Genomic DNA, 144,179 nt, shown 5'->3' with positions numbered 1-144,179 from the left:
TTTTTTGGCTTGGAGAATTTTGAGCATTACTCTGCTAGCGCATGAAATGAGTGCAATTGTGCGGTAGTTTGAATCTTCTTTGGCACTGCCTTTCTTTGGGATTGGAATGAAAACTGACCTTTTCTAGTGCTGTGGCACTGCTGAGTTTTCCAAATTTGCTGGCATATTGAGTGCAGCACTTTCCCAGCATCATCTTTCAGGATTTGAAATAGCTCAACTGGAATTCCATCATCTCCACTAGCTTTGTTTGTAGTGATGCTTCCTAAGGCCCACTTGACTTCGCATTCTAGGATGTCTGGCTCCAGGTGAGTGACCACACCATCATGGTTATCTGGGTCATGAAGATTTTTTTGTATAATTCTTCTGTGTATTTTTGCCACCTCTTCTTAATATCTTCTGCTTTTGTTAGGTCTGTACCCTTTCTGTCCTTTATTGTGCCCATCTTTGCATGAAATGTTCTCTTGGTATCTCTAATTTTTTTTTTAAGAGATCGCTAGTCTTCCCCATTCTATTTTTTTTTCTCTATTTCTTTGCATTGATCACTGAAGAAGGCTTTGTTATCTCTCCTTGCTATTCTTTGGAACTCTGCCTTTAAATGGGTTTATCTTTCCTTTTCTCCTTTGCCTTTAGCTTCTCTTCTTTTCTCAGCTATTTGTAAGGCCTCCTCAGACAAGCATTTTGCCTTTTTGCATTTCTTTTCTTTGGGGATGGTCTTGATCCCTACCTCCTGTACAATGTCATGAAACCCATCCATAGTTCTTCAGGGACTCTATCAGATCTGATCTCTTGAATCTATTTGTCACTATCACTGTATAATTGTAAGGGATTTGATTTAGGTCATACCTGAATGGTCTAGTGGTTTTCCCTACTTTCTTCAATATATGTCTGAATTTGGCTATAAGGAGTTCATGATCTGAGCCACAGTTAGCTCCCAGTCTTGTTTGTGCTTACTGTACAGAGCTTCTCCATCTTTGGCTGCAAAGAATATAATCAATCTGAATTTTGTATTGACCATCTGGTGATGTCCATGTGTAGAGTCTTCTCTTGTGTTGTTGGATCCAGATCAGGTGTAAACTCCAGAGTATAAGAGTATAACATTTCAAGTCCTTCACTCTCTAGAATTTGCCTATCTATCTAGCCTCATTTCTCACCCCTTTCAACACAAATATTACTCCCCAGTCAATAAATTCCTACAATTCCTCAATCACGATATACTCTCTGACACCTACCTGCCTTTGTATCTGCAATTTTCTCTGCTAAAATGACCTTTCTTTACTCATCCTCCTGGAAAATATCTACTCATCTTTCAAGACAGAAGTTGAATGTTACCTTTCTTATTTAGCTTCTTACATTCATTTCACAGGAATGAAATGAATTCTACTCTACTATACTTGTCCAGCCTATTTTTCATGCCCTCAACACAAGTGTATTGTAACTGTTTATTCACTTGTATATCTTTCCCACTATATTGTAAGCATTTTTAAAGGAGTATTTTTTTCCACCTCAAAGATTAACACATATATTATTTTGTTTATTGGTTTGTACTTTCCAACCCATCTATGTGAACATTATGTAGTTTTATCAAAGATGGGATGATAAGTATGTTTTCTCACTTTGTACAAGACAAAACTAAAGGGAAGAAGATAGGTAGCTTGTCTAAGCTTAAACAGTTTGTACATGACAAGGTTGCCAGGAGAAGTATCAATAACCGTAGAAATGGAGATGATACCACTCTAATGGCAGAAAATGAAGAGGTACTAAAGAGCCTCTTCATGAGGGTGAAAGAGGAGAGTGAAAGCTGGCTTAAAACTCAACATTCAAACAAAACATTAATTTTAGCTTAAAACTAAGATCATGGCATCCAGTCCCATCACTTCATGGCAAATAGAAGGGGGGAATAGTGGAAGCAGTCACAGATTTTATTTTGGGGGCTCCAAAATCACTCCAGATGGTGACTGCAGCCATAAAATTAAAAGATGCTTGCTCCTTGGAAGAAAAGCTATGACAAACCTAGACACCATATTTAAAAGCAGAGACATCACTTTGCCAACAAAAGTCCACGTAGTCAAAGCTACGGTTTTTCCTGTAATCATCTATAGATGTGAGAGGTGGACCAGAAAGAAGGCCAAGCGCCAATGTTTTCAAATTGTGGGGCTGGAGAAGAGTCTTGAGAGTCTCTTGGACAGCAAGATCAAACCAGTCAATCCTAAAGGAAATCAACCCTGAATATTCAATGGAAGGACTGATGCTGAAGCTGAAACTCCAATACTTTGGCCACCTGATTTGAAGAGTCAGCTGTTTGGAAAAGAACCTGGTGATGGGAAAGATGGAAGGCAAAAGGAGAAGGGGGTGGCAGAGGATGAGATGGACATGAAGTTGAGCAGACTCCAGGAAATAGTAAAGGACAGGAAGCCTGGCACGCTACACTTCATGGGGTCACACAGAGTCTAACATGACTAAGGAACTGAACAGCAGCAACAAAAACACATGACAAAAACAGGATAATGACAATAGATTTTTTTTTTGCTCTGAAAGTCCCTTTTATGGTCAACAAGAGCAAAAGCAAACTAGAAGCTCTGAGATCTTCTCACTGTCAATCCCAAATCTCAAACCAACACTTTGTGACTTGGCATTTACATAACAAATTAATTTGGCCATAAGCAACTTAAGTGAGGAACTAATAATGGGATCAGTGTCTTCCCAAATAAGAATGGAGGCTAAATGCACTGAAAGACCAACTTCTGCTTCAGCTTTGTAAATTTCTCCTCCCCCTTAAGACAGATGTCTCCCAATCTTTGTCAACTTAATATTTATACTTAGTCCCGTGTAGCATATACATAAAGGAATATTCTTTATTTTCATTTATATCCCTAGCATTTGACACAGTTCATAGAACATAATGAAGCTCCTAAAATGTTGGGTGAAATAATGAATGAGTGAATATTTAAAGGTTCCTCAATGGTTCTTATGGATTTAGATTTTTCTCCAGATCTTACACACACACACACACACACACACACACACACACAAACAAAGCATGGAGAAACTTTTGCCTTTCTGGCTTTATTTTTACAGGCCAGCTGTCTTTAGAAGCTTTTAAAAATACTTTTCCAGCTCTCAGCACAACCACATCAGAGAAAGCTTTAGGAAATAAGAGAGGATAAAAGGAGGCCCTTTAGAAGAAGATGTTTGATCTCAGGCTAAACTTCCTTTAAAGTAATAATTCTATGGACCTATTATAAAAAGTTTCCCAAAAGTGTCAAACAGCTCTAATTTTTGACTTACATGAAAAGATATGCATTAAGCTGCCTCCAACTGAAAACAATTTCAGCTTGAGTAGGACTCTTCTGCTTCTATGTTTGGTGTGATTTTGGTACAAAGAAAATCATACTTGAAAGGGGAAAAAAATAAAATCATAGGCCGGAAGTGGAAGAAAACTGGCTACCTAAAAAAAACCCAGAAAAAATGGTGCTATCTCTCCCGCCTATACTTTACCAGGAGTTTTCTGCTTGTGCTGGGCCGAGTGAATGGGAATTACCTAATCCTGAAGAGAGGGAGAAAGGGTGATGAAATAGGCTGCAAGAGGAAAGCTCAGGTGGTTAGTAGGATCTTAGAAGCCTACAAAAAGGGAGAGAGAGGGTGCAAAGAACCTCTCACCAAGCAGCTAGATGTGCAACTCAGTTGAGAATCTCTCTTGAAGTCTGGATTCTGTATTCAGGTTGGTCCAACCCAGCCTCCAGCCCAGGGATTCTGGGAGAGTTCCTGCCGTACACAGCTCCTCTGGATACCTGAGAGGCCATCTTTTCCCACCTCGTCCCATCCCTTTCAGGTGGGCCTGAACAAAACCACTTCTTTAGTTTACACCATTACTCGATATAAGAAAATTCTTTTTTTTCACTTTCAAATATCTTAAACAGACATAAAATTACATTCGAATAAACAGAATTGAAACAAAAAATAACATAGGTTGAAAGAAAAAAACTACAAAAACTGCACTTTGTTCACTGAAATTGTACATATAGGTGATTAATACAGACAATTGCTAATACACCCTTAATTTTCTATCATTCCATGGTCACAAGTAAACAAAAGGTTGGTAGTGAAGTAGCAATTTTCTATATTAAATACTTTAATAATATTTAATATTTACAAGCAAGAAGCACATTCATCATGTTAAAAATTTTAAATATTGAAAAACTCTTCTTATGGACTAGGAAGAATCCTTTGTACTGCTGCTGCCCAAGCCCCAGATATGACATGTGTACTGAAAAATAGAAAAACTGTAATTTCACTCTAGCAAACTGCTCACAGTTTCAAATGTAATTTTCCTACCCAGCAACTTGGGATCAGAGACACAAGTGCAGATTTTATAAAATCATGATGTGAAGTCTCATTTTTAAATAAATTCCTCAGAAAATTATACTTCCTTGACCTACTGAGATAGGAGCTTCTAACCTTCATCTCCAATTATCCTGTTCCTGACTTTATTTGAATGCCTCCTCCTCTTTACCTCCACATCTACCTTCCAAGATCCACTTTTACTGTCTCTCATCTGAACTATATATTGTGCTGGCTTCTTACAGCCTTCAGTCTCATCCCCATTCCGGTTTACTCCCAAAAGCTGCGTTCCTGAAGTACATGTCATGGAGATCATAATTTTAAAAACAACATTAGGGGAATTCCCTGGCAGTCCAGTGCCATGCTTCCACTCGGGGCACTAAAGAGTCTGGTTGGGGAATTAAAGATTCTGCATGCCTTGCAACACAGCCAGGGGGAGAAAAAAAAGAAAAAAAAAACCCCAAACTTCAATCACCACTTATAGCCCTCCAGTTTAACAACACACTCTTTTCCTTGGAATTCATAACTCTCATATCTATTGCCAATTTGCCATTCCAACCACTCCTATTTACATACTCATTGGTTCTATTACACTGAAATTCTGATCTACCTCTTTTCCTATACTTTCCTTTTGTACTTCACCATTTTTATTATAGCTGTTTACAGATGTGTTTGACCACTAGAAAATGCTCTTTGATTTGAGAATCCCTGTCTGATTCAGCATTGTGTTTCTCTCAGCATCTTTATTGCATGTGCATATTGAAGGCACCAGAGAATATCTGTGGACAAACACTGGGCCTGCAGAAGAATACTAACATCTTTGGCCCCAGGTTTTCTAATCAAAACCTGTGTGTGTGCTTAGTCACTCAGTCATGTCTGACTCTTTACAAGCCCATGGACTGTAGCCTGCCAGGCTCTTTGTCCATGGGGATTCTCCAGGCAAGAATACTGGAATGGCGTTGCTATGCCCTCCTCCAAGGGATCTTTCCAACGTAGGGATCAAACCCAGATCTCCCGCATTGCAGGCGGATTCTTTAGCATCTGAGCCACCAGAGAAGCCTAATCAAAACATAAATAGTTCTAATGATACGCTACTCTTATTTGGGTCCCTGAGAGCTTTTCTTAAAAGGGTGGGGAGGGCATACTTAGTGCAAAACATTTGGATAGAAAACTGAAAGCAAATAAACTAGCCAAAGACAGCCAGTATGTTAACATTTCATTATATTTCTTTTTTATCCATGTATTTTGAAAATAATTTTGACGTAGTCTGCATCCAGTTTTATTTATTTTTATTTTTTTTATTTTTTATTTTTGCATCCAGTTTTAGAGGTAGTTTTATTTCCAGTATAACATAAACTATACCCTAGTTTATTAAAAAACTCATTGCAAATATCATATTGTAGCTGCATAATATTCTATTACGAAGATATATCATTGGATCCTAAATTGTCTACTTTTAATATTACAGATCATACTAAATTTTCTTGTTAAAATTACTTCCTTGAGACTTCCCGTGATGTTCCAATGGCTAAGACTCTGAGCTCTCAACTCAAGGGGCCTAGGTTGGATCCCTGGTCAGGGAACTAGATCCCACATGCCTCAACCAAGAGTTCGCATGCCACAGTAAAAAAATTCAGCATGCTGCTAAGAAAATCAAAGATCTGGTGTGCCACAACTAAGACCCCGCATTACCAAATAAATATATAGATTTTCTTCTTAATGTTAAAAAAGTTACTTCCTTATGATAGTTATCATGAGAAGCAGAATTACTTCTAGATAGATTCATTTTGAAGTTTTTGGTATATTTTGTCAAATTGCTATCACTTTATCTTTTTGTATTTCCTCTTTTTACCACATTTCATGAAGCACTGAATATTAATATATTTGAAAGACTTTTCAAAGCTCGTTAAATAAAAAATATCATATCAAAAATCCTCACAAATTTGGTAGTTTATAAATTGCATAGTTTTGTGAATTGCTGGCTACCTATTTATCCTTTGGAGTCTTAATACTCTTATTTCTGCCAAGTTCAGCCTTTTATACATACTCTTATCATGTTTAAGGCAGCTTATAGGAAAGGAAAGAAAACCACACTGAGCTTCAAGAAATTTGGTTTCAAGCCCCAACACTACCATTACATGACCCAGAGAAAGTCACTGTTCTCTAGACCTCAATATTCAAAACTATACAATAAGGGTAATACACTAGGAGCTGTAAGATCAAGGGAAAGACCAAGTGGCTACTGTCCAAAACTCCTGCCTTCTTCTTCAACTAGAACAGCTCTCTTTTAATCTATTATGTAGTGAAGTGAAAGTCGCTCAATCATGTCCAACTCTTTGCAACCCCATGGACTACACAGTCCATGAAATTCTCCAGGACAGAATACTGGAGTGAGTAGCCTTTCCCTTCTCCAAGGGATCTTCCCAACTCAGGGATTGAACCCAGGTCTCCCTCATTTACATACAATTCCTAAGGCCCTTTGGTCTCTAAAGGTCTTGGATTCCATTATTCTGCCATACATAGGCAATTTGTTGTTTTTTCCATTTCATAGACAAGGAAACTAAACCCAAATGGACAGATTATTCTTCAAGTTGGGCTAAGAGGAAGCCATACTTTCCAACTCTATTGTGGTCCCTAGCCGCTTCTTGAATCCAGAACCACTCTTTCTTCATGCATTCCAACTCTCCCTGAAACTGAGCTGCTCAGCATTTCAGGGTTCTCCAGCACATGAATCCTTACCATGAAATGCTCAACAGATCTCTACCCTAAATCACTTGAAGTAATTCTGTCCCTTCCAAGTCAAGGAAGCAAATTCTTCAAAGTAAAACGGAAGTCACCCCTTGCTGACAATGCTGTCGTGACCTGGGAAGTGGGCACTGACCTCAGGAAGGACTCCCCTACATGCACAGCCATATAGGCCTAGCGGAGTTACTATGACACCTTACCTTTGCCACATCTCCTCCTCCAATTTTTCTGGATTATGATTCTTTAAAAGTTTCAAAACTTTCTTTTAAAAAGTGTTTATGCCATCTAATAATAACAACAATACAGTGCCTTCTTTTTTCTATTAATAAAACATCTTCACAGACATTCTCTCAATTATTCTATATACAATCTTCCTTATACATAATCTATAAGGAAGACTTACATCTTCACCACAAGATGAGGAAATTAAGACTCAAAAAGGGGACTTCCCTTGGGATCCAGTGGCTAAGACTCCCTGCTCCCAATGCAGGGGGCCCAGGTTCAGTCCTTGTTCAGGGAACTAGATCCTGCATGCCTCAACGTAGATCAAAGATTCTGCATGCCGCAACTAAGATCTGGTACAGCCAATTAAACAAATATTTTTTTAAAATAAGACTCAGAGAATTGAAGTGACTTGCTCAATATTACACAGCTAGAAAGTGGACTCAGGTTTTAATCTCCCAGCCCAATAATCTTTTCATCCAATCTCTACTACTCAACATTATGTGTGTGCTTAGTCGTTCAGCTGTTCTGACTCTACGATGACCCATTGGACTGTAGCCACCAGGCTCCTCTGTCCATGGGATTTTTCTAGGCAAGAATACTGGAATAGGTTGCCACTTCTTACTCCAGAGGATATTCCCAACCCAGGGAATTCCCAACTTGGAATTCCCAATCTAGGTCTCTTTCGTTTCCTGCATTGGTAGGTGGATTTTTAACCACCATGCCACCATCCATCAATTTATCATTTGATAATTGTTACTTGGAGACTCACATTCAGGCCAGTTTATCTTTATTACAGGATGCCTGAGCAGTCAGTCTCTCTACTCCTATGGAAGGTCCCATGGAAGGGAACAAAAGAGATCAAAACTTATTTCACTCCTATCAAGTAAATAAGTGAATAAAATCATGAAAAACTCCACCTTCCTATCCTGCTAATTAGAAACTGCAGTGTGAGACAGATACCTAGAAAAGCTTTAAGTAGGAAGAAGTTGGGGCTACACCACCTGACATTTCTTGACCAGGCTGTGAAGAGTTGTTAGAGCCATTTTAACACAGGAGAAATACTTAGTATATCTAGTAAAAGGTATAATTTTTTTTTTTTTTTTTGGGGGGGGCAGTATTTTGGCTGCATCCAAGGCATGCAGAACATTCCAGAACAGGGATCCAACCAGAGGCCCCTTCAGTGGAAGCTCTGAGTCCTAACCACTGACCCACCAAGGAAATCCAGAGGTGACATTTTAAATGTGAAGGACCCAACTTTTGAGAAGACTCTGATTGTTAGATATTCACCATTTTATGAAAGTTTGGATTTGTTTCTTCAGAGATTCTTACTACCCCACGATACTATGATTCTGAGTCTCTCCAGATTGTAACACTCTAGAATCCTAAGACTCTGAAGGCTCTACAATTTTGTAATTCTTATGGAAGAACTCTCCAAAGGAAAATCAATTTGTGAACTAGCCAGTTCTTAGCTGTCTCTCCTTCTCTACCTGCCCCACCTCCGATCTGCTTTTCACTTAAAGTCTCAGGTGTTCATTGTGGTCCAATGGTTAAGCATCTGCTTTCCAATCCAAGGGAAGCAGGTTAGGACAAGGTTAGAATCTGCCTTCCTTGCCATTCAACCTGGCAACTAGGCCACAACTAAGACCTAAGGCAGCCAAATAAATAAACATTTAAAAGCCTATTGGTGGAATACAAAAATTATGGCACATTCATCCACGGAGTACTTTATACTATGTATTCAATTAAAATAAAAAAAGAAATATTTACTTTGTAACAAACGATACGTAACTTTATTTTATTTTATTATTATTTTATTTTATTTTTACGTAACTTTATACTGCATTGCCCCAATTGGGTACACATAAGAAAATAAAAGAACGACAAAAATCAACCATAATTATTTCTGGTCGGTGGATTTTTCTATTCATTATTCTTTTCCCAAGTTCCCAGTTTTCGAAATTATGTATATGTTCTCACAATCGGGGAAAAAACCTTTTAAGGCGCCGCCAATTTATTGTTGGGATAGAGGGATGAGTCACCTCAAAGGCGAAGGAGGGGCCAGCGAGGCAAGGACAGGGGCTGGCTTTGAAGGGGAGGGACAAGCTCTGGAAAGGGTGGGGACTGATCAGCTAAGTTTGAGTCCAACCAGAAGCGCTGACGGTGGCACCCTACCGGGCAAAATCCAGCAGCAAAACCTGGGAATAACGTGGCAGCCCCAAAACGCCAGCTACGCTGGCCCCGCCCAAGTGGTCCCGGAAGGCCTTCTGGCCCACGCCCTTGGCGAGCTCCCGCCCTTTTCTTCTCCCCATTGGTCCACTGAAACTTATTTGCCTTCTAGAGCCCGCCCCCTGGGCCTGCTGAAGTGGTGCGTCCCTTCCCCACTTCCGACAGGAGTAGCCATACTGAGTGTGGCGGGACGTGGCAGCGGGTGTGGTTCGCGCTTTGGCTTTTACCCCTCCCTGTGTTTCTCTATGGTCTCGGGTTATCAGAACCGAGAGGAAAGGGCAGTTTGCCCAGTTGGTAGTGGGGCGTTCGTGTAACGTGCAGAGGTCTCCTGCCCTGCCTCCAGTTCCCGGAGTCCGATGGGACTTTTAGTTTTACAGAGGTGATGTCATCCCAAAACCTTTCCAAGGTCCTAATGCCCGGTGGTTAGGGTCTCAGAACCTTAGATCATTAGAGACAGGGTGACCGTAGAGTTTATTGTTCAAACTGCGACAGCTTTGAAAGCCTGAGGGGATTCTGTTAATAATTAGCATTGACATAATAGTCATAAATGTGAACTGTTTGAGAATTTAGAGCCACCCTACTCCAGATCATAGGATCCTAGGCCCGGTTCTTTTGTTTGTGGTGTGTGTGTGTGTGTGTTGAAATGTGTGTAACAAACACTTCCATTTTAACTTTTTTCATTTTTATTTTCTAATTTTAGTATAATTGATTTACAATGTTACATTGGTTTCAGGTTTATAACATACTAATTCTATATTTTTATAGCTTTTACTCCATTTAAAGTTACATCAGCTATACATTACATATTTGTATCATTTATTTTGTACGTACTACTTCATGCATCTTAATCCCCTTAAGCTATCTTGCCCATTCCCCACCCTGCTTCACCGTGGTAACCACTAGTTTGTTCTCTGTATCTGTACGTTTAAATTTGTATTTATTTTTTATATGCATTTGTTTATTTTTTAGATTCCACGTTTGAGAACACACAGGATTTGTCTTTGATTTATTCACGTAACATAATACCCTCCAGCTCCAGCCATGGTGTTGCAAATTCTTTTTAACCATTTTTAAATAGTATTAATTACATTCACAATATAGTGCAACTATCACCATTATCTGTTTCTAAAAACTTTTTATCACCTCAAGCAGAAACTCTACCCATTAGGCAATAACTCCCTACTCTCCCAACCCCAACTGAACTAGTCCCTGATAATCTCTTTGAATTTGCCTGTACTAGATATTTCACATAAGTGGAATCATGCAATGTTTGTCCTTTCAGGTCTGACTTATTTCCTCAGCATATTTTCATCCATAGTGTAGCATGTATGAGTACTTCATTCCATACAATGGAATAATAACCTTACATTGGTTGTTTGTTGTTGCTATTGAGTCATTAAGTTGTGTTCCACTCTTTTACAAACCCATGGACTGTAGCCCACAAGGCCCCTCTGTCCATGGGGTTTCCCAGGCAAGAATACTGGCATAGGTTGCTGTTTCCTTCTCCAGGGGATCTTCCTGACCCAGAGACTGAACCCATGTCTCCTGCATTGGCAGGCAGATTCTTTACCGTTGAGTGGCCAGGGGAGCCCTCCATTGGTTATACCTCCATTTGTTTATCCATTTATTAGCTAGCTAATGGACACTTCAGTTGTTTCTACCTGTTGGCTATTGTGAATAATGTTGCTATGAACACTCCTATATGCATATTTTGTTTGATTCCCCGCTTTCAATTATTTTGAGTATATACTTAGGTGTGTGATTGCTGGTTTGTATGGTAATTCTATGTTTTAACCTTTTGAGTAGCTGTCCTACTGTTTTCCACAGCAACTGTACCATTTTACATTCCCATCAACAATGGATAAGGATTCCAAATTCTCCACATCCTCATCAACATTTGTTATTTTCCAATTTTTGTTTTTACTTTTTTTTTTTTGTTTGTTTTTGTGTGTTTTTTTTTTTTTTGTTTGTTTTTACTTTTTATAGTCATCTTGTAGGTGTGAAATGGTAGTTCACTGTAATTTTGGTTTGCATTTCCCTAATGACAAATGATATTGGACATCTTTTCATATGTTTACTGGTCATTTGTGTGTCTTCTCTGGACAAATTTCTATTCAAGTCCTTTGCCCATTATTTTTGAACTGTTGAGTTGTTGGAGTTCTTTATATATTCTGAATATTACTCCTTATCAGCTATAGGATTAGCAAATATTTTCTCCCATTCTGTGAATTGTCTTTTCCCTCTCTTGATATATTTGTTGGTACACAAAAGTTTTTAATCTTGGTAAAGTCCAATTTATCTATTTTGTTGTTGTTGCCTGTGCTTTGGTATCATACTTAAGAAATCATTGCCAAATCTAAGGTCATGTGGCCCATCTCATTTTAGATATGAAGAAATTGAAGACTACATGGGGAATAGCCTGAGGGCTCAATGTTGCCATCAATTAATGACAGTTGGGACTAAAATCAAGAGTTCCATTCAAAGCCATCAATTTTTCAAAATGCTTAAAAATTATTGAGGGGAATTTTACCTTCAATAATAAAACAGTATAATAGAATAGAACCTTCAGAATAACCAGAGAAGATTGCATATATAGTTCAAATTATTGTGACAGTAGCCAACTCTGATTGACTCATTTTTTGGAGTTATTATTAAACAAACAAATAAAAATTGATCTCTTTGAGAAAGAAAGAAGCAAGAACCTGGCTTACTTCAGGACATAAAATTTATAGAATGACCCTTTAATTCATGACCTTGTATACCTGGAATTTAGAAATCTAAATCTTTACTGTCTGAGTTACTTGAGGGGGCTCCTTTTTGAGGCCAAGAGTCAAAATGTCAATTTCACTTAATTTTTTTTACCAGTGTACATGAATAGAAATGCTTTGCAAAATTGCCTTAAAAATTGAGCACATATGTCTGAAGTTTAAAGTCATTTTATTCAACAAATACCTATAAAGAACTTTAGGTCTGTTAGGGTCTTTATTCCTATTTTGTTCATTAATTTGTAAGTATTATGAATTTCTCTTTCTCTGAAATGTATATGGTGCTCTCTATTAGGGCTTGAACAAGGCTACTCCTTCTAGCATGTATACAAGTCAAGAAGAAATGTGGTGTATCTGTAGTGCCAGTGCTTCCTCATCATGTTCATTTCTGGACATCTTAGTAGCTTTATTATTTTCCCTTGAGACTATAAAGTTTGGAATAGAGATCAATTAGAAATCACAGGAATAGGAGGGATCTTAGACCCTGTCCTAATTGAAGTAGGTGGTAAGGTTGCTGGGGTCATATTATGTTCTTTTTTCTTCAAATCATTTTAATACTCTAGCAGTGATTCAAAGTATGGGGATGCTACCTTGCCTTACAACAAGCATGATCAAAGGCAATAATGAGACCAGATTCCGAACAGCAAGAGTTGTAGAAAGGCTTCAGGGCTCACGGATTGAAGAGCTTGGTTTCAGAAAGTCTCTTGAGAGCTAGCAGGTAGCAGAAGGGACATGAAATTTTAAGAGATCCTCAGAGGATGGAGGTTAATGAGTCATGAGTACCTTGAAGCATTCCTTGATGGTAGTTGGGTGTCAAGAGTATTTGTGGTCTGAGGTTAACAGACCAGAATGGGCTGAGCAAGTCTGATGTCCCATAGGGTCAAGCTTCTTCACTGTATAGACCCAGTTTCCTTGATCCTTGAGGTAATACTTGAAAAACATGACCACACCGAAGTCAGAGGTTCCAATTCCATCTGTCCATATTATGTTGTGCTTTAAAAAAAAAAAAAGGAAGTTTTTACTTAAAAATTTTTTTTAATTGTCCAAAATAAATGTTACATTCACTAAGCAATTAATTTAAAAAGTGAAAAAATTGCCAGTGATAATACTGTCTCTTTCAAACCTTTCCATAAACCTTCCCACCCCTCAGCCCATCTTCTATCAGAACTGCCTTTAAAAATAAACAGATCTGAAAGAAAAGTGTGTCTAAATATGATTTTTGTACCTGCAGAGCATATGTCTTCTCAGGAATATAAACAGGCATAATGATTATCTCCTTCCAAATTTTTCTGCAAATAAGGGTTATAGTGAGTATTTTAATCTATCTTCTATAAAATCTGACCATTATAGTACATGTTTTCTATTTTAGTCTCTCTGTTGAGCATGTGAGACTGCTTGGTTCTAAAGCTTTCAGATTAAGGCAGAAAGAAACCCTTAGCCAATCTGTGGGAGTGCAAGATCTGATTTCTTACTAAAGGTTACTCATAGAGTTGCAAGATTTAGCAAACAAAAGTAAGGATGCCCAGTTAAATTTGAATATAGAATTTTAAATTCTAATTTAATCTGGTATCAAGTGTTTTATCTGGCAACACAGTTCAATTAATATACCAATATTTCGCATTTATTATTTCAACTTAATATGTTTTATTGAACACCACTATAGTGAAATGCTGGGCTAGGCTTTGTCGGTCAAACTGAAGGTAAAATGTGTGTCCTCAAAGATTTTATAATATTGGAAGACACCAGGCAGACACTGAAATTATATATAAGCAAATGAAAATTACATGTATAGTAAAATTAATATGTAGAACTGACTGTCAATGTCTCTATAGTTTGTTTCTTTGAATGTTGAATATTGGTACTTCTCAGGTGTTTGTAAAAACAAGAGTCCTTCCTCTCTAGTGAAGTTCTATCTTGAAATTAGCATGGTTTTTCCCTGTTTGTTGCTACCAAAGCATAAATACTGGTATTGAACAGGGCTGTCCAATATTTTAATTCTCTCTACAGTAAAATGAAAATTAGAAAGCTATTCACTTAGATGCTCTTTTTTTCATTATAATTTCAAACTTGCTTTATCTTCATTTGTGATTGATATTTAATCAATAGTGGTTTGTTATACTTGAGCTTTTGGTTTGCCTTCTGTTAAGAACTTAATGGAATTTAATGATCTCTAAACAAACACTTAAAGGGACTTCTCTGGTGCAGTGGTTAAGACTCCATGCTTCCACTGCAAGTGCATGGGTTCAATCCCTTATTGGGGAACTAAGATTCCACACTCTGTGTGGCAAAAAATTAAATAAAAAAAAAAAAAATAAACAAACAAGAAGATGGTACTAAAAGGAAGTCTGTGACCCCTTTGCAATGGATGAATTGTTTTGCAATATGAATAATTTCACTGTCCAATTGATGAGTTTATAAGTAAAGTGGGTTAGTAGCTCATACTAATATTAACTTTTCTATCAATACAAAAGGGATGTTATCCCATGGGGAAGAGAGCAACATTTCTACTTAAACATTTTTTTATCTTTCCCTCCAAATGGTAACTATTATATTGAGTTCTTTCTCTGTGCTGGTATACTAAATGCTTTACAGATATTATTTAATTTAATCCTGATGGAGAAATCAAGGCTACAGAGAGAGATGTGATCCAATATTTTTGTAGGCTATTTGGCAGTCTTTTAAACACTAATAACAGAAAACAACAGCACACAACATTTTTCTTAAATGAAGAGTTTGAAAGCACTTAATTTTGAAAAGAGAGAGCTGAGTTCAATACAAGTAAAAACTTCCTGATAGTGAAGAACTGGAGTGGGGAGGTTGGAGAGATTTTCTTTACTATATAGTATACTAAAATCAGTTGATGTTTATATGCCTAGAAACTGATAGAGATGATTAAATCCTACAGATATTCTCTGAGATCAGTAATTATGGGAAAGGGAGTTTGCCTGGAGATCAAAGAGGGGAATTTTATGTGGTTGCTCCCTTTCCAGCTTCAATCCTATGTCCACCGATTGTGGAACCTTGTACTACAATTCCTACTTCTAAACAAAAACTAATAATTATCTACCTCTAGCTATTTGAATTCTTACTTCAAATGCAATATGTATAAAACTAAACTCACTATCTTCTTCCCTTCCTTGACCTTGTATGTCTCACCTCTTTATTTGGTACCTTTTTGTTTCTTTGCTTCCCTTCTGAACCAAATTCCTTAGATGAAAGAGCCTCCATCTGCCTCCATTTCTTCTTTTTATTCTTTTTGTTGTTGTTGCCGCCTCCATTTCTTAATCTCCCATTTCCTCCTAAACCCAAATATGGCTTTTGTCCTCCTCTCTCCACTGAAACTTCTAACTCAAGCCAGTGACCCTTTAAAGAAAAGAAAACTTTATTGAGATATAATTTACCTATGATAAAAATCATTTAAGTGACTTAATTATAATCCAGTGACTTTTTTTGGTAAATTTACAGCATTGTACAATTATCACAATAAAATTTTAGAACATTTCTAGTGCCTAGAAAAGAGCCTTGTGCCCATTTGCAGTTACTTACCTTTTGAGAACAGATTCAATGAATGATTTTCAGTCCACAAGTTACTTAACTACTCTGAATACATTTGGCCCTACTGACCACACCTTTCCTGTTGAAACTTTCTCTTCCCTTCTTTTTGGCAATCACTTTCTCCTGGTTTCCCTCCTAACTTTTTGCTAGTTCACAGATTATTTTCTCTGCCTGACTTCAAATATTGCTATTCCATCCAGTTCTGTCTTCACCTTTCAGTTTACTCTTTACTTAAATGATTGCATTCATCTTTATGGCCACAACTGCCATCTATAAACTTATGTCTTCAAAATTTCTATTTCCAGCTCAGACTTGTGCCATGAGCTACAGTCTGGTAGAGTATAGTAGTAAAATTGCTTATCATCAACAGTGGCTCTTCTCTGTCTGTAATATAACGCAACAGAAAACTCATCAAATTAGCAGATAAATACTGTTCCTCTTGGGAAAGGAAATTAAGATTCAGCCATAGTGTGTTAAGTTTCAAAGTGGTGGATGAAATATGGAATATGTGTATGATCTCTGAAGTCTTTAAGACTATATGTAAGACCATAATATACTCTTCTTAGCTGATTGTGTATTTTAAATAGAATTTTAATGTACCTGCAACTCTATTATATCATTGAAGTTAACACTTTTATATATGTGTCTCACCAGTCGATTGATATAAACTCAAGAGCAGGGGCCAAATCTTTTTCTGCTTTGTCTTTCCAGTAGGAAAGCACAGTGCTTGGTATAAAGTAGGTAAAAGTATTTGTAGAATGAATAAATGTGTATGTCAGGGCAGAACATACTTGAAACTGAAATGGTGTGTCAATGTAGTGCACATTGGTGGTGGACTGCCAAATGGTATTTTCCATCTTTTCTTCCTTATTAGAAAATTGTAATTTTATTATAATAACCCATCTCCCTCCACACAGCCATACACATGTATTTATCAGAGTAATCCTATTTCTCTCGCTGGGGACAGATTTAGGATGGGTATATAAAGAAATTCTGGCCAGTGAGATGTAATGAGGTCTGCTGGGGAGATTCTGGGGAAAGTTTCTTACTTATAAAGAGATACATTGGGGAATTCCCTGGCGGCCCAGTGGTTAGGACTCCATGCTCTCACTGCCCAGAGCCCAGGTTCAACCCCTTGTTGGGAAACTAAGATCCCACAAATCACATATGGAGCCAGAAAAAAAAGAAGATACACAGAAATATCTTCTTTCTTGGGACTTTATACTATCTAGAACTACCACAGCCATGTTGTGATTATTTGGTAAGCTAGTATCTAGGGGCAAAGTCAATATACTGAGGAAAGCAGAACAGAAAGACAGAAGAAAGTAGTCTTTACAAACATTGTTGGATAGAAATTACTGAAGCTGCCCTAACTTGGGACTTCTTTATGTGAATTGCCCCACTGTTTAAACTATTTAGAGTTGAGTTTTCTATTTCTTCCAGTTGAAAGATTCCTAACCGATAATTTCAGTAAAAGGATAACATAGTAAATAACCTATGCTTTTTCTTTTCCTCGTTAGACTACATGGACTATGGACAAAGAGCACACGTTGACTCTGTTGTCTGTGTTGGACTCCAGCTGCAATGTAGATGTTCTTGCAAACCTCCTCTGACAAAACTGTTTGCATATTAACCTTGATACTCTCAGATTTAGATAACAAAAACAATAATTTGCATGTCAAGTGAAGCTTGGAAGATGTATTTTAGGATCAGTGATATGGAAACTTCTTGCTTTTACTGATGAAAATAATGAGGCTTTTCAGCCTGATTCTACCACTCAGTGCTGGAATTTTCTAACCTAAGGGGAGAATTCTAATGGTAATTATATTCAGGAGACTTAAAGATAAATATTGACACTGGTTGTTTGCAGTTATTACAATATTATTTATACAAATTTCAGTACTTTTACTTTTTTCTCCTCCTTTTTCATCTATTCAAATTCTGCCAGTATGCCACAATGCAACTGAGATTTCACCCTTGTCAGAAAGGCAATGACTCATGATGTTAACTCTGGTGCACCAAAATACCTGTGTTTCTGATCACCAAACACTATAAGACCCTATAAGTATATTATATACACAAGGTACAACCCTACCTTGAATAACTTATGATCTAATTGGAAAACTAGGACACAAAGAAAGTATAGAATAGCATGTTGATTCTCAAATTTAGGGTGCATAAAAATCCATTTAATAAACATGTTAAAAATGGATTTTCTAGGCCATAACTTTAGAGATTTTTGAGTCACTAGTTTCAGCTTGGGGCTCCCTAATCTTTGTTTTTGAGATTCTTTAGATTGATTTTGATTGTAGGTGTAATGAGACTTTCTACTGGAGAAAACAGTGGAGTGGAGAGAGTGATATTTTTTCTTCCTTTGGACTGTGGTGCCATGCTGAAATGGGCCTGTGGTAGGAGTATAATTATAAAGGCCTAGATTCATTCATATTATCTTAATAGTGGTAACATGGCATCCAGTCCCATCATGACAAATAGATGGGGAAACAGTGGAAACAGTGAGAGACTTTATTTTTGGGGGCTCCAAACTCACTGCAGATGGTGACTGCAGCCATGAAATTAAAAGACACTTGCTCCTTGGAAGAAAAGCTATGACCAACATAGACAGCATATTAAAAAGCAGAGACATTACTTGGCCAACAAAGGTCCGTTTAGTCAAAGTTATGGTTTTTCCAGTAGTCATGTTTGAATGTGAGAGTTGGACTATAAGGAAAGCTGAGCGCAGAAGAATTGATGCTTTTGAACTGTGGTGTTGGAGAAGATTCTTGAGAATCCCTTGGACTGCAAGGAAATCCAACCAGTCCATCCTAAAGGAAATCAGTCCTGAATATACATTGGAAGGACTGATGCTGAAGCTGAAACTCCAATACTTTGTCCACCTGATGCGAAGAATTGACTCATTTTAAAAGACTCTGATGCTGGGAAGGATTGAAGGTGGGAGAAGGGGACAACAGAGGATGAGAAGGTTGGATGGCATCAACAGCTCGATGGACATGAGTTTGAGTAAACTCCAGGAGTTGGTGATGGACAGGGAGGCTTGGTGTGCTGCAGTCCATGGGGTTGCAAAGAGTCGGACTCAACTGAGTGACTGAACTAAACTGAACTGAATAATGGTAATGGTGAAGATGGAACTAATTGTAACAGAGGGATGTTGAAGAATTAGCTATCACAGGGTTTGGTGATTAATTAAATATGAATGATAAGAAAGAAGAAAAGGTCAAGGATGACAGTAAATATTCTGATTTAAGTAATTCCCACATCTTGTTAGCTCTATGACTGATTCTTTTATTCCCTCATCTTTAAATGAAGATAATAATATCTACCTCATAGCATTATTGTAAAGTACAACAACTAAATTAGGGTGCTTAATAGGCACTCAAATATTTAGTTTTCAGAAAGAAATTTAATAACAATAGACGGTAACATATTATTAATGCTTAATGAAGGACTGGCACAAATTTTAAGAATGAAAATGGATGTGTAGTAGAAAAGATCAGTGTGGCCTGGCATAAACCATCTCGGTACTTTAAAAGAATCACTTACATTTTTAAATTTTGATTTGTTTTTTTATTGAGGGAGCACTGGTTTATAACATCATATAAATTTCATGTGTAAAACATTCTATATACCTTATACCTTACATCACTATATACGTTACATCACTTCCTTCTGTCACCATAGAAGTTGATTCCCTTTATCCATTTCTCTCTCCCCTCTGCCACTTCCTTCTTGCTAATCACTACTCTATTTTCTGTATCTATGGCTTTATTTTTGTCCAATTTAGTTTGCTCATTTATTTAGCCTTTTTTTTAATATTCTACAAATGAGTGTAATCATACAGTTTTTGTCTTTCTCCATCTGAATTATTTCACTTAGAATATTATCCTCAAGGTCCATTCATGTTGTCATTAATGGCAAGATTTCATCTTTTTATTGCTGAATAGTATTTGATTTTATATATATATAGATAGATAGATATATCTCACATCTTTATCCATTCACCCATGGATGGGTACTTAGTTTGTTTCCTTACCTTGGCTATTATAGATAATGATACAGTGAATATAGGGATGCATATATCTTTTTGAATTAGTATCTTCATGTTAATTGCCTCTTATTTGGATAAATACCCAGAATTGGGATGGTTGGATCACATTAGGTCTATTCTTACTTTTTTGAGGACCCTCCATACTGTTTTCCGTAGTAGTTGCACCAATTTACTAACGATTGTGCAGCACAAGGGTTTCCATTTTTCCGTATCCTCACCAGCATGTGCTATATCTTGCCTTTTTTATAATAGCCATTTTAACAGTTATGAGGTGCTTCCCTGGTGGCTTGGTGATGAAGGATCTGCCTGCCAATGCAGGAGATGCAGGTTTGATCCCCTGGAGAAGTAAATGACAACTCCAGTGTTCTTGCCTGGGAAATCTCATGGACAGAGGAGCATGGCAGACTAGTCCATGGGGCTGCAAAAGAGTCAGACATGACTTAGAAACTAAAACAGCAACAAACAACAGTTGTAAGGTGGTATCTCATTGTAGTTTTCATTTGCATTTCCCTAATATTTAGTGCTGTTGAGCATCTTTTTCTGTGCCGGTTGGTCATCTGTAGGTCTTCTTTGGAAAAATGGCTATTCAACTCCTCTGCCCATTTTTCAATTGAGTTGTTTGCTTTTTGTTGTTGAGTTGTATGAGTTCTTTATTATTTTGGATATAAACCCCTTATTGAATATTTCATTTGCACTTATTAGGTTTTTGTTTTATTGTTGTTGATAGTTTTTTTTGCTGTTCGGAAGCTTTTTAGTTTGATGTTGTCCCATTTGTTTATTTTTAGTTTTGTTTCCCTTGCCTGAGTAGACACACCTAGAAAGATTACTAAGACAAATGTCAAAGAAAGTACTGCCTATGTTTTCTTCCAGGAGTTTTATTGTTTCGAGTCTTACATTCAAGTCTTTAATTCATTTTGAATTTATTTTTGTATATGGTGTGAGATAGTGTTCTAGTTTCATTTTTTTGCATGTGACTGTCCAGTTTTTCCAACACCATTTATAGAATTCAATTACATTTAATCAAAATGTGTATATGTATAGTTTTAAAAAGTCTAATGGTGCTGTAATTCTCTTTTCATTGTCTAGTTTTTTTTTTTTTTTTTACTTGTTGGTAAGTTTTCCTTCAACTCCATTTTCCATATGGTCAAATTTAACTTCATTAGTCTCAGAACTTCTCTAGTAGTCCAGTGGTTAAGACTCTGCTACTTCAATGCAGGGGATGCAAGTTTGATCCCTAGTAGGGAAACTAAAATCTCACAGGCTGTATGGTGCAGCCAAAAAGTAAAATTAACTTTACTCTTTTCTGTCTGGGTTGGTTACTCTCTAGATTTTATTTTGATGGCTTTTCCTAGGAATACCTTTTACTTCTTTCGTATGTAGATCTACTGTATCTAGATCTATAACTTTCTTTTCTTTGGTTTAACTCGTTATTTAGCTGCTTCAATGGCTTTTTTGAAAAGAATGAAATTTTGAGACCTTTAAAATATCTGGAAGTATTTTACTCTACCTACACATTTAAATGATAGTTTGCTTGGGAATGGAATTCTAGGTTGAAAATCTTTTCACTTAGACGTTCATTCATTCCCCCTACACGCCAACCCCCACCCCCCGCCAATTTCCAGTGTTATGATTGAGAATATTGATGCCATTCTGGTTTTTAATCTTTCAACATGTGTTGTTTTAATTTCTGGAAACTTTTAAGATCTTCTTTTGTCTTTGATATGGAATTTCATAATTATGTAACCTGAAATATTTTTATTTTTGCTGGCTATATGACATACCCTTCCAATTTGGAAACTCATGTCTCCCAGATGTGAGAACTTATTTTATATAATTTATTTTATAATAATCTCTGCATTAAAGTTTTCTTTATTCTCTCTCTATAGAATTTCTATTATGTGTATGCTGAGTCTTCTAGATTAATCCTAGATACTCCTCAAATTATCTAGTGTCCATTTCTTAGCTTTTTGCTATGCTTTCTGGAACATTTTTTTAATGTTATTTTCCAAATATTTTATTTTTAAACTTTGGCTGTCATAATTTTAATTTCCAAGAAAGCCTGTTTTAAAAGTGTCCATTTTTTAAAAATAGGATCTTGCTCTTCCTTCAAAAATGCAATAGCTTTTATCATACATCTTCCTTTTTTTCCTGGTTTATTTATATTCTCTATTTAATATTGGAGATTTTATCAAATATATAGCAAACCTTTACAGCTTGTTCAGATTTTAAGAGAAGCATCAAAATAATCAGAAGCTCAGTGTGAGGGGGTGGCATTTACTGATTAGAAGGGTTCATTATAGGATGATTTGATGGTGAACTGGCTGAATTTACCTCTATATTCAGAATTTACTGGCCCTTTCTCTGAGATGTTTCAGCTTATATAAAGAAGGATCTTCCCATCTCTTTTTCAGACATAAGTTGCTGCCCGTGTTATGAAAGGTGCTTGGAGAGAGACCATTGGCTATCAAGCCCCCTATCTTCTGACAGCACCTCACCCTAGTACTCTACTATGCCTTATATGTATATGCCTAGAGGTACTATGCCTAGAGCCTCTTATGTTCAATTCCTCCATTTTTAGGGATAGGTTTTTAACTACTGTTTATATGATCTTTGATACAATTCCCTTGTTTTGAGTCCTTTTTCTCCTCCTTAACTTCTGTGGTACCTGGAACTTCACATTCCTGAGCTTTTCTAGAGTTCTGCTTGGCTGATTGACTTGCTTCTTGTTACTTTCCCCTTCAGTAAGCACTTTCTATCCTCTGTTCAGTCAGCTACCATTGTTCTTTGTCTCCTAACTTAAAATATTATGGAACTGGGTTAGAGATGTTAAAGCCAGAGTTTGCATTTTATTTTTTTCATTCTTGTTTTGGAACAATTTCAGAGAAGGAAGAAAGCAGAAACACCTTTAATCTTCTATGCTAAAACTGGAAGTTTGTTCAAGTTTTTCCAAATGATACTGTAGCTTATCACCTCACTGGATAGTTTCAGCTACAAAATAATGATTTTGATATCTTTTGATTTTTGTTTAAAATTCAAAAATCCAGAAAAATGTTCATGAAAAGATGGTTTCTCTTGGTGTTTTAGGCAAGTTACAATTTGTCTGTACAGTCTGTTGGCATTTAAGTGCAAACAGTATTGGTCTCATCTTTCTGTCCTAAGATTCTCTATTCTTTACATAAACAGCAGTAGAAGCAGTTGTTCTCTTCTTCTGTGAGAGTGATAATCTCTTAGTAGCAGGTGGGATGATTCATTCTCCTGCACATCTTAGAGGAGACTATTATTTGTGGGGGGTAGAATGTGGGGAGTCGAGAGCTCCAGCAATGTGTCAGGTATTACACATTCTGGACTAGTTTAAAAGAAGCAACCTCTTCCCCCACTGCATTTCAAAGCCTAGAAGTAACATCTCACAGCTAAGGCTCTGAGAAACCACATTATTCATAACAGGGACCATGATTCACATGAACAGAACAAAATGGAACTATCAAAAATAGATTGTGCAGATCACTCTGTAGCAAAAATATCTTCTGACTTAGCTTATGAATTGGCCATAATCATAGGAAGAACCATTCCACTGAGGTTCTAACTGCCTTCTCCTCCACCTTGACTGAATAACCTTTATGCTACTCCCACAGCACGTAAGGTATTTGGAAAACAGGTTTTGATATGAGGCCTCCCACTTCTTTTTTTTTTTTAATTGTAGTCCTTTTGAAATAGGACTTGCTTAAATATATCTTGTGTTAATTGTGGTCATTTAATTGGTCACCTTGAATTATTGGGCATTTGTCATTTTTATGCTTTGTAATATTTATCCACTATTATTTTTAGTAGCAATGATTTTAATAACTTTCAGAATAGGTTAGAAGGGCTTCACATTTGATGGAATTTGAATTCCTGCCAGAGTTATTATTTGTTTCAAATATGAGCAATATGAGTTCAGTTCTTTTACCTGGGTAGTTTTTCTGCTTTTATTGATTTCCTGCCTCTCCAAGAGTAATAAATTCTTTTTAGGGAGTAGTAAGCAGAAAAAGGCATTCCAGTCTGATAACTATTACTGTATTATATATACATACACACACACACAGTATTGAGTGCCTAATGTTTAAGGAGTTGTGTGAGGTATTTTAAGGGATCTAAAGATGAGACTATCAGATGCTTCCAGCCACAAGTAACAATAACAAAGACATATTGTGAAGACATTAATGCATATAAAGACATTTGTTATTTTGCTAAAAAACCCAGAGGAAGTTCAGTGATACGATGATGCCTTTTAGGTTTTGCTTAGCCATCATCAGTGAATTGACCTTTTTCTTCAGGATTATATATTAATGTTCACATAATGTGTTTGCTCTAGATATCATGTCCTTATATAACCATACTCAGTGGCAGAAAAGTGGCAGTTTTTCCTCATCTATCTCTTCTCATCAAGGAAGAAAATTTATCTTAGAAGTCTCTGGCACATTTCCTTTGTATCCCATCGGCTCAGATAAAGTCAGGCGCCCATATAGCTTAGCTGAAGGGACTCTGGAAAAGTATTCATCACTTCCAATATGTATTGTGGAAGTGTGTGTGTGTTTTGGGTTGGATAGGCAACAAATAGTGTCTGTCACAGGAAATAAGATGAAATCTCGGTCCTCCCTTAGGAGATTTTTTTCTCTGGGGGCAGAAAGACAAGCTGTAATTATATTATGATTTCTGTGTGTTAGATTCCTGGTCACACTCATGGGCTTCAAATTAGCAATCCTTTTTAAACTAATGAAAAAAAAAAAAAAACTGCTCTGGTACTTTCCCAATGGAGCTGCCAAGGCTGTCCTCTCCCACTGTCCCCAATTTTGAGTTATGAAATTCTGATCTGGGCATCTTTGCCATAAGTGTTTTAAAGGAATGCAGTATCAATTTACATCACACAATTTTAAGTGATGTTCTCTTTCTCCAAAATGCTCTTGCCCTTCTATCTCCATATGCCCAAATCATATTCACCTTTTGAAGAAAACTAAAAATAATCTCTCATTTATTTCACAAAAATCTGTTACATGCTTACCGTGGAGCAAGCACTCTGCAAGTGTTGGGAATATAAGACATGAGCTTTTACCTCACTAAGCTTGTAGTCAGGTGGGGAAGACTGACAATTAAAAAATACAATTAAGTGATGGGGAAGAATAGGATACAATGGAGGGCTTCCCAGGTGGCACTCGTGGTAAAGAACCCACCTGCCAATGCAGGAGATGTAAGAAACAAGGGGTTGATCCCTGGGTTGGGAAGATCCCCTGCAGGAGGTAAAAGCAACCCACTCCAGTATTCTCGCCTGGAGAACCCCCAAGGACAGAGGGGCCTGGCAGGCTACAGTGTATAGGGTGGCAAAGAGTCAGACCCAACTGAAGCAACTTAATATGCACGCAGGATACAATGGGAGGACAGGAAGGGTATTTACTCTTGGTGGGAATGGGAGCAGACTGAGAAGTATTTTTAGAACTTTTTAAAGGTAATTTTAAAGAATGAGTAGGAATTGGGAAGAAGAAGGAAAGTGTTCAAGATAAAGAGAAATCATAGAGGTGAAAGTGTTGGGGAAAGCACCCTTGAAAAAGGCCCCTTTAATTCCTTCTTCTCCCAAGTAATTTCTCCATTTGATGAATGGAGTTGCATAGTACACAATATGCAACTTTTAGACCATAAGATCTCTAAAGATAAAACATATTACTTACACAGAGCACTTGATAAATATGTATTTAGCTTCAGGAGAGAATGAGGCTGTATATGTGTCAATGCAAAATGCGAAGTTAAAACATTAAAAACATCTGAGGTAAGAGATGCCTATGTAGTAATATCGCTTTTTAGAATGGTAGGAATAATCACACCCACCCAGGTGATTACAGAGATCAAAGCAGCAGGGAAGAATTGATTCATAAAGTTCTGGAGGAAGCACAAAATAATTATAGTTCCAATCCTCAGATGTTCCTTTAAAGGTTATTTTAGGAAACATAATGAAAACCTGGTACACATCAGAAAGAAAAAAATCACCATTCATTTTTGTTTGCTGAGTTTTTCTACATGGTATTAGCTACTCTTTCTGTGTACTAAGGTTCTGGGTTACTGGTGGGAAGAGCCTTAGCAGACCTGACAAATTACTTTTAAAATCAAATATTAAAAAAGAAAAATCAAAGTTGTGTCCATGTCACAACTGAGGTTTTTACCATTTCATTTTAGATGTGTGTTCTAAAATCTGCTGCTTAGTTGACAGGAACTAGACAGAAGTAAATTTTGATAGAGAAGGAGATTCGAGGATATATCTGTTGTCTTGATAGGCTAGAATAGATGAAAGCGTAAGAACCTCTTTTCCTCCCCTCAATTTATTCTAGTTCATTCAGCAATTCATCCCTGGGTTTGAGAAGGCAGTTGTTTGATCCTGTCATTTCTATAGCTAAGTAAATAACCCTCTAATAATGAGAAAATGTACATAAATGTGTTTTGTGAATGGTATGGCTCACAAATTTAATAACTTATTTTTTATTATTAATTTGGAAGTATTTTTGATACCAGTTTTCAAAAGTGTCTCTTTCAAGGGCAAGGATTACTTTTTCATATGCTATCCTGTAGTATGGTAAGTTGTGACTGAAGTATGGTAAGGGGTTGATGCCAAATTCTCTAATTTGACAATTTGTTTATTTGATAATTCTTAACATTTATTTATCTTTTATTAATAGACTTTATTTTTTTAAAGTTTTAGATTTACAGAAAAAATGAGTAGAGAGTACAGGAAATCCCCATATGCCTCTCCTCACCCCCAGTTTCCTCTATTACCCTGCATTAGTATGATACATTTGTTACAATTAATACACAAATATTGTTACACTGTAATTAACTAAAGTCCATATATATTCAGATTTCCTTAGTTTTTGCCTAATGTCCTTTTTCTGTTCCAGGATCCCATTCAGCCTTAACAGTTTAGTTATCGTGTTAGTTGTATCCACATTACTCTTAGTTGTCACATCTTCTTGAGCTCCTCTTGAGTGTGACATTAGTTTTGGGGGTCATCTTCATTTTGGGGGTCATGAACTGGGTTGAAAGTTATGGATTCTCTCCACAGAAAAATAGGCAAGCTGTAGATGGCTAATTTAAGGGAGGTCTATCCACAGCAGATTCCGAAACCCTGCTTTAGAAGAAACGGATGATCCTTAGAATGTCCACTTCCTCACATCAGGGCCATGCTCTACCTCCAATTTGCTGTGTGACCTGCCTGCAAACCCATTTCCTACATGAACCTCAGTTACACCATCTGTGAAATGGGGGATTTGGTTTACCTGATATCTAAATCCTTTTCTATCACAGTAGAAGGTGGGGTCACCTAGAGCTGTCCACATTTGAACAACAAAGATTGGTAACAGAAGACCATAACAGGTCAGGTTAAGAAAGTGAATAGTGTGGAGGTTCAATGGGGGAAAAGACAAAACCTGGGTTCCACTTTATAACTGTGGATTTTGTAAGTCCTTTTGTAAGTGATGAGCTTCTGTTTCTTCATCTGCAAAAAATATGAAAGCCCTGCTTCTGGTAGTTATGAAACTCCTTGGAGCAACAGCGGAGAATGTACCAAGAAGGGTATCATGTGAGGAATTATGAGAAAGAAAATGGAGCAAGGGGGTGAAGGGCGGATGTGAGGAATGAGAAGCAAGGTTGAGGGCTCAGAAAAGAGGAACCATCTGTACACCTCTAGGCCTTCCGATTTCACCTGCACTTGTTTGGGTCAATTCCATCTCCTTTCCGGCCCCGCCTCCGCCCCAATTCCCTCCCCTCCCCTCAGGCTGCGACTGGCCACTCTTCGCATGGCCGCCACGCTCAGCCGCTTTCCACCAAGCGAGGGTAGCGCGCGCGCTCTGGCGTCGCCACCTCACTCCCATCTCTGCCTGCCCTTGACCTCTTTCGATTGGTTCATCCAGTAACTGACGTAAGTGCTCCCTATTCCACCTCCAACAGTTCCTCCAGCCTCCGCCCCGCCACTTCCCTGCATCTCCCCAAGCCAGTGGAAACCTAACCACCTCTGATCTCGGCTGAGCGGGCGGAGCCGGGAAAGCAGGCTGAACCAGGAAGGCGCCGTCTGTGGCGCGCACGCGCACGCACGCACGCCGGGGCCGGCGGGGCGGCAGGCTCGCGCCCGGGCTCGCCCCGCGCCGCGCCACAGGCTCGCGCACTCAGCAGGTTGGGCTGCGGCGGCGGCAGCTGTGGAGCTGAAGCGCTGCGTGTGAGAGGTCCCAAACGCTTCTGCGGCTCCCACTCCGCCACCCTTACCTCAGTTTCGGTGCCGGGTGCTGAGAGGGGAAAGGCTCTAGCCTTGGGATCCCCCCACCCCTAGCACACCCCTGGCTGCTTCCGACACCGCCTTCACTCCTTTTCTAGCTGCGGGCCTCGCTAGGTGCTAGGCGACTCCGAGGGGAGGCGACGGCGACGGCTGTCTGTCTGTGTAGAGGAGCCCTGCTCTCCAGCCTTGCTCCGCCGCCGGGCCCTGCAGGGGCCGAGAGAGCTCGGCGCCGGCCCTTCCTCTAGCCTCTTCGTCAACCGGTTGGAGCAGCGTCGGTCCGGGAGGTCTCTGGGCTGAGGCGGCGGCAGCTTCTCCGGCTCCATCATGTCCGCGGGTGGAGACTTCGGGAATCCGCTGAGGAAATTCAAGCTGGTGTTCCTGGGGGAGCAGAGCGGTGAGTGCGCGGCTCCCCCATTCCTGGCAGCTGGCCGTGGCTTCCCCGCACCGCCCCCCAATGCGGCCCTTCAGTCCGTGGAGGCTCCCTGCGGGCCTCGCGTTCGCGCTCGGTTCTACCCCCCGCAGCCCCTGCCCGTATTCGGTTCGCCGACCCCTCTTCGCCACCCGTTCCTCTTCCCATGATCCGTCGCTCGGATTTTGACCCTTCCGTCCCCGACTCCGCCGGCTCTGTTCCCCGCAGCCCGGCCCTCTCCGGTCGATCTGCCCTCCCCGCTCCTCACCCCGCCCAGCCCCAGCCTCCTGTCCATCCCTTTCTTCCTCCGGTCTCCGTCGTCTCGCCAACCCCAGCTCCCTCCCTTGAGCCCCACCCTTGTTTCTTGCTCTTATCCCAGTTGGTCTGCTCTGTGAGGCCCACCCGGGAAGCCCCACGGTGGGTAACCGGCCCTCTTCAACCTTGCGCTAGGAGGGTGGGATCTGGGCGTTGTTTTCCCCAGAGGTTTAGCCGCGAGAAGTGCGGGTCTTACCGAAGGTGGGAAGTGGGGTGGGGGGGGGGTGGTCCTAGGAAATTATTGTTTTCACCTGGGTGGGGAATTGGCCTGGGTTTTGGAGGATATATATCTGAATTGGAGGGGACTTGGGGATGGAGTGGTTGGTGAGTAAGGGAGTGGCGGCGGCAGTGGCGATTTTTGCCCCTTGGGTTAGGCTGTGGCTCGTTGGAAAACCTCGTTTTCTTCTCTTGACTTTCATCCCTGACAATCCTTTTGGCAGTGTTCATGCCTTTCCAGTCTCTGCCAGATGCTATGTCATGATCGTTTTACTTGGAATTTTTCACATCTCACCTCTCCTTTTTCTGCTTCAACGCGAAGCAGTATCTGATTCTCCTCACGGTGGTGTAGACAGGAATTACTGGGGAGATGTTAATTATTCCATTTCATTAGTATTTTCCAAATATATATCAATATTTAAGATTCCTTTGAGAGAAGGGTTTAGAATAACGAACATCTTTGTTTTGTAGGATTTCATTTGGGCTTAGGGAGTAACAGAGTAGAGAAGAAATAGATTCATCCACTTCTTATCTAAATTAGATTTGAATATGTAATATCATTTTGGCTAAATGATTCTTGTATAGTTAATATTGTTTAGTATCTGATGAGTGAAATTATGTTATTTACCTGGTCAGATTTGTGCTGTTATTGTACTTTGTATTAGGTATAAGGTTCTAATTTTGTGATGACTGTCTCTAAAATTACTTCTTAGGGTAATTCCAATTTTATGCTATATTATGCAAACTTCATACTCTGTAGTTTAGTGATTATCATGCTCTGTTGTTTTTCTCACACTTTTCTTATCTTTAAAACTGAGTCACTGAGAGATTAATTAGTTTCTCCCCAGTCATCAGACAATTGAGTTACATGCTAGATATTTTAGGTTAGGCTGTAGAAAACATTTATTTCTTTTGATGGGTAAGAAGATAGCTGGTAGCAAATAAGTTCGGCGCTCTTATTACTACTTTGAACTATTTATACTAATTGGAAGTAGGTTAATAATAGTTGCACAATTGCTTCCAGTTGGACTTGAGGAATCCTTTTTCTCCTTTCATAAATAATCTTTTCTCCCTGACCTCTTATGAAGTCTCCTCTTTGCATATTTTTCCTGAAGTAAATATAAACTTGTTCCTTTAAGTAACTTAGTGAAACCTATGAGATTGATCCCTGTCTAGGTGTTTTATGACAGTTTCAAGACAGTGCCATACATAAAATACAGCTATTGGTCATTATTGATAAATAGGACACAAACACACACACACACACAAAGTGCTTATGGTGCACTCTAGGGATTTTATTGCCTGCCTTACATTGTGATGCAGAGCTATTTAGTTTGCATGAAAAATACATTAATCTCTGTCTTAGGAAGATTTTAGTATGAAGAGAGATCATAATTTAAGAATCTGCAAGTTTCCTTTGAATTTCTTGAGTATTTATATTCTAATTCACATTGCAGAGTTTTATGGCTTCTCATCTAATTTCTTTTAAGTCTTAACTACCCCTCCTTCCACCGTCTTAAATTTTTTGTAACTAGACTTGATTTTTTAGAATAGTTTTAGATTTACAGAAAAATTAAGATCCTGCAGAGTTCCCATCTAGCCCCACCCGGCTTCCCCTGTTATTAACATCATATCTCTATGGTGCATTTGTTACCGTTAATGAACGAATATTGATACATTATTAACTAAAATCTATAGTTTATTCGGGTCTTCTTAATTTTTATCTTTTTGCCTGTAAACATTCGATTCAGGATACCACATTACATTTGGTTGCCCTGTCTCCTTAGGCTCATCTTAGATTTTTTTTTAGCATTGTGTTTACATGCCTTTTAACTGTAGAACTGTGAGATTAATTATCTTTTGAGACCACTGTATTGTTCAGTAATATTGTCCATTGGCTTTGGAAAGATTGATCTCTGTTTTCACAGGCAATGTCTGTAGTTTTCTTAGGCATTAGCAAAAATCTGTAGAGTCCATGTCATCTTGATTTAACTCATGAATTTTTTATTTTTAGGTTTTAGAATTCCACAGTTCATCTTTCAATGACCAATCTGTAGCAAAGCCTTGTCTCCTTAATAGCATTTACCATATTTCTAATTCTTACTTGTGTTCATTTTTGTCTATTTCCCACAACAGAATGCAAGTCCCATGAAGATTAAAAATTATTTTTTTGTTCATTGTATCCCCAGCACCTAGAATGGTGCCAGGCTTATAACAGGTACTCAGAATGAATGATGATTGAATCTAATGGTAACCAAAGATAGAGTCATCTTTGTTATGGTGAAGTCTACATTTTTTCCTTATGCAATTAATAGTTTAACAGTAACTCTTTTGGGAGGGGGAGGCTGCACTGCATGGTTTTTGGACCCAACCAGGGATTGAACCCAGGCCAGCCCGTGAAAGTGCCGAGTCCTAACCACTGGACTGCCAGTGAATTCCCACCAATAACATTTTGTACTTACATTATTTGATTGTATGTGGGGATAGTCCAGATGCTCAAGGGGCATGGATTCCAATAATTTACATACAGCCTTTACCATGGCGCTAAAAAAAAAGTGACCATAATTTTATACATTTTTTTTTTAGTTGAACAAAATTAGTTTTGTATTGTTACAGTTATTTTAAATTATTTTCTTTTATTATAGTGTCAAAAATATGTCAATTGATTATTAAAGACAGATTCATGGAACAGATTTGAAGTTAGGTAGACTGTTTTAGTTAACTTTTAAAAAAATTAAGGATCTGTGCTCTATAGTGAAGGTGAATTGTTTAGTATTACGAAGTCTCATATTGAATTAATGACATCAGTCTTGGTAATCTTACTGTGGTAAACTTTTATGGTTTCTTTGTATTTCAGTAGTATAGATGATTTAATAAAGAAATGTTGAAATACACATCTTAAATCTGTGTATTTAAGTTTTATTTGAGGAACCTCTTCTGTTACTACTTTCGATTATTGTCTTGAAACGCAGAGGCACTTCTAGGAATGTCATGATAGTTTAGAGTAGAAAATAATACAAACAAATGTTATGAGTTACAAATTAGGAAGTGTAATCTCGAAAAGAAACACATACCTGGCTTAGTACTGCTTATTTTTTTATTTGTATTACCTTTTTTACATTAGTTCTTTTGAATTGTGGTATGCAATGTTGGAAAAAAAATCTTAATATCAGAGACAAGAAATACTGAACAGTTTCGACTGGCTAGGCCAGTGCTCTTTGTTTCTTCTCAAAATCCTGTTATGCTTTCACAAATTGTTGAGGCTTCTAAAGAGCTTTTTTATATCCCTGTTTACTGCATCAAAAGTTAATTGAGAAAATTTTAAAATATTTATTTCATCTAAAAATAATAGTATTAAATCTATTACATGTTGACATAATCGTTTTAATGAGAGAACTATTTTCCAAACAAAAATTTAGTGGGGGGAAAAAAAAATTAGTGAAAGAGTGGCATTGTTTTGCATATTTGCAAATCTCTGTAATGTCTGATGTATTAAACGTCATCTGGTTCTAATAACTGCTTCTGCATTCAGTTTTTTATAATATCACACATCACATAGGCTCTGAGAAACTCCACTATACACTCATGAGAGAATGAAAGTGATAAAAAGCCAAATAGCATCTTGAAAATGGTTTTGACCCTCAGGAGAGTAGTGGGCCCAGCCAAAGGGTCCTAGAGATCCTGGGAGTTGGTGGACCATATTTTGAGAATTACTAGGTTCTAGATAACATTAAGCCATTTGTATCTTTTAGCTTTATATTGTATTTAGAACAGAAAGAATTTTTTCCATATCTTGTTTTGAAATGGTAAAGCTAATCAGTAGACCTAGTAATTATGAGCACAGTGTCTAGGTTTCATATTTTAACTCTAATCACTGATGTTGGGCAAATTATTGACTTCTTTATCTATAAAATAATAATAATAGGACCTATCATATACAGTTATTGTGGAGATTAAATTAATTAATAAAATGTAAAGTATTTAGAAGAGTGCCTGGCACTGAAAACTGCTATGCTGTCAAGTAGTTTAATATGAGCCTACTCTTTTTTTTTTTTTTTCAGTTCTAACACTTTATTGCTACCAACCCATTTCCCTCCATCCTTGTGCACACATGCTCAGTCATGTAATCCCATGGACTGCAGCCCACCAGGCTCCTCTGTCCATGGACTTTTCCAGGCAAGAATACTGGAGTGGGTGAGCCTACTGTTAAGAAATAAACATTTCATCATGGAAGAAATATATAATGGGATTCCCAGATGGCTCAGTAGTAAAGAATCCACCTGCCAATGCAGGAGACACAGGAGATTCAGGTTTGATTCCCTAGGTCAGGAAGATCCCCTGGAGGAGGAAATGGCAACCAACTTCAGTATTCTTGCCGGGAAAATCCCATGGATAGAGAAGCCTGGTGGGCTACAGTTCGGGTCGCAAAGAGTCAAGACATGACTGAGTATATACACATGCACGCACAGTATAGTGTGATGAGTGCAGTTACTTTGAAAGGTAGAGTTAAAAGGTACAGAGAAGTGACAGAGGAGTATGGTGTTTTGGGGAAGGTACGTTGTAACTGTGACTGACTAATGGTTTAAGCACCTTCTAGTTGAAATTCCTGAATTAGAGCTTTCCAAAGTTGAAGGAGATATTTAAGAAGTCACTTAATCCATTTCTTTTAGGACTTTAAACTGGACCACTTTTTTTCTCCCCTAACTTTATTTTTAACTGCTAATACAATCACATGTTTCACAAATCAAATTATGTAAAATGATATTCTTCAAATAAAACTTAACTACTGCTCCTGTTCGTGTGACCTCATTCCTTATTTCCTCCTCCATTAGTAATTATATATATATATATATAATGTATACTCTGGGATTTCTTCATGTAAGCACAGGCAAATATGAATATAATTTTTTATTCCTCCTTTCATAAGATGTATCAGATTTTCTTTTGAACTTGACTGCATCAGGTTTTCTCTCAGTTTGATCTGCCTGGGACATCTCCCCCAGAATCTTACAATTTTTTCTAATTTATGCTAGTTACCCTCCATGAGTGATGTACAGCTGTCAACCTTTACTTTTATTTTGAGGTTTTCCTTGTCTCTCATGTGCATGGATTCCTTGTTTCTCAGATTACATTTTTCTTCTTTATTGTTCACTCCCTCATTATGTAAACATATCTACTAGTAAGTAATCTACTAGCAAGTAGATTGCTAGTAAAAGGAACATGTTCAGTTCAGACGTTCAGTTGTGTCTGACTCTTTGTGACCCCATTGACTGCAGCATGCCAGGCCTCCCTGTCCATCACCAACTCCCGGAGCTTACTCAAACTCGTGTGCATTGAGTTGGTGATGCCATCCAACCATTTCATCCTCTGTCATCCCCTCTTCTGCCTTCAGTTTTTCCCAGCATCAGGGTCTTTTCCAGTGAGTCAGTTCTTCGCACCAGGTGGCCATAGTATTGGAGTTTCAGCTTCAACATCAGTCCTTCCAATGAATATTCAGGACTGATTTCCTTTAGGATGGACTGGTTGGATCTCCTTGCAGTCCAAGGGACTCTCAAGAGTCTTCTCCAACACCACAGTTCAAAAGCATCAATTCTTCAGTGCCCAGCTTTCTGTATAGTCCAACTCTCACATCCCTACATGACTACTGGAAAAACCATAGCCTTGATTAGACGGACCTTTGTTGGCAAAGTAATGTCTACTTTTTAATATGCTATCTTAGTTGGTCATAACTTTTCTTCCAAGGAGCAAGTGTCTTTTAATTTCATGGCTGCAGTCACCATCTACAGTCATTTTGGAGCCCAAAAAAGTAAAGTCTCTCACTGTTACTGTTTCTCCATCTATTTGCCATGAAGTGATGGGACTGGATGCCATGATCTTCGTTTTCTGAATGTTGAGCCTTAAGCCAACTTTTTCACTCCCCTCTTTCACTTTCATCAAGAGGCTCTTTAGTTCTTTGCTTTCTGCCATAAGGGTGGTGTCATCTGCATATCTGAGGTTATTGATATTTCTCCCAGCAGTCTTGATTCCAGCTTGTGCTTCATCCAGCCCAGCATTTCTCATGATGTACTCTGCATATAAGTTAAATAAGCAGGGTTTCAATATACAGCTTTGACGTACTCCTTTCCCGATTTGGCACCAGTCTGTTGTTCCATGTCCAGTTCTAATTGTTGCTTCTTGACCTGCATACAGATTCTCAGGAATTTTCGCAGGAGAACACGAGCACACTTCCTTCTACTTCGCCATCTTGGAGAAAATTCCAAAAAGGAACATGGGAGAAAGTTTTTTTAGACCTTGTATATCTGAAAATGTGTCTGTACAGCCCTTACACTGAAGTTTGGTGGTGTTAGAATTTTAGGTTGGATGTGCTCTTTCTTCAGAAATTTGAAGACATTAATATATTGTCTTGTAGTATCTAGTGTTGCCATTATAACTCTTTGTCTTTTGATCTTTCATGATAATGTGTTTGTTTTCATTTTATATCCTGAGTAGTACATGTAAATCCTTTCAAATTGGAAGCATAAGTTTAGTTTCAGGAACATTTTTTGACTCAACTAATGTGATATTCTGTTCTCCATTTTCACTCGAATTCTTATTAGACCTTGTGGATTGATCCTCTAATTGTATCTTATCTTGCCCCCTTTTCATTTCTTTGTTTCTGTTTTAATTCTCAAAAGATTTTCTCAACTTCTATTACATTTTACTTGTGCTGTCATTTTAATTTCAAAGAGCTCTTTGTTTTCTGATTGTTTCTGTCTGTAGAATCTTTTTTGAGTCTAGCATCTTCTCATCATTAAAAATTTTTTTATTGAAGTATAATTGATTTTCACCATTTGTTAATTTCTGCTGTATCTCTTGTCATTTTGAGAACATTAAAGGGATATGACTTTCTTAGTACTCAGTTTTTTGTAAATTGCTTTTCAGTTTTTAACTAGTTTTTTATTTCTTGTTTGATGTGGTCCTCAGAGAACTAGTAATTCTCGACTGTCTGCCTTTTTTTAAGAGTTGAGCACAAAAATTTGCTTTTAAGCTCTTACGTGGGCTTATTGGGCGTCTCTGTAGGACAATCTGCCTGATTTCTTTTGGGGGAAAGTCTCTGATGTTATTAGCTCTTTTAAATCTTTTTGCCACTCACATTTCTTAAAGAGGAGTTGTCCAGTGTTCTGCTGGAGAGGATAAGCTTGGTTGCCAGCTTTCTTGGAGCTGAATGGAGACGTGTACTTTAAACTAGAAGGTGAGTTAAGTTGTTTATAACAGGGAAATAGACAATGTGATTTAGACAGATTTAGGCCGCCTTTGGACTAAAGATATTTTGACCTATAGTTCCTTTTCACAAAAAGACTGAGTTCGTTTAGTTTTAGATAAAGCATCCCTTTTGTACTTCCAAAATTCTTAAAACTTTCCTCTCCAGAATATTGTACATTTGTTTTCAAAGTTTTAACTGTAATATTTTGTCTTTTATGTAAACACAATCTAAATGGTTACTTCAGTCTCAATCTGATAGTTCTTAAGGCTGCACAAAATCCATCTTAGGTCTTTTAAATTTCTGTCCTTGGTGTCTAGCATAATGTCCTTCATACAGGCAACCATAAAATATTGAATCTATCCAGTCATTAGGAAACTGAATAAATAGGTCTGTCTTTCTTAAAGAAGATGACATAAGCACCAGCATATTGACATTAAGTAAATAGAACAAAACTGGATGGCTATTGCAGTTATTAATTTGCAAACCTCTTATGTTTGTTTATCAAGTTGTTTAATATGGAATGTTTATTTCCTTTGGTCCGTGAAATTTTTATAGTTAATGTGATGTGGGGGAAAAGTTGAAGGGCAAGAGTTAGGGATACTGAACTATGATCTTTGCTCTACCACCTTATATATTATGTGCTCTTAGAGTTTATTTTAATCTCTATGTAAAGTGAGAAGAATCTACCCATATAATGTGGCCTGCATAGATGATCCTCTGTAGGCTCCACGCAGGGATTTACTGTCAGCATCCTCTCGTATTCCTACCAATTTAATCCTCACAGTCTCCAGAAATTGAAAGTAGTTCCTCTTCACAGAAAGACTATGTTTAGTTTTAAATAGAGGAGTCTTTTTGTACTTCCAAAATTCTTAAAATTTTCCTCTCCAAAATACTGTACATTTGTTTTCAATATATTTACTGTAGTATTTAATCTTTTATGTAAAAACAGTCTAAATAGTTATTTCAGTCTCAGTCTGATTGATATTCTTTTTTTGTATGTTTGTTTATTATGACTGTGTTGGGTCTTAGATGCATCATGCAGGATCTTTTGTTGTGGCGCATGGACCCTCTAGTTGTGACATGCAGGCTCAGTCGTTGCAACATGTGGGCTCTCTAGTTGCAAGGTATGGCCTCCGGAGTGCTCGGGCTTCGTTGCTCTGCAGCATGTGGGATCTTAGTTCCCCCATGCAGGATTGAACTTGCCTCCTCTGCAGTGCAAGGCGGATTCTTAACCACTGTTTATTCTCATTATACCATGAGGAAATTGAGGCATAGATAGGTTCAAATAACTTGGCTCAGTAGTGTTGAGTTGGCCAAAAAGTTCCTTTGATTTTTTTAAGTTAAAAATAAAAGACACATTTTTCATTTTCACCAAGAACTTTATTGAACAACCTATTCACTGTTTTGTTCCACTACCTTCTACCATTTTTTTTTTTTTTTTTTTTACCTTCTACCTTTTTTTTTTTTTTTTTTACCTTCTACCATTTTTAAGGCAACTTCATAATTCCATCTTCTCAAAACTTTTTATCTTTTTGAACAAAGGACTGTTCCAGGTGCCTTTTACCATCTTCCAGGGAGTTGAGAGTTTTTCCATTAAGAGAACTTTGTAAAGACTGAAATAAATGGACATCTGAAGGTACAGTGTCTTCAGTCATATTCTACAGTGGTGAATATGGCAGATGAATCAGAACTTCCCAGCCAAGCTGTAGCATGTTTCATCAGAGAAACATGCAGTCTTGCATTATCCTGATGGAAGATTGTGTGTTTTCTCTTGACCAATTCTGGATGCTTTTCCTTAAGTACTGCTTTCACTTGGTCTAATTGGGAGCAGTTCTTGGAATTAATCATTTGGTTTTTCAGAAGAAGCTCATAATAGAGGACTCCCTTCTAATTCCACCATGTATGCAACATCATCATCTTTGAATGAAGACCAGCCTTTGGTGTGGTTGGTGGGTGGTTCATTTTGCTTGTTCCACGATCTCTTCCATTCCACATGATTGCACAGTATCTAGTTTTCATTGCCTGTCACAGTTTGTTTAAAAAACAGAACGTTTTCATAGAGATTTGCATGCAGAAATACAGTGAACTTATATGGAACCCAAACATCAAAGTGATTAACAAAACCAAGCTGATTTTCAGCCTATGGTTTTCAGTGCTTGATTTAGATATTTTGAGTGTATCAGCTATATTCCACATGGTACAGTGTTGATTGTTCTCATTTAATGTCTTTGTTTTGATTGCTATCAACTTCAACTGATCTGTCCAACTGTGGAGCATCATTTATTGAGAAATCTCCAGCCTGAGGCTTTGCAGACCACTTTTGATATGTTCCATCAGTCACAGCACCTTCTCCATACACTGTACAAGTCTTTTTTGCGTTTTAGATGGTTTTTACCTTTATTGAAATAATAAAGCTTAATATGCCGAAAATGGTCCTTTTTTCTTCCATCTCCAATATTAAAATGACTACACAAAAATTCATGAATTTTGATAAGTTTTTTTTAAAAATACACACTGATATGACAACTGTCACAATACAATCTAACAAAATTGTTTTGAATGAAATTAAAGATAGCCGAGTGCTACTAGAGCCATCTTAATGGGGAAAAAAGAATGAACCTTTTATTTGGCTGACCCCAATATATACAGTTTAGTAACTGGCCACACTTGGGTTTTGGCTCAACAGTCTGGTTCTGGAGCCCTAGTACTGAAACACAAATCTGTACTACCTTTCCTTGATAAATTTTGTATAGGTGAAATATGTGCAGAAAGTACAGGATACTTCGGTGTTCCTGAAACAATAAGAGTGAAAAAACTAATCATCTGTGGAAAGCTGAACTATATGAACTAAATCTGTTACATAAATTTAAATGTTTCTCAGGTATTTTGCTGTACTGGAATTTTGTAATTCATATGACAATTTTTAATACATGTAACTTACCTGTTAAGTAGATAGTAAGATAAATTAGTTTTAAAATTCAGTGACTTTGATAAAATTTGCTTTGTCAATGATTGTTACTGGCTAATATCGAATTATCAGAATCACTTCAAAATGTTGCATATACACAAGGAAAATTATAGGTTTATTTAATTATGGAATTAAAATGTGATATTCAAATGAGAATTGTTTAGTCACCTCAAGAAGCAAAAGTACAACTGAAAAAAGTCTTTGAATTTGTAATATCTTACAGAAAAGATAATAGCTTGTTAGTTTTCAGTTCTAAGATCTGAACAATAGGAAAAAGGCTTAAGCTAAAACATGTGAATTTAAGTCACATACATGGAAGATCTTCCTGACTGAAAAGGTTATAGAAACATTAAGAGTGGGTTATGAAATCACCTGAAGATACTTCCTTTTTCGAACAGAGTAATGATTTCTTGGGAGAGCTAGGCCTGCTCAGACAGATCCAGAAGTATAACGACAATGCTTAACATTCTATTTTGTGTTCTACAGAACCATATTTGTTGATAATTAAATGTTCTTATTTGTTAGTTTTAGTTGGTCTTACCTCAGTATAAGCTTCATTTTATCAGACCTTCTGGTGATGGACTGAATACGTTTATTTATATGATATAGAATAAATTACATGGCATGGGTTGGGAGTTGGATAGAAAGAAAAGTATTAGAGTATAATGCTATATGAAGTTCTGTGTGTATGGTTGCACAGGAGTGTTAGGTATGAATGCTAAAAATACTGCTGAACGAAAAATGAATAGCCACAGTGTTCGGTATGAGATTGGTTATTGTTTGAAATGATCATTTAAATTGCTTTTATATGGGAGGATATAATGAATGTTGTTGTGTAGTCACTAAGTTGTGTTCGACTCTGTTTCGACCATGGGATTCCCCAGGCAAGAGTACTGGTGCAGTCGCCATTTCCTTCTCCAGAGGATCTTCCTGACCCAGGGATCAAACCCACATCTCCTGCATTGCAGGCAGTTTCTTTACTGCTGAGCCACCAGGGAAGGCATGTAGTGAATATACTATTAGGGATTTTGAAAACTGTTTTGGAGAAGTAAGCTTAGCCGAAGAGCTCTGAATGAATACAGGAGAAATGGAAATACAGAAGAAATGCTGTTTTAAAATTAGATATGTTTAATCTTTTTGTGAAAAGGAGCTATTCTGATTTCTGGAAATTTTGTGATCATAAGTGGGTAGGAATATTTGAAAGAGGACTAAAATATGTCTTTAGACAATGTAAAGGAGCCACCTAAGTGGACTATACTCTTTCTCTGAAATTTTGGGGTATTGTCTGTATTCGGAAGATACAACAACTTCAGTGCTTGACCAGATGAGACATTGAGATCCTGATCTACTATTTGGAGATTCTGTCTTTAAAAAAAAACAAAAACTAGTTGAACAAAAATATTAAAGAATTTATCCTCTATACCTAAATAATATGTACCTATATTGTAAGCTATGTTTATTGCCAGTTTTAAACCCCATGAGAGCAAAGCCTTTAGTTTTCTTATTTCTTGTAGCTTTTTAAAAAATTAACATGCTGGAAATGTGTTTTAATAGAGTTGAAAGGAGGGTATTTTTGAGTTTTGCTTTTTTTCCTTGAGTTTTTAGTTTTGATTACTTTATTATTGTATTATCAGAAGTATTTTTCCAAGTCAAAAATTACTGGCTTAAATTCTGCCGTGGACAGAAAAGCTAAGGTTCACATTAAAGTGACTATACTCACAGTTTAAAGAAAAACTTGTAAGTCAGGGACAGAGACACTGTGATAGTCTTAAACTTTTGCTTCATCCTCCTTCAAAACATGTGTCCATAAAGAAAACAAAACGTGTAATTTGTTTCTTCTAAATAGACCAACTTATACTTACTTGCTTTTTTCATTCTTAATGACAACTTTTTCATAGAAAATGTTAGTTTTAATGAAGATAGATACATCAGTCTATAAAAATCTGAATTTTGTGTCCCATTTTAAGTAGTTTTTCCATAGTGTGAGTAATGAAGATAGCTTCCCGTATAATACTTTAGAAATTTTGCCTTGTTTTTTGTGTTTTGTTTTGCCTTTCACATTTAGGTTTATAATCCACCTGAAATTGATATTTGTGTGTACTATCACATAGATGTCAGGTTTAATTTTTTTCAATATGGATGTGTAATTATCCCAACAATATATATAAATATATATTTTTAATTTAGCTCCATGGGTCTTAGTTGTGGCACTCAGGATCTTAGATCTTTGTTGCTGCATGTGGGATCCTTAGTCTCGGGAAGCAGGATCTTTTCATTGTGGCATGCAAACTCTTAGTTGCATCATGTGGGATCTAGTTCCTTGACCAGGGTTTGAACCCAGGCCCCCTGCATTGGGAGTGTGGAGTCTCAACCACTGGAGCATCAGGGAAGTCCCAACATCATATATTTTAAAACATTTCTTTTCCTCAGTGCTCTGCCATGTCAATTTTTTAATGAATGTCTGTCTGTAAATTCATTTTACAGACAGTCTGTTTCTGGAATTTCTGTTCTGATGATTGCTTTGTCTACTATTGCAACAATACAAAACCTACTCAGTATAACTTAATATAAAAGCTATTGATTTACCAGAGAGCAAATTCTCCCACCCTAATCTTTTTATTTAAGAGTGGCTTGGCCAATTCTGGACTTTTGCAACCATGGGGAAATTTTTTAAAATAGAACTTCAATTTTTAAGTAAGATTTAAGATTTTCTTTTCTCTTTCTTATTTTTTCTTATTTTTCTAGGACTGTGTACATTTCATTTAATGCTTCAAATTTATTATCACAAGTTATTCATGTTCTAATGTCTGCAGGATCTGTCTGTAGTCATGCTGCATTAGTTTCTAATACTCATTTTCTGTACCTTTCATTTCTTGGTAAGATTTACTGAAGGTTTATAAGTTTAATTCTGGAGAAGGAAATGGCAACTCACTCCAGAATTCTTGCCTGGGAAATCCCATGGACAGAGGAGCCCAGTGGGCTACAGTTCATGGGGTCACAGAGTTGGATGCAACTGAGCACATATAAATTTAATGTTGTTTTTTTTCCCAGAAAACTATTGACCAGCCTTGTTGATTCTCAGTCATGTGTTTTCTGTCTTATTTCTGCTTTTTATTTCCTTTCTTCTGGTTTCTTTGATTTATTTGCTGATGTGTTCCATCTTCTTGAGAGCGAAATATATAGCTCTGGGTTTTTTTGTTGTCATTTTCCTCATACATGCTGCATGTAAGTGTGTGTGAATAATTGTATAAATCTCCCTTTAAGTACTATTGTTGTACTACTCTTTTGGAGATTTGTTATGCAGCATTTGTTATTCAGTAGAAAATACCTTCTAATTTCTGATTTCTCTTTTGACTCATTGGTTATTTAGAAGTTATTATTTTCAAACACTTGGAGTATTTTTATAATTTTCTTTATATTTTTCATATCTACTTGTAGTGTGGTTAGAGAATATATTTTCAGTATTTTTAATTTTCTTGAGACTTTATTTATGGTCCATATGTTATGTCAGATTTAATAAATATTCCCTGTGAATTGAAGAGAATGTGAATATGTTAGGCGCAGAATTCAATATATGGTCACTGGATTAGTTTTATTAATCAAGTGGTTCAAATATTGTGTCCTTATTCAGTTTTTGTCTGTTCTATTATTGAGAGAGGTATGTTAAAATTTCTCATGATGATTGTGTCTCTTTATATTTATCCTTGTAGTTTTTCCATTTTTAACTTCTGTTTTTGAGCCTTTGATATTAGGTGTGCACAGATTTGGAATTGTTATTATGGTCTGGGTGACTTGAACCTTTTATCATTATCATTATCATTATCAGGTGTTCCACTATTTCTAGTAATGTTTTTTGCCCTTAAGTTTACTTTGATGTTACCCACCTGCCAATGCAGGAGACGTGGGTTCGATCCCTGTGTTGGGAATATCCCCTGGAGGAGGAAATTGCAACCCTCTCCAGTATTCTTGCTGGGACATCCAATGGACATAGGAGCCTAGTGGGCTACAGTCCATGGTGTTGGAAAAGTCAGACATGACTGAGTGAATCAGCACGTACTAATATACTTACTCTGATGTTAGTATAGGTTTGATTGGAGGATAATTACTTTACAATATTGTGATGCTTTCTGCCATACATCAGCATGAATCAACCACGGGCGTACCCCTGTCCCCTCCCTCTTAAGGGCTTCCCAGCTGGTGCTAGTGGTGAAGAACCTGCCTGCCAATACAGGAGATGCAAAAGATGCGGGTTCAATCCCTGCATCGGGAAGATTTCTGGAGAAGAGCATGACAATCCACTCCACTATTTCTTGACTAGAGAATTTCATGGAAGGGGAGCTCGGTGATCTATGTCCATAGGGTTGCAAAGAGTTGAACACAATTGAAGTGACTTAGCACACACACTCCCTCTTAATCTCTCTCCCACCTCCCTCCCTATCCCACCCCTCTAGGTTGTCACAGAACACTGGCTTTGGGCTCTCTGCATCATACAGCAAATTCCCACTGGCTATTTTACATGTGGTAATGCATATGTGTCACAAGCTATAATCAAAAATTGCCTGGAGAAATATTAGCAACTTCAGATATGCAGATGATACCACCCTTATGGCAGAAAGTGAAGAGGAACTAAAGAGTCTCTTGATGGTAAAAGAGGAGAGTGAAAAAGCTGGCTTAAAACTCAGCTTTCAAAAACTAAGATCATGGCATCTGGTCCCATCACTGCATGGCAAATAGAAGGAGAAAAAGTGGAAACTGAGGCAGATTTCATTTTCTTGGGTTCCAAAATCACTGTGGACGGTGTCTGCAACCATGAAGTGAAAAGGTGCTTGCTCCTTGGAAGGAAAGCTATGCAAAGCTAGATAGACTATTCAAAAGCAGAGACACCCCTTTGCTGACAGAGGTCTGTGTAGTCAAAGCTATGGTTTCTCCAGTGGTCATTTGTGGATGTGAGAGTTGGACCATAAAGAAGGCTGAGTGTGGAAGAATTGATACTTTTGAACCATGGTGCTGGAGAAGACTCTTAAGTCGCTTGGACAGCAAGGAGCTCAAACCAGTCAGTCCTAAAGGAGATCAACCCTGATTCATTGGAAGGACTGATGCGAAGAGTCACTCATTGGGAAAGACCCTGATGCTAAAAAAAAAAAAAAAAAAAAAAAAGACCCTGATGCTGGGAAAAATTGAGGGCAGGAGGAGAAGGGGGCAGCCGAGGATGAGATGGTTGGATTAGCATCACTGACTCAATGGACAGGAGTTTGAGCAAATTCCAGGAGATAGTGAAGGACAGGGAAGCCTGACTCGCTACAGTCCATGGGGTCACAAAGAGCCGGACCTGGACATGACCTAGCAACTGAACAAAAACAACAACAATGTATATGTTTCAGTACTACTCAAGTCATCCCACCCTCTCCCTCCCCCATTCTTAACAAAAGTCTGTTCTTCATGTCTGCATCTCCTTTGTGTGCTAAGTCACTTCAGTCATGTCCTACTCTTTGCTCCCCTACGGACTGTAGCCCACAAGGCACCTCTGTCCATGGGATTCCCCAGGCAGGAACACTGGAGTGGTTGCCATTTCCCACTCCAGGGGATCTTCACCAACCAAGATCGAAACTGCCTCATATTTCCTGCATTGGCAGGTGGGTTCTTTACCAGCAGCATCACCTGGGAAGCTGCCCTGCAAATAGGATCATCAGTTCCACCTTTCTAGATTCCATGTATATATGTTAATATATGATGGTTCTTTCTTTCTGACTTACTCATTCTGTGTAATAGGCTCTAGGTTCATCCACCTTATTAAAACTGACTCAAATGCATTCCTTTTTATAGCTGACTAATAGTCCTTTGTATTTGTACCACAACTTCTTGATCCATTCATCTTCCAGTGGACATCTAGGTTGCTTCTGTGTCCTAGCTGTTGTAAATAGTGCTTCAGTGAACATTGGGGTACACGTGTCTTCATTTATGGTTTCCTGAGGGATATATACCCAGTAGTGTGATTGCTGGGTCATATGGTAGTTTTTTTTTCCCTAGTTTTTTAAAGACTCTCCATACTGTTCTCTATAATGGCTGTATCAGTTTTCATTCCCACTAACAGTGCAGGAGGGTTCCCTTTTCTCCACACCCTGTCTAACATTTACCATTTGTAGACTTCTTTTTTTTTTGTTTGTTTGTAGACTTTTTGATGATGGCCATTCTGACTGGTGTGAGATGATACCTCATTGTAGCTTTGATTTGCATTTTCCTAATATTGAGCATCTTTTCATGTGTCTATTAGCCATCCATATGTGGATGCAGAATCTTAACTGTGGGACTGTCAGGAATGTCCCTCTGTCTTTTTACATTCATCATTTTTGTATTCTTACATTTCAGATGTGTCTTAGTAGTCATCTAGTTAGGTTTTGTGTTTGTCCAGTCTGGTAATTGTTTTTAAAATTGGGACATTAGTACATTTACATTTTTAAAAAATATTTATTTATTTATTTTTGGCTGTGCTAGGTCTTCATTGCTGCATGGGCTTTTCTCTAGTTGATGCAAGCGGGGATTCATCTCTAGTTGGAGGGTGGGGGTTTCTCATTGCAGTGGTTTCTCTTGTTGCAGAGCACAGGCTACAAGGAGCTTGGGGTTCAGTATTTGTGGCACATGGGATCAGTTGTTGAGGTTCCTGACCTCTAGAGCACAGACCAATAGTTGTGGCCCATGGGCTTAGTTGCTCTGCAGCATGTGGGATCTTCCCTGAATCAGGGATTGAACTTGTGTCTCCTGCACTGGCAGGCAGATTCTTTACCATTGAGCCACCAGGGAAATATAGTACATTTACATTTAATATAATTATATATTTGGATTAAAAATAAATCTACCATAGTCTTAATGTGATTTTTTTGTCCTAAGTATTTCTTTTTTTCTCTTCTTGTGTTATTTGGATTTGTAGTCTTTTAAAAAGTTATTCTGTATTCTTTATTAATTGGGATGTTATACCTTTTTTTTTTTTCTTTTTATTAAGTGATTACCCTAGAAGTTGTGGCACATAGCCATGACTTACAAGTCTATAGGTAAGTGATTCCTTTACCCTTCTGGACAATACAAGGACCTTGGCACTCTAACCCTACTTACCATTCTTCCTTCTGACTTGACTTACTATGTGTACTTTAAATGTGTGTGTGTGTGTGTGTGTGTGTATAAAACCCCATACGATGTTACCATTTCAGGCAACGATTAGATTTTTATTTTACAAGGAAACCTTTCTTTGAAGTGCAACATATAGAAAAACATATAAATCATAAGTGTCAGCTTGAATGAGAAAATTTGCTAGTCATATTGACCTGAATATTCCCATCCTTATGAAAGCTATTTCTTACATTAATTAGTAAATTTGGCCTTCTGGTTCTAAAACCTGTTTATTGAGTTTTATGATGTGTGTCCCTGTGAGCTATATCTATTTTGACTTGCCAAAAATGCAGACTCTTGACAACCTTAGTGAATGCTGCCTACTTGGTGGTTTCTTTGATTATTTCGTTTAGTGCAGACAGGTACCAAAACTATGAGTATAGCTCTGATCAAGATAGACAAGGTTCCTATTCTGCAGCTTACCATTTATAAGTTGGGAAAGGTAAAATGGTAAATAATGCATAAATAAGGTAATTTGAGATGTTGAGATATTGCCATTTTTTTCTAGTTTTCTCCCATTATAAAAAGTGGATCTTGCTTTTTCTTACCTTGTGTGTGTAGTCACTCAGTTGTGTCCCGACTCTTTGCAACCCCATGGACTGTAGCCAGCCAGTCTCCTCTGTCCATGGGGATTCTCCAGGCAAGAATACTGGAGTGGGTTGCCGTGCCCTCCTCCCAGGGGATCTTCCCAACTCAGGGATCAAACCCAGGTCTCCTCCATTGCAGGCGAATTCTTTACAGTCTGAGCCACCAGGGAAGCCCTTCCTTACCTTAAATTTCTATAATTAGACTTTAAAAGTTCTTGAGTAAAGCTAATGTAAAACTTAAACTAGAATTTTGAACTTTCTACTCAACTGTTCTTTGAGGATGCAGATTTTTTTCCAGCTTATCTTTTTAAAATAATTTTTTTAATTGAAGTATAATTGATTTGTGTTAGTTTCTGGTATACAGCAAAGGGAATCAGTTTTAGATAGATATATGTGAGTGTATATATATATATATATATATATATATATATATTCTCTTTCATATTCTTTTCCACTATAGTTTATTATAGGATATTGAATATAGTTCCCTGTGCTAGAAATAGAACCTCTTTATTTTCTATATAGTAGTTTGTATCTGCTCATCTCAGACTCCTAATTTATCCCTCCCCCACTTTCTTTTCCCTTTGATAACTATGTTTGTTTCCTAAGTCTGTAAGTCTCTTTCTGGTTTGTAAATAAGTTCATTTGTATCATATTTTAGATTCTATGTATAGGTGATATCATTTGGTATTTGTCTTCCTCTTTGTGACTTACTTCACTTAGAATGATAATCTCTAGGTCCTTCCATGTTGCTACAAATGGCATTTTTTCATTCTTTTTGATGACTGAGTAGTACTTCATTGTATATATACACCAGATCTTCTTTATCTATTTCTCTGTTGAAGGACATTTAGCTTGCTTCCGTATCTTGACTATTGTAAATAGTCTGGTATGAACATTGGGATGCATGTATCTTTTTCATTTTATCCTTAAGATACATTCATAGATGGATGTTGACTCTGTTATGAGAATAAGTTGAAAGCCCTGCTGCCATCTAAAATCCTTCTTGAAATACAATCTTAGGCTGAAAGTAATTTTTTTTTTTCACTGCACCACGCAACTTGCACAGTCTTCAGTTCTGTGACCAGGGATTGAACCTGGACCGCAGCAGTGAAAGCCCGGAATCCTAGCCACTTGGCCACCAGGGAATTCAGCTGAGAGTAATGTTGAGAGGTAATTTAGTTTTTCTCTCCTCCAGGCAGAACTGTATCTGATATTGAATTCATAAGTTCATAATGTAACCAGAAAGAAAAGTTCCACAAAATTAGGTTACATGAGCAAAATCTCAGAGGCTCAAAGGAACTTGTTATGCAAGAAGAATAACTAATAGCCTTCCATCACTGTCATATGTTTTTTTATATTTGGCAGGGGTAGGAGATGACAGTAGAAAGACTAATCTCCAGTTTGAGTGCCTGCTAAGGATCTTTAGCTTATGGATACTGGGGAGCATTAAAATGTTTATAAATTGATGAATACCTCTGGCAGTGGGCTTCCCAGGTGGCGCAGTGGTAAAGAATCCACTTGCCAGTGCAGGAGACATGGGTTTGATTCCTGGGTCAGGAAGATCCCTTGGAGGGGGAAAAGCAAACTTATTCCAGTATTCTTGCATGGAAAATTCCATGGACAAAGGACCCTGGTGGGCTACAGTCTATGGGGTCGCAGAGAGTTGGACATGATTGAATGACTGAACACAACATAACAACAAACTCTGGCAGCGTAGAGAATGGACACTTGCTTTGCACAGTACTTTCTTATTGACTCTCTTGTATGTGTGCGTATTTGTGGCTCAGTGCATCATAAACTTCTTTTGTGCTCAAGGCCTTACTCTTACTTGGTTTTCAATCTCATTCTCCAGCCTCCTTGTTTCCTAGCAGTTGGTAGTTTTGGAATGAAGTGAGAAATAGTAGCCGTCCAAGTATTAATATATTTGTTTATGTTTTGTTCATCAGTGAGTCTTTACCTGTATGTGAATATCTTTTCTGTCCTCTTGTGTAATTAACTATTTTTTGTTTTTACTTTGGATATCTCCATTTCATCATCCTGGAAATTCATATCATAGATAAATGCCTTTAACATAAATATTATTGTAAAGAAATAAAACATCTTTATTAAAAACAACTTTTGAGCCATATTGTGAAATTACTTATTTTAGCAATTAATTTATATGACCAAATTCATTCTCCCTGTTTTTTTAATGTGATTGTACAAGTGTAGTTGTAGTTTTCTTCTTTTAAAAACTTTAGGAGAAACAATATCTTTATTCAATTTTGGTTTTTAGAGAAAAGTTACTAGCTTTATTGAACTTCAGTGTTGTTGATTAGGTTTGCTACATGGGTGTAGTGTTAGCTTGGTTTAATTGATTTTCTGTTTTGCTGTAAAATTACATCACCTAGGTGAAACATCCTGGGTATGATATTGCAGTCAGTTTTGCTTGCAGCTGAGCTTTTCTGCTGTGGTCCCTAGGTACCTTTTTCAGGTGTCTTTGTTACCATGATGGACTACAGATAAGTGCTGTGGTTTGTTGTATTTTTATGCTTAATTCTGTTACTAAAATCAAAGCATCTGATTTAAACTCATATTATCATAGCACATTAATCTTTTATAGTGGTTTATTTTTGTGGGGAAAAGTTAGAAAATCTAAATATCTTGTTTCTTTCAGTGTTACCCGGCCAATATAACTGACAAGGTTTGAAGCAGTTCATAAATGTTCATTTATACAGGTTGTAGAATAACTGAGACTTCTCTTTTTATGCAAACATTAGTCTTATATTCTTTGAATCCTAAGTATTCTTGAAGAATATATTATGTAAGGAATTACTTTATAGAAGTTAACTTACAGAAGTTCTCTCTTAAATTAGTATCCCTTGGTTTTCTGGAGGCCCAATAATTAGTTCTCTAATCTTTAGTAATCAGCGCCTTTTTTTAGTTATCTTTGGTGTTCCAATATTGAAATTATTATACATAGCAAAATTTACCATTTTAACATTTCTATTTATACAGTTCAGTTGTTATTCAGTTGCTAAGTTTTGTCTGACTGTTTGCGACCCCATGGAGTGCAGCGCACCAAGCTGTCCTTTACTATTGCTATCTCCCGGAGGTTGCTGATTCATGTCCATTGGGTTGGTGCTACTATATAACGATCTCATCCTCTGCCACCCCCTTCTCTTTTTGCCTTCAGTCTTGCCCAGTATCAGGGTCTTTTCCAGCGTGTCAGCTCTTTGGATCAGGTGGCCAAAGGATTAGAACTTTAACTTCTGCAACAGTCTTTCCAAGGAATATTCAGGGTTGATTTTCTTTAGAATTGACTGGTTGGATCTCCTTGCAGTCCTAGGGACTCTCAAGAGTCTTCTCCAACACCACAGTTCAAAAGCATTAATTCTTCGGCACTCAGCTTTCTTTATGGTCCAACTCTCACATCCAGTATATTCACCTTATTGTACAGTAATCACCATCATAGATTTTTAATCACAGCTTTATTGAGATAAAATTGTATACCACACAGCCCTGCTTTCCTGTGGAATCTGAAGGAACTCTCTCAGATTTTCCCCCTCTAGAACTGATACCTAGGTTAGGTTATCATGGTGACTGGAGAGGTTGATGAGAGTTTTTAAATTTGGTGGATCAAAAGTGCTATAACTGCAGTCAGATTCAGCAAGATCATTCTGCAAGGCCATCAGGTTCTAATCAAAGTCCAAGCATGTGATGTAAACTTAGTGAACACATTTACTTTGGTGCTTAAAGTAGAAAACCACTTCTATCTTATACTGGTTTAGTTTTAGTTGGGATAATAGATGCTGTTGGAGGACATGTATTTGCTTTCAAGAAAGCTGACAGAGTTTCACTACCAGCACATTTGGGGGGGCTATGCAAAGTATGGTCTAGCAGGCAGTCAGACTTGTTTACACACTGCCAGAAAAACTGGACTTTAAACAAGGAGCTCCTGTATTTTACTGCTTACTGAGCTCTGCTCCACAGTACTCACGTGAAAGCTGGAGGAAGTATTCAGGTTATGGGGCTGGTGGAGGAGTTGGGTAGGCCGTGTGCCACATTGCTAGAGCTTATGGCTTAAAGGTTTTGTGCACAGCTGGTTCTGAAGAATTTGCTAAACATTGTTTAGCAAAATGGACCCCATGAAGTATTTAATCACAAAGAAGCTAATTAAGTTGATAAAACTTAAGAAATCTGTTGATGGAAAGAAGTTGATGTGATTATTGAAATGTTAGCTAATGTAAATCTTAGCAATGATTTGAATCTTTTAGCACATGGAGGACAAGTAATAGTTGTTGGCAGCAGAGGTCCTTTGAAATAAACCCATGGGACATCATAGCAAAGGAATCTAGCATAATAGGAGTTGCTCTGTATTCATCTACCAAGGAGGAATTTCAGCAGTTTGCAGCAGTCCTTCAAGCCAAAATGGAAATTGATTGGTTAAGATCAGTAATGGGTCCTCAGTATCCATTGGAGATAGTGGCCTAGGCTCATGAAGATGATATTCATAACAGTGGGACTACTGGAAAAATAATTATCTTAAAATGATTGATCTTTTCATAGATTTCCTATGTAATTAGAGGTTTCTTTCTTCAGTTTTATGTACACTACATTTTCTTTAATTACCATTCATTTGACTCAGTTTTGTAATATTAAAAAGATTTATCTTTAGAGATCATAAGCATTGGAGTGCAGTTTATTTAATACTGGCAATTTTTATGCTTTCTGTCTCTCATCAAAGTACCATCATAGTAGGAAATTCTTGATACTTGATCATTAATTCCATAACTTTAACTAAAACATCAAAATAGGACTGGCTGATTTCCAGGCCTACTTCTTCGTATAAAGGTTCTTTAGCCTCTGCGTGCATGCATGTTCAGTCATTCAGTTGTGTCTGACTCTTTGTGACCCCATGAACTGCAGCCCACCAGGTTCCTCTGTCCATGGAATTTTTTGGGTAGGAATACTGGAGTGAGTTGCTGTTCCCTCCTCCAGGGAATCTTCCCAACCCAGGGATAGAATCCCCGTCTGCTGCATTGGCAGGTAGATTCTTTATCACTGAGCCACCCGGGAAGCCCTTAGTCTCTGATTAATTCTGAAGATTTTTTGGACTAAACAAGACCGCCTTTTGAAACTAATCTCATCTAGATCTATAAGTCTCTCAGAAGGGCAAGATAAACAGTATCCAGATAAATTTGTTAATTTTCCAATATTTCCCAATACATTGTGACATTCACTAGTTTAATGGTTGATTACCAGCGATCCATATATTCTATGAGGACAGCAGCCTTCTTTGGTATAATATGATACTAGGTATGTAATTTCCAAATAGATAATTATTCATTGATTGAATTTCAAAGTAGATTTAGAATTATCTTTTTATGTGGGATCAAATATTTTTACTTCATTAATGAATTTGGCACATTAAGAATGATATGCTTTTGTTTTCATAACATGGCAGCTGTAATAAATTTTAGAGGAAATTAAAAAAAATTTTAAATCATATACTATACAGTTCACTCATTTAAAGTGTACAATTCCATAGTTTTTAGTATATTTGAGAATTTTGCAACCATCACTAATATAACTAATGAACATAGATGCAAAACTTCAACAAAATACTAGCAAACCAAATCCAACAATACATTGAAAGGATCATACATCGTGATAAGTGGGATTTCTCTCAGGGATACAAGGATTTTTCAATATCAGCAAATCAATCAGTTTAATATACCACATCAACAAATTGAAGAAAAAACGATATGGTCATCTCAGTAGTTACAAAAAAAGCTTTTGACAAAATTCAACACCCATTTATGATAACAACTCTACAGAGAGTGGGGTATAGAGGGAACACATTTCATATAATAAAGGCCATATATGACAAGCCTACAGCTAACATCATAGTCAACAGTGAAAAGCTGAGAACGTTTCCTTTAAGATCAGAAACAAGACAAGGATGTCCACTCTTCGTCTCTTCTATTCAACATAGTTTTGGAAGTCCTAGCTTTGGCAGTCAGAGAAGAAAAAGAAAGGGAATCCAGTTTGGAAAAGAAGTGAAACTGTCACTGTTTGCAGATGAAATACTATACACAGAAGATCCTAAAGATGCTACCAGAAAACTGCGAGAGCTCATCAGTGAATTTAGTGAAGTTGTAGGATACAAAATAAATACAGAGAAATCTGTTGCATTTTTTTAAACTAATTAATTTTCAGCTGTGCTGGGTCTTTGTTGCTGTGTGTGTGACAGATTTCTCTAGTTTCGATGGAGCTGGGGCTACTCTCTAGTTGTGGTGCTTGGGCTTCTCATTGCGATGGCTTCTCATTGCAGAGCACTGGCTCTAGGACACGTGGGCTTCAGTAGTTGTGACGCATGGGCTTAGCTGCTCTGCGGCATGTGGAATCTTCCCAGACCAGGGATCACACACATGTCTCCTATATTGGCAGGTGGATTCTTTACCACTGAGCTACTGGGGAAGTCTTCTGTTGCATTTCTGTACACTAACAATAAAAAATAAGGAGAAATTGAAGAAACAATCTGGACTGCTACATGTTAAAAAAAAGAAAAGACATTCTTTAATACCATAAGCAAAAATAAACTCAAAATGGAGTAAAGGCCTATGTGTAAAACCAGATACTGTAAAACCCTTGAAGGAAAATATATGCAGAACACTCCTTGGCTTAAATTGCAGAAATATCTTTTTCAGTTTGTCTCCTAGAATAATGGAAATAAAAACAAAAGTAAAAAGGATCTAATTAAACTCAGAAACTTTTGCACAGAAAAGGAGAACGTAAACAAAACAGAAAGACAACCCACAGAATGGAAGAAAATATTTGCAAATGATGTGACCAACAAAGGATTAGTCTCCATAATGATACAAATGAACTTAATCAAAACAGAAGGAGACTCACAGACTTGAGAAGGAACTTAAGGTTATGGGGTTGGGGGAGGGCGGTGAAGGGGGGGAGGGGGGAAGGATGGGTGAGTGGATAAATTGGGAGTTTAGGATGGACACACTGCTATATTTAAAATAGATAACCAACCTCAGATATGCAGATGTTATCATCCTAATGGCAGAAAGTGAAGAGGAACTAAAGAACCTCTAAAGGAACTAAAGAACCTCTTGATGAAGGTAAAAGAGGAGAGTAAAAAAGCTGACTTAAAACTCAACATTCAAAAAACTAAGATCATGGCATCTGGTCCTGTCACTTCATGGCAAATAGATGGGAAAGATGGAGACAGTGGCAGATTTTATTTTCTTGGACTCCAAAATCACTGAGGATGGTGACTATAGCCATCAAATTAAAAGACACTTGTTCCTTGGAAGGAAAGCTATGACAAAGCTAGACAGCATTTTACAAAACAGACACCACTTTGCCAACAAAGGTCCATACAGTCTAAGCTATGGCTTTTCCAGTAGTTATATATTGATGTGAGAGTTGGACCATAAAGAAGACTGAACACCGAAGAATTGATGCTTTCAAACTGTGGTGCTGGTGAAGACTCCAGAGTCCCTTGGACTGCAAGGAGATCAAACCAGTCAATCCTAAAGGAAATCAACCCTGAATATTCATTGGAGGGACTGATGCTGAATCTCCAATACTTTGGCCATCTGATGCAAAGAGCTGACACATTGGAAAAGGACCCTGATGCTGGGAATGATTGAAGGCAGGAGGAGAGGATGAGATGGTTGGATGGCATCACTGACTCAATGGACATGAGTTTGAGCAAACTCTGGGAGATAGTGAAGAACAGAGAAGCCTGGCGTCCTGAAGTTCATGGGGTCAAAAAAATTGGACACGACTTAGTGACTGAACAACCACCACCACCAACAAGGATATACTATGTATAGCACAAGGAACTCTTCTCAATAGTCTATAATAACCTAAATGGGAAAAGAATTTGAAAAAGAATAGATAACAAGTATATGTATAACTGAATCACTCTGCTGTACACCTGAAACTAACTCAACAGTGTTAATAAACTATACGCCAATATAAAGTTAAAAGGAAAACGTAAATTCTTCTGGAAATTTTAAGAAAGCAAAATTCACACATTTGAAGTGTACAGTTTGTAGTTTTTAGTATATTCACAAAGTTGTGCAACCATCACCGTAAGTGCTTTTTTTTTATTGGCTATGCTGGGTTTTCATTGTGGCCCACAGGCTCTTCCTTGCTGCATGTGGGGTTTCTGTTTTGACGAGTGGGGCTACTCTCTACTTGCAGTGCAAGAACATTTCATTGCAGTAGCTTTTCTAGTTGCAGTTGCATGGGCTCTAGGGCTTTGGTAGTTGCACCATGGCCTCAGTAGTTGTGGCACATGGGCTTACTTGCCCCATGGCATGTGGATTCTTAATTCTCCAATCAGGGATTAAATCCATATCCCCTGCATTGGCACGAAGATTCTTAACCACTGGAGCACCAGGGAAGTCCCACCATAAACAATTTTACAACATTTTCATCACTTCCAGAAGAATCTTTGCATCCATTAGCTATCGTCACCCAATTCCCCTACCCTCTCCAATCCTTAAGCAACCACTTATCTGCTGCCTGTTTCTATATATTTGCCTATTCTTGACAGTTCATATAAATGGAGTCATATGTGGTCTTTTGTGACTGACTTCTTTCCTTTAGCATTGTGTTTTGTTGATTGATCTTTGTTGTGGCATGTATGAGCACTTCTTTCCTTTTTATGATTGAATAATACTCTATTATATGGATATATCACATTTTGTTTATTCATTCATAAGGTTATAAACATTTGACTTTTATGAATTGTGCATAACATATAATATTTTCATTATCATTTAGTTGAGATTATTTTAAAATTTCCATTGTGATTTCTTTATGAGCCCATGGGTTATTAGTATATTAGTTTATTTCCAAACATTTTGTGTCTTTCTAGATATCTTTTGTTTATAAATCTCTTTTTCAGCTTCACTGAGGGCAGAAAATATATTCTGTGTTTCAAATCTTTGAAATTTGTTCAGGGTTGCCTGATAGACCAGTATTTATTTTCAGTTAGAGGATAACTGGATTCTATATTCATCTAGAATTATTCTCATCCTTCTGTTGAAATCTTAAATCATTATGAAGAAAACTGTCTTCTAAAATGCTTCCTAATAATTGTTTATACTCACTGAGCATACTTTTTGTATGTATTAATAACCACCCTGTGATATTGGAGTTATTATACTTATTTTATAAATGAAACTGGGGCACAGAAAGATTAAGTAAACTGTGTAGGTTATGTAGCTGGCAAAAAAGTGGGCTGGAGAATAGGCAAATCCATAGAGAATAGAAAGTAGATTAATGGTTGCTAGGACTAGGGTTTTGCGGAGTGACTGCTAATGGGTATGGAATTTCTCTTTTGGAGTGAGGAAAATGTTCTGGAATTAGCAGTGATGATTGTGAATATATTAAAAACTATTGAAGTTTGTACTTTAGAGGGGTGAATTTTATGATGTGTGAATTGTATCTCAATTTCTTTTAAAAAGACAGAACTGGAATTCCAACTCAGGAATTATTTCCCGTAAACTGCTTATTCACTCACTCAGACTTTTGAGTTGCGATAGGTTCAATTTTAGAAGTAAAATCTCATCAGCCTGTAATTTAAGAGTTATATCCTACATATGGCTTATTGCAAATGCTCTTTTCTGATTTGTTTTTGAAGAATTCAGATACTTCTGTATAGAAATGGAGTTGCATGTTTAATTCTTTTTAGATGTATTCCAGATAAGATTGGGAAATTAAATGAAGCTCCACAAGTAAGCTGTCTAATATAGGGTAGTTCATAATGCTTGTTAAGGTCTGAGATGCCATCTTCTCTCTCTCCTAGCTAATCTCTTTTCCATCTCAGCTTTAAAGGTTTTCTCTCATAGGTTTTTCCTGGTCTTCCAGCCTCATTGTGTAAGACTACTCCCACCCACAACATTCTGTACGTATTTCTACTTTTTAATCACACTGCAATAGTTTTTTCTGTCTTCCCTATTAATTTGAACAGGGACAGCATTTGAATTAGTTTTCATACCTAAATTGTTCTCCAGTGATTGTTACAGTAAAATAGGAATCCCAATAAGAACTTATCAATGCCTAGTCTTTAGTGAACTACAAGAGAGTATAAATAATGCTTTGCTAAATCAAAGAGGACACAAACAGATGGAGAAACATACCGTGTTCATGGATTGGAAGAATTAATATTGTCAAAATGGCTATTCTACCCAAAGCAGTCTATAGATTCAATGCAATCCCTATCAAGCTACCAACGGTATTTTTCACAGAACTAGACCAAAGAATTTCACAATTTGTATGGAAATACAAAAAACCTCGAATAGCCAAAGTAATCTTGAGAAAGAAGAATGGAACTGGAGGAATCAACCTGCCTGACTTCAGACTCTACTACAAAGCCACAGTCATCAAGACAGTATGGTACTGGCACAAAGACAGAAATATAGATCAATGGAACAGAATAGAAAGCCCAGAGATAAATCCACGAACCTATGGACACCTTATCTTTGACAAAGGAGGCAAGGATATACAATGGAAAAAAGACAACCTCTTTAACAAGTGGTGCTGGGAAAACTGGTCAACCACTTGTAAAAGAATGAAACTAGAACACTTTCTAACACCATACACAAAAATAAACTCAAAATGGATTAAAGATCTAAATGTAAGACCAGAAACTATAAAACTCCTAGAGGAGAACATAGGCAAAACACTCTCCGACATAAATCAAAGCAAGATCCTCTATGACCCACCTCCCAGAATATTGGAAATAAAAGCAAAACTAAACAAATGGGACCTAATGAAACTTAAAAGCTTTTGCACAACAAAGGAAACTATAAGTAAGGTGAAAAGACAGCCCTCAGATTGGGAGAAAATAATAGCAAATGAAGAAACAGACAAAGGATTAATCTCAAAAATATACAAGCAACTCCTGAAGCTCAATTCCAGAAAAATAAATGACCCAATCAAAAAATGGGCCAAAGAACTAAACAGACATTTCTCCAAAGAAGACATACAGATGGCTAACAAACACATGAAAAGATGCTCAACATCACTCATTATTAGAGAAATGCAAATCAAAACCACAATGAGGTACCATTACACGCCAGTCAGGATGGCTGCTATCCAAAAGTCTACAAGCAATAAATGCTGGAGAGGGTGTGGAGAAAAGGGAACCCTCTTACACTGTTGGTGGGAATGCAAACTAGTACAGCCGCTATGGAAAACAGTGTGGAGATTTCTTAAAAAACTGGACATAGAACTGCCATATGACCCAGCAATCCCACTTCTGGGCATACACACTGAGGAAACCAGATCTGAAAGAGACACGTGCACCCCAATGTTCATCGCAGCACTGTTTATAATAGCCAGGACATGGAAGCAACCTAGATGCCCATCAGCAGATGAATGGATAAGGAAGCTGTGGTACATATACACCATGGAATATTACTCAGCCATTAAAAAGAATTCATTTGAACCAGTCCTAATGAGATGGATGAAGCTGGAGCCCCTTATACAGAGTGAAGTAAGCCAGAAAGATAAAGAACATTACAGCATACTGACACATGTATATGGAATTTAGAAAGGTGATAACGATAACCCTATATGCAGAACAGAAAAAGAGACACAGAAATACAGAACAGACTTTTGAACTTTGTGGGAGAATGTGAGGGTGGGATATTTCAAAAGAACAGCATGTATACTATCTATGGTGAAACAGATCACCAGCCCAGGTGGGATGCACGAGACAAGTGCTCCGGCCTGGTGCACTGGGAAGACCCAGAGGAATCGGGTGGAGAGGGAGGTGGGAGGGGGGATCGGGATTGGGAATACATGTAAATCCATGGCTGATTCATATCAATGTATGACAAAACCCACTGGAAAAAAAAAATAAATAAATAAATAATGCTTTGCTGATGGTCTGATTTCAGACATGTTGTTATAAATGTTGGAATTGGGCTGGAATTTCTGTTTCTGGAGGTGGCAATGAGGCAGCATTTTAAATATCATTGTAGTCTTTTTAGAGATTACTTGAAAATATATGTATCAGGATGGGACATTTGGATATTTCATTTGTTGTTGTTCAGTCACCCAATCATTTCTGACTCTTTGTGACCCCATGGACTGCAGCATGCCAGGCCTCTCTGTGTCCCTCACCGTCTCCAAAGTTTGCCGAAGTTCACGTCCATTGCATCGGTGATGGCGTCCAACCATCTCATCCTCTGACGACCTCTTCTGCTGCCCTCAATCTTTCCCAGCATCAGGAACTTTTCCATTTAGTCAGGTGTTTAAATCAGATGCCCAAAATACTGGGAGTTTCAGCTTCAGCATCAATCCTTCCAGTGAGTTTGCAGGGTTGATTTCCCTTAAGATTGACTGGTTTGGTCTTGCCGTCCAAGGGACTTGCAGAAGTCTTCTCCAGCACCACAGTTCAAAGGCATCAGTTCTTCGGTGCTTGGCCTTCTCTACGGTCCAGCTCTCACAACTGTATGTGACCACTGGGAAGACCATAGCCTTGACCATACGGACCTTTATCAGCAGAGTAATGTCTCTGCTTTTCAACACACTGTCTAGGTTTGTCATAGCTTTCCTGCCAAGAAGCAAATGTCTTTAGATTTAATGGCTGCAGTCACCATCTGCAGTGATTTTAGAGCCCAAGAAGAGGAAATCTGTCACTACTTCCACCTTTCCCTCTCTATTTGCCATGAAGTAATGGGGCCGTGGTTTTTTTTTTCATATTTAGTTTTAAGCTGGCTCTTTCACTCTTCCTCCTTCACCCTCGACAAGAGGCTGTTTAGTTCTTCTTCACTTTCTGCCATTAGAGTGGTATCATCCGCATATCTGAGGTTGTTCATGTTTCTCCCGCCTATCTTGATTCCAGCTTGTAACTCACCCAGACTGGCATTTCTCATAATGTCCTCAGCATGTAGATTAAACAAACAGGGTGACAGCAGTCAGCCCTGTTGTACTCCTTTTTCGATCTTGAACCAATCAGTTGTTCCATACAGGGTTCTAACTGTTGCTTCTTGACCCGCGTACAGGTTTCTCAGGAGACAGGTAAGATGGTTTGGTATTCCCATCTCTTTAAGAGCTTTCCACAGTTTATTATGATCCACATAGTCAACGGCTTTGATGTAGTCAGTGAAACAGAGGTAGGGGTTTTTCTGGAATTCTCTAGCTTTCTCTGTGATCAACGAATGTTGCAATTTGGAAGTTCTTGGTTTGCATAATGCTGAAGCCTAGCATGCAAGATTTTAAGCATGACCTTACCAGCATGGAAGATGAGTGCAATTGTCCGATGGTTAGAAAAAAAAATTTTGTTTCTTCCTGGAGGTCTCTGATTGCATTTCAGTCTTAATTGCATAACAGTACCAATTGATATTTGCTACTTGAGAAAAAATTGGTGTATATAGTTTTCTTATTCCCATTTAATTTTACTCAGAGAGCTTCTCTCCTTTAGTTGTTTATTCTCCTCTAACTTAGATTTTTACTATTGGAAATTGTTTTGTTTTTATAAGTTTTAATTATTGTAGATGTAATCTTTCTTGATTGTGAGTAATTAATACATATGTTTGCTTTACCAAAAAACTTATGTTTGCTTTACCAAAATTAGGGTAATAAAATTATACAGATTTTTCTTTGACCACTTTATTTTACCCATTTCCTCTGTCACTAAGATTTCTATAGCAGAAATTTGAATTAGATACATAGCACTGTGGACCTTAGGAAGGTCTTATAATTGATATAACCATGGATAGCCCTGTGGAATAGCAAGCTTTTTCTAATTTTACTCTTAAAGATAGTGGTACCTATACTGTTTTAGGCACAGTCTTATACCTAAATCTTTGTGCATATGTCTGGTTATTTTCTTACTTGTTTGGATCAAACTGCATGCTGGATTGAACTACATGTTTTGTTTTTTAATTAAAATATTTTGGTTGTGCTGGGTCTTCATTACTGTGTTCAGGCTTTCTCTTGTTGAGGTGATCAGAAGTTTCTCTCTAGTTGTGGTGGGTGGGCTTCTCATTTCAGTGGCTTCTCTTGTTGCAGAGCATGTGCTTTATAGAGTGTGAGGGCTTCAGTAGTGGCTCAAGGGCTTAGTTGCCCTGCAACATGTGGAATCTTCCTGGAGCAGGGATCAAACCCGTGTCCCCTTCATTGGCAGTAGGCTTCTTAACCACTGAACCACCAGGGAAGTCTGAGCTGCATTTTTGATAAATACAGCAAAGTGGCTCTATAGGAAAGGTGGTCCTTATATTCCCAACCATGCAACATTTTCTGTTAGCTTTGCTAATACTGGAATTTGAAATAAAATACTCCAGGTGCTTCTCCCATTTTAAATGAATATACTTAGGTGACCTAACGCTGTTGTTCAGTCACTCAGTCGTGTCCAACTGTTTGTGACCCCATGGACGGCAACACACCAGGCTCCTCTGTTCTCCACTATCACCTGGAATTTGTTCAAATTCTTGTCCATTGAATCAGTGATGCAATCTAACCATCTCATCCTCTGCTGCCTCCTCCTCCTTTTGCCTTCATCAGGGTCTTTTCCAATGAGTTGGCTCTTCATATCAGGTGGCCAGAGTATGGGAGCTTCAGCATCAATCTTTCCAATGAATATTCAGGATTGATTTCCTTTAGGATTGGCTGGTTTGATCTCCTTACTGTCTAAGGGACTCTCAAGTGTCTTTCTCCAGCACCACAATTCAAAAGCATCAATTCTTTGGTGCTCAGCCTTCTTTATGGTCCAACTCTCACATCCATACGTGACCACTGGAAAAACCATAGTTTTGATTGTACGGAGCTTTGTCAGCAAACTGATGTCTCTGCTTTTTGATACTCTGTCTGGCTTTGTCGTAGCTTGCCTTCCAGGGACAGAGTGTCTTAATTTCATGGCTGCAGTCACCATTCTCAATGATTTTGGAGCCTAAGAAAAGAAAATCTGTCACTGCTTCCACTTTTTCTCTATTTACCATAAAGTGATGGGACTGGATGCCATGATCTTAGTTTTTTGACTGTTGAGTTTCAAGTCAGCTATTTCACTCTCTTTCACACTCATCACTCTCTTTCACACTCATCAAGGGGCTTTTTAGTTCCTCTGCTCTATGCCCTAACCTAACCCTAACCCTAAGAGTGGGATCATCTGCATATCTGAGGTTGTTGATATTTCTCCTGGAAATCTTGATTCTAGCTTGTAATTTGGCTTGGCATTTTGCATGGTGTACTCTGCATATGAGTTAAATAAACAAGGTGACAATATACAGCTCTGTTGCACTCCTTTCCCAGTTTTGAATCAGTCATTTGCCATGTCTGGTTCTAATTGTTGCTTTTTGACTCGCATACAGGTTTCTCAGGAAACATTGTAAGGTGATCTGGTATTCCCATCTCTTTTAAGAATTTTCCACAGTTTGTTGTGATCCACATAGTCAAAGGCTTTAGTGTAGTCAGTGAAGCAGAAGGAGATATTTTTCTGGAATTCCTTCACATTCTTTATGATCCAGCGAATGTTGTCAATTTGATCTCTGGTTCCTCTGCTTTATCTAAATCAACTTGTACATCTAGAAGTTCTCGGTTCACTGCACCATACTATTTAGGATTTATAATAGCCCTTGTAATATTACTGTCAGGACCATTCGTTTGTCTTTCCATAGAAGGATCCATTCTACCTAAGGAAAAGGGTTGTCATTAAGGCTGTATTTACTGTCAGGAGAGCATAAAGGATGAAGCTGTAAAGACTTGGATAAAGACTTCATGTGAAATGATAATTGAACTAATGACAGAACATCCTTTGATTCTTTATAATAATTTAATTGTAACATGCTGATTTTCACATTGGGGCCATGATATGTTAGATTATGAAAATATTTTCAAATAGTTTTTATTGTGGACTTTTTCAAATGTACGTCATATAATACAGATAGTATAATGAACTCTGTTCGGTGCTTACTCCCTGAAAATAGCACTAACACAATGTGGTGTTAAGGTAAATCTGAGTTTATTGCTTACGACTTTAAGGAAGATAATGCTTAGTTTTAGGAGCTTTATTAATTTCTTAGGACTGCCATAGCAATTACCACAAAATTAGTGGCTTTAAACTACAAAAGTTTACTATCTCACAGTTTTTGGAGGCTAGAAGTCCCACATCAAGTTGTCAAGGAGGTCATTCTCCCTCCCTCTGAAGGCTCTGTAATAGAAACCATCCTATTTGTTTCTCTTAGCTTCTGCTTATTGCCAGAACCCACCAACATGACCAGAATTTAACTTGATTGTATCTGTGAAGAGCCCTATTTCCAAAGAAGGTCACTTTTCAGTTTGCCAGTGAACAGAAGCTTTGGGGATAAACTATTCGAACCAACACTGTAGCCTTTTGGGAAGGAGGAGAGTAAAGTTGGGATGTTTATGGTTTTGGGGATTTGATTTAAGGGGGCTATATTAATATGGAGGCTTGATTAGAATTGGGTAAAGACTGTTGCAATCGTTTAAAATTTGTGGGCATGACAAAGTGTGAGCATTTTGAGACAAAGTTCAAAGAATCTGTGAGAGACTTCCCTGGTGGTCTAATGGCTAAGACTCCAAACTCCCATTGCAGTGGGTCCGAGGTTCAATCTCTGGTCAGGGAACTAGATCCCATATGTGCTGCAACTAAGAGTTTGCATGCTGCAACTAAAGATCTTGCATGCCACAACTAAGACCTGGCGCAGACAAACAAGCAAACATTTTTTAAAAATCTGTGAGCGTAAACAATCATTGTATGCTATCTTATGACTAGATGGACAGTTTTATGTTAATTTGATGGACTTTGGGGAGTTTCCTGAAGGAGCAGTAGTTATTTGCAACTCTGTTTCCCTAGATAAGAATTTCCAGGTGGCGCTAGTAATAAAGAACCCACCTCCAAGTGCAGGAGACATGAGAGTCATGGGTTCAATCCCTGGGTTGGGAAAATCCCCTGGAGTAGGGCATGGCAACCCACTCCAGTATCTTGCCTGGAAAATCCCATGGACAGAGGAACCTGGCTAGTGACAGTGCATACGGTCACAAAGAGTCGGACATGACTGAAGTGACCTGCCTGCACACATGCAGGGCAGTGAAGTCGGGTTGATAACACTGGAATGGTAAGTGATGTTTATGTAGAGAGTAACCTGTGTGATTGTAATTGTTCAGTCCCCAAGTACCATCAGAGAGCTTATGTTCCTAATGTTTTGCCATTTCTTGTTTTATTTCTCTTGTATGCTCCTTCTCTGCTACCCTGAAAGAGTAGCAATCAAGCTTCCCTCTCTGTGGTCCTTTCTGTCTTTGTCCCTCTTTCTGTCAAACCTATAGATTGTTATTAACCATTTACTAGCAGGCAGACATGTTACATACAGTCTATGTAAACTTGATGAAGTGTCCGTTTTCTGATCTTTATGATGATTCCATCCAACTTAAATGAAAGGTTTACACAAGAGGATTTGAGTATATTCAGTTCCTGGATACTGTTACTTTTACTGTTTAGTGCCAGTTAACCAGAATCCTCTGACCCGTTACAGCTCTCCTCTGATCCCCCTTTTGAGGGATCAAGCATGTATAGGCTCTGAGGCTTATTAGATTTTTTTTTTTTTTTTAGATTAGACATAATATATATACAGTAAAGCGTACAAGTCTTTTAAACTTTGAATTCAAGAATTTTGTGTTTATGCTTTACCTTTGTTAATGAACTTTTTATTTTAGAACAATTTTAAATATGTAGAAATACTACAAACAGTACCAAATTCCCATTTAACCCTCTCCTAGTTTACCTCATGTTAACATATAAAATTACTGTGGTACATTTGTCTAAGAAACTGGCATTAGCATATCACTATATATAACCAAACTCTCCAGACATTATTTGAATGTTACTAGTTTTTTTCACTAATACCCTTTTTCTGTTTCAGGATGCAGTCCAGAGTGCCACATTGCATTTAGTTTTCATGTCTCCATAGATTCCTTTGGTTTGTGACAATTTCTCGCTCAGCCTTTGCTTGTTTTTCATGATCCATCTTGAGGCAAGTCCCCAATGTTTTTGGCACCAGGGACGAGTTTCATGGAAGATGCTTTTTCCACAGACGAGAGTGGAGGATGATTCAAGAGCTTTACATTTATTATGTACTTTATTTCTTTTATTACTCTTTCACCTCCATCTCAGATCATCAGGCATTAGATCCTAGAGGTTGGGGACCCCTGCTTTAGAGTGCCCCCAGTTTGGGTTTATCTGTTGTTTTTCTCAGGTGTAGGGTAGACTGCAATAGAAGTAAAGACCCTTCTTAATACAGTAGATCAGGATTACATGATATCCACATAAATATATGCAGTTTTTATTGGGAATCACGTATATATAATTAAGTATTTTACTTTTTTAAAAAAAATTATTTTTGTTAAAATGTAATATCTGGTAAGGTCATAAAGTGAAGTCACTCAGTCATATCCGACTCTTTGCAACCCCATGAACTGTAGCCTATCATGCACCTCCGTCCATGGGATTTTCCAGGCAAGAGTACTGGAGTGGGTTGCCATGTCCTTCTCCAGAGGATCTTCCTGACCCAGGGATCGAACCCGGCTCTCACGCATTGTAGGCAGACACGTTACCATCTGCGCCACCAGGGAAGTCCGTAAAGTAGACAAATTTTAAATGTATGGGGCTTGTTAAAAATTTTGCATATTAATACATTCTTGTAACTACTCCTCAGTTAAAAATAAAGGTCTTTATAGCAGTCAGAAGTTTCCCTGACTCCGTGTTCCAGTTAGAAACTCCAGAAGTTACTACTATTTTGACTTCTATCTCCACTGATTAATTGTGCCAGTTTTGAACTATATATAAGTGGAATCATACAACATATATATTTTTTATATCTGACCCCTTTCACCCCATGTAATGTCTGTGAAATTTGTCCATGTTATTGTGTATATAAGATGTTATTTTTGCTTGTGTACTATTTTGTTATCACTATGCCATAATTTATCCATTTCCTCCCCACTCCCTTCTTTTTTAGTCCCAGGGCAAGTGCAATTTTAGTTCCCAGGCTAAAATTGAATCCATATCCCCCACAGTGGAAGCACGGAGCCCTAACCACTGGACATCCAGGGAATTCTTAATCCATTCCCTTGTTGATAAAGATTTGGATTACTTCTGGTTATTGGCCATTATGAATAAAGCTGTTTTTAACATACTTGTACATGGCTTTTTTGTTATTGTTCAAATACCGCAGACATTCTTTTATTATTGAATTTTAGTATATTTTCTTGAGTAAATGTTCATTTGCTTTATGCCTTTAGGACTATTTCCAGAGATTTTAAATGCTTTTTGTTTTCTTTAAATTCTTACCAGTTTCACTGGGAAGTTGGTGTATGTAACTCCTTCCAGTGTCATGCTGAAACTGGTTTCCCTTTCACATATCTCACAATCTGGGTTTTCCTTTTCACTCTTAATTGTCTGTCTGTCTCTTTTTAAAATTATTTATTTATCTATTTATTTTTGGCTTTGCCAGGTCTTTGTTGCTCTGCACAAGCTTTCTCTAGTTGCAGTGAATGGGGGCTACTCTTTGTTGTGGCGCTTGGGCTTCTCATTGCAGTAGCCTCTCTTCTTGCCAGGAGTGGGCTCGGTAGTTGTGGCACACAGCCTTTGTTGCTCTATGGTGTGTGGGATCTTCCTGGACCAGGGATTGAATATGTGTTCCGTGCATTGGCAGACAGATTCTTTTTTTTTTTTGGCAGACAGATTCTTAACTGATGGACCACCAGGTAATTCCGAAGCTTTTTTGTATTACAGATCTGATAAGGAATTCTCTCACTTTTGTTTGTCTGTAATCTTCACTTGTCTGTGGACTTCCCTGGTGGCTCAGACGGTAATTACGTCTGCCTACAACAAAGGTCCGTCTGGTCAAGGCTATGGTTTTTCCCGTGGTCATGTATGGATGTGAGAGTTGGACTGTGAAGAAAGCTGAGCGCCGAAAAATTGATGCTCTTGAACTGTGGTGTTGGAGAAGACTCTTGAGAGTCCCTTGGACTGCAAGGAGATCCAATCCTGAAGGAGGTAAGTCCTGGGTGTTCATTGGAAGGACTGATGCTGAAGCTGAAACTCTAATACTTTGGCCACCTGATGCGAAGAGTTGACTCATTGGAAAAGACCCTGATGCTGGCAGGGATTGGGGGCAGGAGAAGAAGGGGATGACAGAGGATGAGATGGCTGGATGGCATCACCGACTCGATGGGCGTGAGTTTGAGTAAACTCCAGGAGTTGGTGATGGACAGGGAGGCCTGGCATGCTGCGATTCACGGGGTCTCAGAGTCGGACGCGACTGAACTGAACTGAACAATGCGGAAGACTCGGGTTCGATCCCTTGGTTGGGAAGATCCTTTGGAGAAGGAAATGGCAAACCACTCCAGTACTCTTGCCTGGAAAATCCCATGGACAGAGGAGCGTGATAGGCTACAGTTCATGGGGTCGCAAAGAGTCAAATACAACTGAGCAACTTCACTTTATGACCTTATTTTATAATCTTCACTTAACCTTCATTTTTGAAAGGTAGTTTTATGAGATATAGTATTTAAGTGTTGAAAAAAATGTATTTTCTTTAAGAAATTTAAAGATGTAATTCCATTGTCTTGTGTTCTCATTTTCTCTGTGGAGAAGTTCATAAAAATGTATATTCATTCTCCTCCTACCTCTTCCCCCATCCACCTCCTATGTGTAGTACATTTTTCCCGGATGTTTTCAAGGGTTTTCTTCCTTTATCCTTGGATTTTAGTAGTTTGTCAAGGTATGATTTTCTTTGTATTTGTCCTGTTCATTGAATTTCTTGGATCTGTATGTTTTTAACCTTTCACTATATATGAAAAGTTTTCAGCTATTATTTCTACAAATATTTTCCCCTAATTTCTTCTGTCTTATCAAGTGGGAACTTCTTTTATATATATGTTAAACTATTTGATCTGTATTCAGCATCACTTCTTTCTTCTGCCATTTCCACCAGCTGTTAAATCCATACAATTACTTTTCTGATTACTTATTGTAAGTACTTGCAGTTTACGTTTGATTCTTTTTTCTCATTTTTGTTTCTCTGTGGAAATTTTCCTTTTACTTATTTCTTATACATATCTTCTTCCAAGGTCTAGAAGATGTCTCTAATAGCTGCTTTAAATCCTTGTCTGCTAACTACAAAATCTGACTCATCTTGGAGTCTGTTGGTTTAGTTTTTGTTTTTTTTTTTAACTTTTTATTTTGTATTGGGGTATAGCCGATTAACAATGTTGTAATAGCAGCAGACGAATAGCAGAAGGAATGCAGCCCTACATATACATGTATCCATTATCCCCCAAACTCCCCTCCATCCAGGTTGGAGTCTTGTTTTTTAACTGCTTTTTTTCTTGGGTATGAATTATATTTTTTTATTTCTTTGCATGTTCACACTTTTTAAATTGGATACAGGATGATGAAGAATAGATATATGCAGACTCTAGATTTTATTGTTACTCCAGTGAGTTGTTTTGTCCTAGAAGGCAGTTACCTTGGCTGGATTCAAATTCTGAACTGTGTGTTGGACTCTTTTAACATCCATCTGCTGCTGGGAACCCTGAGATCTCCCCATCAAGTCCTCATAGATCATTGAGGACATCAGCCAAGAATTTGGACATGTTTTAAATGCAGATCTATTTGCAGCCCTCTTTCTTGCAGAAGTCTACTTTCCCAATCTTTCTAAGTGTTCTTTGAGCCCTGAACTTTGTCCTCTGACTCCTCAAACCTTTTAGGAATTGGGTCTTCTGCTACCAGAAACATGCCCATTTGGTTGTGTTTCATTGTTTGTTGTTTAGTCACTAAGTCATGCCCAGCTCCTTTGTGACCCTTTGGACTATAGCCTGTCAGGCTCCTCTCTCTATATGGGATTTCCCAGGCGAGAATACTAGAGTGCTGGAGTGAGTTGCCATTTCCTTCTCCAGGGGATTTTCCCAATCTAGGGGTTGAACCTGTGTCTCCTGCATTGGTAGGCAGGTCCTTTACCACTGAGCCACCAGGGAAGCCCTTATGTTTCCTAGTGCTTCAGGAAAAAAGTTACTGCCTGAAAAATCTCATTCTTTGCAGTTTTTTCTTTCAAGGATATACTCCCTTTCATTTTCTATTTCTTATGGTCTGTGTTCAGGTTCTTTAAAACCTGGAGGCTAGGTAGGTAGTAACAATAGCTTTTCTGCCATGGTGACCATGGGTTGTTATTTTTGTGGCGGGGTGGGGGTAGGGGGGGCTTGTCTTAAATAGCAAAGGGAAGTAGTATATTGAGAAGAACATGACCTTTGGTTAGAAATGGAATGGAGTCATGTAATAGGGAACTGAATTACCTTGGGCAGTTTTCTAAATTCTTGAGCGTGTTACCTTTTCTTGAAAGATGGAAATAAAATTTCACTTCTTGCAAATTAATGTCAAGGGTCAGTTCAGTTCAGTTCAGTCGCTCAGTCGTGTCTGACTCTTTGCGACCCCATGAATCGCAGCACACCAGGCCTCCCTGTCCATCACCAACTCCTGGAGTTTACTCAAACTCATGCCCATCGAGTCGGTGATGCCATCCAGCCATCTCATGCTCTGTCGTCCCCTTCTCCTCCTGTCCCCAATCCCTGCCAGCATCAGGGTCTTTTCCAGTGAGTCAACTCTTTGCATCAGGTGGCCAAAGTACTGGAGCTTCAGTTTTAGCATCTGTCCTTCCAATGAACACCCAGGACTTATCTCCTTCAGGATGGACTGGTTGGATCTCCTTGCAGTCCAAGGGACTCTCAAGAGTCTTTTCCAACATCATAGTTCAAAAGCATCAATTTTTCGGCGCTCAGCTTTCTTCACAGTCCAACTCTCACATCCATACATGACCACTGGAAAAACCATAGCCTTGACCAGACGGACCTTTGTTGGCAAAGTAATGTCTCTGCTTTTTAATATGCTATCTAGGTTGGTCATAACTTTCTTTCCAAGGAGTAAGTGTCTTTTAATTTCATGGCTGCAGTTACCATCTGCAGTGATTTTGGAGCCCAAAAAAATAAAGTCTGACACTGTTTCCACTGTCTCCCCATCTATTTCCTATGAGGTGATGGGACCAGATGCCATGATCTTAGGTTAGCATTGTGCTATAAAATACCCAGTATAGGATCTGAGGCAGAAAAAAATAAGATATTTCCTGCTTTTCACAGGTCTGCTTTATGCCACTTTACTTTTGTGTAAGACCCATCAGTACTTGTTTTCACTACCCGAAAGAAATCTGAAGAGGATTTTTCATTTACCAGAAAGTGAAAAGTGAAAATATCATTCAGTGTTTTTTACATAGAGAGGTATTGTTGAGGCAACACCCCCAGGCAGCAAGAGTGGAACCTCCAAGCTCCTTCCCTGGGAACTGTACTTAGCATCAAGCCGTTACAGCTTTGAACTGTGTGGGTGACCATCTGTGCTTTAAAACTTGATTTTATTTTGTGCATCCATTTAGCAAGGTGTGTCCTAAGGTAATTGCTGCTTTGCTTTATGCCATTTTGGCTTAGGAAAGGTTTCATAGGAACACTCTACTTTCAGATAGTGGGGGAACCTGGTCGTTTAAGTTTTTTTGTCACTATTGTACATAGCGGCAAACCCATTGCCTTGGGTTTACAAACCATAGGGTTTGTTGTTGTTTTTTTCATATAACTGGCTTTATTGCAATACTCACATTATTGTAGTGCTCTAATATGTAATATGTAGTCCTTGTACTGAACAAAAGTTATTCTCATTAGACATCTTTAAAAATATAAAGTATATTATCACTTTGTTGTGTTTTGTAGAAGTATTTATAATAAAATAACTTGTTCAATTAAAAGTAAGATTTATTTTGAAGAACCCTAGACATGTATTTTTTACCTTCTGGAAAATTATTATCAGTTCAGCAAAGGTGTGTCAGACTGATGATGTGGACTAAATAAGACAAATATGGACCTTACATTTTATCAAGGAAAGCAAACATTAAGCAAATCATTATAAGTTTACATACCATTTTACAGAAGGGTTTGGGGTGAACAAGAACAATACAGTTACAAAGATCCTATATTGAAGAATCATATTTAAAATACTTAGTAATGAAATTTTAATCTTTTGAATAAAAACTGTTTTAACAAGGTACTTTGTATTTCTTCACTGCAGATTTTATATGTTCCTTGGCTTTTCTCTGCCTCTCTTTCCGCCATCACTATTTTGCCTTTTATCTCTTCAGATTTTTAGATTTACTTTTTATAGATTCTGATCGGTGTTAAATAATATTCATAGTAATATATGTATTGTTTCTGACTTTATTGTGAATGGTTCTAAGGTTTTGCCTTTAAGTACATATATATTTTTATATATAAAAAGCATTTTAGAAATATATATATACTAAGGTTTTAACATTAGTTATGTATAGGTGGTAGGATATACATACTTTTCACTTTGTTCTTGGTCTTTTCTCCCATCTAAGTACTAACCAGGCCCGACCCTGCTTAGCTTCCGAAATCTGTTCTTGGTCTTTTCTGTATTGCCTGCTTTGTAGAGTGCATTTTGCTCTTTTTATTATAAAGAAGAAGGGACATTTTTCAAAACAAAATAAAAACTATACTGTCTACTATTGGTGATGGACAGGGAGGCCTGGCGTGCTGCAGTCCGTGGGGTCGCAAAGAGTCGGACACGACTGAGTGACTGGACTGAACTGAACTGATCTGTTAATGAAGAAGTGCATTGGTCTACTCATTGCTCCACATAGAGCTGCTGCTGCTGCTTCTAAGTCGCTTCAGTCGTGTCCGACTCTGTGCGACCCCATAGATGGCAGCCCACCGGGCTCCCCCGTCCCTGGGATTCTCCAGGCAAGAACACTGGAGTGGCTTGCCATTTCCTTCTCCAGTGCGTGACTCTTAGCGACTCCATAGACTGCAGCCTACCAGACTCCTCCATCCATGGGATTTTCCTGCTAAGAGTACTGGAGTGGGTTGCCATTGCCTTCTCCAGCTCCAGATAGAGACTTCTTCTCAAATATTAATTTGCTTTTGACCATGATCTAGGGAAACTAGCTTTAGCTCTTCTACCTACTATTTTAGATTCTTTGAAATAAGACATTTGGGAGTAGGTGATTTTATGGGATTCTTATCCCTTTGGCCCAGTTTTTTCCTCGTGTTTTCATATGAAACATGGGTGGAGGATGCAATAAAGAGGCCCAAGTCAGGTCTCTTAAAAATCAGAAGTTGAAATCAAAAGTTACTTAAATCCATACAAAAATATGAATGACCAAGTATTGTTTTTTCTTCTCAAAGTATTTACATTTTGGGGAGCATTTGAAATATTTTATTTGCCCAGTTGTTTTCTAATTGATAAAATTTATTGTATTCATTTAGTATTTATTGAGTTTTGGCCAAGCTACTGGAGAAATAGGAAAATTAGATATGGTTCTTGCCCTTGAACTGTGTGCCTGTGGATAAGGATATTGGCAGTATACCACTGTTTTTTCTTAGTGGCACTTCCTGTGCATTCACCTAAAAATACCAATACAAGATAGTATTATGAATCTTTGGGACTGCCCTGTCAAAGAAGTATAGAGATCTGATCCTGAAATGAATTTCAAAACAATTTTCCAGGTCACTTCATTAAGCAGTCTAGTTTTTACAGCCCTCATACCCCTCCTGGAACTCTTCATCTTTAGTTTTCATACTGCCAGAGATTAAGCTTTGATTCACTGAATGAAGTGGATCTGACCCTGTTTTCCCCAGGTTACTAGCCAGGAAGTTACTATAATTTCTTCCTAGTATAATCCTAGTTCTTTTTGTTAGGACCCAAGTAAATATCTCCTTGCCTTTTGTGAATTACAGATGTCAACATAATTGATTGTTTTTCTTCATGTTTTCTCTTTATTTTCCTCAACTCTTAACTAAATGAATATGCTTTATTTGTGCTCTCAATTTGAGAGATTATCTGTTGTTAAAGTCATTTCAACAAACTCGGGGCTATTTGGTTTTTTTTTCCCCGTTTATTTTTATAAGTTGGAGGCTAGTTACTTTACAATATTGTAGTGGTTTTTGCCATACATTGACAGGAATCAGTCATGGATTTACATGTATTCCCCATCCCTATCCCCCCTCCCACCTCCCTCCCCCCCAATCTGTCTGGGTCTTCCCAGTGCACCAGCCCCGAGCACCTGTCTCATGCATCCAACCTGGGGTGATGATCTGTTTCACCCTATATGTTTTTTTAAATTATCATTAGTAGAACCATTGCAGATATTTCTCAATGAATTGAATTACAGTTCTCTGTAGAAAAATTGCTTGAGAACCCAATTTAATGTGCTAACTGAGTGAATCTTTTTTTTCTTTTCATTTCAGTTGGAAAGACATCACTGATTACCAGATTCATGTATGACAGTTTCGACAATACCTATCAGGTATTTTGTTTTTGCCAACCTACTAGTTGTCTTTATTTTGTTTGCAAGTAATATTCAAGGTGCTTTTAAAAATTCACTTTTTTACATTGTCATGGATATAAAAGCACTTTCTGTAATCTGTAAAATGCTATATAAATACAAAGTATAACTGATTATGCTCATAGTCCTCAGCTTTTTTATTTGATTTCTTTAGCTTCTCTTCCAGAATCTATTGAAAGGTTATTGGTAATACCATCTAGAATAGAAGTAAGAGTGATTATATTGATAGACATTCTTTTGGAGAGATTTCTTCCAAGTCTAGGGTTCTATGATATTTTGGTCTATACTTGAAGTCAAGAATAAGTACTGTAATTAGAAATCATTAATAGAGGAGATTTGGGAGTGGGTCGAAGACAGTCATAAGGGAAAGTAGGAAGTATTTTGAGATAAATGAAAAAGAAAACACAACATTCCAAAGCTAATGGGATACAGCTTAAAGCAGTCCTATAAGGAAAAGAAGAGATATATTAACTCAATAATTTAATCTTCTAGCCTAAGAAACTAGAAAAAGAAAAGTAAACTTAAGCAGAAGTAAGAAACTGCTTTAAAATGTAGGTTTTATTGTTATTATTCAGGTATGATGAAGCCAACAGATCAGGAGATGGTTGCTACTGAAAAGGCTATTATACTCATAGATTCCAAGAGGAAGGGACCGTCTAGGCCATAGTAGGAGGGCACATGAAAGAAGTACTGATATTGTTCAGGAGATGGGGTAGGGGACAGGAAATGTGGGTACTAGGGTACCTAAATTGTGATTTTTGTGAGAAGGATGGGTAAGACCAGCAACTACAGGATTGCCTAATTTTCATTATTTCAGTGCTCCCTGGGCTGTGGGGGTTGTGCTTGGTTTTCTGGTACTTGGCCCTGGGGTGATTAGGGCAGGGGCATAGTGGCTCTGAGTGTGATAGAGGAGATGGTTGAGGTATGGGTGTGGATTGGTTGGTTTTCATATGAAAGTCCCTCTCAGGCAAGTTTATATTTCTAGGAACTGGTAAACTCTGGGAGGGCCAGTCCCTCTACTGCTAGGAAGCTCCCAGATACCAGGACAACAAAAATACAGAAAATAAAGACATGCTTAATTCAGAAACTAATAAAGATTCGAACAAAAATATATGGACGAGAGAACAGAAAAACAAGAAATTCAGTGAAACCAAAAGTGGTTCTTAGGAAAGATCCACAAAATTGACAAGACTTTACCTAACTAAGCAAAAAAAAGAGAGAGACTCAAATTATTAAAGTCAGGAGTGTAGGAGAAAATCTTATAACCAACTATATGGAAATAGATATTACTATGAGAGAATATTATAAGAGAATTCTGTAAAATGGTTATATGCGAACATATGAGATAACCTAGATGAAATGGACAAAGTCAAAGAAAGATACACTACCAGAACTCACACAAGAAGAAATAGAAAATTTGAGCATACCTGTAATAAGTAGATAAAATTAGCAGTCATAAAAACTTGTCACAGGACTTCGCTGGTGGTCCATGCCAATGCAGGGGACACAGGTTTGATCCCTCCTCCGGGGAGATTCCACATGCCACAGGGCAGTTAAGCCTGTGCGCCACAACTACTAATCCTGTGTTCTAGAGTCTGTGCTCCACAGCAAGAGAAACCACTGCAATGAGAAGCCCGTGCACTGCAACTGGAGAGTAGCCCCTGCTCACTGCAACTAGAGAAAGCCCCATGCACAGCAACAAAGACCAGCACAGCCATAAATAATTTTTTTCTTTTTTAAACTCACAAAGAAGATTGAAGGACTAGATGACTTCACTGATCACTTCTATGAAATATGTGAAGAACAACACTAATACTTCATAAATTTCCAAAAATATAAGAGGAAGAAACATTTTCCAGCTTATCCTATGAGGATACACAAACCAGGCAAAGAAATCAAAAATGAAACTACAAGGTATATCCTTTATGAATGTAAACACAATAGTCCTTAGCAAAATACTACCAAAAGGAATTTGCTGATTTGTAAAAAGGATCTATGCCATTTACTGGGTAGGATTGGTAGATTAGTACCAAGATTGCAAGGTTGATTTAGCATACAAAAAGTAATGGAATATGCTATATGAATAGACTAAAGGACAAAATCAGGGAAATTCTCTGGTAGTTTAGTGATTAGGACTCTGTACTCTCACTCCTGAGGGCCCAGGTTTGATCTCTGATTGAGGAACTAACACCCCACAAACCGTGCATTGTGGCCAAAAAAGAAAAGGACACAAATCACATGATCATTTCAGTAGACACAGAAAAAACATTTGACACAATCCAGTAGCCTTTCACGGAGAAGGGTATGGCACCCCACTCCAGTACTCTTGCCTGGAGAATCCCGTGGACGGAGGAGCCTGGTGGGCTGCAGTCCATGGGGTCACTAAGAGTTGGACACCTACTGAGTGACTTCACTTTCACTTTTCACTTTCCTGCATTGGAGAAGGAAATAGCAACCTACTCCAGTGTTCTTGCCTGGAGAATCCCAGGGACGGGGGAGCCTGGTGGGCTGCCGTCTGTGGGGTCGCACAGAGTCGGACACAACTGAAGTGACTTAGCAGCAGCAGCAGTAGCCTTTCATGATAATGATAGCTTATGGTGAACGATGTTGGATTCATGATCTCTGAAGATGATGATTTAGCTTCGGGACCAGGCTTGATCACTCAAGAGCTTTTGTGTAGCAGAGTTTTATTAAAGTAGAAAAAGGGCCAGAAAGCTTCTGACATAGACATCAGAAGGGGGATGGAGAGTGCCCCCCTGCTAGTCTTAGCAAGCTGTTTTATGTCTGTTAGAAAGCTATTAATTAGATAAGAGAGACACCTCAAGGCTGACGGAGGTTCACCAGGCCCCTCTCCCACAAAATGCATTTTTGAGATAGGATGGCACGAGGTGTGTCATTCCCTAGCCATAAAACAATTGATATGACTACTGGTTTGTTGAGCTATTATCAGCCCAAGGTTTGAGAAAAGAAAAAAAGTTAATCTTAGGTGGAACCATTTTGAAGAAAAGCAAATTCCAAAGCAAATACATAGTTTCATTAACATAGCTTAAGAAAAATATTTCCATAGAGAAACCTGCTTTTAATTTTGTATGGAGAAAGAAAAAAAATCTGACACTTGTAGTTTGTTTCCTCCCGCCGCTTAAGGGAGAGATAAAAAAATGTCTGATACTTGCAGCCTATTTCCTCCGTTTGGAGACCCCTGGCCTTCCTGCCTGTTACCTTCTCAATAATAAACACTCAGCACGCTACAAATAGAAGGGAAGTGTTCAAACATGATAAAGAACATCTCTATGAAAAACCCACAGCTAATATCATACTTAATGTTTGAAGGCTGAATGTATTCTCTAAGATCAGGAACAAGACAAGGATGTCTGCTCTCAGTTGCATATATATCTGGTTATAAATATATATAAAACACTAACCATATATATATATAAAACACCATATATATGTATATAAATATAACCATATATATCAGCATATGTATATGTATGTCTAAGTTACATATATGCATTTTAGTTTTAAATAGCTTAATTGTAAAACAAAAACCAAAGAATAAGTTAAAAAGAATAAATCAGTAATCTTCAAACTAGGTACTTTCACTTTCTGAAATATTTCATTATACCCAAGTTCTCTGTGAAATTAAAGAGATCTTTAGGTGTCTAAAGTGCTGTTGCTACTTACTCATTAAGACTATTGCTGTTGTTCATGCAGACATTTTTTTTTTTTTTTTTTTTTTGCAGTCTTATGATCATGCCTTTAACTTTATTTTTTTTTATAATTATTATTTTTTTATTATTTTTTTGGTCATACATTGATATGAACATGCAGACATTTTTTAAGGGAGGTGCTGTTGATGGGGTGAGGTTACATTTGACAGATAAGCAAAGATTTTGATTCTTTCTAAAAAGTTGTTGAAGCCAAAATACCATTGTACTTTGGCATTAATTGGAGACAATGATTCACCATGTAAGCTACAAGTTTTTATAAGAATTAGGCACAGTCCTAGATATTATCTTACTTTAACAGGGGAATTAGGATAATGTAGTACCCAACATCCTTACCTAGGGAAATTATCTTGACAGTGTGTTAAGTATTACTTTGGAATATGAAGAATTGACCATATGTAGTTAGCTGCCAACTTAGTTATCAGGTGAAGAATTCTTCAGTGGATTATTTTTTAAGATTCCCTATCTTATGCCCTGACCATACACACAACAGAAAGACTTCTGAAATAATTGAAGAGCTAGTCTCATAGCTAGAAATTTATAATTGAGCTATATGTAATGTATATCTGAAACTTAAAGTGAAATTTTATTTCACTTTATATATAAACTTTATATATAAAAGATAAACTTTATATATAATTCATAATTCATGCTATTTATGATTCCTTTGCACTGAATTAATTTCATTTTGAAAAAGACTAAATTGGTTGGCCAGAAGAGTCCTTTATTGACCATGTTTAGTCAATTATTTCAAAGTAAAGCAAAAAACCTGAGAAATCTGGTAAATATTTGTAGCTAGAGGCTGGAAGTGATTCTCTTAAGTTGCTCTAGTTTTTCACCAGTTGTTAGTTTTTGTTTTTTTTTCTTTTTCCAGTTGTAAATTTTTCCAGTATTTTCAAATGTATCAGTTTGAACCATATTACCTAATTGCTATTTTTATCATTCAGAAATGATAGAATGTTGGCAGTTTTATATTATATGGTTCAACTTAATGTAAATAAGCTCAAGAAAGATTCCCACAATTGGAGTAGATTCCTTTGAGGAAGATTATATTACTCAGGGTAACCTTTGAGATTTCTTTGAATTTAGAGGATTTCTTATTCCAAGGACTGTTACAAATCAACAGTTAAGTTCAGGGTGGCATAGATTAAATCAGTGGGTTTTAGACACTAATGAATTTGTCCAGAAAGATGATGGTGGTGATTAAGTATATCCTTAACCTGTATAAGTTAAAGCTCTAGGTTGTTTTATTTAAAATTCTAGTTATCAATAGAACCAAAATCCTTAACTAGATGGACTGTTTTTCTTTTTAAAATTATCATTATCATCTTTATTTTTTGGCCTTGAAGTATGCAGGATCTTAGTTTCCCAACGGGGATAGGACCCATGCCTCTTGCAATGAAATCACAGAGTCTTAACCACTGGACTGCCAGGGAGGTCCCAGTGGATTGTTTTTCTGACTCAGTGTTTGATTTGTCTTTTTATTTTTGTTTAAGTTTTTAATGACTTTTTTCAGGATTTTTGCCTTTTCCAGAAGTGTTGTCATTTTATTTGGGGTGGGGTTCTTTTTTTTTTTTTTTATTGTGGTAAGAACACTTATATGAAATTCTAACTTTTTTAATAAAGTATACATAATATAGTTTGTTATCTACATGTATGTACAATGTTCTGCAGCAGATCTCTTGAACTTGTTCACCTTGTATAACTAAAATCTTATGCCCATTATAATGACTCATTTTTAAAATCCACAGACTCTACCTAGTTTCTGTCCTAGTGGACAGAAATGTAATATAGCAGAAAGGTATTGAGGGGAAAAATGTATATATGTATATATTTTTCCCCCACATATGTACATATATGTAAGGATATTTTTAAATGGAATTATCTTCTAAATCGGATTATGTATCAGCATCTTCTTTCAGGGGTCCTATCTTCATTTTTAAAATTATTTCTGTTAATTTTAGATTCTTTAACTTATCCACTCTTCTTTCTTTAGTCATTGCTTCTTTCAACTCCTTCTTTATTTTCTCTTGCTAGAGAAGGCAGCAACCAGGCAACAGAACTTTATGTGTATTTGAACCACAGAAGGAAGCTGAGTATCATTGCTTTGTACAGAAGAAAACTTGTTTTCCTTACTGAGTTAACTTTTGTAATTGGGTAAAATACATTCCCCATGTGAAAACCATGTTTATGGGTTTCTAGCTTCTCTGGCATCAGGACAGGGGACAAACCACTATATACAAAGTCAGACAGAATTGTAACTTACATCTGCAGTCTTTTATAAATTAGCTGTTGGGATAAATAAGCACCTTTCTGAGTGAAGAGCATCCAAATAAAATAAACAAATGGAAGTTATCTTGACACCGATATATTTGGATAAGCTGTTGTTCAGTCTTGATTTGTAAGCTCCTATAAAAGTACTGTTTAATTTTTTTCTCTTTTTTTTTTTTTGCAGAGTAGACACTCCCCCCAATATCCATGAATTAGTTAACATTTAAAATAATATGTAATTGTAAATTAAGGTTCATGAGAGGATTTTCTCTTTTAATTTCTTCTGTAATGATTGCTGTTTGCATTCCCCTAAGGAGATGAGCAGAAGACTGCAGTAATGTCTCATCTGTCTTTTATGAAAGTTTGAATTAGGTCCACATCAGTAGCATTCAAGATGCTGAAATAGTTGATAATGTTTAGTTTCCCAGCCATCTCCTTTCTGTTCTTCCTGCTGTTGGCTTAATTCTTATAGCTGATCAACTTCTTTGCTGTAGTAGCTCAGCTTGAAATAAAATTAACTATAAAAAGAAGAGCAGCAGCAGGCTATTTTTCAAATTAGTTTTGATCTTTATGAGTTCAGTGGTGTAAATGATGCCCCAAAACTTGGATAATATAGTAGAAGGAGGGGACTGTTGTAAAGTCTGACTTTGTACTAATTGTAAAAACATTTATGTCTTGATTGTGAGATGTGAAAATGCTTGTTTCTATTTATAGCTATTAAAAATTATTTTCAGCTGTTTATAACAAACACAAGATAACATTGATAAGTGATATGAGAATTATTTCTCATGTAAAAGAAGTGTAAAGGTAGTGTGTTTCAGAGCTAGTGTGGCAACTCCATGGTCATCCAGGACCAAAACTCCTTCGATTTTCTGTCTAACCTGATCTAATCTATGATTTCCATATTGAATTTTGCCTCATGGTTACTGAGTGATTCCTGGATTCCAGCCTTGGTATCCACAGTTCAGGAAGGAAGAAGGATGAAAGGGGGGAAAGAATCTACCTCCCGACTGAGTTAACCCCATTTATTTAAAGTTCAAAGAAGGCTGGAAAATGTAGTTTTTCAAATGGGAAAGGATGGATTTAAATAAATGTTTGATTGTGTTAGTAAGGAAGAAGGAGTAGATGAATATTTGTGTGGATAGTTAACTGCCTCTGCCACACTGTCTGAGTAAATGAAGTTCTACTAGTCAGATTTCTTAAATGCAGCCATGCCACTCCTGTACATTCCTGGGGTTTGTCAATTAGATTCTTTTGCATAGTAATTCAAGTTTATAAGCCCAGTCTTCCATATGAAAGAGTGGGATATAATTCTCAAATTGAATGTCATAAGGTAGAATTAGTACTAGGTTGTATGTTAGTCACATAGTTTGGGATAAAGGAGGAAGCTGCTGCTTTTGTTGTTGTTTGTTTTAAAATATAAGTCTGTGTGAAATTGAAACCTACAAAATTACTCAAAAAAATAAAAGAAGACCTAATTAAATGGAGAGACATCCCAGGTAAATGAATCAGAAAACATAATGTTGTTAAGATGTCAATACTTGGCTTCCCTGGTAGTTCAGTGGTTAAGAATCCACCTGCCAATATAGGAGACACGGGTTTGATTTCTGGTCTGGGAATTGGATCCTTCGTGCTATGGAGCAACTAAGCCTGTGAGCCACAACTATTGAGCCTGTGCTCTAGAACCCAGGAACCACAACTGCTGAGCCCATGCGCCGCAACTACTGAAGCCCGAATGACCTAGTGCTTGAGCTCCTCAACAGAAGCTACCACAAAATGAGAAGCCCATGCAGCACAGGAGAGAGTAGCCCCCACTTTCTGCAGCTAGAGAAAAGACTGTGCAGCAGTGAAGACCCAGCACAACCAAAAAATAAATAAATATAAAAATAAAATGAATCTCTCTGGAAAAAAAGATGTCAATACCAACTACTCAAAGCAAACTGCAGATTCATTGCAATCCTTTTCAAAATTCCCATGCCATTTTTTGTAGATATGAAGAGATTAATCATAATTTGCAATAGCCAAGACATTACTGAAAAATTTGAAAAAGTTGGAGGACTCACACTTCCCAATTTGGGAATTTCCTACAAAGCTACAGTAGTTAAAACAATGTGGTAATGGTATGTAGACACAATGGAGTAGGATCAGTTGTGTCCGATTCTTTGCAGCCCCATGGACTGTGGCCCACCAGGCTCCTCTGTCCATGGGATTCTCCTGGCAAGAATACTGGAGTGGCTTGCGATTTCCTTCTCCAGGGGATGTTCCTGACCCAGGGATCAAACCTCTGTCTCTTATGTCTCCTGCATTGGTAGGCGGAGTCTTTACTACTAGCATTACCTGGAAAGCCCCGTGGAATAGGATCGAGAATCCATATTTATGTATGTGTGTATGTATGTATGTATATAAGCACACGCACAGTTGATTTTCAGCAGAGACACCAGGTGCAACCTACAGAATAAGGGGAAATATTTGAAAGTTACATATCTGATAAGGATTTAATATCCAGAATGTATAGGAACTTGTACAAACCAATAACAAAGTGACAAAAAATTTTTTTTGGCTGCCCTGGGTCTTCCTTGCTTTGCGCAGACTTTCTCTAGTTGTGGAGAAAGGGGGCTGCTCTTCTTTGAGGTGTTGTGCACAGGCTTCTCAACACAGTGGCTTCTCTTATGGAGTGCAGGCTCTGGGCACACAGGCTCAGTAGTTGTGGTGTGTGGGCTTAGCTGCTCTGCAACATGTGAAATCTTCTTGGACCCAGGATCTAACCCAGTTCAGTTCAGTTCCGTCGCTCACTTGTGTCTGACTCTTTGTGACCCCACGAACTGCAGCACTCCAGGCCTCCCTGTCCATCACCAACTCCCGGAGTTTATCCAAACTCATGTCCATTGATTTGGTAATGCCATCTAACCATCTCATCCTCTGTTGTCCCCTTTTCCTCCTGCCTTCAATCTTTTCCAACATCAGGATCTTTTCAAATGAGTCAGCTCTTCGCATCATTAGGTGGCCAAAATATTGGAGTTTCAGCTTCAACATCAGTCCTTCCAATGAACACCCTGGACTGATCTCCTTGAGGATGGACTGGTTGGATCTCCTTGCAGTCCAAGGGACGCTCAAGAGTCTTCTCCAACACCACAGTTCAAAAGCATCAATTCTTCTGCGCTCAGCTTTCTTTATAGCCCAACTCTCGCATCCATAACATGACTACTGGAAAAACCATAGCCTTGACTAGACAGACCTTTGTTGACAAAATAATGTCTGCTTTTTAATATGCTGTCTAGGTTGATCATAACTTTCCTTCCAAGGAGTAAGCGTCTTTTAATTTCATGGCTGCAATCACCATCTGCAGTGATTTTGGAGCCCCCTAAAATAAAGTCAACCACTGTTTCCACTATTTCCCCATCTATCTGCCATGAAGCGATGGGACTGAATGCCATGATCTTAGTTTTCTGAATGTTGAGCTTTAAGCCAACTTTTTCACTCTGCTCTTTCACTTTCATCAAGAGGCTCTTTAGTTCTTCTTCACTTTCTGCCATAAGGGTGGTATCATCTGCATATCTGAAGTTATTGATATTTCTCCTAACAATCTTGATTCCAGCTTGTGCTTCATCCAGCCCAGCGTTTCTCATGATGTACTCTGCATATAAGTTAAATAAGCAGGTTGACAATATGCAGCCTTGACGTACTCCTTTTCTGATTTGGAACCAGTCTGTTGTTCCATATATCACTAGTGGGAATTTAAAATAGTGCAGCTGGGAACTTCCTTGATGATCTAGTGGTTAAGACTCTGCACTTTCATTGCAGGAGGTACGGCTTCAAACCCTGGTCCAGGAACTAAGATCCTGCATGCCATGCAGCATGACCATAAAGAAAAATAAACTGATAATTAATTAATTAAAATAAAATAGTGCCACTGCTATAGAAACTTTCCTCACAAAGTTAAAAAGGATTACCATATAGCCCAGCAGTTTTACTGCTAATTATATACCAAAAAGAGTTGAAAATAGGAACTCTTAATAGCCAAAGTGTCCATCAGTGGATGAATGGATAAACAAATGGTATATCCATACACTGTAATTTGGTATTGCTTAATGGGTACAAAATTTCTGTTTGGGGTGGTGAAAAACTTTTGTAAATATTACAGTTATACAGTTGTGAATGTAATTAATGTCATTTATTATATACTTAAAATAGTTAAAATATCATATTTTATGGTGTGTATATTTTTGTTGTTGTTTAGTTGCTAAATAGTGTCCAACTCTTTGCAACCCCATGGACTGTGGGCCACCAGGTACCCCCATCTCTGGGATTTCCCAGGCAAGAATACTGGAGTGGGTTTTCCTTCTCTAGGGAACCTTGCTGACCCAGGAATCAAACCCTCATCTCCTGCATTGGTAGGCAGATTCTTTACTGCTGAGCTACCAGGGAAGCCTGTATTTGTTTTACCACAATTTAAAAACAGCTTGTCTCTTAAGAATTACATCACTGTCAGTGTAAGTTCATCATTCATAACAAATGTACTACCACTCTGCTGGGGGATGTTGATAATAGGGATGCCCTGCGTATGTGAGGGCAGGGGCAAAAGGGAATCTCTGAACCTTTGTCTCAGTTTTGCTGTGAACCAAAAACTACTCTTTAACCCTCTTAACCATTTTTTGAAAGACTTCTTAAAAGAGCAGTTGTGTATTATACCACAAGTATATGTATAAAGTGTATATAAAATGTATAACATATGAATATATATGATACATGAAATTATAAAATATGTATATAAAGATAGATTTTTTAAAGTGTATTTATATAAACTGAATATAGAATTATGTATTAGAAAGAGCTAGAATTTTAGTCCCAACTCCACAGAAGTTGTGTGTCCTTAGACAAGTTACATAACTTTTCCAAACCCTAATATTGTTTTGTATAAAATGAGAAAAATAATGATGCTGGTAGCTACTTTGTAGAGATGTATTAGGATTAGAGATGATCATGTAAAGGGCCTAAAAGAATTTCTAATGTACAGCAAGTGCTCAATAGGTAAAAGCCATTATCAATGAAAATTTTATTCATTTATTATTTGGCTATGGGAGTTTATATATTTATTCATTATTTTTTCTACAATCATAATGCCCACCTGAACTCTAAACTGCTCATTGTCATTAAATTACTACTATTTTTAACTTCTTTGCTTTGTTTTGTTTTATAGGCAACAATTGGTATTGACTTTTTATCAAAAACAATGTACTTGGAGGATCGAACAGTGAGTAATGTTTTCAGTGTGCACTTTTCTGCAACACTCCAGGACAGAATATTATGCTTAAAGCTATCATCAGTGATTGTTGCCATAAGAAGTACTTAGCAAAGTTGCCAAAGTTAGTGTACAGGCCTTGAGAAAAACTATTATAGAATGAATAGTACTTAGCACTTTGAATTTTTTATCCTCAAGTAGACTCCAAAGGGGAGAGAAAGCCATTATTTGTAATACTCTGATAGCCCTAGGCTTGATAAACAAAATTTATTGTCTTGACTTGGAATATTACAACAAATAGCATTGAGATGAGAATATTTTCATGAAGAAATTAGAGCTGCTGAAGACCTTTTGTGTACCACTCTGAACCATTCAAACATTTCATTTGAATATCACACAATTTGGGAACTTCCAGGCTTTGTGGGAATATGGTATATACCAAAGTGACTGTGAATAGACAAAAGTAATGTGTATCTCCTTGTTAGATTTTTGTCTTCCATCTTTTGGAATGCTCCCTTTAAGTGCGATATAAATTCTGTATTCTAGCCTGCTGTCCCTTGAAGAGATTCTTGTCACCTAAACAGTAACTCTCTTAAATGCATTATTTGGGGACCTGTACCCAAAAAGCATTATCTCTAATGCCATTTCTTTACGTTTGTGAGTCTTTTTCTTTTGGATGTTCTCCTTTATGTTTTAATATATAACATTTCATTTCTTAAAATTTGAAAACAGAAACTGCTTTATGGTGGTAAAAGAACTTAATGCTTGTTTTCAGGCTTTTCTTCCTGGAATGTAGATGTGAAGAAGAAAGTAAAGACATGTTTAAGTAGAGTTGCAAAAAGATATTTCTCTTTTTTGCTAGATTATATATAATGTTCTAGAAATAAATGTGTGGGAGAACAAACACAGTAGTCAGAGATCCAATTTCAAAGTGTTCTGTATCCCATAGAGAAAAGAGACATTTTATTTTCATTTCAGAGGGGCTGATCATTGACATTTACCTTTGTTTTTCTCTTTTATTTTCACTATTTGAACATGAGCAGTCTGCTTGTGCTGTCCGGAAGGTATAGGATTCAAAGAGAGGTTGTAGAGAGGGGGGATAAAAAGGAAGCTGTACTTCTCATCCTGTGAAATCTTTCCTAGTGCTTTTTTTTTTTTAATTTTTGAGTTATGTACCTTCAGAGCAAGCAAATTTTAAATATTACTCCCTTTTGAAAAAGGAAAGGAATTTTATGTTGTTTTCATTCCTCACATCCCTGCAACCTTTTGCATGAGTTTCCTTTTTACCTCCTTGCCACCCTCCTCCCTTTAAAAACATTATTTCTTTTTTCTTTTTAGTATGAGTTTGTTTTTTTTTGTTTTTGTTTTTTTTTTATTTATTTTTTCCCATCCCACAGATCAGGCTGCAGCTGTGGGATACTGCGGGTCAGGAACGTTTCCGTAGCCTCATTCCCAGTTACATCCGTGATTCTGCTGCAGCCGTAGTAGTTTACGATATCACAAGTAGGTATTTTGCAACGGGTTGACCTTTCTTATTTTTCTTGCTTGTTTGACTGATTTTATTGTTAGGTACGATTGCAATTATGGGACACAGCAGGTCAAGAGCGGTTCAGGAGCTTGATTCCTAGCTACATTCGTGACTCCACTGTGGCAGTTGTTGTTTATGATATCACAAGTGAGTGGGGGGGGAATTACGCATTTCTAATCTTCTTTCAACCTTTAGCTTAGTTGCATGCATGTTCTTGTTTTGTGCTTGTTTTCTATACTGGCATGTAAAATTGAGTTTTATTATACCAAACCTATCACACACCAGCTAGGTCAGAGTATTTGCTTCACTGTTTGTACCAATATATCTTACTTCTACTGTGCCAGGGTTTTTTGCCCCAGAAATTTTCGTATGGGTCTAATTATGAACCCTCTCCAAGACTTTCTTAGTATCCTGTTATCCCTAAGCTACACCATAATTATGGTTGGAAGAGTGTCTCCTTTTTTATTTAATTTGATTTCAGATTTCTCTAGAACAAAATAATCTGCATTTATGTCTCTTGCAAAGTTTTCAAATCCTTCAAGGCTTCTTCTACTGAGGCTGTTAAAAGGTTCTGATAACCAGCTTTTCTCTGCTTTCACCTTCCAGCCATCCTCTCTATAGAGGAAGAGCAGAGAAAACTTAATTTCTATTAATCATTTTCATTTGAGTGAAATCTGGATTCTCTGACTAGTTTATTTGTTTTGTTGCTAACAAGTTGACACTTTTCATTTCTCTCCAAGAAAAACATTTAAATGGGAGACTAAAACAAGTGATGGTCTTCCTTTTTCTTTTCCCTCAAGACTGAATAATAATGCCTTTGGCATTTTAAGTGACTGTAAATTTTGAATAGAGCATTGATGACTGACAGGGAAATGCTCTCTGATTAAAATTGTCTTTGTAAATTGGTTTATGATATATTAGGCAATATTTGGTTATCATTCCATATAGTGGTCCATAATTTATAGGAAAACCAGGATAGTACCACATCTTGGACTTCTTTAAAAACATAAACTATAATGTTAGCATATATTTTGACAAATTTGCTCAAACAGAAATCATATCTACTTAAAAATAATTACAATGACAGAATTATAAGTTAGAGGTTTACATTTGGAAACTTTTTATTTTGGTTAGGTGCCAAATGCAGTCCTTCTTTTCTTGAAGCTTTCCTTTGGGTTGCTACCTGTTTTAAAATGTATGTTCATTATTGTGCTGTCACAAGTTTTGCAGCTTTAAAATGTTTGTGCTTACTTTAACCAAATCAAGTAAAATCAGGTGTATTCTTTGAAATTTGTGCACATGTAGTTAAAATATTAGCAAATTGTTTTCTTTAGCTGCTGTAAGAATTATTGAAGTACTCTACTTAGACTCCAGGGCTGGAAAAGATGGGTTTCGTTATAAGTGATTCTGGTACATTAAACTAATAAACTCCAAGTTAAAGTGATCACAAACTGAATAAGCAATGCAAACAGAGTGGTGTTGAAAGCTATTGAAAGGCTTTACAAATTTTGTGGATGTGTTGGGACTTACTGGCTGACGTACTTTTGGAGATGCTTTCTTTGTCACGTTTGGTATGTGTAAGTAATCAAAAGAGCATTGTGGCAACATGACACCATATTATCTGTCATAGCTATCCTTTCATCGTTTAAATATTTTTTTTCAGTTATAGTATAGTATATTATACTCACCTGGTCATGTCCCAAAATTTTAAACTATTATAAAAGGTACCTTGTGGATTTTATTCTTGTGATTTGTTTAGATCACTGATATTTGTACTCAGATAAAATGGAGTTATGTTGCAGGCACATTAAGGGTGGATTCTAATGTGCCAACTCCCTTCCAACTTCCAGTGCTTTTTTTTTTCCCCCCTTTTTTGGTCCTTCACTTGGGAAGTTACTTGCAATATCACTAATCTCTGTCCACCTTCCTGTATGCCAGATGTTAACTCCTTCCAGCAAACTACAAAATGGATTGATGATGTCAGAACAGAAAGAGGAAGTGATGTTATCATCATGCTAGTAGGAAATAAAACAGATCTTGCTGACAAGAGGTATGGAATGATTTCATATGTATATGGAATGTTTGATTTCTTTGTTAAGCAGCCTATTATTTTTGTTAGTGAATCCTATTATTTTTGTTAGTTTTAAAAGGAGACTTGTTTACTCCTTAATCTTATGCCCCCATCCTTTTTCTTTAATGTAAGAACCTGAAATAGGTAAACTCAGTCCTGGAAACTCCCTGGTAGTCCAGTGGTTAGGATTCTGCGCTTTCACTGCCAAGGGGCATGGGTTCAATCTCTCATTGGGAAACTTAAGATTCCACAAACCCCGCAATGTGGAAAAAAACAAAACAAAACACATTAAACTCAGTCCTTAAAGGAAAATAAAATTTTTTTTGTTTGTGTCAGCCCATATATAACTAACTCATGGAAGATTGTTTATACATGAAGCTGATAGCTATTTTGCATTTTTTAGGCCTCATATTAATAAATAAAAGCAGTATTCTGTTAGAGAACAAAATATTTTTAAAAACAAATCCTGTCTTTAAAAAAGTATTCATAATAATTAAATTCACACTCTTTTGCTAGCCTTATAAATATTCATTATAATTCAGTAGTGTAGTTTTTTCTTTTCTTTTTTTAATTGTATGGTTGAGCCAGACTGTGAGGTTGAACTGAATAGCTTGATTGTGATACCTTAGTCAAATGAGCAAAGACATATTCAAGTCACAGGATGCAAAATGTATTAACATTCACTGTAGAGCCCATGGCTTGAATATCTGCTTTTAGCATTCCTCAGTGATCTACTAGATATTGTTTTTAGTAATCTTGACAATTTAATATTTGAAGTTTTTACTATTTATTATTTGTTTATTCATTAGTTGAATATTGAAATTCTAGTAATCAACTTTTGCTGTTAATTTAAATGTTATAAAGAAATACAGTATGTTCAAAGACTTATGAAATGTAAAGCCTATTTCTGCTCACAGTACCTCATTTGGAATTGGCAAGAAAGTCTTTCTTTATTTAAAAGTAAATTCAGCATATGACTTCATCTTTTTTTTTTTTTTTTTACCATCTTTTCTTTATGAAAATCATTTTTCGGACATCAGTGCTGTTATATAGATTTTCTTTGTTTATCTTCACTGTGAGAATTTGAAGATCTTATATGTATATATTCTTATAGTGGAGAGTCCCAGGATACCTTCACTATTAAAAGAAAGATTATATATATATTCATTTCTCTTTATAGCTGGAGTTATCTAAAAGGATGCATGCAAGCATCTGTTCTTTTACTGCATAATAGTTGGGTATACAGATACAGAAAGTTATCTAAATTATGTTTATAGTAATTTTTCTTTAAGATAATATTTGTCCATTGCTTTAGAACTTCTTTCTCAGTAATTTTTGCCAGACTATTGCCTATTAGCTTTCACATTTAAAAGAATTAGAGTCTTAAAAAAAATTTAATTAAAAAACTAAAAGAATTGGAGTCTTGTTCATTTCATTAAAATAATTTTGTTTTTTCATCTATTTTTATTACTTCATCTATTTTATTAATGTAACAGTTGCCTTGTTTTTTCAATTGAGGTATAGTTGATTTGTAGTGTTTCAAGTATATAGCAAAATGATTCAGTTATATTAATACATATATATGTATTTATCCTTTTTGAGATTCTTTTCCATTATAGGTTATTATAAGATACTGAATGTAGTTCCCTGGGCCATACAGTAGGCCCTTGGTGTTTATCTCTTTTACATACAGTATTTATCTATTAATCTGAAATTCCCAATAAAATAATTTTTAAATGAGGAAAAAAATTAAAAAAAATTTTTTACAGCATTAAAAGAAAATCTTTGGTAGTAGGTGGCCTTTCATAAGCATAACATGGAATCCTAATGCCTTAAAGGGAAAGATTGATAAGTTTGAATACATAAATATAAAAATTATATTCACCTATTAGGTTGGCCATTATTCAAAAGATGGATAGTGCACTGTATCATCAAGTGTCTGAATAGATAAGAGCTCTTATACACTGAAAATGTAACTAATACAGTTTTTAGCAGAAACAGTTTAACATCAGTATTTAAAATACTTTTTGACTGAAATCCACCTCTAGTAACTTATTCCATAGATACACCCACAGAAATGTGAACATTTCAGGAGTTGAAAGATGAACATACAGGAGTTATTATTGCACCGTTACTTGTAATAGTAAAGAATTAAAATCAGTCTGAATGACTGCTAGTAGTAGTAGTATTTTATTAATATAAATGAAATTCTTCTAGTCAGTAAAAAAAAAAAAGGAGTTTATTGCTGGCTTACACATGAAGCTTAAGAAAAACCCTTGATCAATGCGTATACCTGAATCCTTTGTCTTTAAAACAAATAAATAAATAAGATGGTTCTTTGGCCTAGAACAAATCTGTGTAAGAATATATGAAACTTAACTAGTGTTTTTTGGGAAGAGAGTGGGATTATATAGGAGTTTATTGTAATGGTCTTTTAAAAATTACTGTTGTAATCAGAAAAAAAAAGTTTTAATAACAGCAATTTAAAGTTAAATGGCCTTTTCCACTTTCTTTGACAATTAGTTTTTTCATGAAAACCTGGAGGAAAGACTGGAATATATCTGTTAGTGTCTTAGCACCTAGATGTTCAGTATTTTTTTTGTCCTCTGTAGCCCAGTGCTTCACAGATGTTTCAAACCTGAGAATCACTTGGTAAACATGGCATATTAGACCCTCTTTTAAGATTCTGGCTATAGAGGATTGTGGTCAACTTTAAAATTTTTGATGTTTTTGAGCCTCCTTCCAGATTCAGTTAATCCAGAGTAGGTCCCTTGAATGTATGTTTTAATTAATCTTTCTAGGTATTTGCATGCAAAGTCGTTTCAGTCATGTCTGACTATGTGGGACCCAATGGACTGTAACCTGCTAGGCTCCTCTGTCCATCGGGATTCTCCAGGCAAGAATACTGGAGTGGGTTGCCATGGCCTCCTCCAGGGGATCTTCCTGACTCAGGGATCAAACCTGTGTCTCTTGTGTCTCCTGCATTAGCAGGCAGGTTCTTTACCACTAGCACAACCTAGGAAATCCCAGTCTTTCTAGGTGCTTCTGACAAATCCAGACCACAGTTGTGAACCTTGGTATAGCTAACTTTCAACCATTTTATTGAGGTGACTTATAGTTCTACAACTAGTTAGAATTTCTACCTGGAGGAAACCTTCACATGGAGGGTTTATGGACTGATAATCATTGATTCAGGAGATGTTTATTGAGTATCATGTATGTTTCAGAGCAGGCTACTCTTATGATAGTGAACTAAAATCTTCAAGGATATTTTATTCTAGTGAATAAACCAGGCAATAAGTAAATAAAAAAATAGCATGTTTGATAGTGATACATGCTAAGGGTGAAAATAAAGCAGGGAAAAGGACTATGAAATGTTAAGGACAAGTTTGTGATTCTAGATGGGATAGCAGTGGAGAAAACCTCCCTGAGAAGATGACTGGTGACTTTTGAGTAAAGAAGCTAAGGAAGTGAGGGAGTAACTATGCAAGTATGTTGAGGAAGAAAAGGTCCTAGGCAGATGACTCAGAAAATACAAAAGTACTGAGTTGGGAATACACTTAGTTGAGAGACAGCAAGGAAGCCTATATAACTGATAAAGAGAATGATGGAAAGAGCAGTATGGAAATGAAATGAAATTAAAATGAAATGAAAGATAATGAAGGCCAGATCATGTAGCACAAAGTAAAACTTTCTGGATGAGATTGGAGGGTTTAAGCAGAGGAGTGGCTTCTCATAGGTCACTGTTTGCTCTGTTGAAAATGCATAAGGGGAGAAGAGAGGAGGATAAACTAGACTTTATTCCAAGCAAGAAATAATGATGGCTTTGACCAGGATAGTGGTAACTTGTGTGGTGATCAGTGGTCAAATTTAGATATTTTGAAGATGGAACTGACAGGATATACTGATGCGATGGATAGAATACATACTGATGGATGGAATATATGATGTTGGGGAAGGAGTCGTCAAGAATGACCCCTAGATTTTTGGCCTGAGAAGCCATCATTAACTGAGCCAGGAGAGACTGCATAAAGAAACAGTTTGGGAGGGAATAACATGACTTCAGCTTTTGGTCATTTTAAGTGTAGAATGGCTATCAGCTATCCTAATAATCAGAGGTCAGGTAGGCAGTTAGTTGGCTATGAGCATGCAGTTCAGAGCAGCAGTCCAAGCTAGATATATAAGTTGAGAGTCATCAGCATATAGATGATATTTAAAGCCATGAGACTGCATAAGATCTCCAAGGCAGTAATTGTAGATAGAGAAAAGGTCCAATGAGTAAGTTTTAGGGCATCTGAAATCATTGTTTTTCAGAAATCCATACTGCTGACGTGTTTAAAGTTCTGCTGCTGATTGTCAGCTTACTTTCAAATGGTTAAAAAAACATATTTTTAAAAATTTATTCATGGATACATAGAGAATGAGTGGATATAACAAGCAGATAGAATAAAGCATTAACAGTTGAAGTATTATGTATAAAGAATGATTTTGCTTTTAGAAGATGGAGAAATTGTAGAATAATATCTTCTTGTGGACAAGAAGAGAGCAGAATCTAGTACACTGGTATAAGTTTGAGGAATAAAGACAGTTCTTCCACAGTTGTGGGTCTAGAGGTAGAATATGAGGCACACACAAGTAGATTGTAGTGAAAGGTTGTTGCTAAGACACCGGGATTCTTGGCCTCCGGAGGAGACGAATTCAATCCAGGGCCAGAGACGAGGCTGGATTGCTCAGAGCTTTTGTGTAATAAAGTTTTATTAAAAGTATAAAAGAGACAGAGAAAGCTTCTGACATAGGCATCAGAAGGGGGCAAAAGAGTATCCCCCTCCTAGTCTTCAGCTGTTAAGTTATATAGTCACTCACAGTCTGTTAATGAAAAGAAAGGAATGTCTTAGAATTTAGAATGGCACCAGATAATTCATCCCTGGCCATAAAATGATTGACTTGAATCTTGTAGAAGGGCAGATTACCAACAAATAGTTTCGTTTACATAGATTAGGGGAACAATACCGAGTAAGTAGGTTGGGCCATTTGGCGGAATTGACAGAGTCTGGGGTAAATTAACATAGCTTTATGATAAACATTTCTATAAAAAATGTATTGATTAACTCAAGGTTTGAGAATAGTTAGCTTCAGGTGAAACCCAGTGTCATGGCAACACAGCATTTTAAGAGAAACCTCCTTTTAAATTTGTATAGAGAAGGAAAAACATATCGCTGGCTTGTTTCCTCCTGCCGCTTAAGAGAGAGAAAAATGTCTGGCACTTGCAGCCTATTTCCTCCGTTTGGAGACCCCTGGCCTTCCTGCCTGTTACCCTCTCAGTAGGATAGTTGTGGTGCGAGAGTGTAGAAATTCTCTTACATTGCTTTGGTTTTCTGTTTTGTAAGAAGCAAGATTTATCAGCTGATAGTTTAGATCCAGTTAATTAGAATAGTTGCTTATTCATTAAACATCTATATGATTGCTGGGCACTAGGAATACCAGGATAAATGAGAGAACACTGCTCTTGAAGAGCTGACGTCTTGAGAAACTTCCCTGTAAAAGAAGCATTAATACTGTGTATCAAGAAACTTTAACATACATGTCTTTGACTCACTTGTTCCAGTTACAGAAATCCACAAAATCCAACCTAAAGAAATGATCCAAAGTGCTCAAAGCACAAAGATGTCCATAGCAACATTTTTCACAGTAGTGTAAAATTTGAAAGCAACATACATTTTTAATACTTTGAGACTGGTTAAAATAGATGAATGTCTAGCCATTAAAAATTGTTTTACATTAAAAATTTTTAATCACAAAACTAAATATTTATAATCTGATATTAAGAGAAAAATATTGGGTTGACCAAAAAGTTTGTTTGGGTTTTTCTGTAAACTGTTACAGGAGACCCAAACGAACTTTTTTGGCCAACCCATTAAGTTATTAAAGTTTTTAAAATTTAAAAAATACAAGTGAGCTCAGCCAGTAAAAGCAAATCATAAAAAAAAAAAAAAAGACTTTAAAAAATGTTTAGTTGGGCGAAAGTATGGAAGTACACAGATTTTAAGTGTAGTTGATTTATAATGTTGTGTTAATTTCTGCTGTATAGCAAAGTGATTCAGTTATGTATGCATTCTTTTTTTTTTTGCATTCTTTTTTTATACTTTTCCATTATAGTTTATCATAAAATATTAAATATAATTTCCTGTGCTATATCTCTGGTTCTTGTTGTTTATCCACTCTGTATAGTTTGAATTTGTTAACCCCAAACTCCCGCTCCATCCCTCCCTTCCTCAGCAGCCACAGGTTTGTTCTTTATGTTTGTGAGTCTGTTTCATTTATATCATATTTTAGATCCCACATATAAGTGATAGTATATGGTATTTGTCTTTCTGACTTAAGAGGTGCACAAATTTTAAGTATATGCAGTTTGATAAATTTTCAAACTAGTCTTACCTGTATAACCAGCACCATATTAGGAGAAGTTCAGAACCTTGTTTATAATCTTCATATCATCATCTTTCAAAAAGGTGGATTTTTTTTTTATTTTTCTACAGGCAAGTGTCAATTGAGGAAGGAGAGAGGAAAGCCAAAGAGCTGAATGTTATGTTTATTGAAACTAGTGCAAAAGCAGGATACAATGTAAAGCAGGTAAGTTATTTGAGAATGAGTGGGTTGGAGTTATCAAATTGAAAAAATATATTTTAAAGTAATTGTATGAGTTTTCTATTCTCTAGTGTAAGATTTTCTTCCAGTTCACAGTAGCAGGCCTCATGAGTTAGCAGTATACTACAGTGAACAGTGAAAAATCTAAATGTGGCATAGCTTGGGAAAAAGAGAGAAGAGACTTGTCAAACTTTACAGATTGTTCCTAGAACGAGTATTTCATTATGATTACAAAATGATTGCTGGGTTGTAAACTCCCCATACTCTCACTGCATCCCTACTGCCTTGTTTCAAGGTGAATTTTCTTCATTTTAGTATTTGATGATAAGATGGTAAAACAAGTATTTGCTTTCAGGCTTGGTATTTTGCTTGTTAAAAATACATTCTTATTATTTTATCCTTAATAACTGCTGGTATGAACAGGTTCATAACAGTGTTTATACCTGTTTTGGGGAACAGGAAAATATGGGGAGACCTCACTTTATCAAGCTGTTACCTTAAAGATGGGGTAACCAAAAACTTACCTGCTTAATTCTTTAGGTCTACATATCATATAGAGTACTGGTCCCAGATTTATAGGCTTTACCTCCCAATAAATTATTTTTTAATTGTATGTTATCAGTAAAGGGGTAAAATTAAATCCTTGAAACTGTGTAAGTAGAGCTTTATGAAAAATTCTCTATATTATTTTCATTTTTGGCTCTCCCAAGTTCTCTTTACCTTGAAACATATGTAAGTAACACTGAATTGGCACTAATTCCCTCCTCATAGTATACTGTTTCATGGCTCCATATCTGTATTCATGCTGTATTCTCTTTGCTTAGAATACTCATTTTCTTCTTTCCTGACTGATACCTACCCATACTTTTAAGTTTCAGTTTAGAGGTCAGCTGTTTAGAGGTGTTTTCTCTTACATTCTCCACCGTGCTGTTTTGTGCTTAGTTTCTTGATCGTGTCTGACTCTATGTGACCTGATGGACTGTAGCTTACCAGGCTCCTCTGTCCATGGGGATTCTCCAGGCAAGAATACTGGAGTGAGTGCCATCTCCTCCTCCAGGGGATCTTCCCAACCCAGGGATTGAACCCAAGTCTCCCCCATTTCAGGTGGATTCTTTACCATCTGAGCCACCAGGGAAGCCCATTCTCCACCACACCTCCAGGTATTATCACTTAGTGATAAATGACTCTCTTGTGTGCTTTCACGGATCCTTGACCCCTGTGAAACCCCTGTTATAGAATTTACCACATTGTATTGAAATTGCTTTCCCATCAAAATTATATATTCTCAGAGCCTGCCAGTATATAAGGAATTTATTAAACAGTTTGAGTAATAAAAGTTGCCGTAATATTATATGTCACTGTATTAAGACAAAGAAGTGGGTAGCTTCATCTACCTTTCTCTGTTACAGATGTTTCGATAAGGATGTGAAACAGTTGCTTATATGCTTATATGGACTTCTCCAAGACATCTTTGGATCTGGGTTAATGTGTAAAGAAGGGGTTGCTGTGTTCCCCTAGTCCCAACCTTAAGTACTCTTGTAGGTTTAGAAACAGCTTTCTTGAGGTATAATTTGTGTACCACAAAATTCACTTGTTTTTTTAAGTGTACGATTCAGTTATTTTCAGTAAATTTACATCATTGTGCAACCATCACCATAATTCAGCTTTAGAACATTTTCATCACTTGTCATGCAGTTTTTTCTAGAAGCCTGACTCGTACAGATATTGTTAGCCATTGATAATGAAGAGAGACTTTTTACAAAACAATCTTGTCCTGAATTTGAAGCCCATTTGCTACTTTATTATTTCTCCTTATTTAGATGATATGTCTGAACCTGTGGTTTTGCTAAAGTCCCTATTCTGTTAGGACCTGATTTTGTTATTTTTTAAAATATAAATGTGACTAAAATTGCTGTTTTCAAACTCTGGAACAGAACTGCCTTTTAATTTTTTTGTCGCTTCTTTTTTTTTTTTTTGTAGCTTCTTAACTCATAAAAACCATTACTTTTTATTTTATAGAGAGTACCATGGTGTGTTAGAATTTTAATTCAATATTTAAAGACCTATGCTTTGTCAGCTTATATCATTAATTTGAGGAAGAAAGAAATCCTGGGATTCTCACATGCCCATGAAATAATGAAAAAAATTTTAAAAAACAAACAATTAAAAGCTTATGTTAATAAGCACGTTTAAATAATAAGTTTAAAATCTTCCCCCCTAACTGTAGATAGTTCATCATATAGAATGCATTTCTGCCATGTGTGAAAATTACTGACTGATTTTAACTTTTAGATAAGAAATAAATCATAATCCATTTTTTTATGGATTGTCTGTTCCTTGAGTTAGCTTTTATAAAGGAACTTAAAACTAATCAGCTAGAGCATCACTTTTAAAAACTTAATTTTTTAAATGACCACTGTTTTTTAAATAGAAGTGTTTATCTTTTTAGTTGCACTACATCACCCCAATGCTTTTTTAAAAAAAATAGTCTTTGATACCACTTGGTATATTAGTTGTATAGAAAAATTCAAATTTTCCTAAGTAAAATCTTTATCAAATCTGCCCAGTAACCGTTGCCCAGTTCTTGACTGGACAATGCACCTTGTGTGGTTGGAGTTCAGTGCTTCTTTTCCTAGGATTAGAGATTAGTGGGTCTCAGTTTTAATGTGCATCAATTACCTGAAAGTTTATATAAACTACTAGTTCCTGAGGCATGACTTATGGATAGTGATTCAGTAAGTCTAGATTACTTTTTGATAAGAATAATAATTTTTAATAAGAATACCAAGGGATTTCTCATGCAAACCATACTTTGTAAAAAGACATAGAAAGCCATAGAGATGGTTTGTCAATAATATCAAATATATTCAGTATGATAATTATTTGAACAAGTATTAATTCCCTAATCCCTGTTAGATACAGAAGACAGGCCTCCTACACTCAAACCCGTCAATCTTTTGTAGAAGCCAAATTCAAAACATGAGGAATTAAATGTCATGTATCCCAAGTGTTAAAATGTGTCTTTATAAAGTAAGAGGACAAATGTAGTGAAACCCAGAAGCTCTCTTGATTTGGTTGTATCTACACTTTAGGACCATCATTTTAGATACCAAGTCTTGTTGATTCTCCTTTTCCTGTTGGTGTATTAAGGTACTTGTCTATTTATTGCCTTGCTTGCTCCCATAACTTATTAACTGATAGCTGCTGCAACGTTGCCCAACTTTAGTTTACTTACTCTCCATTCTGCTGCCAGAGTGATTGTTTTAAAATACAGATCTGCTCAGGTTACATCTGTGAATTTTATCCTGGATTTTAAGCAAACTCCTTAGTATGCTATGCTCTCCTGTTCAGAATATGTGATCTGGCCCCTCCATATATCACAATTCTAATCTTTGGCCACCACATACCCATACAATACTTCTTAAAGTGCCTGAAGTTTACCGTGTTCTCACATTTTCATTGTATGTGATTGTCCTTTCTAACACACTCCTTCGTCCCTATTTGCTATATGTAATTAAAAGCCCAGTTTAAACATAATCAAATGTAGATCAAGTGCCTTTCCTATATGTTGTAGTAGCACTTTTAATATTGAAGTTTTTTGTCAGTTCTGCCTCCCATTAGACTGAACTCAGTAAATGTTCATTGAATGAAAGAATAATATACTGAGCTTGATTAATAGTTGAATGACTGTGCTTGACTGTGTCTTAAGAATTTGCTAAGCTAGAGTAAACAAGCTTAGAAAATCTAGGTTACATGGGGAATTTTCCTTCATTCAGTACCTTGACTGCAACTTAGACAAAGATATATTGATTTTGTTTTAATTTAGCTAAACTTACATTGAACTTTTTTCCATTAGTTTATTAAGTATTTATGTATAGTGATATGTACACATCTTGAGTTTATTATTAGATGACTTTTGAGAAATGTAATGACCACATTAATGAAGATATAGAAATAGGTTGTTTGATTTCCAAATATTTGAGGCATTTCTAGATATTTTATTGTTTTGGCTTCTAATTTAATTCTGCTGTGATCAGAGAATATCCTCTGTAACTTTTTAGTTATTTGTAATTCATCAAGACTTGTTCTTTGGCCTGGCATGTGGCCTATGTTGAGGAATGTTCCATGTGCCCTGGAAAAGAAAAACTTTTCTGCAGTTGTCAGGTACAGTGTCAGTGACCTAATATCAATTAGGTCAAAACAATTGATAGCATTGTTCAAATCTTATATAGCCTTAGTAATTTTGGGAGGTAGGTAGTTCAATCAGTTACTGAGAAGGAGGTATTAAATTTTTCTATAACAATATTTGCATTCATGGGAACTTAGTTCCCCAACCAAGGATTGAACCCAGGCCCTCAGCAGTGAAAGCATGGAGTCCTAACTACTGGAGCACCAGGGAATTCCTTCTGTCAGCTTTTAGTTCATGTGTTTTGAAGTTTTGATATTGGATGCATACATGTTAATGTTGTTATCCTCCTAATATGTTAATTTTTAAAATAATGAGAAATATTGCTCTTTATCTCTAATAATACTCCTTTCCATTATCTGATCTTAATATGGCCACAACAGCCCTCTACTTGTTTACTTGGTCTCTCTTTTTCTTTGTAAAGTGGGTCTCTTGTAGATGTTATACAGTTGGATCTTTTTTTTTTCCCTCTGGTTTGACAACCTCCTTTTGAGTGTGTTTATTTAGATTTAATTGTAGTTAAGTTTATTTCTACTCTTTGCTCTTTGTTTTCTACCTGTCCCTCTGTCATCTTTGTTTTAATCAAATATTTTTATGTTGTATTTTAATTCCTCTTTTGATCCTTAGGTTTTGTTCATAACCTTTTTAGTTGTTGCTCTAGGAGTTAAATTAGAGTTAGCATTATGCCATTTCGTATGAGATTTTGCACCCTGTCCTTTGTATTCTTGTTGTCACATATTTTGTATTTACATTTATTATAAACCTCCATATTAAGTGTTTTTTTTTTTAGATTTAGTTCTTTTATGTTTTGACTGGTGGATCTTTACTACTGCATGTGGGCTTTCTTTAGTTGCAGCTCATGGGGGGCTACTCTCTAGTTGTGGTGCATGGACTTCTCATTGCAGTGGCTTCTCTTGTGAAGAACTGGCTCTAGGTGCGTGGGCTTCGGTAGTTGCAGTGCATGGGGTCAGTAGTTGCGGCTTATGGGCTATAGAGCGCAGGCTCAGTAGTTGAGGTATGCAGGCTTAGTTGCTCTGCAGCTTGTCGATTTTCCAGCACAGGGATCTAACTAGTGTCCCTTGCATTGCAAGGCAGATTCTTAACTACTAGATCACCAGGGAAGCCCAATAAATATTTTAATTTTCATTTTAGACAGTAATTAAAAGAAAAAAGATAATCTTTTGTATTTACCTATATATTTACCATTTCCAGTGCTCTTCATTCCTTCTTACAGAGCTAAGTTTCACCTGATATTTTTCTTTAGCCTAAATAACTTTCTTTACTGTTTGTTTCAGGAGTCTCCTAGTGACAGATTCTCTCTGCTTTCACATATGCCAAAAGGCCATTTGAAGAATGTTTATGCAAGTTTTTAAATTTTGTTTTGAAAGGAGATTTTTCTCTTTGAGTACTTCAAAGTTGCCTTTCTGTTGTCTTCTGGCTTCCATTGTCTTTAATGAGAAGGGAACTCTAATTTATATCATTCTCTGTTTGTAATGTGTTGTTTTAAAGTATTTTTCCTGTCCCATTTTCTTATTTTCTCCAATGGCACATCTGTTAATGACTTGATATTATCCCATGCCTGCTAGTCATTAAGGCTTCTGCTCATTTTTTTTTTTTTTTTATCTTATTTTCCTCTCTTTTCAGATTATATATTATTATTGATGTGTCTTCAAGTTCACTGATCCTTTTTCTGCCTTATCTAAACTGTTATGAAGTCCATCCAGCAAATTTATTATTTCAGATATTGTAATTCAGTCCTAAATTTTTTTTATTTCTTACAATTCCCATTTCTCTGTCAGAATTCCCCATCTGTTCAATCATTATGGCCATCGTTACCTTCAAGTTCTTGAACATATTTGAGTAATTGCTTTGAAATTCTTGTCTGCTAATTCCACCATGGGAAGTATCTGATGGCTTAGCAGTAAAGCATCCACCTGCAGTGCAGGAGACGCAAGTTCAGTCCATGGGTCAGAAAGATCCCCTGGAGAAGGAAATGGCACCCCACTCCAGTATTCTTGCCTGCGAAATCCTATGGACAGAGGACCCTGGCAGACTACAGTCTATGGGGTTGCAAAAGAGTCGGACACAACTGAGTGACTAAACAACAACAAATTCCAACATCTGGGTCAGCTGAGAGCCTATTTCTGTTGGCTGTTTACTTTTTCTCTTGATTCTAGGTAGATTTTTCTTTTTTTTTTTTTTCATGTATCTAGTAATTTTTTATTGTGTGCTTGGCATAGTGTATACATAGAGATTCTGGTTTCTGTTATTTTTCTCTAAAATTTGGGATTGTATTATGGCAGGTTGTTATGTTGCTGGCTGATCATCATGAATTTGTGTAGTCTTGCTATTAACGCATTGTTTGGGTGGGCCTGTAGGAAGCCTGAGATGTTTAGCAAGCTTTTCTATCTTGGTGAGATTCAAACTCTAAACTATATCCCTGATGCAGGCAGTAGCTGAAATCTCTCCTCATTTCTTTCAGCATTCTTTCTAGCTTTTGCTTTCAAGTAGCTCCTGGAAGTCACCTACATGGTGACTCCTTAGAGCTTCTCCTACATATGTACCATTAAGGAGTTAACTGAGGGTTTGTATGAATTTTATGTGTAGATTTTAGGACCCCTCCTCTTGGCTCCCTCCTTTTTGTTATTTCCTTCATCAGTACAGCCATCCTGGTAGTCAGTTGACACCTCAAACATGTAAAACTCTAGTTTTTGCTTGAGTTCTAACCACCCTTTATTGTACAAGCTAGGATTGGCTTTTGGGAAAACCTGTTAATAAGCATGACTCTCACCCATTGAGTGTGGGTTCCATTTTTCCCAGGATTGAATTACTCCTAGTTTGTATCTCCTCTTGTTACTCTTGAAAGTCTTCAAATAGTTGTTCAGAGTTAATAATTGCTATCTGCAAGAGTAGTAGTCCTAAACAAGCTGCTGTGCTGTTTGTTACCAGAAGTGGAGTCTATCTTGAACTGGGGTAAAAATTAAAATATCTGATAAATGAAATAGCTGAGACCATTTAGCATGTACATACTTGGTCTTACTTAATATCGAAGGTTAGTTTATTCCTGGATTCTGTATGTTGTTGCTTATCTAAGATCAATATAAGGAGATCTTTGAAGTGAATTATTTGGTCAGTGAGTAACTTATCAACAGAAGTGATTTTGAAAAAATAATGTCAAATTCCTTCTGAGTTTTTGTTGTAGGTCAGTAACAATTTAGAAATGGTGCTGGTATTGAAAAATTTACCAGGTAAATTTTACAGTCCAGTCACTATCCTGGAACACATTGGGAGTCACACTCTTGTGAGCTATTCAGTAACCATTGTGTGTGTTTATTCAGCCATGTGTTTGCAAAACAGAGTTCCTTTTGATGATTGTGCATTGTACTCATTTTATTTGACAAAATTATGCCTTTTCACCAAAGGTACACAGAAGTCATTCTGTATATAAGACATGTTTATCAGTACTAAAGATACCATCTAGTTGTACTTTACGTATACAGAGATGTCTTTTTAGTTTTTTCTGCTAATTGGATTCCTCCTCCCCACTCCCCCATGTATTGGCTTATAATACATATAATGAAAGCTTCAAATGGGCTTTCTCTATTGCTTGTTTTCCTTTTTAAACAATTCTAGGAGAGATTTCACTAATGCACCATTTAATGTCTAACCATGGTTCAAGTAATTGGGTCTTAGTGCCTGAGAGCTTTGGCTTAAAATAAAATAAATTTATTCCTACTCAATATTGCTAGTTATTCTTCTTATTTAAAAATGATCTTTGCTTAAAACCTTTGCTCTTTAGTCTGGTTTCAGCACTTAACTCTAAAATCCCCATGGAAACACAGCCTAAGAAAAATTTACCCTTTATTTTTCTAAATTTGTTCTTAAAAAAAAAAAACAAAACAGTAATACTGTTTTCTTTGTGAAAGTAGTCTCATATTTAAATTGCTGAAGGAAATGGTAATGATAACGTAATATTTAAGGTTCCACCTCATTTTTCATCTGATAATTAATACATTCTTTTAGTATTCCGTGTGTGGGTGTTACCCTTCTTGCTATATTCTGTAATTTTGCATTACTGGAAAATGAAATAGAACTGAAACACTCCTTGATCTTTTTCTTCTAAAATCATCAATACTTAGCAGAAGAAAAAGATTTGTTTGAAAGAGAGAGGAGGACTTTTTGGGAAATTAATGATAACTGATGGGCATCAGCATTAACAACTCAGTGAAAACTTCTGTACTGTTCATAGTGGAGTTGCATGTGTATGTGAAAAAAATTGTTTTATATGTGCTGAGAAGACATACTTACTTTAAGCATTGGTAAGGATGGTGTCTCTTCCACACCACCATATCCCATGTCAACCATAGTTCTTGACTCATAGCAGATCTTAATCTTGTACTTTATCACATACCTTATTCCACAAGTATCAAGTGCCTACAGTAAGTATTACCACTGTAGGTTCTTTGGAGAATATAAAGTGATATAAAATATGGTTCTCGACTTCAAAAAATTTATAGCTGAGGAAAAGAATCACATTCTCATGAAGTCTTATGTAGTGAAAGGTAGGTAGTATATGATAAAAGATGCAAATGCTACATGATAGTAAGATTCACATAATTATTGAGATGTAAAATGAATAGTGACACAAGGATATATATTTGTGGCAGAAATGAATAAGATCATATTCAGATAGGATAATCAGGGAAGACTTTGTTTATAAATGCCGCAAAAGGGACTTCCTTGGTGGTCCAGTAGCTAAGACTCTGTGCTCCCAGTACAGGGACCCCAAGTTCAATCCCCGTCTGGGGACTAGATCCCGGGTGCAACAACTAAGACCTGATGCAGCCAAATAAATAAATAATTATTTGAATGCCGTGAAAAAAGTTAAATCCTTGAGAAATATATTTGAGGACTTCCCTGATGGTCCAGTGATTAAGACACCACACTTCCAATGCAGGGGACATGGGTTCAATCCCTGGTCAGGGAACTAAGATCCCGCATGCTGTATGGCTCAACTGAAAAAAAAAGGAGTATATTTGATATAGATACACAAAAGGCAGATGATACTTCAGGAAAGAAGAGCAATTAACATATAGTACAAGACTGCCTAGTACACACTGTATAAATACTTGTCATAAATCATAAATGTTGTTTATTTTTTTTTTTAATGTTAAGTTTAAAACATTTCTTTGTTGTCTTCTTACCAAGTAGTTTTATATAAATGCATAGATTTTTGTTGAATACAAGAGTGAATCCATGTAACAGTCCTTTAAGTCTGCTGCTGTTGTCCTGATTTTAGAAGATCTGAGACACAGAAATTATACAGTTTTCTCCAAATTACCCAGCTACTATGTGTTAGAACCACTTAATATACCAAGTGTTGATCTCACTTATTCTCACAGTATCCCTGTGAAGTAGATAGGTATATCCATCTCACTGAGAGGAAACCAAAGTTTTAGAGGGTAAGTGACTTGCTTAAGATTATGGCTGAAGCTAGAATTTGAACCTAGATCTATTTGATTTCAAATTCTGTGCTCTTAACCCTACACCATTCTGCTTCTTTCATATTTAACCTTACCCCTAATTTATCCTTTTGTGCTTTATATCCCTAACACAGTAGGACTTTAATATCACTGAATGGTCAGGAATCCATATACAAGTGGATATGAACTGATTAAATGAGAAATTATTATATTGACCATGTTCTTATTAATTCACTCATCAGATATTTATTGATCCCCTCCTACATACCTAGTTCTGTTGTGTTATAGGCACTGGAGATACAATAGTTGGCAAAATATCATAATTCCATACCATTATGAAGTTTGCATTCTAGTGTGAAAAGTTAGGCAATAAATGAGAATACAGTACTTCATTAGGGCTATAAGTGCTGTGGAAAAAAGTAAACGTAAGGTCAGGGAAATAAAGAGTAGTAGTGAAAGTGTTAGGATATTGATGTTTTATGAAAGATAGTCAAGAAAAGCCTTTCTGATAAGGATATTTGAACAGATATCTAAAGAAATTGAGGAAGTATGTTGTTTATGTATTTGGGGAAGAACATTCCAAGCATCAAGTGCAATGAGAAGTTCAAAGGTACTTGGCATGTTTAAGGAATAGTAAGACTGCTTCAGTTAGAGTGACGTGAAGGAGGAGGCAAGTGATAGGAAATAAGCTTAAAGACGGATAGTACTAGGGGACAGAGGTCCACGTCCATGCAGGCTGTAACAAGGATTTAGGCTTTTATTCTGAGTAATCTGGGATTCCCAGGTGGCTCAGTGGTAAAAAAAAAAAAAATCCACCTGCCAATGCAGGAGACACAGGTTCAATCCCTAGGTGTGGAAGATCCCCTGGAGGAGGAAATGGCAACCCATTTCAGTATTCTTGCCTGGTGAATCTCCATGGACGGAGGAGCCTGGCTGGCTGAATAATCTGAGTAATATAGGAAGCTGTTGGAAAGTTTTAATCAGAGATTTGACATGCTGTGGTTTAGGATTTAAAAGAAGTCACTGACTACTCTGTAAAAGTAGACTGTAGAGGCGTAAGGGTAGAAGCAAAAAGATTATTCAGAGTTATTGCAAAAAAAACACACCAAAAACCCAGGTAATAAAGTAACCTTTTGTTTAAGAAATGCTTGGCTACCAAAATTAAAATAGAAATCTAGCAAAAAAAAAAATCAAAGTTAACATACTGAGCACGCATGTGAGAATTATAGTGATGTATAATACACTCCATGCTCTTACAAAGATTATGTTCATAATGGAAAAATTTTTGTATGTTAATGGAACTGATTAGGATAGCTTGCGGAGTGGAATTTACACTTGCTTATAAAATACTAACTTACTTTTATAATAAAGGTAAGAACTGGTCGCAACAGTGATTTTACTTTGAGATCCCCAGTTTACCCCTTTAAATTAAATACCTTAAATTATAGCCCAAAGTATTCAACTTTAAAGTTTCTGTGGAGAGCCAGTATTCAGCTTGTCATCATCCCCAAAGCTAATTACTATAGCTGTCACTGCAATTTAAAATGTCTATTTCCCCCTAGAAATTACAAGTAAAATACCATACACCTGGAGGTCCGAGTGGAATTGATACCATTTTTCCAGGAAAAGAAAATGTCCTAGTAAGCATCCTGGCAAGGATGACCCAGAATGTCTGTAGAAAGTGGATTCTTGGAACTTCCCTGGTGGTGCAGTGGTTAAGACTCCATTCTTCCAATGCAGGGGGTGTGGGTTCGATCTCTGGTCAGGGAACTAAGGCCCAACATGCCACAGGGTGCAGTCAAAAAATAAAAAACTTAAAGAAAGAAAGTGGATACTGAGTAAATACAAGTGAGAGGATTTTTTAAAAATATTACCAACAGTACTGACCTCATAGTTAGTCAACTGTCATTTCTAATTTAGCAGAAGCCTCTGTTAGCATATTGTTGGCATTTAAGAAATAGATTTTCCTTTAATAATTTAAAACAGCTTAAACCGCTAGAGTTTTTTCCTTCTTGTCTTTTACATATATTTATGTAAGGGTTGAACTTGGTTTTTGTAAAGCATTTTCTTGGCCCATTTTGGGATGTCTTAAGTTAGTGTAGTTTAGTGACGTTGACCTTTTTAATTGACCCTTTTAATTGAAATATTTTGGAGGAGAACTAAATTTTTCAAATACATTGATTAAAGCTATAGGTAAAAATTTTAAGTTACAGAAAATGGATTAAATTTTTATGTCTGTAATTTGTATATAATCAGTGTTTCACAAAGCAAATTCCTATACCCAGAATCGATTGTTAGTTATTTCTTAACACAGCTTTTCCCACAGAAGAAACAACTTCTGTTTATACTAGGCAGCATAAAATAATAGGAAATATATGAACTTTAGAATCTTTGCTCTGCTATTCATTTGGTGAATGGCAAATACTCTCTTTAGCCTTAGATTTCTGTAAAATGGGGATATTAATACCTTCCTTACAAGTTACTACAAGGATAAAAATGAGAAAATATGTGAAGTTAAACACTCAGTATTAGCTTCTTTCTTGCCTTACTTGATTTGATTACTTCACACTGCTTACAGGTTATTGTTAGAGCATTGGCCTTTAACTTTCGCAGTACATTAGAATCATCTGGAGATTTTTGAAGGAAACACTAAAGATCCAGCCCCACCCCAAACTAGCTTACTCTGTCTTTGGGGGTAGAACCCAAGCATCTGGTGTTTTGTTTGTTTTTAAGTTTCCTGGGTAATTCAGATGCACTATAGGTATTGAGAACTACTGGTTTAGAGCAAAGGACTTCACACATAACCTTTCAGTAAAGCTTTCCTGAAGTATTTAGTTCTAATTACTCTCAAAGTTAAAAATAAAACAGTGGGAAGAACCTATGGGATCATGTTAACCTATTTACTCTTCTGTGGGTAATATATTTAATTTTGTAGATAATAGAGGCTTGTTGCTTTGTTTAAGTGTATATTTCTCTGCGTGTGTGTGTGCTCACTCAGTCATGTCCAACTCTTTGTGACCCTACTGACCATAACCCACCAGGTTCCTCTATCCATGGGATTTTCTAGGCAAGACTACTGGAGTGGGTTGCCATTTCCTCCTCCATGGGATCTTCCGACCTAGGGATCGAACCCATGTTGCTTCTTTACCGTTGAGCCAGTGGGGAAGCCCATATTTCTCTGATCTACCAGTTGTTGTTCTGGTTCCTCTTGTCATTTTCTCCCATTATATTTTCTTGTGTTAGTCAAATCCTAACTTTTTAAAAAAAATTGTTTTTCATATTTGATTGGAGATACTTAGAGGTGTTTGTTTTTCATCAAGTTGAAGTTTATCAGTGTTTTCCTTCACTGTCACTCTGCATATAAATTTAAATTTCCTTTTTCTACAGGAAACGGAATACATTAATTTCTTTTGTTGCCTTTTTTGGGAGTTGGGAGAATTTGATGGGCATAAGTATTGCTAATTTTTCTTTCATTTGATTAAAAAAAAAGAGGCTTTCTCAGCTCTGTGGTCATGTGCTAAATAGTATTATGGATATTATGCATAAAGAATTAGCTGAGGATTCAGATGCAAGTGAACTCAAAAAAGTCAGTGGTTAAAGGCACTAACAACCATTTGTACTGTACTCTATGTTTTCTAATGTGTTTTCACACACGTTAGCCATTCTTTCAGTTAATATTTTTTTAAAAATCTAAAAAAAAAAAAATCTATTGCATGTCATGTACTAGGATATCAAAGATGAAATATGAGCCTTGTCCTCCAGTGGTTAAAGTCTAGAGGGATAGACAGATAAATAGGCCATTGCAATCAGTGTATTAAAAGTTCTGAAAGAAGAAATACAGGGTGCTATCAGAATATATAAAGTATTTAATTGATTGTAAGATGATGGGATTGAAGAATTCTGGTAGTGGGTTAGGGACGTTTTTCTCAGGAATTATCAGGAAATGGATCCTCAAGGATCTGAACTGCACAACTGCGTTCCCCTTTTTATTAGAAGGAATCTAAGGATTAGAGGAATTCATATCTTTGAGGTCACAAAACTTGTAATAATGGGGGAGTTAATACCAGAGTTTCTTGGCTCAAATTCTGTGTCTTTCTATAAAAACATTAAATACTGTGCTATGATGTATTATGAGAATAGGTAGTTGACTGTAATTCTAACAAGATCCTCCTTGAAAGACCTCATTAGTTATCTGCTTTTCACTAATTAGAACTTATTTTAATTTTTTTTAAAGTCTCAAAACTTGTAAACTTCATTCCATTTTCATGGAAGGTAAACAGACCTCTGTGCCTCCACCATAAAAAAAAAAAAAAATTCAATTTCTAAGCTAGCATGTAATAAAATATCCTTTGGAGCCAAAAAGATTATGTACATTATAAACAGATAGGCAGTTAATTAAATAAATATTTCATGTCCAACCAAGCTATGAGATCTTGGGGGTAATTTCTAGATTTTCCTAAGTAAGGACATTTCAGTTCTGCTTAAATATTTTCAGACAGTTTCTCCCAACCCCCACACTTTTCCTGTCAGTTTTATATTGTTTCCTAAAGCAGAATTTTGTATCTGTTGGTGTTTTGCTGTAGTCCTCAAATTCTTGCAGAATTTCATAACATTTGGAAAAACATTCTGGTCCCATAATCCACAGGACCATGGATGGTTGTGAATGATATTCTATTCTAATAGAAATAGAGCTACTGTATATGAAAGACTTTCTATATAACAGATCATCTTTAAGCAGTTTACATAATGATTTCACTTAATTTTCATAGTGATCTAGTTGGTTTCGTGTACTATTATCTTAAGTCCATTTTACAGGTAAGAAAATTGAGGAACAGAAAGATGGCCTGTCAAGTAAGTGACCTACCCAGAATGTAAAAACTTCACCTTTTAGTTTTTAGCCATCCACCATAGTATCTTTTGTTTTCAATATGTGACTTATATGACTTTATAGTCATAGTAAGATGCTGAAATTATAGAAAGAAGTCTTAATGCGTACTTTTTTTTAGCACCTTCCTTTGCTGGGATGAAGTCCACATTCTTTGCAGGTCTTTCTTAGTCTGGCCTTCAATATATATAGCTTCATTCTAATTCTTTTACATATTGTGTGTTCTAGTTGGTCTGGACTACCTATCCATTCTTGAAAATCATTGCAGCCAAAACTGAGTATCATCATTATAGAATGAATTTCTGGGATACAAGATTTAGTACCACATTGTCAGCTGCTAGATTATTCCAATAATCACTATACAGTATACTGGTTTGCAGCCCTCAATAGCTGATTATTTTCAGTTGATTTTGGCAGGGGAACGCTTTTTTTTCTTCAGTTTTTCTCATTGTCTATAAAATGTTTTCCTTCATACTCTATATTCTTCACCTCTGGATGAAAAGTGATTTGTAATGGGTGTTAGACTTTTCCTGATGCTTAGCGTTCTGCTTTTAATGTATTATCTAATACTAATATATAAAAACTTCAAAAAGATTAGAATTATTGTCCGACTTTGCATGCATTAATTATAAACACTTGCTAGTCTTGAAAGGGCATAATACTTTTCCTACACTTATCTAAAGTCTATGTATTTCTCTATTCATTTTGCTTTTGTAAATTTTAAGTTATTTTTGTTCATAACATTAACAGCTTTCACAGACATTAATTGTTGCAATATTTATTCTTGTATCTAGATCTAGAGAATGCTGATCTTTATTTGAAACTGAATATTCATATATTAATCCATATGGACCTGCCTTATACAGTTAATGGTTTAATTAATTGTATAATGAATTAATAATTAATGGGCTATCCTGATAGCTCAGTTGGTAAAGAATCCACCTCAATGCAGGAGACCCCAGTTCGATTCCTGGGTCGGGAACATCCTCTGGAGAAGGGATAGGCTACCCACTCCAATATTCTTAGGCTTCCCTTGTGGCTCAGCTGGTAAAAAATCTGCCTGCAATGCAGGAGACCTGGGTTTGATCCCTGGGTTGGGAAGATCCCCTGGAGAAGAGAAAGGCTACCCACTCCAGTATTCTGGGCTAGAGAATTCCATGGACAGTCCATGGGGTTGCAAAGAGTCGGACACGAATGAGTGATTTTTCACTTGCACTTCCCTATACAATTAATGTTGTGTTGATTTGATTGATAGCATGATCTTTGGTCATGCACAATTTCTTAAGTAGCAGAAATGATGTTAAGGTAAGCATTCTGCAGTTTTAAGTCTAATAACTGATTTTGGTTGAATATTGAGGCTAATGCCTAACTTTGCACATCTTTAAAATGCTACTAAGTGTTATAGAACCAAGACAATTATACTTCTATTCATATCTTCCTTAATCCTACCCCATCCAGCTATTGCCTACAAATAAAGATTTGTTCCTTTTCTATACTTCTTTCCCTAAACAGATTATTTATAGTTCCATTCTTTCATCTCTGGCCTTCTTTCTGTTACTTCTCATTTTAATACAGCAACTTTTATGGAATGCTTAAAGTCTGAGTGCTTTCCATGGTATGGTTTTCAACTGAGTGAAATCTTTAAATCCCAACTCAGATGTCATTGCCTAAGAATTCTTCTCAACTCCTTGAACTGGGCCTTCTTACAGCTGTGTTCGCGTATCATTTTCTACTTCTTTAGTTTATAGCACTCATAACATTGTATCACAAGGAATGGTTTGAGTCTATATCCTTTGCCAAATTGTGAGCTCCTTATATCTAAAAACCACATCTTATTCATTTCTGTGTCTCTGGAGAACTTTATAGACAGTGCCTCAAGTAAGTAAGTACTTACTTATGTAGTACAAGGTAGTTACATCATATGTGCATTTTAATTTATAGGAATTTTGCACTGAATGCCTAACAGAAAAGAGAAATGATTGAAATAATGTGGCAGTTTCACCTGCCATTCTACCCAGTAAGTAGATAGCTAGGTTAGGGCACAAAGTAAAAGGTATAAGTCTTTTGTTCCTTCAGTCAGTTTCTGTTCCCACATGCCTCTCACAGTGAACATCTCACCCAACTTGAATGTGGTGTGGTGGTTTCTAAGATAGTGACTTCCAACTAGACTGACCTTCTCATACTGTACACTAACTTTAGAACCTAACTCATTATAAATAAGATAGGAATGCCACTGTACAGTTTAACTGAATTAATATTCTGTCCTTAATCTGAATTCCTACAGTAATTTGTCTGTGTGACTCAAATGATATTTTTACTGCTTAGTTCTTAGCTTTTTGTTCATGTCTAATCTCACTTGTTGGAAAGCAAGGATCATATCTTTATTCTTCTTTGTGTTTGGCATATTGGTTTTCATATAGCATTTGTTTATAGAATAAATAGACATTTTAATGTGTTTTAATTGTGCTAAGGTCTAAGGAATAACCCAGAAGCCAAGTCCTTTAACTCAGCCATCCAGTGGTCTTTACTTGATGTCATTTGCTGAATTTTCCCTCCCAATTATCATGTCTTTTTCTCCCCATAGCTCTTCCGACGTGTTGCAGCAGCTCTACCTGGAATGGAAAGCACACAGGACAGAAGCAGAGAAGACAGTATCCTTTTTGTTTCACAAGAAAATTTTGTTGTTAACATAGGCCTTTAAAGCCCAACTTGGTTGACTTAGGAATATTATGCCGTTGCCTTTTAGAACTAAGAATTGATGGTTTAGGAGTAAAAAAGCTCTGAGTTTTTCTATAGCAAATGCAATCTGGTTATCCAGGTGCACTCTTTGCAGCCTGCTGCTCACTACAGTTAATCAGTGACAGGGTTTGTGTTTGTTTGCTTGCTTGATTTGTTTGTTTTGCCTGCTTGGATTTTAATGAGCAGGAAACTCTTAGCATCCCGCCCTGCTGCTTCTTAATTTTGACTCCTCTTGACTCTGGACTTTTTCACCACAGTATATATCTTACTTTCTTCCCCTGTGTTTTCTGACATTTGAGCTTTCTAATTGGAATAGGCAGGAGATAACTCAGTCTGGAGCTTTATCACGGCCTCTGCTTTCAGAAATGGGGACAGAACAAAGCACATGTAAATTATTTATTTAAAAGAGTTTTTATATTTTCCTTATTTGTCACATATTTATCTTCTAGTGTTTTTCTATATGCAGACATTTTTATTAAAAGCCATGGAATTCATAGCACTTTATATTCAGCTCTTCCCACTTCTAAATGTTATGTGTTTTCTAAGCCTTTATTAATAGTATGATGTATTCTATCGAGTTGAAGCTCAGTTGTTTATTAAATTCTGTCCCTATTGTTGGAACTTTCTTGTAGGCTGTTTTCAGGTTTTTGTTACAGATAATTCCTTAAAGAACATCATCTTTGTATGCTTTCTTATTTCTGTAGAATAATTACCTTGATATAATCTGATGAATAGGAATTAACTTTGTTCGGAACCTTGCTGCATATAAGAGATACAAGCACATTTATTTCATATGTGTGGTGAAACCTCATGTGGTGGACTGGCTATATAGGAAATAATGGATGAGTAGGCTCTGAAGCCAAATAGGAATGGGAGAATCGTTGGTGTCCAATAGAATTGGAATTGTACTTCTCCATTTATGGTTCCTTAACTTTTGTTTCAGTGATTGACATAAAACTGGAAAAGCCTCAGGAGCAGCCAGTCAGCGAAGGAGGCTGTTCCTGCTAATCCCCCATGGCATCTTCAGCTTTCCTGCAGAAGCTCACTGCTTTGGCCCCCTTACTCTTTCATTGACTGCAGTGTGAATATTGGCTTGAACCTTTTCCCTTCAGTAATAACGTATTGCAATTCATCATTGCTGCCTGTATCGTGGAGATGATCTATTAGCTTCACAAGCACAAAAAAGTCAGTGTCTTCATTATTTATATTTTACAAAAAGCCAAATGATTCCAGCATATTCCAGTGATAACTTTAAAAATTAGATACATTTTCTTAACATTGTTTTTCATTTTTAATGTTACGAGAATGTACTTCAAAATGATGGAGCTCTCAACAGTATGTGGCTTGGTTACAGCACAGTTGTTCATAGGAGCACTTGCCTTTGCCGACTTACTTGATCTCTCCCTGCAGTACCCACTTCTCCTTTACCCCATCTCCTACTCCTGCCACCTTCCCCCAAAACTAACAAGAGGAGGCAAAGCCAGACCAAGTCAGACCAAGCCCACTGGAATTACCTTGTATTTTAGCGATACCACTTGCTCTAGGCCTTGAGCCAAGATATCCAAAACTATTCTTGAGCACTGATATAAATTACTTAGACCTTAATTGAGGTAAAAACTCAGCTATCATGGAAGGCAGTGCTGGAATAAGGAAAGGGTTTCTGATGTGTCTTCAGAATGAGTCCTAATGACCATACTAAGTACTTACAAGTAAATGAACATAAAATATATTTCTGACCAAAACAAATGATCCTTTCACATGTCAGACTCTGGGAGAGAAAAGTAAAAGTGCTTCAGAACAAGTTTTAAATATTTAATTCTTCTAAGAGCTAATTCTCCCAAGATTTTAAAATTATCAAAATAGAGTTCTGATTGAAAAAGAAGACTTTTTTAAGCAATAGATTTCTCTTGAGTTTCTTTATTTCTTCCTTTGTTTCTTTTTAAAAAAATGCTATGCAGGCAAGTCACTGGAGAAATCAAATTCCTTTAAGAAGAACCAGTGCGAGAATTTAAATTTGGCATCTTGATCAAAACTACTGTAACAAGTGGAAACAATGATATCTAACACTTAGCAACTGTAGAATCTTCAGCAGAATAGCAAATACTTTGCCCGGGACATTTGAGATCAAATTTAAGATGGAATGTTTTCTTATAAGCCCTTCAAGGCAGATCTGAACAAGCATACATAGAAGAGGGAAAAGAGAGAATGAAAATAAAACTTAACATTATGCAGATTTATGCCTTATTTTTCAGCATTTTTTTTTTTATGTTGGTTCTCTCAACTTGGTTTTGCTTTTTATTAGATCTGTATAGTTTGGTTAATTAGTGATTCAGTTTTATATTTAAGCTACAATTTTTTTTCTTTGGTGATATTTATTTCTTTGCCTTTTTAACTACTTTCAGTTTTTAGATGTTTTATTCAGTCTTTAGAGCTTCATCACAATGGCAATATGTATTTCCCTTAAAACACTGCAAACAAATATACTAGGAGTGCACCATTTTAATCTTTACTAGTTATTGTGAGATTGCTGTGTAAGTTAATAAACACATTTGTAAATACATTGTTTGCAGGAAGTAAATTTCTGAGTTACAGCTCAGGAAAAGCCTGCTGAATTTATGTTGTAAGCATTACTTAACACAGTATAAGGATGAAAAGACAGCAAAAATATCTTCATACTTCCTCATCCCCTCATTTCAACAAAGCCCTTAACTGGGAGAACCTTATTCCCCTCTCTTTCCTCTTCCTCCTCCACTTCCCACTTTCTGTATCACCTTATAATATTCAGAGAGCACTTGGATTATGGGTCTGAATAGAGAAATGCTTTCAGATAATCATTAGCCCACATACCCCAGTAACTTGTACTCAAAGATGGGATGGAGTTGTAAAGTGCTTTTATAATACAATATTATTGTTAAAGGCAAGGGTTGACTCTTTTGTTTTATTTTGACATGGCATGTCCTGAAATAAATATCAATTCAATATGGCAGATGGGTTGGTCATATTCTTTATTTGGAAGAAGTTATGATTTCTGGTATGGGATGATTGTCTTCCTACACTGTAGCATTTGATGTATCTTTAAGGCAGTAACCAGTTAATGCTGCATTTAATATTGGTCTTTTTATTTGGCTTGGGGTTCTTCAACAGAAGCAGTGAAGTGTGTTCATAGTGCAGATTTTCTGTTTAATAAAGTTTTGCTGCCAAAAAAATGTATAAATAAACACAAAAGAAAACAATTATTGACTTGGTTTCCCATTCCTGCCAAAGTAATGAATTACCATGTGTTACTTACTTCCTCCCAAGGACTATCAAGAGACAAAACTGAGAAACCTCAGGGGAGTCAGAAGACTCTTTTCAACTGTTAAGGGTGAGGGAAAGTGGCTGCAACTTGAAAGATAGGGTCATTGGTGGAGGCAATAATAAGATGTCTTAAGGAAAGTTCTGCTTATGCCACTTCACTCTTGACTCCACCTTTGCCTTGAGACAGGAGTGACAAGCTACCCTTCCACCAAATCCAGCCTGCAACCTGTTTTTAAATTAAATTTTGTTAGACCTCAGCCATACTCACTTACGAAGATTGGGTTGAGTAGTTGTAACCGACTTTATGGCCCCAAAAGCCAAAAATATTATCTTTTACAGAAAAAAGGGCTGATCCCTGCCTTAGGGCAAACCGCAACTAGCCCCATTACTATAGAAATGGAGACAACAACCTAGATTACAGATGCAGATATCCACAGGGGTGAAGTTAGGGCAGAATAGAATCTGAGAGGGAGTTCCTGGTGATCTAGTGGTTAAGATTCTGGGCTTTCCCTGTCATGGCCCAGGTTAGTCACTGATCAGGAAACAGCATCCCGCAAGCATTTGCGGCATGGCAAAAAAAAAAAAGTTCCTTGAGTAGTGAGAATGAAACTAGGTGGGAAATAATTTATCACCTTAGGCCTTTCACTCACTCACTATCCTTTGAAAACATCAGTTAGTGGTCTGTAATTTAGGGAGACTGCCTCCTGCAAGAGTTGCTTCTTCCTAGACTGGATTTAAAGGTTTGGTTTGGTTTGGTGGGATGAAACTGAGTGGAAACAGTTACATGTGGTCTTGTGGCTCCTAGAAAGCTTTGCCGAGGTTTGTCCCTTCCTTACCTTAATACTTACTTGACATTCTGGTCTTTGGCTCTTGGCCAGTATACTTTCCCAGAGTTACAGCCCAAACCCTAGGAGAATTTGGACTCATATAGAGTAGTTGGATATCTGAGAACTGCCTCAAAAGAAAAAGTGAATACTATTTGAAGCAGAAATACTTGAAAAGACAACCAATAATTTAAATATGGTATGATAAATATTAAAGAAATAAGATAATGGTAATATGTGGAGCAAGAGTGAAAAATAACCAAAAATACAACTATTAAATGAAAAATATAATAGCTGAAATAAACACAGGTAAGTAGTAGACTGGATTGCATTGATTGAATTAGCAAATTAAATTGAGGAACTCTTTCATTAGACAGCAAAGAAATAGAAAAGTAAAGATTAGGAATAGAATAATATACATAGCAACATTCAGAAATTCCAGGAAGATAAAAACCAAGAAGAATTATAAAGTACTGAAAACAAAGAATTTTGAAGATAATATTTGTGTAGGCATCTGTGTATCTTCTGAAAGCAGTTTCTGAAATGGTATATCTGCCTCTAGTATTCATATTCATATATTTCATTATCCTTTCCCCTAGAATATAGTCTGCACCTGGTGACTTGCATCTAAGGAATAGAATACAGCAAGGGTTGCATCATCACTTTGAAGGTTAGATTATGAAAGATTGTGGCATTTTTCTAGTCCGTACAGTCTGACTCTTCATTTGCTTCTATGCAGCAATTTGAGCTGCCTGTGGAGAGGCCCAGCAATGAGTTGAGGGCAGCCTTCAGTCAATGAGGAACTGAGGTTCTTAATTAGGCAGCCTGAAACTGAACAAAAAGTAAACTACAGATTGAGAAAATATTTGTAGATTGCATGCTTGATAGAGGACCAGTATTCAAAATACATGAAGAACTCTCATAAGTTGATAGGGGAAAAACCATGAACAATGTTTGACATCATTAGTCATTTGAGAAATGCAAATTAAAACCACAGTGAAATACATACATATCAGAAAGGCTAAAATTAAAAAGATTGGTCATACCAGGTGTAGGTGAAGATGAGCAACTGGAATTCTCATATTCAGCTATCTGAGATTTTGGAAAAAAAATTTATATAAAGTTGCTGTTCCACACCTAAGTACTTACCCACAGGAAATGAAAGCTTATTTCTATGCAAAGACTTGAACACAAATGTTCATAGCAGTTTTGCTTGTATTAGGCAAGAACTAGAAATAACCCAAATGTCCATCAAAAAGTGGCTATGTGAACAAATCATGACACATACTATGGAATCATATACAATAAAGCAGAAGGGGCTGTTGATACCCACAACAAAGATGAATCTCTGAAAATTATCCTTAGAAAAAATTATTCAAAAAGAAAAGTATGTATGTTTTCATTTATATAAAATTCTAGTAAATGCAAACTATTCTAAACAATCCATTTCTCCCTTTCCTCATTCCCTAGTAACCTCTGTTCTGCTATCTGTGTATTTGCCTATTCTGGGTACCATATATAAGTGGAATCACAGCATTTGTCCTTTTGTGTCTGGCTTCCTTCACTTAGCATGATGTTTTCAGTGTTCATGTTGTAATGTGTATCAGGTTTGCTTCCTTTTTGTGGCTGACTAATATTCCATTGTATGTACATACAATATTTTGTTTACACATTCATCCACTACTGATGGACACTTGTGTTGTTTCTATCTTTTGGCTATTTTAAATAATGCTGCTGTGAATGTTAGTGCACCAGTCTCTGAGTCTCTGTTTTTACTTTTTAGTATATAACCTAGGAATGGAATTGCTGGATCATGTGATAATTCTATATTTGACTTTTTGAAGAAATGCTAAACTACTTTTCACAACATCAACACAATTCTTTATTCTCAAGCAGTGCATGAGGGTTCCAATTTCTTCACATCCTCAACACTTTATGTTCTGATTTTTTAAATGATAGCCATCCTAATAGGCATGTATTGGTATCTGTCTCATTGTGGTTTTGATTTACCTTTCTTTAATGACTGACAGTGTTGAACATCTTGCTTACTTGCCATTTGTATACATTCTAACTTCCTTGCAGGCTGTTTTACTGAGAGATTTTGGAGGTATGTCTATTGAAGTCCTTTAACCATTTTCAAATTGGGTGGCTTATTAATATTTTTTGTTGCTATTGAGTTAGGAATTCTTCATATAGTCTAGATATTAATTTGATATATGGATTTACAAGTATTTCCTCCCATTCTATGGGTTTTCTTTTCATTCTCAAATACTGTCCTCTGATGCACAAGTTTTAAATTTTAATCAAGTCCAATTATCTTTTTCCTTTTTTGCTTATGTTTTTGGTGTCATATTGGAAAAATCCTTGCCAAATCCAATATCATGAAGATTATTTCCTATGTTTTGTTCTAACAGTTTTATAGTTTAGCTCTTAAAGCTTAGATCATTGATCAATTTGAGTTACTTTTGTAAATGGCATAACATAAGGGTCCAGCTTCATTCTTTTTTGCATGTAAATAGTTTTCATAGCAACATTTGTTGAAGACTGTCCTCTTCTCATTGAATGGTCTTCATACTCTTGTTGAAAAGTGACCATATATGTGAGGGTTTATTTCTGTATTACCTGTTACGTGTCTGTCCTTATGCATTACCACACTGTTTTCATTTCTGTAGCTTTGTGGTATACTTGGAAGTCTGGAAGTGTGAGTCTTGCTTCTTTGTTCTTATCACTTTGGGTAATTTGTCATCTTAAGTCTTCCAGGCCATGAACACAGGATGTCTTTTCTATATTAGCCTATTCAGGCTGCTATAACAAAATACCACAGACTGGGCAGTTTATAAACAACAGAAAATTTACTGCTTATGGTTCTGGAGACTGAGAAGTCCAAAATTAAAGCACCAGTGTGATCACCTGGCGAGGTGCTAGTTCATTGCCAGCACCTTTTTGCAATGAACTCACAGGATGAAAGGTGTGAGGGATCTCTCTGGAATCCCTTTTATAAGTAGTCCTGTTCCTGAAGGTTCCACCTTCATGACTTAAGCATGTACCAAAGCCCTACTTACTACTATCATCATCTTTTGGAGGACTTAATGTATAAAATTTTGGAGAGACACAAACTTTCAGACCATAGCATTCTGCCCCTGGCCACCCAAAGTTCATATCCTTCTCACATGAAAAATACATTCATTCCATCCCAGTAACCCCAAAATTTACCTGTTCAAATATTGACTCTAAAGCCTAAATCTGTGAAATTGTTAGTCACTCAGTCCTGTTCGACTCTTTGCGACCCCATGGACTGTAGCCCGCCAGGCTCCTCTGTCCATGGAATTCTCCAGGCAAGAATACTGGAGTGGGTACCCACTCCCTTCTCCAGGGGATCTTCCTGATCCAGGAATTGAACCTGGGTCTCCTGTATTACAGGCAGATTCTTTACCATCTAAGCCACCAGTCTCATCCAAATTAGAAATGGGTGTTAACCTAAAACGCAGACTGCCAGTTACTTCCCCGGGAGGTGGGGGGAAGGCTTTATTCAAAATCAGCAGAGAATTGCAGTTTGGGATCTGCAACTGTGGCAAGTCCCTGCAAGGCACAGGAAGGAGAATGCTTTTTAGTGGGGAAAAGAAGTTAGGAGGACTATGAGAAAGTTCATGGCTTTTCATTGGCCAATTCCTGGCCAGGGTAAAGACTATCATTGCAGGGTCTGAGAGCTCCCTCTTCTGGTCTCCTGACTCTGATGCTTCTGTTTATTAATTTTTTTACATGGGTGAGATTCAGTGTTGATTCAACTTATGAACCCATTAAGTCAAACAAGTTATGTGCTTCCAAAATACAGTGGTGGGACAGGCATAGGATAGACATTCCTACTTCAAAAAGGAGAAATAAAGGAATTCCCTTGCAGTCCAGTGGTTAGGACTTCACGCATTCACTGCTGAGGGCCCCAGGTCAATTCCTGGTCAGGAAACTAAGATCCCACAAGCCATGTGGCATGGCCAAACAAAAGCAGAAAGGGGTAGCAAGTCCTAAGCAAGTCCAAAACCTTCAGGTACACTGGGGCAGGGACCTGCACTTTGGACTAACTGGAATGGCCCCACCCCAGCTCTCATGGGTTGGAATCCTGTGCTTGTGGCTCTGGAAGTGGAATCTCACACTCTTAAACTGGCTCTCCAGTTTGAGGGTTTGAGGGCAGTCCCACCCTCACAACTCTGCTGGGCTTTGCTGTCATAGGAGCTCTCTGCTGTACCCTAAAGTGGTTCTCTGACGGGGTTGCACACCAGAGGCCCAGAAGGGTCCATTCTTTGGAGTCTGGGTGGACATAGCTACACCTAGTTCTGTGGACACTGCCAAGATTTACCACCTGTGCTCTCTGAAAGAGCTGCCACCATGGCCTGCACTACCCCGAAGGCAGGGGAGGGGCTAGATGCCAGAATTTGGAGGATCAGAGCCTGCAATGTGAAAGGGTACTCGGCAGCAGAAGCCCCTCCTTTGAAATTAATCTGCCCTATATGCCCTTTCAGTTTGGGACTGTGATGGCATGCCTTCGGGGTCATTCTTCTATTGCCTTGGACCATAGGTCCTGTCTTTAGATGATCAACCAATCTCCCCATTGTCTAGAATAGCTCCTCTCTTCTGTTGAAATGGTAGCTTCATATAAATCTTACCAAATCCTGCCACACCCTTTGTATTCTCTCTTAAATGAACTTTCTTATTCAATATGAATAGGCCGAGAATTTTTCAAATTTCAAGGTCCTGTTTCCCCTTTGATTAAGAATTTCACCTTTTTATTATTTTCATTTTCATTTCATTTCAGTGCACCACATGGCATCAGGTATCTTAGTTCTACTCACAGGGATCAAATCTGCACTCCCTTCAGTGGAAACACAGAATCTTAACCACTGGACTGCCAGGGAAGTCCTAAGAATTCCACCTTTTAATCATTTCTCTCTTCTCACATGTTAAAAAAGAAACAACAAACCCAAAATGGAGTCACTTGCGCTAAGCCACATGTCAACAGGACTTAATACCTAACCTAATTGCAATTTCAGCTGCTTCTTGGAATGTGGCCTTTAACCACTTGACCTGGAATTACCTGGTCAGCACTAGAGAGATAACCCACCCAATAGATCCCATTTGTCCCCTCTAGGAAGGTCAATCTGTTCTTTACTAGAAACTTTTTTTCCCCCACCCCCTGTTGCCTATAAAAGCCTTCTGTTTTGTACAGGTCCTCAGGTTTTCCTTTCTATCCCCTAGATGGGTTATTATTAATGGGTCATTGAATAAAGCCAGTTAGAGCTTCAGATTTACTCGGTTGAATTTTGTTTTTTAATCAGATTTGCTGGCAGCAGTTGAACTGAAGGATACTTCCGATGGCTTTGGGGACGACGAGAAACATAGGCAAACCCATGAACCCTTTTGAGTTCCTTGTCTTTCTCACCATTTCCAAATATGGTGGGCAAGTTCCTCTCATTTCTGAGCTCTGCTATCTTTGCATGGAGCTCCCAATCTAATTGGCTTTCTACCATTCCCTATTTTGAGTGGAAAACCCCATCATTTGATTCTATCCCCAGATTCTACATCAGGGACTATTGGTGGTTACTGACCACAGTTCAACTGGGTCTGACTTAAAAAACCAGACTGGGTCCATTGTGTTTTGTGTAGGTAAAGGCTATTGCTAATGGAAATCTTGGGAGCAGCCATAAAATTGTTGGGCATGGGTTGAGCATTTAAAAGCTGATAGAGCACTTGCCACCAACACAAAGACTCCTTTGTTAGGATAAGCTGGTCACGGAACAGGTTATGTTGACAACAGGTCACCTGCCAACCTTAAAATTTCCATGCAAAAATATACTGTAAAACATCACACAATTCCCAACTCAGCTGCACATCCTTTTTTTAAAATTAGTTTTTATTGATATATAACTGATTTACAATGTTGTGTTTCTGCTATACAACAAACTGTATCAGTTATACATGTATTCACTCTTTTGCATTTTTATTTTTTAATGTTTTTGTTTTTTAAAATATTTATTTTTAAAATTTATTTTGGCTGCACTGGGTCTTGGTTGCAACACACAGGACCTTCAATCTTCATTGCAGCATGCGTGATCTTTTAGTTGCAGTATGCAAGCTCTTATTTGCAGCAGGTGGGATCTAGTTCCCTGACCAGGGATCAAACCCCCACCCCTTGCATTGGGAGCATGGAATGTTAGCCACTGGATCACCAGAGAGGTCCCTATCCACTCTTTTTTTAGATTCTATTCCCATAGAGGTAAGTACAGAGTACTTTAGTAGAGTTCCCTGTGCTATACGATACGTTCTTCCTAGTCATCTGTTTTATATATAGTAGTGTGCATACGTCAATCCCAGTCTCCCAGTTTGTCCTTGCACATGCCTTTTATTATTTATTTTAAATTTATTTTTGACTGTGCTGGATCTTTACTGCTGCACGCAGACTTTCTCTAGTTGCTGTGAGCAGGGGCTACTCTCTAATTGCGGTGCCTGGGCTTCTCATTTTTCTCTTGTTGCAGAGCACAGGCTCTAGGGTGCAAGGGCTTCAGTAATTGTGGCACTTGGGCTCAGTAGTTGCAGCTCTCAGGTTCTAGAGTGAAGGCTCAGTAATTGCAGCTCAGTTCTCGGGTTCTAGTTCTAGCCCTACTTGTGAGGGCTCTAGTAGTTGCAGCACTCTGACCTCTAGAGTGAGAGGTCAGCCCTGAGGCATCCCAGACCAGGGATCAAACCCATATTTGCCACTTTATAATAAAAATTGCCTTTTCTCCTGTTTCCAGTAACACATTATTTCCATCTGAGACTTCATTAGAATGGTTTTTTCCATCTGTATTTCTACCAATATTCTGGTCGCTACCACTTAAATATTCTTGAAAAAGAGAGGCTTTCTTTAAGCTCTCCTCCTTCTGAGCCCTCTAAGTCCATTCTTGACAGTATAGGCTTTTTTTCTAGAATATACTTCCAAATTCTTCCAACCTCTGCTTATACCCACTTCCAAAGCTCTTTTCTGTATTTCTAGGTATTTGTTATAGCAGCAATTCTACACTGTGGTATTAATTTTTCTCTCTTAGTTCATTTAGGCCACTATAAAAAGATACTACAGATTGGGTAGCTTAAAAACAGCAGGAATTTATTGCTCACAGTTCTGGAGACTAAAAGTCTGATGAGATCAGGGTGCCAGCATAGTTGGTTGGATGAGGGCCCTCTTATGTGTCACTGACTTCTTGTAGTATCCTCACAGGTCAGAAGGGGCCAGAGATCTCTGTGGAGCATCTTTTATAAAGGCACTAATGCCATTCATATAAGGGTTCTGCCCTCATGATTAAAGCACTTCCCAAAGCCCCATCTACTAATACCATAACCTTTGGGGTGTTAGGATTTTTTTAATTAAAAAAATTTATAGTTTTTAAAAAACACTGACATATAGTTGATTTATAATGTTGTATTAGTTTCTGGTGGGATTTTAATACATGAATTTTGGGGTACAGAAACATTCAGACCATAGAACTTTGCATTTGTTTATGTCTTAATTCTTTTCAGCAGTGTCTTAGTTTTCAGCATACAAGTCTTTCACCTCCTGGGTTAGGTTTACTCCTAAATATTTTATTCTTTTAATTAATTAAAAATTTGTTTTTGCTATATTGCATCTATATTGCTGTGCACAGGCTTTCTCCAGTTGTGGCAAGTGAAGGCTACTCTTTATTGTGGTGCATAGGCATCTCACTGTGGTGACTTCTCTTATTGCAGAGCATGGGCCTTAGGGTGTGTGGGCCTCAGTAGTTGCAGCACATAGGCTCTAGAGTGCAGGCTTACTCAGTAGGCTTAGTTGCCCTATGGCATGTGCAATCTTCCTGAACCAGGGATCGAACCCATGTCTCCTGCATTGGCAGGTGGATTTTTAACCACTGGACCTCCAGGGAAGTCCAGTGTTGTGTTCTTTTTGATACTATTTTTTACCCTTACTTCTCTTTTCAGATTGTTTAGTACTAGTGAATAAAATGCAACTGATTTTTGTGTTGACTTTGTATCCTGAAACTTTGCTAAATTGGTTTATTAACAATATTTTGTGGAATATATAGCATATTCTACATTTAAGATCATGTCATCTGTGAACAAGATGATTTTACTTTCTTTCCAATTTGGATGCCTTTTATTTCTTTTTCTTGCCTAATTGCTTTGGCTAAAACTTTCAGTAGAAGTGACAAAAGTAGGCATGCTCTCGTTTCTGATCTTAGGGGAAAGTCTTTCAGTCTTTCACCACCAAATATAATATTTGCTGTGGGTAGTGTATGTAATATTTATCATGTTAAGGAATTCTGATTCCTAGTTTCTTGGGTGTTTTTATCATGAAAAGGTATTAAATTGTAGGCTTTTTCAGCATCAGTTGAGAATGATTATGGGTTTTTTCCCCTTTATTTTATTGATAATGCTGTTGCTGCTTAGTTGCTCAGTCATGTCTCTTTGTGACCCCATCGACTGTAGCCCTGCTGGCTCCTCTGTTCATGGGATTTTTCAGGCAAGAATACTGGAGTGGGTTGCCATTTCCTTCTCCACAGGATCTTTCCAACCCAGGGATTGAACCTGCATCTCCTGTGTTTCCTGCATTGCAGGCAGATTCTTTACCCACTGAGCCACTGTGGAAGCCCTTATTTTATTAATGTAGTGTATTAAATGGATGAACTTTCATATGTTGAAAGTTCCTGGCACTACAGGAATAAATCGCACTTGATCATTGTGTACATTCCTTTTAATACACTGCTGAATTCAGTTTGCTAGTAATTTTCTGAGGATTTTTACAAGAATATTCATAAGGAATATTGGTCTGAAGGTTTCTTGTATTGTCTTTGTCAGGCTTTGATATCATGTAATACCACCCTCATGGAATGTTAGGAAATGTTTCCTCTTCATTTTATGGGGAAGAGTTTAAGAAGTGCTAGTGTTAATTCTTCTTCAAATATTTGGTAGCATTCATCACCCAAGTCATCTAGTCCTGAACTTCTCTTTATTGGGAGGTTTTTGATTACTGATTCAATCTCCTTACTATAGATCTATTCAGATTTCTTATTTCTTTATGATGCAATTTGGGTAGGTTGTGTGGAATTTTCCATTTCCTCTTTGTCATCTAACTGGTTGGCATACATATTGTTCATATTCTTATAGTCCTTTCTATTTCTATATAACCAGTAGTGATGTCTCTACTATTATTTTCTGATTTTAGTAATTTTAGTCTTCTCTTTTTTCCTCCCTTAGCTAAAGTTTATCAATTTTGTTGATCTTTTCAAAGACTAACTTTTGGTTTCACTGAATTTCTCTATTTCTTTTATCTCTGCTTTAATTTTTATTATTTTCTTCCTTCTCCCAGTTTTGGGTTTAGTTTGCTCTTTTTCTGATTCCTTATGGTGTCTAGTTAGGTTACTGAGGTCTTTCTTCTTATTTAATGTATGCATTTATAGGTGTAAATCTCTCTCGTAGAACTGCTATCATCTTCCTGATGTATTGACTCTTTTGCTGTCATCTTCGTGATGTATTGACTCTTTATGAAATGCCCCTCTTTGTTTCTGATAACTTTAGTCTTATGGTCTGTTTTGTCTAATATTGCAATAGCTACTCCAACTTTCTGATACCTACTCTTTGCATGTTATATCTTTCTTTTCAGCCTTGCTGCACAGCCCAGGGATCTCAATTCCCTGACCAGGGACTGAACTCAGGCCCCAGCAGTGAAAGCACCGCATCCTCACCACTGGACCGCCAAGGAATTCCCTGGCATATCTTTTTCTGTCCTTTTACCTTCAACCTATCTGTGTATTTTAGTGTATCTTTTGTACAAAGTTACATAGTTGTGTCTTGCTTGTTTATTCTGATAATCTCTGCCTCTTAATTTATGCTTTTTGCCCACTTAAAATTAATGTAATTATTAGTATGTTTGAATATGAGTCTGCTGTGTTGATGTTTGTTTTCTTGGCTGCATCTACTCTTTAAACTCCTCTATTGGCTTTTTTAGCTTAACCTCTTCATATTATATTTTCATTGGTTGCTCTAGGGATTCTAGTGTGCATCTTTGATTTACCAGCATATACTAAAGTTGATATTACACTACTTCAATAAGAAATAGGAAACTTGTCATAGTGTAACTCTGTTTTCCTACTCCCACCCCCATTCCCCTTTTCCTCTGATTTTTTTGATTCACTCATGATTTTGTGTATACTTTTGGATAATTAATTCTTATTGACTAGCATTCCATTCTGTGAATAGAATATACAAATGAATCCACCTATTCTAGAATTTGAGTTTTTTTCCAGTGTTTCTATGACACTTTTGTACCTACTATTTTTAGGTGAATACATGAATACATTTGTTTGAGAGTACCTAGGAGTAGAATTGATGGGTTAAGAGAGACGCATATGTTTGGCTTACCTGATCAGTTTCCAAAGCAGCTGTACCAGTTTACACTTATATGAGATTCCCAGGGGGGTTCCACATCAGTATTTAATGTTGTCTTTTTCACCTTTAGTCATTTAGTTGGGTATGTAGTGATTATCACATTTTAATTTGAAACTTTAAAAAGTCACTGCGGTGATCAGATAAAACAGTATGTAGGCCAGATATGATCCTTAGGCCAGCCACCTTCAGATTAAACTGTGTTGTCTGTGAGAATGAATGTCTTAATATGTGTGTGAATAATTTAATAATTGTCTAGTGAACAACTGGAAGATTAATTCATGCTGCAATCATTAATGGAGAGATTTTGAAGTAAGGGGAGCCCTAGTGGCTCAGATGGTAAAGAATCCACTGCACCTGGGACATCCATTTGCATCTTGCTCACCCTGTCTGTGGGAGGTTCTCAATAGCCTGGCCCAACTACTACCCCTTCTCATCATGCAACTTGCTGTGACATCAGACCATTGCCTGAATTTCTCAGTACTCTCAAATCTAAAATGTTTTTAGGCCTTTGCATGCCGTTTCTTCTATCTGTTGTTTTTCCTTTCTCTGTTTGCAAACTCCCACTCACCCTTCAAGGTTTACCCTAAAATTTCACTTCCTATCTCAAAGCTTTCCCCAGTCTCCTCGGCACAGTTGGACACCTCTTCCTTAGAGCTTCCACTGTACCATGTTCCTATCTTACTTCATGGAATCATTGCTATTTGCTTATGTGTCCCTCTTAAGTTCACGTCTGGAAATATAACTGGACACCTGATATTTTTGCCTCCCAGCTCTCACTTACTCATCTACTTCTGGAAACAGTGCCCTAAATTTCCTTTGGGACACTACCCCAGACCTACTCTAAGCTCTGTTGTTTTAGACCATCTTTTCCAGATCACAGTAGATTCAGTGGCTATAAAGATGGAAACGAAGTAAAGTTTAAGTGATAATATTCATGTCCCTGGACCACACAGTTTCTGGGTTCTCAGGTTTGTGGCCCAATATTTTCCCTTGTGTGTGTGTGTGTGTGTGTGTGTGTGTGTGTGTGTTAGTCGCTCAGTCATGTCCAACTCTTTGCGACCCCATGGACTGTAACCTGCCAGGCTCCTCTGTCCATGAAATTCTCCAGGCAAGAATACAGGAGTGGGTTGCCATTTCCTTCTCCAGGGGATCTTTCGAACCCAGATCTCCTGAATTGCAGGCAGATTCTTTACCATCTGAGCCACCAGGGAAGCCCCCTATGTTTTCCCTTCTCTGGCTTAAATCAGTTTGAGAAAGGGGATTTCTGTTACATAGCAGCCTCAAAAGGCCTGATTTAAGATGGTTGTTTCCTTCCATGGGCACCTTGTCTCTATGAGTACAACTCATTGTCTCAATTCTAGAAGGATGGGAACCTACTGGAAAAGATGCTACCCAATACCACAGGATGCTCAGACAGGCAGGGCATGGCCTGGATCATGCTTCAGCTCAGATGACAGAGATTCTCATGTAGCCTCTCCTGTCAAGCCCTCAAGGATGGCCAACTTCAACCTTCCAGCTTATAGTAGGAAAGCAAGGTCCAGAATGGTCAAGTGACTTGCCCCTAATTCCACATGGCAGCTAACATGCTGCCACCAGTTCTACCTGACCTCAAAATCTGCACTCCTCTCTATACCAGAGAAGGGCACTAGTCAGTGCTGAGTCATGGAAATGTCCCAGGGAGCAGGGCACCCTGGGGGAACAAACAAAGTCAGAGTCAGGGCTAGAGCCAACCACACCTTTATTAGTTTCTGCAGCCGGGCAACTGGAGCCCCTATCTACAAGGGAATTTTAGCATGCTACTCTGGCTACTGGGCAGGAATGTTAGCATTTCTGCTAGTGACTGGGACAGGATGGGAGAGGAGACCAGAAGGGGACCAAATGAGGAGACTGCTGGGCCACCTGCAGGGAGGCACATGTGGGGCCTCTTGGACTAAGACAAAGATGGATCAGGTCCCAGAGGTGAACATTGCCATCTCTCTCAGAGTGAAGGAAGGGACAGAGCCTGAGATGGTGATAGCCACAGCTATGGATAGAAAGCCAATGTCCTGGAGAGTAGAAAATCATTTATTGATGGAGGCACCAACCTAGGGGCAAGTCACAAATAAGAGCTCACCTGCCCCCTAGCAAGGGAACCTCAGGTTCAGCTCAATTGCTGCCCCAAGTACCCTGACATGGAAAACAGGGGCTTTCTGAGCATTGAAGGAACAAGGGACCCAGAAATCTAGTAGTGGGAAGGATGGGGCTAAATTCAGGGAGTGTTAGGGTATTAAAACAGGCAATATGTTCATTATAAGTGCAATCATGAAACTTCCCTCCAAAGGCTCACATCTGCCCCTTACTCAGCACCTTCTTAGCCTGGAGGACCATCATGATCTGGCCCCTGCCCACACCCCAGCCCAAATGACTCCCTTTCAATTCTTTGGACATACCATTATGTTCACAGCTCGGCACTCTTGCCAACAACTGCAGTCCTAGCCTACCTTCCTCATTCTTTGCCCTCATAACTGTCAAAAGTTGATAACTCCACCTTGTCAAGTGATTCTTTACTCCTGTTTGCCCCCACCATGCCTGGAGCTGCCAGAGCAAAGAATCTGATTCTTGTGTCTCCAGTGGCTGAGGAACTTGAAGCCCCATGAGTTGCGTTTTCTGTGTCCTGGTGTATTTGGGAGAAACATTTCCAATTGTGTCTATAATGGATTTCTGGAGTGTCTAGCAGTAGATAGAAGGATTTTGAGCTATGTTTGTGCCTGGGACAATAGCTTCCAAAGTGAGAGAGGGCTCGGCTAGTGAAAGGTGGGACCAAAGAGAAAGGGGGTCTTTTTGGTCTATGCGCAGGGTCCAGGGCTCAGAACCAGCAGGGCGACCACATGAGCGAGCCAAGTGCGGCACCTGTGGCGGCTCCCGCAAGCATGCCCATGGCCAGGGGCGCGCCCGCGCTGTAGCAGGGATCCTCCCGCACCACTATGTGCGTCACTCCAGGCCCTGCGGAGAGAAAGCCTGTGAGGGCCGGGACTTGAGAGAGCAGAGAGATCATCCGCCTCCTTCCACTAAACCTCAGCCCAAGATAAGGTCCTGAGCCCACTCTCTGGCCCTCCAATCGGAGAAACTGAGGCCTTGAAACAGGAAGGACGCGCGCTCTGTCCCCAAAGCTTCTATTCCCTGGATCTGCCACGGACGTTCTGGGACCATGGGGTTAGGGTGGATCGGCGAAGAAACCGTGGGGTCTCAAGAATCTCTGGACCACACCTGAGGATGTGCCTTCCCAACTGCTAGATCCTGGAGTGAGGGGAGGCCGCTTCTCCAGCATTAGCCACCAGGGGTCGCTACCAACTCAGAAACGGGTATTGCTGGGCAGCCAGCGAATAGGGGCCGGCCTAGAGAAGAGGTCAGCTCTGGAGTGGGGAGGGGCTCTGATCCCAGAGCTGTTCTGATTTATGGGATGGGGAGGACCTTGCAGAGGGTCCCCTTGGGAAAATATGTGGTCACTAAAAGGAGGGGTGGGGGTGGGGGGGCTGGTCCCTACTGACAGACCGTGGCTGGGGATACAGGCAGGGGCAAGGGCGGGCCAGAGACTTACCTGCGTAGGGCGGTCCATAGTAGCTGCGGACATACGTGGTCTCGTGCGCGTTGGGTGGCACCACCTCATAGTAGTCCTGGTACGGGCTGTAGACGCGCACCTGGGAAGCCCTGCCTGGTCAGCTGCCAGCGATCTGGGCCGGGCTTCGGTCTCCTACCCCTCACACCTGGTTCACACCCACAGCACCGCCTCGCCAAATTTAGAAATGGGTCTCCAGATACCGGTAAGCTCCTGAAGAAAAGCCCCACCTCCCCACAAGACTGTTCTTAACTAAAACTTCAGCTCCCAGTGATGCCGTTTTCCTGCCCCGGTTTTCCTACCTAGCACTCCCCTGATCAAAAATTCTCCATGGCTCCCTACTTCCTTTGATAGATTTGCTATTATTTGCTAGCAAATAGCAGTTTTCCAGTGGTCACACTTGGAGAAAGCCAATGGATTTCTCCACTCTCCTAGTCATGGAAAGGGGGGCCTGGGCAAGGCCCAGGAAATAAAAGGGGGGTGTGGAGGAAGGAAGGGAAAGGAAGGATAGAGATGAGAAGTAACTAAAGTATCAAGCATCCATCACGTTCCAGGTCCTGAGGGAGGAAATAACATGTTATTTCCTCTCATCCTTACAGCAGGCATTGTTCTCCATTCCATCACACAGCCAGGGATGGAGGCTCAGAGAACAGTTAGCATTCTCTCTGGAAGGGAGGAATAGATGTCCATCTTCCCTCCCTCATTAGATTTTTATCAATCCCTCAAAGCCTCACTCAAAGGTCACCCACTCCAGGAAGACCTTCTGGTCTCAGAAAAAATCCTTTCTTCCTGAGTGCTCTGTGACCTATGCTTGTATCTCTTGTTCCTGGCCTTCCTCCTGACCTCTCCTGCCTGCACCCCGGACGTGAGCTGTAGGCAAGGACTTTAATTCATTTGTATTACCGTCAGGGCCTAGTGACTAGCATGGAGTAATAAATACATGCGGAATTAAACAGAAGTTCCTAGTCCAAGACCTTCATTTTACCCAAAGGGAACAGACCTGAAGAGGGAGCAGCATCCCCTTCGCTTCTGGCTCCCTCTTCTTAGCCCCTTTGCACCTTATATCTCTGAGCTCTACACCTAAATGGTCCAGGTGGTCCCTTGGAAGCTCAGGTGTCCAAACTTAACCCATCTCAAAGTGATTCCATCATCCTTCTATCCCCCCCTTCCCCAAACCTGTTCTTCTGTAAACGCCACCACCATGCACTTAAACCAAGACAGCAGGTTGGCACTTTTGTCGTCACACACATCTCCTACATCACATTATCACAACATCTCATGATTTTATCTTCTAAATATGTTCTTCTGTCCATTCTCTTGTCCAGTGCCAAGAGAATAAGCCATTGGTTTTAGCATCTTGGAAATTGTGGGTGACCTCGAAAACACTTTTCAGAGGAGTTGTTGGAGGAAGAAGCCAGACTATGGAGGATTGAAGAATGGTTGAGAGGTGTGGGATGGAGTCAACATATCATGACATCTCTTTCAAGAAGTTTGGTTGTAAGGAGTCCTCCTCCAAGCACACCTTGAGATTTCAGATATCTATGCCATTTCTCTTTGATAAGGATGCCTTTCTCACCTTTTTTTTATTCAACTACCTAACTTGTTTTTCACACTCAACTCAACATATCACTCTTTCTGAACCTCAGGTTCTGTTAGGGCTCCATCTGGGCACCCACAGCCCTTTGACTTCCCTCATCACAGCACCAACCACTCTGTGGTTTTATTGTTGGTATCCCTGTGAGGTGTCTCTCCCATCATACTTGAAGAAAATACTCCCACCACCACCTGGGTCTAAAAATAGGCCTGCCTGGAATATGGCAGGTGTCTTATATATTGAATTTATCTCGAGTCAAATACAGAGTCACACTCGAACTATAGTCACTTAATTCTTAAGTCTAATTTCAAGTTAGGGACAATGACCAGACCCAGAGCAATGCAGAAGGCTCAGACAAACAAGGCTCAGTCTCAAGTGACTTTCCTGCTGTGCTCCTTCCCCAAGGATGATCCAGTAGGGGTTTCTGCTGGGGGTGACCAGGATCTGAGCTCTAAGCCTAGAAGGGACTAAAGAGATCTAAGCTCTCAGATCCCCAATTTTACTGGTCGGGAAGTTGAGGTCCAGAGCCTACATCTGCCCTGCAGTTGCACTGTGAGCCAGTGACCCTCCCAGGTCCTGAAGAAAGTGGAAAACACCACTTCATATCTCTGTGGGGCACTTGTTTCTATCCTCCATGCCTAGGAGGCCCAGAGGTAAACTCATGTGACTCACCTGGCAACAGGGCGGGGGACTCCCCAGAGACCTCCCAGACAGACCCTAAGGGTTTGATCCCAGATCCTCTCCCTCTCCTCAGGTCCAGTCCCTTTTGTAGGTGGGGACAGGGTCAATCAGGAGGTCACATACAAATAGACCCCTCCCCTTAGAAAAGCTGTTGTACATTAATAATTATTTTACAATATACAAATATATCAAATCATGTTATACACCTTAAACTAATACAATGTTATATGTCAATTATAACTCAATAAGACTAGAAAAAATAAAAGGACACACAAAAAGGGAAAAAAGGAAAGGCTGTTGTGTATAGGTAGGTTTATGGCTTTTAAAATTCTTTTTTAGGCATCTCCACTGTAAACAATTTGTATCCTAGTTTGGGTATGGGGATGTCTTACCCACAGATGCCTTAGAATTCTGGGCTGGGAATCACTGATGAATTAAGTGCCCCCAGTCATGTCAGATAACCTCTCAGAGCTTCAGTCTTCTCGTCTATTAATGAGGACAGTCTTTCCTACACTGCCCACTCCCAAGGCACAGTGAGAATCCAGCAGAGCCACGTCTGTGCAGCCTGGTGATGCTAGCACTGCTGGGTTCAGTGGTTTTGCACATCAGAATTGTCTGCAGAAATTTCTGAAACCACAGATTTCCAAGGCGCCACCCCAGAACTACACAGTTAGCGCATCCGGAGGTAGGATCTGAACATTTGCATTGTTTTTTAAGTCCTTAAGTGATTCTAATGCACAGCTACATTGAGCATCACTGTGTTAGAAAAGTTCACAGATGACCGCAGGTACTCTAACCCAAGCCTCCTCACTGTGCCCACCCCATGCCAGGCTGAGCACTGGGGACAGAGAGAGGATTCATCCCCAAATCCTGCTTTCCGGAAACACTGGCTGGAGTGTGTGGCAGGGAGACAGACTGGCTGGGGGGTGTGGCAGGGAGACAGACACGGACTAAATTATAATATGCAGTAGTGAGGCCATAACAGGTTTTTTCACTCCTTCCTTTCTCCATTTCTTCATTCATTCATTTGCCCAGTAAGTGAACACTGCCTGAGGCCTTCTTGTGCCCCACCTTCATGCACCAGGAGTAGGAGAGTCAAAATAGACTGCCCCCATCACTGAGCACTCATTGCACACCTACTGTATACCCAGCACTGTGCCAGGCTCCCAAGGGGCAGAGCTGACCTAACCTGATTCTTGCCTTGAAGAAAGTTCCAGGTCTCATGGGAGACTACAGACAGAAATGAAGGAACTAGAAATCAGGCAGAATGAAGAAAGTACCAAGCACTAGTGCAGTGGGAGGAAGTGACAATGCCTGGAGGTTTGGGAAGTCCTCCCTGAGGAGGTGGTAGTCTTTGAGGGGTGTCTTAGAGGATGTTGTCAGGTGCGTAAGGAAAGTAAAGGTCTTTGCAGCAGAGAGGGCAGCATATACAGAGCTGGAGAGAGGAAAAAGGTCTGGCATAGCTGGGAGCAGAGGACAGAGCAGAGCAGTTGGAGCACAGTGGACAAGCGGGACGGGGTGAGCGAGTCTGGCCCAGGCCAGATCCCAGAGGCCTTGAAAGCAGGGTTGGTCGTCCTGCGAATGGTTGGGAGCCATGGAATGTTTGTGAGCAGGGAGGGGATGTGGCCGGGCCCACTTTGGGAGGCACATCCTGGTGGCCAGAATGGTGGCAGGGAGGGCTGAGCCAGCACTTACCCAGATCCGCCTCTCAACCTTACAGGGGCTCCACGAGCGGGTCACACACCTGACCTTGGGGCAAACCCGGCGGCTCCTGGGAGGGACGGTGGCTCCAGTTGGGGCCTGCTCAAGCCACAGAAACCCAAGAAGGGGAGGGAGGGGGCGTGTCAGAGGCCCTCCACATCCGGAGAGACTCGGAGCTCCTCACAGGCCCTAGCGAAGCCCTCTGCCAGTTGGGCAAGGGAACGGTTATCCTCTTCTTCTTCAGCCCACGGTAATGGTGGGGGGCTCAGAAGAGGTGGTGAAATTGCCAAAGTTACACAGAGAAGAAGGATCAGTAGTGTCTCTCCAGAACTGGCCCACCTTCACCTGTTCCAGGTCACTGAGGCTCCCAGTCTCCAGGGAATATAGAATAGCTCCGATCACTGACCCATCCACCTGCACCCATCACCCATGACTGTGCCCCCCACCCCTGTGTTCCCTGTAACAGCCAGAGTCAGGGGCTCCTCCTGAAACCTCCACCCAGTGTAGGGCATAAACCTGCAGGATGTAGAGGGACAAAGCAGGGGTCCCTCCTATGTAGGCACAGGACAGACAGACACAGGCGTGAACACTCAGAGGTGGGCAGAGACTGGTACAAAGACACAGAGGCACAAATACACCCAGGTCAAGCAAGCCTAGGGACCAGAGGGGGGTGTGTGTGTGTAGAGCAGTGGGAGGTGGAGTGGAGGGTCCGAGCGGAGAGATGTAGGAAGCAGAGCAGCAGGAAGGTGGGCGCAGAGAAGGGACAGGTAGCTTCATAGAGTCACAGAGTGCAGACGGCCAGACCTCACCTCCTTGTTTCTGACCCTCTTGGGTGGGACAATGGATCTGCCCTGCATCAGCCAGATTTTGAGCTCAGAGCCAGGTAATTCTATCCTGCTGACCATCATCCCAGCCTCCTCTTATACAGGCTCTACCCAGAAGCCTGAATCTGCTCCCCAAAGCCTGACCATAGTCTCCCTGCTTAATGCCCTTTATAGTTCCCCACAACCCTGGGGATAAAGTTCACTTCCTTCCTGGACTTCAAGGCGTTTGTGATGTGGTTCCTCAGAGGTCACATCTCCTATTTCTTTCCCTCCACGCTTTATCCTCCATCCAGGCCAGACTCCTGGCCTTTAGACGTACATGTCTCCACATACACACTTGCACATACCACTTACCCACCTTGGCTCATGTAGCTCCTTCTGTGGATAATTCCCTTCCCTAAAATCTCACTGACCTAGGTTCTAATACAGGTTCTTCCACTGATCTACGACCATGAGACTTTGGACAAGCCAATTCCCCTCTGAACCTCAGCTCCCCTATCTATAAAACGGGACTAAGAATACCAGCCCCTCCTCTTTCTCACTGAAGATTAACTGATACAGTGGATGCTAGGTCCTCAAGCACAATGCCCAGCCCTCAACAGGCGGACACTGAGGGAGTTTCTAAATGCGTTCCAGTCTTCCCTGCCACTTCCCAGCAGACTTTTTCTCCAGATGAGAAGGGGCTCTACCGTGTCACAAGTAGAAAGAGCAGGCACAGAGTCTGGGGTCAGGCAGATGGGGGCTGAGGCCAGTCTGTTGACTCCACCTCCTAAATGTGTCTTGTCCTCATCAGCTTGTCTCTGCCAGCAAGGCCTTAGTCCAGACCCCTAGCCAGATGCCCTGCACCTGTCCCAGCCTTCTAACAGATCTCTGGGCATCCACTTTGACTTTCTTCAGTTCGTTCCCTACCTACCAGTCAGACTATCTTTTTAAAACTACAAGTCTGGTCTTTTTCAAATCTTCCAATGACTTCCAGTGTTCTCAGCAGAAACCACTATCCTTAACACAGCTTTTCGTGCCTGGCCTGCTAACCCTCCTTCCCCGACTGCTCTCTCGCTCCCCGAGCTGCAGTCAGCCCAGCCTTCCTTCTGTTTGTCAACTTGCCAACATCATAACCTTTCTCAGGGCCCTTGCACCTGCAGCTCCTTCTGCCTGGAAAGCTGTTCCCTTCACCCCACCCCCTTTCACCCAGTTGATCTCTGTTATCCTTCAGGGCTCATCTTGAGCCTTGTCTGGACTCCCACCTGGATCAGGCCATCACGGTGGGTGCACCCTGAATGCACTCTGCCGTCTCTGTCTGAGCAGTTCCCATCACTGCAGTGGAGCCACTAACTCTAATCTGTGACCTCACATCTAGCTCCCCGCTAGGCTGAGTCCAGGAGGGCAGGGCCCACATCTCCTCTGCTACCTTCTGATTATGGTCCTTGGCACAGTGCCTGGCACATAGTAGGAACTCAGTAAATATTTGTTATGTGAATGAATAAAGCTCAACCTTATCATCTGCAGAGAGGGAACAATAATCCCAACCTCGATGGAAGGCTGTGAGAGTAGCTGGTATTACAACTACACTACACCTGACGCATAATAGTTGCTGAATAAAAGCTAGTTCCTTTCCTCCTGCTCACATGCCACCCCTTTCAACAAGCCTTCTTGGAGGCCTCTCTCTCCCTCCTCCAAATCTTTTGGTGAATATCTTTTATTCACCCATTGGCCGTCTTCTGTGCTTTTCCGCTTGGGACTCAGGGCCTCTGAGTCTGCACAAGTCTATTCACTCACATATATGGAAACTGAGAACTGCTGGCAGGCAGAGACTAAGTCTGAGTCACCCATGATTCCATGGCAAGTAGGGGTGGGGAGGAGACAGGGAGGGAAGGGGGCTCACCGGCGTGGAGTTCGCCTCCAGCAGTGCCGTCTTCCACGCTCTGCAATGCAAACCCACGAGACCATGAAGAGCGAGTTCAGGAGAAGGGAGACTGGGCCCCACATTTTAGACTTTCCTTCCCTACTCCGCCTCTAGCCCCAGTCCCTTGTGAAGGGGGAGATCCTCTTCACTCCCTTGGGAAGACAAAGGGGACCCCCTCAGCTGCCCCAGTCACACAGACAAGCCCCCAGCTGAGCTGCTGCAGTCTATGACTCTTCCTTAGTCCATAGTCTCCTCACCGCTGGGGAGATTCCAGTTTCCCCATCTAAAGACAGTTGGGCTTGGGTGGTCCTTTAGTGGTTCAGATTCTGACATGCCTAGGCTGGTTCTCTGGCTGCAGCCTACCTCCACATCCCAAACCTACAAACTCAGTTCCCCCACACTCTGACCCCAGAGCCCCGGGAACGCCTAGTGGACACCGGACAATTGAGCCTTTGTTGGTTGCCATGGCACCTGGCTGGGGTGGACAAGGAGGCTCTGTGCTTTGTCTACCCGGAGCTCGGCTTCCCCTGCTCCCACACATCCCATCTCTTTCACTCTCCTACAGCGTGAAGGCCAACTGACCCTCTGCCAGAGATTAGGAAGGGAAAGAATGTGAGTGAGCAAAATGCGCCTGAGGAAGACACACCCAGGCTCTCGAAGTGTGGATCTGCATCCAACACAGGGTGCCCCTCGGGCTACCTCTGTTAGGCACGTTAGGGTCTATCCCTCAGACCAGAGTACCTCCCACCCCAGGCCATCTTCTAAGAAGGGAGTGAGAGGAGGGTTCTCTGAAGATGCCACGGGGCTGTCTGTTCCTGTGTGTCACCCCAAGTGAGGGCTCACCTCAGAGGCTGTTAGATACCTGACCCTGATGCACGACCAGGGACCACACCTGAGGCAGCTGTGCACACACCCCACCCACAACAGTCTTGAATTCATCGTGGACCATGTCAGGAGTTTACTGGATACCATACCAATCACCGTGAGTCATTCAAACCCACTCTGCCCAGCCTCCACTGAACCACCATGCTCACTGGCCTTTGTCCCGCTTTCCTACCTTTAGGGTGCTAGAGGCTCAATGAGGAGGAAGTCATTGGTCATATTCCCAAGATACCACCCCATCCTCTCCTGGGAGCGACTCACATGGCGTCATCTTTGGTCTCAGCACACAGGTGCAGGCGGGAGCCCTCCCGCAGGTTCACAGTCAGCAGGCCATCTCGGCTCCGGCCTTCTGGGGGCTGCACATCTAAAGGCAGACACACACGTATGGGGTTTCCACAGGGCACGGGCCCCGAGTCTCCCCAAAAAACCAGGAACAAGAACAGGAACTGACTTCCCTGGGTCCGGTTAACTGGCTACTGCTGACCTCTTCTGATCTCACATACTTTCCCTGGGACTTTACTCAATTCTTTAGACCCTTCCACCTTTCCACATCACCTGCTTCCCTAGCTAGGTACATCTCTCTCCCAGTTTCCCTGCTATAATTATGACCTGAGCCTTGGTCAGGGATATTTGCTGGGTAACTCTGGGACAGTCACTTAACTTCTCTGAGCCTCCTTATTTCATTTCATTTTTTTCCATTCCTAGCACTGGAGAGGGCAGGAGCTGTGTCTGACTCACCTCTGTGAACCCAGCATAGGGCCTAGGTTCAGCACAGGGTAGGAACTCAGTGAGGAACTCATTTCTTAACTTATACCACATGAATTGGATTTGATAGAGGCCCAGAAGCAATGTCTGTGGAAGGCCTCTGAAAGCTGCAGAGTCTTCCACCTGAGAAGGGCAGGTGTTCTCAGACACAGTGGGAGGGCCGTGCCTGTAGTCACAGAGAGAAAGGCTCACCGTGGCACTCTTGGCCGATCTTTATGTCGCGGACGTTGAAATGGATGAGCACGCGGTCCTCCTCATCCTGGGCAGTCTCATCGTGGTAGTAGCCCAGGGTCCCATCCAGCCACAAGGCAAACCAGTTCCGCTTCCAGCGGCGGAGGATGGAGCCTGTGCAATATTCCAGACCCACAATACGGGCTGATCACAGAGCCTGAGTGGGGGCAGGAGCCGTGGGTGGGCTCCCAGCATCCCCTTATCCTCGGCCGCCAGTGTTGTAGTCACCCCTTCCATGTCTGTCTACTCCCTGAAATGATGGCAGGGCCTCTCTCTGTCTTGCTCACCCATTTCCTCCCACTGGGCCTAACAACATAGTCAAGGTTCCATACATGTGCTGAATGGTAAATGAATGAACAGATTCCTTCCTTGGGGGAAGTTGGAAATCTTTTAAGTATCATAAGACATGTGATAGGACACCTTCACATGTCCAACTGAACATGTTTAAGTTCATGTCCAATTGAACATTTGTTTCTATATGTACAGTTTGTCAGAGAAAGAGCATTAAACTGGTTTTGTATGAATGAAGAATAGGACTTATGCAAGAATTAATAGAAAACTAGTCGTCACATGCTTGCCTTAAGGAAACCTTCAGTTTCCATTGCATCCATTCTGCTAAGGGTTGTACAGTTATTGTGTACTTTAAAAACAAAGGCCCTGGGGGAGTCATTTGTGTAGTGTCTGTTTCTTCTGTCAAATGGAGAGCCGAGGGATTGTCCATAGCTCACCTCACGGATCCTAGAACCCAGCAGGACCTGGACTCCGTGTTTGCTGGACTGAATGAACTGAGGATGGGTCATGGGGTGTCGGGGAGCTTCTAGCCCAGGACAGCTCTTATTCAGACCATGACTCTGGTCAGAGGTGGATCTGGAAGCCCAATCCCTAGCTTTAGACATTTCGAGACTGGAAATCTTAACAGGAAAGGGCAAAGACTAAGAGAGCTCCTGAGAACTTTACAAATTCTGAAGAACAGAGGCATTTTTCATTTTGTTCTGTGCCTTGTTCTGTGGCTAACCCTGGGCCACAGAGGGTTAAACCCAGTCCCTGCACTTGGGGCGCTCACAGTCTGGAGACAGTATGGGGTAGGGGACTGGTGAGGTCCACAGGTAAGGACGGTTAAGTATTGATCGTGCTCTAAGAGGGGTATGTGTGAGGCACTGGGGACTGGAAAGAGAGCTGCTAACCCAGCTTGGTGCTATAGCAGGGGCTGGGGTGGGGAGCAGAGAAAAAGCAGAAAGCAGAGAAAGCTCTTTTCAGAAAGGGACACCTGAGCTGGGTCTTGAAAAATAAGTAGTTTACTAAGCAGTCAGGAATGTGAAGGACATTCCCGGCAGAGAGAAGAGTATGGACAAAGGAGGGAAGGATAAAAAGGGCACGGTTTCTTGAGAGACGGGTTCACTGTGCAGGTTCAACAGGCCACTTCCCTCACCCCTGGCCCCAGACAAGGTACAGGACAGACAAGGGCTTGGCCCAGGGTCACTCACTCTGTCTCCACAGCCAGCCGCCCCTCACAAGGGCCATTTCCTCAAAAGGACTTTCCAGGGTGGAGTCAGGCGGAACCTGTCAGAGGATTCACAGACTTCATCAGCTGCTCCACAAAGGCTCCCCGGAGAAAAACCCCCACCCCGGTCCTCCCTGGGGGAGCCACCAGGAAAGGTTTAAGGGAGTGTGGATAAACAAACAAGGGCAAGCCTGTCTGTCTCCTCTCCATTCGTGGCTCCAGGCACATAATGGGAGCACTGTGCTCGTGGGGTCAGCAGGGCAGCCATACTTTGCAATGGGGTGGGGGTGGGGGTCAGAAGCTTGGATTCCAATCTCATCCCCATAACCTTGACCAAGTCCCTTTTCCGAGCCTCCACATCTAAATCTGTAAAAAGGTGTTCATCAGGCAGATAGAGACTGGAGTGAGGAACTCTGAAAATGTTAGAAACCCTGGAATATTGAAATGCTGGCAGCAGAGAATAGTGGAATCATAGCAGTGAACAAGGGACTCTCATGATAAGAAAGCCCTCCTCACATTTGAACCCCACCAGGGTTTCCCAGGTGGCTTGGTGGTAAAGAATCCACCTGCCAGTGCAGGAGACAAAGGAGATGCGGGTTTGATCCCTGGGTCAGGAAGATCCCCTGGAGAAGGAAATGGCAACCTACTCCAGTATTCTTGCCTGGAAAATTCCACGGACAGAGGAACTTGGCGGGCTACAGTCCCTGGGGGTCGCAAAGAGTCAGACACGGCTGAGCATGAGCACACACACACCAAGAACCCATTTACAAAGTGCACAGAATAATAGTTCAACAGAAACTATGATTTATCGAGCACTATATGCCAGGTATACTTCTAAAGTGGTTTCATCGATTACCTCACAATATTCCTTGTTATTCCCAGGAAACTGGGGCCTGGAGAGGTCCAGTCACTTGCACAGATCTTCTTGATTAGTAAGCTGTGGAACCAGGATTCACAGCCCTCCTCACCCAGCAATCTTGTCTACTAAGCATTATCCCAGTAGGAGTTTTTAAAACTCCCAAATATCCAGCCCGTATCCCATAACAATAAAATCAGAATGTCTGAGGGACAGAGGTAAGCACTGATAGTCTTCAAAGATCCCCAGGTGATTCAATGTACAGGAAAGTTTGGGCCCTGCTGCAACTCTGTCCAGTACTTGTGTGATGGAGCTTGGATTGGAATCCAAGTGCCCTCCCCCACTAACTCACACCTGTTGTTGCGTAGCAAGGGCTGGCTGGCACACCTGGGGTGGAAAGCCCGGCCTTGTCCCAGCTTCTCCGGCCACTCCCTCCCATCTTCACGCTCTGACACAGGTCAGACAAGAAGGCCAGGTGTAAACTCCCTCTCCAGCCCCACTTAATGCACCCACCTGTCTACACCTGTTGCGGCGCTGCTGCCAAAACGGCCGGCTACTTGATGCTGCTGCCGCCCAACCCGCTGCGCCTGCGCTCTGAGTGCCCCAGAGTGCCTGGGGCAATTCACTCTCCCCGCTGCAGCCCCGGGCCTAGCAGCCTCGGGGCCCCGCCCCCCAGGGAGGGGGCGGGGCATGTAGCGATGGGCTGACAGGAGCCCTTCTGGGACTTGTAGTCTGCAGGCCTAGACCTGGGAACTATACAGCCTCTCCTGGGAGGCAGCCCTGTGCCCACTCGGAGCACAGGTGAGAGGCTGCATCTGTGATTTTATTTTGCTATTGTCATTATGCTGTTCATTTAGCATGAGATACTTTTCCCCAAGAATCTTGAGCTCTAATTTTCTAGAAAAATGTAAAACTACAGGGAGAAAACCAGGCTCCTAGTTTTGCCAGGTTTTCTTGATACTCAGTTTGTGCCTGGCACTGGGCATTAGTGGAAGGCACAAAGAAGCATCCTACAAGCCCCTTAATTTCCCATTTTCCAGTCTGGTGGGGTACACAACATAAACACACAAAGTACAGAATATGATCTGACAATGGGAAAGAAGAGTTTGACTTTGATGGAGAGGTTCAGAAAGGCTTCCCAGAGGAGGCTGCAGGGTCTTGAAGGATGAGTATGAGTGTCTCATCACTTTATGGCAAATAGAAGGGAACAAATGGAAACAGAGATTTTATTTTCCTGGGCTCCAAAATCACTGTGGACAGTGACTGCAACCATGAAATTGAAAGACACTTGCTCCTTGGAAGAAAAGCTATGACAAACCTAGACGGCATATTCAAAAGCAGAGACATCACTTTGCCAACAAAGGTCCATCTAGTCAAAGCTATGGTTTTTCCAGTAGTCATGTGCAGATGTAAGAGTTGGACCATGAAGAGGGCTGAGTGCCCAAGAATTGATGCTTTCAAAGTGTGGTACTGAAGAAGACTCTTGAGATCCCTTGGACAGCAAGGAGATCAAACCAGTCAATCCTAAAGGAAATCAGTCCTGAATCTTCATTGGAAGGACTGATGCTGAAGCTGAAGCTCCAATACTTTGGTCACCTGATGGGAAGAGAGGACTCACTGGAAAAGACCCTGATGCTGAGAAAGATTGAGGGCAGGAAAAGGGGTCAACAGAGGATAAGATGGTTGGATGGTATCATCAACTCAATGGACATGAGTTTGAGCAGACTCCAGGAGATAGTGAAGGATTGGGAAGCCTGGTGTGCTGCAGTCCATGGGGTCGCAAAGAGTTGGACATGACTGAGCACCTGAACAACAATGAGTGTCTCGTATTTCAGGGTTTGGAAAGCAGAGTGCAGGGGTTGGGGTGGGAGAGCATCGGGACAGTTGGGTGATGAAGCTGTAGGGGTTGCAAGGATGTAACATGAAGGCCTTGGAAGACAGGCTCAGGAGCCTGGGCATTTTTTGACATAGTGACTGGAGCTTGGGGTTGGGTGAGGAGCTAGATGGTACAATTTGTGGCCTGGAATTGCTAGGACAGTCAAAAATGGATGGAAAAGGGCCCAACTAGAGAGAGAAGACTATTTATCTACCACCACGGTCTGTTCCTCCAGGATCATTTCCTTGTATAGTTCAACCCCATAAAGCCCCAGCTAGGAGCAGATCCAGGATGTCATTTTAGAGGAGATAGACTGTCCAGGCCTGAAATATCCCTTGAGAACAGAACCCACCCTGCCCTGGGTCTTTTGTCCTGTCCCAGGGACCTCTCTCTTACCGGAGCTGCAGGACTCATGGTTCCTGGGCGGTCAGAGCAGCATTTCCCGGAAGGCTCCTGCAGGGGGGCATATCCTTAAGAGCCTTGGAGATAAGGGGATCAGGAAGGTGCTACCAAGTGGAAACCGGAAGGGGGTGGCAAAGGGGGGCACACAGCTCCTAGAGAAAGTCGTCCTTTGTCTCCAGTCCGCTCCCCAAGCTCACCGATGGATACCCTATTTGACCTTCAGTTCTCTGGATAACAAGTCATCTGTGATTCGGAGGTGGTGTCGCACTAGCATCGCTAAGATTCCCGGGGTGGGAGGCGGGGCTAGCCCTCCTCTCCCGGTCGGGGGCGGGGCTAAATGTTCCTTCAGCCGGGCTTGACCGTGCCGTCACCCCAGTCCTGGAGGCACGGCTTGGCTCTTTAAGCTTCCCCGTCTTGCTCCTGGGTTTCTGTAATCCTGACCTCAGCTAACCCTGTGCCTCGGCCCTTCGTGCAGTGCATGC

The 144,179-nt window shown here is 38.6% G+C and overlaps 2 protein-coding genes and 1 pseudogene across 5 annotated transcripts; 2 read left to right on the top strand and 1 right to left on the bottom strand.

The window, feature by feature from the left end:
• Positions 1–28,059: 28,059 nt before the first annotated feature.
• RAB6A (RAB6A, member RAS oncogene family) lies at positions 28,060–115,555 on the top strand. 2 transcript variants are annotated; one of them, XM_061149907.1, is made up of 8 exons: positions 28,060–28,598; positions 73,450–73,508; positions 84,744–84,797; positions 86,355–86,460; positions 88,252–88,363; positions 94,921–95,014; positions 112,168–112,234; positions 113,266–115,555. In XM_061149907.1, exons 1-8 carry the CDS (start codon positions 28,529–28,531, stop codon positions 113,328–113,330), a joined length of 627 nt encoding a protein of 208 aa, XP_061005890.1. In that variant the 5' UTR covers positions 28,060–28,528; the 3' UTR covers positions 113,331–115,555. The 2 variants fall into 2 exon arrangements, with proteins under 2 accessions (XP_061005890.1, XP_061005898.1); XM_061149915.1 differs by lacking the exon at positions 86,355–86,460 and adding an exon at positions 86,183–86,288.
• LOC133054620 (quinone oxidoreductase-like) lies at positions 49,294–52,688 on the top strand (annotated as a pseudogene).
• A 13,052-nt stretch (positions 115,556–128,607) lies between the features above and the next one.
• On the bottom strand, positions 128,608–143,947 carry PLEKHB1 (pleckstrin homology domain containing B1). Of its 3 annotated transcripts, none has more exons than XM_061139746.1 (7): positions 143,692–143,947; positions 140,547–140,622; positions 139,024–139,176; positions 138,328–138,430; positions 137,164–137,203; positions 130,464–130,563; positions 128,608–129,868 (listed from the first exon to the last, which is right to left on the bottom strand). In XM_061139746.1, the coding sequence occupies exons 1-7, from the start codon at positions 143,707–143,709 to the stop codon at positions 129,732–129,734; spliced, it is 627 nt and encodes a 208-aa protein (XP_060995729.1). In that variant the 5' UTR covers positions 143,710–143,947; the 3' UTR covers positions 128,608–129,731. The 3 variants fall into 3 exon arrangements, with proteins under 3 accessions (XP_060995729.1, XP_060995739.1, XP_060995747.1); XM_061139756.1 differs by lacking the exon at positions 143,692–143,947 and adding an exon at positions 141,933–142,056; XM_061139764.1 differs by lacking the exon at positions 143,692–143,947 and adding an exon at positions 141,420–141,443.
• Between the last annotated feature and the right edge of the window lie 232 nt (positions 143,948–144,179).

Source organism: Dama dama, chromosome 1 (genome assembly GCF_033118175.1).
Source record: "Dama dama isolate Ldn47 chromosome 1, ASM3311817v1, whole genome shotgun sequence".
Classification (NCBI taxonomy): Eukaryota; Metazoa; Chordata; class Mammalia; order Artiodactyla; family Cervidae; genus Dama; species Dama dama.
Note: the sequence above shows the minus strand (reverse complement) of the source record. Positions and strands in the feature narration are given on the sequence as shown.

What these genes read in the sequence shown, in the direction of transcription:
- RAB6A (XM_061149907.1), top strand. Translation starts at nt 28,529, where the DNA reads ATGTCCGCGGGTGGAGACTTCGGGAATCCGCTGAGGAAATTCAAGCTG. An exon ending in GTTCCTGGGGGAGCAGAGCG is followed by an intron (nt 28,599 to 73,449) that starts GTGAGTGCGCGG and finishes TTTTCATTTCAG; the next exon opens with TTGGAAAGACATCACTGATT. An exon ending in CAGGATACAATGTAAAGCAG is followed by an intron (nt 95,015 to 112,167) that starts GTAAGTTATTTG and finishes TTCTCCCCATAG; the next exon opens with CTCTTCCGACGTGTTGCAGC.
- PLEKHB1 (XM_061139746.1), bottom strand. An exon ending in CGGCTGGCTGTGGAGACAGA is followed by an intron (nt 139,177 to 140,546) that starts GTGAGTGACCCT and finishes AATATTGCACAG; the next exon opens with GCTCCATCCTCCGCCGCTGG. An exon ending in GATCGGCCAAGAGTGCCACG is followed by an intron (nt 138,431 to 139,023) that starts GTGAGCCTTTCT and finishes GTCTGCCTTTAG; the next exon opens with ATGTGCAGCCCCCAGAAGGC.